This window comes from Sciurus carolinensis, chromosome 12 (genome assembly GCF_902686445.1).
Source record: "Sciurus carolinensis chromosome 12, mSciCar1.2, whole genome shotgun sequence".
Lineage (NCBI taxonomy): Eukaryota > Metazoa > Chordata > Mammalia > Rodentia > Sciuridae > Sciurus > Sciurus carolinensis.
In genome coordinates this window covers 17,061,835-17,206,013 of record NC_062224.1, presented here as the reverse complement: position 1 = coordinate 17,206,013, position 144,179 = coordinate 17,061,835, and the positions used below count along the sequence as shown (strand labels likewise).

The following is a 144,179-nucleotide window of genomic DNA, read 5'->3' as shown; positions in this document are numbered from 1 at the left end:
TTCCTTAAGTCTAAGATTATCATGAAATAAAAAAGGCAAAAACCAAACAACACCAAGTGTATGTGGCACAACAATATTTGTCCCAGTTCCTGTGTCCCTGTGTTGTATGTTTTTTAGGAGACTGCACTGGTCATTGGCTAATATTTGGAAGACATCAAAAAAATCAACAAATATCAACTAAACAAATTTTTATTATGTAAGTAACCATTATCACACATTAGAAAGTACACAAAAAGAAAAAAAATCATCTGTAATCATAATCCTACTGTGAATGTCTCAGTGTTCATTTGTCCAGATTTTTCTATAGACATGTCTATACCTAATATGGATATATATGCACATGTAATTTTTATCATCAGATTCTATTTGACCATCTGCTTTTTTTTCACTAAAAAATAAATTATGACATATTTTGTGTAAATATGTATATGCCTACGCTTTCATCTTTTCTCTTTTAAATAGACTAACTTTTAGAGAAGCTTTAGGTTTTTAGAAAAATCGAGAATGTTGTACAGAGAATTTCCACATATTCCACACCTGGTTTCTCCTATTATATACATTCGTATGGTACCTTTGTCACATTTAATGAAGGAATGATGCTATATTAATGTTAGCTGAAGTCTGCTTCAGACTTTCTTAGTTGGTTCAGATTTCCTTAGTTTTTACCTAATGTCCTTTGTCTATTCCCAGGTTTCATCTGGGATGCACACACACCTAGTGGCCAGTCCTCCTACGGTTCTTTTGTGACACATTCTTAGACTTTGCTAATTCCCGATGACTCTGACAATTTAAAGAAGTACCCACAGGTATGTTGTAGCATGCCCTCTACTGAACCTGCCCAGTGTTTTCCCCAAAATAAGTCTAGAATTTGGGTCAAAATATCACGTTGTACACCTTAAATATATACAATTCTTATTGGTCAACTGTATCTCAATAAAGCTGAGGAGAAAAGATTAGGGTAATGGAGTTTGGGGAGGACGACCGCAGGAAACAAGTGCCATTCCCATCCCCTAATATCCAGGGGTTTATGACAGCTGATATTGACATTGATCATCAGGCCAAGGGAGTATCTGTCTGGCTCCTTCACAGTGAAGTTCCTCTTTTTTCCTCCTTTTCTCATACTGTGCTCTTAGAAAGGAAATCACTATGCACATCTCACATTTAAGAATACTCTCCAATTTTAATGACTTCAGAAATATTAATGTGTTGCAGTGTATTTAACCAATTTCTTTTTTTGGCAGACATCTAGAGATTTTCAGTTTTTAATTACTTTCAAGGACCTTGCCATACACCCTGACCTAGTACATCTATCTCTTTATGTATCACTGATTATGTCTTTAGGATAAAAAGCAAAAGTGAAATTGCTGGATTAAAGTGTCTGCAAAGCAAGGCTTTTGATGCCTAGTGCCCAGTGGATCTCCTGAATTTCTTTGCCAACTCACTGTTCTGCCAACAGGCACAGTGAGAGCATGCCATTTCTTTATACCCCATATATGTAGCTGGAGTGGGTGAGGGTGGGGTGAGATGATGATAGGGTGGTGGGCAGAGACCAGCTGTGCAGAGTTTGCCTTTTGTTCTCCATGTCATGGGAGGCCATTGGAAGCTTGTTAGCAAGCCAGAGATCTGATCTGCTTTGTATGATTTGTGCTGTGTTTTCACTTCTTAAAAATGTCCCTTAGATTATGACTGGGTGTTTCTTTTTGACCTTAGCTCAGAGGTCATCACAGTAAAAGGCAGTAAGACAGATGACCTCCTATGTTCTCTTATGCCAATCCAACTTGCCTTCGAGAAGGGAAACTCAGAAGGTGGGACTGGAAAGAGAAGAGGGAGTTACCAAGATGATTTATTCAGAGGGAAGGGGTTGGGTGGTGGGGTGGAATAGAACAGAAAATGAGAAAACATTTTCCCTCTGCTGAAGGCTTTCCAATGACTCTGCTAACGAAGTCGCCCTTGCCTGCTGTACATAGCGTACTGCCTGAGAATGTGGAGTGATGGGGAGATGAAAGTCTCAACTTGCAGACAGCAGACTGTTGGCTGCTGGTTTTGATTCCTGGCAGAAAATATGTTATCCAGGGAAAGAGGGAAACACAAGGTGGTATAGGAAAGAGCTGTGCAGAGATAATTGATACAATGGTATCTGTGAGATGCTAGATCTATCTTGTGCTGTGGCTTCGTAATTCTTCATGCAAGATGTTTATCATGCATGGGATGACAAAAGGCTGATATGAAGTACCAGAATCTCCTAAATCTTCATAGCTTTTCAAAAATGAGGATTAAAGAGAATTATAGAGACACTACATGAGCCATTAAGCAGAATCATCAGATAATTTTTTAAACATTTAGGGAATAGATGGGACCAATAAAAACATTTAAATGGAAAATGCTAAAACTCCTTATGCTTTTTTCTCTAAAAGGTCTTGTCATTGATTGGGGCATAGAAGTACCAAGGTTCTTTAAACATCTCTGGAAGAGCCAGATGGTCCATCCCTCATAGGGCCTACTGAGATATGGAATTAATTTTTAATTACTTATTTATAATTTATAATTACAGATAGGGCCAGCTCATTGCACTTGAGTTATTTTCTCAGTGGGATTAAGTTGAGCCATTAGGAAGGTATATTGACTCTTTGAATCCCTAGAGGATCAGACACTTTGCATGCCAGGGTACCACATCATCATGACTCAAATAATTAATCAATTTTCACATGAAACTTCTTCAACAGATTGTTCTTGGTCTTTTTATTTATTTTTTGTTATTGTTAAAGCATCTTAATATCTAAATCATGAAAAATTGATGGTCAACATATTCTGGCTACTAAGAAGGCCGAAAATACTTTTCCCTCTAACCCCGAACTCTATCATCTTGCCATGTGGTCCTGGTTTTGTGAACCAAAACAACCAAGCAAACAAACACCCCAACATATTTTCCTTCAACTTTACTATTTCTTTATAACTACAGAGCACTTTAGGAGATGTTGTTCTACAGATATTTAATATACTGCCATGCTTGATACCTCTCTGTAACCATGCAACCAGGCATGTAAAACAGATAGAAAATGGGGGGGAAAAAAAAAAGAGAAAAAATCATCAACAACAACAACAACAACAAACTAAGCTAGAGAGTCTACCATATCCCTAGCACCTTTATTTTAAAAGCAAGCAGGATTTAATGTACATTTATAAGAAAATAACAAAAGATGTAAGGATAAAGAATTGCCAGTGCAAGACTTGCAGATCCTTTTGTGGGGATTTGAGTATTGCTCTGGCTGCCCGGAAAGATCATTCTAGGACAAAGAATGAAGACTAGATTCTAAGGTGACAGAGGTCTCCACATTGGACTACATGCTCAAGAAAATCTAGTCTAAATTCCTTATTTTGAAGATTAGAAGGAATTAAATCCATTGAAGTCTGGTCCTATCCAGATCCACATATCAAATTAGTGGGAGGCTTGGTCCTTTATCAGGTGTTGGCTACATATTGAGATTGTGCTGAGTATCATTGCATTTGAGGTTCAGAAGAAACATTGGCAAGTAAATTGTCATGAAACTCATTCAGGATCTTGTACTGTTTTTTAAATAAAGACTGAAAAGACAAAATATTGATCTTATGCTTGGAAAGGATAAGGAGCGATAACTGTTCCCAATACGTGAGACATTCTAGGGTGATGCTGACCATTTATTATTGTTATACAGGTGCAAACAAGGACAAATGGAATCATGTTACCACAAATGGGTCCATGTCACCATAGAAGAACTCAACCCCAAATAAGAAACAACTCTTCGGATGTCATGGTGATTAAGTATTGAAGTTATGGAGGGAATTTGTGAATAGTATAAAATGAAATATTCATCAGTCTTCAACTCCTTCAAATTATTCCTTTTGTTTCTTGAAAGGTCCTGTTCCAAAATATTAATTCCAAGGAATTCAATTCCAAAGTTTTTTTTTTGATATAAATCATAACATTGTTGCTCTCTGATATGCTAAAATTAATCAATACTTAATTTAGCTGTGTGCTTCTGTGTTTATGCCTGCCTTATTTTTCATAACAAACTGCTACCTAGAAATAGTCTATGAAATACAACATGAATAGGACTTTTAAAAGTTGACTATAAAGTTAAATTCAGAATTAAGCTATTTTATTTTTATTACTGATTTCAAGTTAAATTATTGAAGCCATGCACCAATGGAAATCATTTGGGTCCTAATGTTAATAGTGATTTGTAATAATAATTCTCAGGAGTTGAATTTCTATTTTGTATAGAATACTTGATTATGAGTTCATAGAATCCTCTAAAGTGACCCTAATCATTACCTGTTTAAAAGAGAAGGAAACTCTGAAGGCAAAGGAAACCTTGGGAAGTCCCACCCTACCAACTGGCAGGACCAGGTCTGGAAGCCATGTTAGATTTACCATGAGGTGGTGAAGTCTGAGCTTCAGAAATTTTCACATACATAGGCCTCCTCTGGGGTGCCCTAGGTATGCATTTGCAGGGTCTAGGGACCATTTACTTCAGTTTACCTGGCACCAAGAGATTTATCAGGGCACAGGACTTTCAGTGATTAAGCTTGAAATGTCCCAGTCAACGTGGGTACAGGAATGATCCTGGAAGACTTTCCTAATTCAAGATGGCTGGCAAACATTCAACTATTCAACTACTGACCACATAAATATATCCCACTAATTTTGACCTAACATTCCCTTAAGTTAGAACCCAAAACTGTGTGAGGCTATTCCTGTAACCAAGAGAAGATAAGGATGTGAGTGGGGAAGGCAGTGATCTCAGGATATTGTGGCTGTAGTAGCTCACTGTTTACATTCTTAAAAAGCACTTTGCTCTTTGTTATAGACTGGTTAACTATTCCACTTTCTTTTTGTAATTATGTGTTACATAATTGTAATCATGGTCTAATAAGTTTGGGTTTTAGGCCTCACAAAACCTGGATCTCTTTCTGGATAGTCCCAACTAATCCAATGGCTAGTGACCCAGTTACTTAGGTGTGTGTATGTGTGTGTGTGTATGTACGTGTGTACTTAGGTGAGACAGATTCCTCAGGCTGTCCTTTTGTGCTACCTCCTTTGGTGTACTTTCCATTCATTTACACATTCAAGTTTTTTTCTTCAATGATGGCAGTTGAAACGCTTACTCTTTTGACAGCTGGAAGGAGAGCATGTTTGAAGAAAAAAATGGAGAATATGGATGTGATTGTGGATCTGCCACCTGTAGATCCAAACAAGGATAGATGATCTCTTAGACAAATGTACAAGTGGAACTGACATCTTGAAAGGCCCAGGAGTGGGCTTCTCTGTGGGCCAGCAGACAGTGGGTGTAGAAGGACCTGGAACAATCTCGTTTTTCCTGAGGACTGTGTTCTCCATTGCTTGATTAATTGAATACCTTGAGTACTTTATTTAAATAAATACAATGGTCCTGTAGCTACCTCCAGAAGACACATTATTTGCTTCTTGATGTTTCCTTCTTCATGGTAGTGCTGTTGCTGTTGATGCTCAGTCAAACGTCTTTCTTTTCATGAGGAGTTGAGGGAAGATCCCCGATCTTAGCCTAGGTAGATATGACTCTTTCCACATAGTTCAGAGATGAGTTATTTGTTATGGAACTTCCCAACTCGAAGCAGGTACATTCCTTCTTCCCTTCCTATGGGTGGTCTTAGCTGCAGGTGTGCAGGGCTATATACCTCATGGATATGCCCAGTATAGCATTTAGTGGAAGCAGCACTGTCGGTGGCTGCGTTCTGTGGGGTACTCTTTCTAAATTATTTTCTTTTTGGGAAATGTTATTTTGACAAGTGAGGATTCTCAAATACAGATCAGCCACATTTTGTCTCACTGCACAATTTCACACTGCATTTAAAAATATCAGCTTCCATATTTCCATAACAGATACTGGAGAAAATTTTCTGTCCACAGTTTTCAGAAGGGAATGTCATTTAATTTAGATTCTTGTTTCTTCCCATTTTACATACTTATATGATCTCCTTCTGTTAATTATGTTGTATGTAGTATAGTGGGACAATTAATTCATAATATTAGACATGGAAATTCAAGACAATAATATTCTACCTGAATGGCCATGGCAATCCAGTATTTATATCAAGCCATGTTTTTCTATGTTGGTAAAATGGACAATGAATACAATTACTTAGGGTTGTGTGTATGCACACATGCATGTGTAATTTTCTGCAGAATCTTTGCCTCCTTAGCATATAAATCCAAGTTGGGAAGAGTTCTTCCACTTGTGGAAAAGATTCAGATTGGATACTGCAATTTAATGGTCAATCACATTTGTCCCTTTGGGAAAAGGATGCTCAGCTATAAAGATGTCTACCACATTTCACTTTGTCAAATTATTATTCCCTGGGAAATATTGGTAGCAATTCTATCTTTGTTGTAGCACTCACAATAATCTCAGAAATTTAGAAAAATAGGTTATTTCTCATTCATGCATTAGGTCCATAGGTTAGTGGTAGACTGTTCATTGTAGTCAACCTGGGACTTGGGCTGACAGAGCAGTTGGTGTGAACACAGATCAGGGAACAACACTCTCCTGTGTCTCACTAGCAACGAGACAGTTCAGCCTGGAAGTGACCCTGGTGCATGCCCCTGGCAACCTGTTAGGTTAGAAGTTCTGTTCATTTGGCTTCACTTAACTATGTAGGACCAGGAGGATAACTTCCCTGGGCCTTGAACAGGTAGAGGCAGAAGTAGTTTATGTACAGGTTTAATGGCTTTCACATGACAAATATTTTAACCTCCCTTCTTTCTTTCATGTCTGCATTTATTTAGTTCCTACTCGGTGCCATGCCAAATGCTATGGGACAGAATGATAAAAAGATCCACTCTTGGTAAATGGACTGGAGGAAAAAAGCAGAGGATTTACAAGAGACTGGAAAAACCTCTCAAGTAAATCTTATTGATATTGAGATTTTTCAATGTTTCTGAAATCTCAGTATATTGTAATTTTCCCTGTGATGCTGAAGATTTATAAGGTGCACCCAACAATTGTTTTCTATGATACCCATTATTCCTGAGACCCATTGGGAACAGCTAATGTAGTTAGAGTATAAAAGAAGATTAATTTTCATTTATTTTACTAGTCAAGGAGTAAGACACAGGTTTCATTGTAAGAATGATAAATTTATCACTAATAATTGTGTTGATTATTTTTCATACTTATCTTTAAGTCACTTACATAATTCTGTGATGTTTCTATTATTAGGAATAATTAAGCACAAATTGGAATGTCTTGAAGTAGGTGGTTTTTTTGGCATATCACTTTCTAAGGAAAAAAATGCAAGACAAATTGCATTTGAAGCAACCCTGGTGAAGAAGGACATGACTTTACCAATTCTAACCTAATCTACTCGTTCAAATCAGAAAAATGAATTATTCTTCGATTGACTTTATTTCTTTTATCATCTTTAACCTACTTTGTTTGGATTCGAGAAAGGTAGGAACTTGTCTGTATATTTTGTTAAATAAAGGGCAGAGCTGAGGTCTTAGAACATCTGGACGAAACACTGAAACTTCCTCTCCCGTGAAGACTGGTATTTTTATCTGGTCTCCTCAGTTTGTCTGCATATTTTTTTTTCCTACAAATTGGTATTTAAACCTCAAAACCTTTAGCTAACTACATCTGTCATTGATATTTTATTGTTTAATTTTCTTTTTATGGAGCCAAATTACATCTCTCCCACATACAGCAGGCACTTTACATGTCTAATTTGTCGACATGTTCTATAATGATAATTTCATTGATTTAGAAAGTGACATTATGAGCAACATATGTTCAGTTTAGCAGTAGACCTTGTTATGGCAATCAATTTTTCCCCCTCCAGAACTCAACTATATTCCACATTTAGAGGCAGTAGAATCATTTAACCAATTCATGTACTTGTGGCAAGAGAGAGGCGGGTGGGGAGAAAGAGAGACCTACTTTTCTGTGCTTTCTTAAAGAATAAATTCTCACTTTGTGTATTTACAATGTGCACACACTCTCACATATACCAGAGGCAGGCAAAAAGGAAAACAAAGCAAAACAAAACAAAACACTTTTAGTAAAACAGCAAGTGACCTAGAAGGAGGACTTTTTTGCACAAGACCAAACACCTCTGCAAATACATCTTTGAGAACTTCCAGGGCAGCTGGCCCTGTGACAGACACTAGGCTTTTATGGGTGCCTCCATGCCCCTCTGCTCTGGCTTACATTTTCTTCTCTGCTCCTGAACTTGTCTTTGAAAAGGAGATCCTTCTTAGGTTTCAAGATGCAGCTGTAGGGTCACCTCTACTCAGAGGTGCCTTCCAACCCTTTTCCTGACCACGTTGGCATGGTCCTGGCATCTCTGCCCACAGTTAGCACGTGTGACCTCCTCCTTGCTCTCCTGTAAGCGACTGGGGAAGGGGGGAGGAACTTATTTATCTTTGTGTCCCTAGCAGCTCGGTGTCTGGCTTATTGTAGCGCTCAATAAAAACAAATTGGATTAAATATAAAATATTTTCTACCTGACAAAATTATTGTATACCATAAAAGAATTCTTTAGGTGGCACCCTGTTTTTCTTTATAAAGCAATCAAGGGCAGGTGTTCTGTGCTGTTGCTGATGATGATTTATAGAGCCAGCCAGGGGTTCAGCTCAATATCAATATGAGGTAGAATGGTTTAGAACGGATGTGGGAAACACTGGGAAGGACAGGCAAAAACCCTTAATGAAGTTAGGAAAGGCGGCTGCATAGGAAAAGAAAAGTGGCATAGGGAAATGGGAACGAACAGACAACTTCAGGGATCTTATTTTTCTCTAAAAGGAATTTCTAGGATTTGAGTTGGAGGGAAGGATCTTATTTTCAGGGATCTTATTTTTCTCTAAAAGGAGTTTCTAGGATTTGAGTTGGAGGGAAGGATAGTCCCAGATAGATAGCATTCACATCTACCGTACGGTTATGACAGCAGCATTATTCTTTCTTAGAAAAGATTAAATTGCTTTATGTAGATGCTTATAATGGTCAAAATAAGAATAATCCAAAGTGTGTGTTTTAGAGATACATATTAATACAGAAAATCAGCTCTAGTTCATGGTTAAGATGGAGTAGATACAATTCTCCCTATTTTTTCTGCTAAATTCAGCTTAACATTCTGGACATTAGATACACATAAAAAACACAGGGAGACTCTGAAAGGGAGAGCAACACAGGCAGATTGACTAGGTACCTCAGAACTTGAGGAATAAAATGGCAGTGAATACCTTGGACTTCCTTTTTGCCTTAAATATTCCCAGCTGGGGATTGTAGAAGCCAACAATCTAGAAACTTCAATGAAAGTGGACCAAAACAACAACAACGACAATAACAAAAAAGTGACAGAAGAAAAACCTGCTCTCTGTAGAGAAAGGAACAGGAAAGGGGTGAAAAGACAGGGTGGAAAACCTATAGACAGGACCCCTCTACACTGGGCAACCGGGGGCCATATTCTCAGCCTGGGAGGTGACCCCTGAGGAGTTATTGCGTGTGGAACATCAAGTGTGGTACTGAATCACTGCTCCCGAGTGCTGCACATCATGTAATGATCCCAACAGCTTGCCAAGAGAGCTTTCATCACATCCTACGTGCACATGGGGAAAATGGTCCTCACAGAGGCTGTGCTATTGGCTTGCATTGGCAAGCCCCTGTGTGGAATGGATGGGGTTAGAAAATGGGTCCATCTGGCTGGAAGCCTGTGCTTGTTCCATCTCAACACAGTTTTAATGCTGCATCCAGGGTGGAAACATGAGTTACCAGAGTCGAGATTTATTACAAGCAAGTGGGGGTTTTCTCTGGCAGTCTCAGGACCACCAGCAGTGGGTGTACATTGCACGAGGCCATAAATAAAGAAACCTTTTTTGTTCTTCACCCTTCAAGATCCTGTACTGCCGTGGACTATTTAATAGCTACTACATTTCACCCCAGGTGAGTGAATCGATCACTTGGATTCAGTTTGTTTGTCACCTTGTCAAACCAGAAGAGCACTCTATCCTCCTCTGAAAGGAAGGATAGCCCATATACGTGTAAGTACTCGCCAATAAAGTTACTATTATTATTTCTATTTAGTTTCAGCTAATTAGAGTCAATTTTCAATTCATATCCAGAAATAAAAATTGATTTGTCAGTAATACAGAAAACAAGCAAACCTTAGGGGAATTATAGGCAAGGAAAGAGCTAAGAATTAGAATTTAGGTAAAAGCAAAAGTAAACTCAAGAATAATTCACAAAAGTTAGTGCAGACATTAAACACATTTTCAAAGCAGCAGAAAATGGGTTGAAGGGTGGTTATTCAAGTCAGGACCAAAAGTTTTAAGATGAGCTGCTATGTTTTAAGTTTTAGGTCTCACACTAAAACCCATACTCTCTTCAGAATTTTTTTAATTAGCATTAATATCACTATCACTTATCCATATCCTAACAGATAAATCATTATTTCCATAAAGCCACTTTGAGTGATTCAGGAGCTAGAATCATTTGCAGGAGGCAAAGATTTGAGAGAAAGATGAACAGGCACTGCTTTTTCAGTGCGAAAGCCAAGTTGAAGGGTGTAACTGACAAAATCCACTTAATTCAGTCGTAGTATGACCTTGTACTTTTAGAGCACGACAGAGTCAACCAATCCAGGATGCCTTCACTACTTATCATTGAGGAAACTAAATCTAAGGGGTAGAATGAGTTTCCTAATCTGCTCATCCTAGAACAGAAGGCCTGGGGACAAAAAACCTGTTATGGTTCCTATCCACAAGTTTTATTTTTGTCCTTGGTTTTTCCCTCAGATTAAAAGGAATGGGATTTGTGAGGTGATTGAATGGTTACAAAGTTCAAGTTAACTTTCTCCTCATCTTTAAGTCAAGCTGGGCTTGGAACAAGTATGAGGAACTCAAAATCTCATTTATGGAACCTATCAATATATGGATTCTAGATCGATTCAAAAGTTGTGTGCAATATTACTGAGTCTTTGAAGATCAAACTATCATGGTTGCATTAAAAAAGACCTTAGTCCTATTATCGTTACAGAGACATTTAGAGCAACTATCTGACCAAGAGGTGAAGAATATTGCCAATGAGATGTGGTCTTAAATAAGTCTTACTAATCACTTCCAAAATGCAATGGCCTCCTGGAATATATATTGCAGCTTTAAATTTTCATCTCCTTTTGAATCCTTTCTCTTCCTCTCAGAATGGAACAAGAGTATTTCCTGGAATTCTCTACCCTTGATTCCTTTGACCTCTCTAACATAACCAACGTTCTTTTCCATGTGAGTGTGTTTTTGTGTTTTAAAAAACGAGGGACTATAGATGTAGGGCACCTTAGAAGTCTTGGACAAGTTTCAAAAGAGGATTCACATTCATGGTAAATGCCAATTGGTACATGGTTTGGAATTTCTGGAAGAATTTTCAGCAACTTGAACATTATTCAAATCAACTTGGAGTAAAAACACATTTCAAAATGCTGAGGCGTCTTTGCCAGTCTCTGATGGAGCATGACTCTTTTAATGGGTCTGTTTTATTAGCCACTAAGAATTTCTAGGATGCTGGCGACATTGCTTTAGAAAATCACTTGTCCTGAAAGATCTATTTCGGTTTACCAAAAGTCATGAAAAAGTGGATAGTTTTTCAGAGAGCTGTATTTATTTTTATGTACCTGTAGTGTGATGCTTTTAATTAAAACAAAAGCAACAGAAACAACACCACTCTAAGTCACAACCACAGGCTCCTTGAGAAAGGAATGATGGATTTAGGGGATGCTTAATATTTCTACAACGGGGTCAAAATTTAGGGGAGGTTTAGTATTGGCTATAATTGGGAAAAAATCCTTGATTGTCATAACGCTGATGAATTATAGTTTGGAGAAAAGATATCACAGTTGGATATTATGTTACATAAAGGTTTAGGAATAAGGAATCATCTTTATGGTTGACTTCAGCATTTCCTTAGAGACTAGTCAAACTAACATCGATGTTAATACCAAAAGTAGGAAGTTAGGTACCATTTCCTTGTCAGAGAGGAAGCCCTACATCGTTATCTCTCTACCTGTCCAGCCCACCAGTCTCCGAACTGCTGTTAACTTGCCCAAGTCAACAAGATTAGGTGGTTATTTTAAAAGAAAATGCTGAAGTTTAATTCTGGAAATACAGCAAGGACTTTCAATTCACCTGTACAAGTCATTCTTAACTTTTATCTTGTTAAAAATTTTAAAATGACACAAAATATTTGTACTTACTTATGGTGTAGCAAAATTACAATTTAATAACATGTGCATAATGTATAAAGATCAAATCAGGATAATTAACATTTTCTTCTTTTCAAATACTATCACTTATATGTGTTGGGAAACTTCAAACTGTTCTGTAGTTATTTTGAGGTGTACAATCAAATGTTGTAGAATCTAGTTACCTTACTGACAACTTACCTACATTGGAACTAATTCTTGCACTGACATGTATTTTGGTACCTTCTAGTCAACTTACATTTCTCCTTCTACTTATGGTACCTCACTATTACTCTATACTTGCAGTGACTGACATTTTTTAGTTTCTACAAATGAGTGAGAACATGCAGTTTTTATTGTACTGTTCATGGCTTATTTCTCTTAATATAATGTCTTTCAGTTGATCCACATTGTCACAGCGGACAAGATTGCACATATTTTATGACTGAATAACAGTTCATTGTGTGCGTGTGTGTGTGTGTGTGTGTGTGTGTGTGTTTTTCTTTAATGCATTCATCTGTGGATGGACATCTTGGTTGATTTCATAGCTTGAATATGATCAACAGTACTACCATAAATGTGGGTGGATCTTACAGGATTTCTATTTTCAGATTTTTGAGGACACTCCGTGCAATTTTCCATTATGGCTATACTAATTTACATTCCCACCAACAGTAGGAAGACTTTCTCTTCCTTGCCAGTGTTTGGTAAATTTTTTTGTCTTTTTGATCCTAACCATTCTAACTAGGGTGAGAAAGAATATCTCATTATGACTTTGATAATTAGTATTAATGATAAATTTTTCAAATAATGATGTTGAACATTTTTTCATATAGTTGGTCATTTAAATGTCTTCTTTGGAGAAATGTCTATTTATGTCTTTTGGCCACTTTTAAATCAGATTGTTTACTTTCTTTTCTTTTTCTTTCTTTCTTTCTTTCTTTTTTTTTTTTTTTTTGTCCCACTATTGAGATGTTTGAGGTACCCATGTATTCTGGGCATTAATCCCATGTCAGATGGACAGTTTGCAAGTATTTCCTCCCATTCTGCAGGTTTTCTCTTTACTCTGCTGATTGTTTCCTTTGCTGTGCTGAATCTTCTTTTTTTGATGCAATCCCATTTGTTTTTGTTGTCTGTACTTTTTGGGTTTTATCCAAAAGTTCCTTGCCTATATCAATGTCTTGAAATGTTTTTCCCATATTTCTTAGTAGTTTCAGAGTTTCAGTCCTACATCTAGGTTCTTGATACATTTTGAGTTCATTTTTATGTATAGAGAAGCAGGGGCCTAGTTACATTCTGCACATAGCTGTTTAGTTTTCCTGGTATGAATTGTCTTTTCTCCATTGTGTGTTCTTGGTGCCTTTGTCAAAAGTCAGTTGGCTGTAGGTATCTGGATTCAATTTTGGATTCTCCATTCTAGCTGTTGGTTTGTGACAGTACCATGCTGTTTTCATTACTATAGCTTTGTAGTATGTTTCAAAGTCAGTGATGCTTCCAGCTTTGATCATTTTGTTCAGAATTACTTTGTGCTGTTTTCTTTCCTTCCTTCCTTCTTTCCTTTCTTTCTTTCTTCCTTCCTTCCTTTTCTTTTATCATTCCATATGAATTTTGTGATTTTTTTTTGTTTCTGTTACTGTGATGTTATTCTTAATTCTTCCACTCACCATTTGATGACTGCACATAAAAATCAGGTATCATTGATAGTTTATACATGGTAATATCTTTCCATGTTGAAATTCATGTTGGTGCCTCCTAAGCATTAAATCACAAAATTCTATCCTTGAAAACAGCATAATTTTTAATTATAAAAATATTTGTATTATAAAGACTTTACTCTAGTTAAGAAGTTGGGAGGAGAAAAGAACATTGATTTATTTTCTCTTTTCTAATTCGAGCTTTAAGGAAACTGGAATTATTTAATTTATTTTAGGGAACAAGATTATTACAACTGTATAAATTTTTAGGGAACTGCAAGTATATCCTAACCTCCACCCAGATTTTGAGAATATTTCTTAATATGCATAATTACAAAGTCTGCTATTTTGATGACTATGTTTATATATTATTTTAACTATTTAAAAAACGCTTTCATGAACTATGCCCTGTTTAGTTACTGGAACAGCTTGTTGTATTCATCTTCATAGGCTTCGATTTATGCTTCATTAATTCATTCCTCAAACCCTGAGTCCACAGAACATTCTAGGTGCTGTGTTTCTTCCAGAGATGAAAGCCTTCGCCTGAAGGAAGGCAAGAAGAAGGAACCCAGGTGGGAAGAGTTGCTGCTTTACAGACCCCAAGATTGTTATTAACTCACTATGGTGAGTGATTCTGAACAGAAGGCAAATGTGTAATCCGAAGTGGATATCTTATTAGTTTGTCTAGAAGAAAATTTTAAAGGCGACATTTCATGGCTCACATGAAAAGCAAACTTTTATGGAAGTTAAAGTTTAATTCAAGGAAATAATCATTGTACTCCACAGAAATGAGAGGGAGGCAAGGTATGAAAAATGGTGGAATGAGATAGACATCATTACCCTAGGTACATGTACGATTACACGAATGGTATGAATCTACATGGTGTACAACCATAGAAATGAAATGATGTACCCCATTTGTGTGCAATGAATCAAAATGCGGCCTGTAAAAATAAAAATAAATAAATAAATAATTTTTAAAAAAAGAGATGGTGCAAAGGAGGTTGGGAAGGGGTGAAGGTATTGATAAGGAGGGGGAGCATTACTGGGTGCTGCACACTGATGTATTATTTTGTTCCAAAACTTCCACTCAGTAAACATTAATCAAAGAGAATAAATAGTAGCTTTGAGTTTTACCAATTACTTTTTCTAAACAGACACTAAATATTTGATGATTGAGTATAGACTGCTGTTAAATTCCAAGTGCTATTTCAGTGTAGATTAACAGGGGTAAAATGCATTAAGTATAGGTAAACAAATGATGAATATTTTAAGCTAGATCTATTTGGCTACTTGTAAAGATTGACCTCAGCCTACTTCAAAATCTCTGCCAAAACCCAGTATTTGGCTTCTGTCTCAAATGGTGCAGAAATAACTTTTCATCAAATGCAGTTGTATGGGACATTAAGGTTTTGCATTTAAAATAAGATATGCTTTTAAAAACTCATAAAATGCAAATGTTTATAGTCTCTGAGTAGAAGTAGCAAGCTGTGTGAGAGTGCTTTACCCACAGTAAATTGACTAAAACATTACCTGTCTAACATGGCTTAATTTTTTTATTAATCTGTGTTACCAGGAAGAACATTTTGTTTTATATCCAGTGGGGTTTTAAATGACAGTTTTAGGATTTGCATTCATTTTTCTTCCCAACTGGCTTACCTAAGATTTTATTTCTCTTATTTTATTTTGTTCTATGAACTGTATTCAGTTGTGTGTGTGGTGGGCGGGGAGAGGGGTTGGGTATGTAAAAGTAGGTGTGCAACCTGATCTCAGCCAGAGTCCAGACACATTAGTTGGGTCCATATCAAATAACTGGACTCATGATTACCAAGGGCCACTGTAGACAGAAAGGTTTAGATAGGCAGACTCCAGGTGATACTCCTCAACTTCTTATATTTCTTCAAATTTCCCTCTTTTAAACCAAAAGCAGCCAATCAACACGTTCCATATGCTAGGATGACCTAATCCTTGGCATTGCCACTTTTCTCTCAAAATCCTTGCTCCCCAAATCTGTGCCACTGATTCTTCCAACATAGAGGACTAAGCATAGGAGGAGAGTTAGGGAAGAGGCCCATTATTTAGGGAAGCTGTCACATTACTTATTTGGCGCTTTATGTAGTGATCTCATAATCATTTACACTGGCATTTAGTGGGGTTTTCCAAAAGGAGGTGCTGGCAATGAGGCCATTTCAAGGCAGCTTCAAAAGCAGAGAGGAAGGAAGCAAATGAATTGTAGGCAGGGGACACGCTACTGAAAATGTTAACAGTTCTTTATATTTACCCACTACTCTATAGCAAATAGAATCATGTTTTAAATTTTTGTTTAATATAATAAACTTATAAATAGAATTATTAGCCCTATTTATAAATGTGTGACTCGTCATATATCCTGCCCAGTGTAAAGTCAAAACCCCGGAGCTTCTGACTACAACTTGGTACTGACCAACATATTAGCCTTTCTCAACGAAAAGGAGCCCAAGTGGAGCCACTTGATTGGGCTGAGTTGTATTCACTTAAGACAGAACGAGGCACCGAAGAATGATGAAATTTAGTCACATCAAGTGATTCATAACAAGTTGGTAATCTGTGACTAACTGCAAATCAACCGTCTTTGACCTTTGACACTTTCAAAACATGATACAGATTTCTGTAATCGTAATCTCCACCACCAAAATCAGAATCGATGGTTAACATTGTGCCTACTATGTGCTGGATGTTATGCTGTTTACTGCCATCGAGTCTTTGCAACCACCTTTTGAGATAGGTAGGACTCTTATTCCCACCTTACACATTAGATAAAGCCCAGTGGGGTTAAGGCCACATAGCCAGGTAACAAGTGATAGGATCAGGAAAGAGCCCAGGGAGTTTGGCTCCAGGGTTCTAGAACTGGACAGAGTGCTTGACTAATCTTTCACACCACAGAAAAAAGCAATATAAAGCCTTCAGTAATTATTTGGGAAAAGAAGTTAGTCTGTCTTCCTCAGAACCGAATGGGATAAATATTTACTGTTGCTTCTTAAAATGTTCGGGTTGGTGTAGAGGATGATCAGGTTCCATGTTGGAGGGAGGAAAGTGCACTCAACATCCATAGGAAACCGGGGGATGTTATCCTCCTTATCCCAGGTATTTTGAGAATGCAGCAGCAATGTCTACACAGGGAAAGGCCTTAGTGGCTTAACTTAGGATAAGACTTCACCTAAATCTCACCCAACTTCCAGCAGGGGCCTCCCGTGCAGCTGTTTCTTCTTTAAATGAGTTGAGGGAGAGAAAACAAACTCAACTGGCTCTCGGAGCAAGGAACCACTGAGTTCCCACTGATGAGGAGCACAAGTCCACGGCAGCAGACTGTTTGCTTCGGCTCTGTTTGTACAATCAACATGGTGTTAATTGTGCAAACAACACGGCAGAGCAGCCCCCACTTGATGTCGAGGGCCCCCAAACACCACCAGCTGGCGTGCCGGATTCTGATGTTGCTCCTGTCTCCTTGGCACAGCTGGGTCTGAGTAGTAAACCACACTCCACAAACAGCCTGGTGAAACAGGGAAAAATGCCAATAGGGACACAGATAAGATAAGCAGAACGACTTAACAGGGATGCAGGATCGATCAGCACGAGACCAAGCAAGGCTGCTTTTTGGAGGTACCTTTGTGCTCTAGCTAGCTGGTCACTTACAGCATTTCCATCACACAAAAGTCATGGATAAGAGGTCCTCAACTTACATGCAGGGAAGTCACCAGAAGGGCAAATGGTGGACTAGATATCTTCAGTTCTAATTTAGACAGTACCCACTTTTAGATCTGGCTCTCAAATGTGTTGCTTTAAAATCTTAGAAGCTTAAAGAAAATTGGATTGGCTTGTTGGGCAAGAAAGCATATCTAGGTAGCTTCTCCCTTCAAGATTTCATTTTTCCATATTTCAGAGACACTAATTATCTTCTCTCCTTGTTTTTAACACCAAAAGTGAAGTTATATAATTTAAATGAATGCATTTTGTCACTGGAGTAGAAAAATTATAGTTCGTGAATTTGACAATATAATATCACCAGGAAATAAGATTCTGCCATCATTTTAATTATTTGTAATAATTTAGGAACATGAGGGTAAGATGAGGGTGAAGAAAGTTTTTTTTCCTAGAAAATTAATATCCACAAAGACACTAAAAGAATCCTAGAAAATAGTGCTTCACTTTGAGGGGATTGAAATCTTCTGGACAGAATAAATTCTGTAGAATATCATATCATTTTTACCCCCTTTCCAACCAAATAACTTTGATTCCCTTTTTTCTGCTTTTAATTTTTTTCTCATTTAAATCATCACATAAATGGTGACACGCTGTCATGAACTTTATTCCTTACAGGTCAACTTGTGACTTCAAAGGCAGTGAAGAGCTATATCTCTTCATTTGGGAGGCATGAGGTTAACTGTTTTTTACATGAAATGTTTCCTTTCCATTTACGCGAGAGAAGAGAACTAAATATAAATTTATTTTTCACATAATGGGCTGAAATTTTCCTTCATGAATAAAAGTAATGGCCTATAAAGTAGTTTAAAAAGCCATTCAGGAGATTGTTTTGATTAGGTGTCTGTATTTGACTAAGATAAATTATTTTCTTAATAAGTTTCATTGCCTCTACGGACTCCTCTCCTCAACAGAAAGGAAAAACTAGTAAATTAAAGGCACATACCAGCCCGTTAAAAAAAGTTCCAATGGCAGGACACAAATTATTTTATTACCACACCAACTGAGCCACTGATCGTTCACAATTCATGAACAAATTTTCTATTACTATAGAGTCATGCTTTTATTGACTGTTAAAAAATCATCATTTGTATCTTTTTTATCCTGCTGTGTTGCTGTTTTATTGGAAAAGTCCTGTAACACGTAGAACATCAGCTCAGATTACCAAGAAATCTATAAAATAGTTTCCTGCTACTATCTTTGGTACAGATTGAAAGAATACATTATGATCCCACTGAGTGTCTGATAAAAACTGTGATTCACAGGCCCATGTGATTTATCCTTGACAGTTAGACATCTGGGTTTTATCTGCTTTATTAAATTATGGGAGCATTATACAAGTATTGATTAGCTATTTAGGTGTAATTAAAGAATCTGGGTCGTGAAATTTAGGCACAAACTTTGGGCATGGTGATAAAAGCAAAAAATGTTGCAGTGAACAGGAATGTTCCAGGAATGTTCTAGCACCAGGGACTTTGCTTGAATCTGATTGCTTTTGTCTCTGACACTAAGACATGGCGAGCACCTGGGGTTAAAATGAAAATGAGGAACAGAGCATGACCATAAACAGAAAGTAGCACTGATGCAATTTTAGGGTTTGCTTTCAATACAGAAAAAATGGATTTTTAAATGAGCAGTCTCAAAAAACTTTTGAATGTGTGTTTATTCCATGTTAGAACTTTCAAGAACTTTCTGACATGTATTCTTTGGATATTATCACCAGTTAAAATTGCTCTTTGGTGCTGATTGTGTGAGAATTTCTAGGCATGAGCACGTCCATGGGCCCCCTATGAAAATCAGCAGGGCACAATCTTTTGTCTTTCCACAGGGTTTCTGATGATGTTCAAACAGAATCTTTCTAACTACTGAGGAATGATGATTATTTTAGCCAGAGAGAATCATACTGGTACTACATTAACTCTGGCTGATGTCCAAAGAGCAAGTCACATGTCAAACTTGTTTCACCCCCAATGAGGACTCCAAAGGGTCTAACATTTCATGAACCCTATGCCCTAACTTCTTGATAATGTGTTGCTTATCAATGCAATTTTTCTAGCAGATTGTGTCCAGCTGTTTATGCATCTGTATGAGTCGTCAGGTAATTTACCTCATCCATATAAGGCAAGTAGATAGATGAGTGATTATACCCCCATTTCACAGTTGAGGAAAATGATATTTATGTAAGAGGATCAAAACAACATGCCAGGTCATCAACTCTTCTACTGGAAGAGTTTTTGACTAAGGCTTCAGGTTTGTTTGATTTCATAGAACAGTTCTACCCTGATTTATACCCAACATCTGGACCTGCAATTCCGTCTAACAGATTAATAAAAGGAACTATGATTGACATTTTTCTTTTAATTATAAAGGTAGTAAACAGGAAATGTTGAAAAAGTTGCCTTTGTGAAAGAATGGAAAATAATCTTTAACGAAAAAAAAAAGTTAAGCAACTTGAAGGTAAAAGGACACCGAATACTCAGCAATGTTAAGTACTCTTGTTTCTCGTGTGCACTTTCTGGGTGCAGCCTGGATGGCTGAAAGTTCTGTGCAGACAGTGGGAAATGAAGATCTTTTTTGTAGTTACTGAAAATGCAGAGAGCCTATTTTCTCTCTTTCATGACTTTTGATGAAATATGTTAACTACCAATACCCCGTTTTATATCTTGGTTTTGTTCTTTCAAATGATCTATGCAATTCTAAAAATGCTTACTTTCCATCGGCTCAGCTAATCATTTCAGAGTTGCTTTATTTTTATTTCTGATGGCTCTTCCATTGGCTATGGCTTCTAGAATTTGAACTTTAAATCTTTTACTGTCACCTAGGTCCAAAAATAATCTCTAAGTGAAGACTTGAAAACACAAGAGAGCTCTTGATTAAGTCATCCAATGATGAATCTTTTGTATGGTGGAAATAAACCCCTTTCCTATGGACGCTCTTTCCAATAAGTCAAATTTTTAAGAAATAGGGCTTTTTAAATGTGTATGTTTGTTTGGGGCAGGGATGAGAAGACAGACCGTACCTTGTAGATCTGCCAACATAATTATTTGTCAATTAAAATATAAGCATGCAGATGCAAAAGGAAGCTTTAAAGGAGACCACTTTCATATTTTGGCAATGTTATCTTCTCTATGATTAAAAGATATCTCTTGTAAGGAGATCATCAAAAATCCCTCTCTTCCTTAGCACTGAGATGATTGTAATGCTGTCAACATGTCGTAGGGGCATACATAACCTTCTTTTATTGTGTCAGCACACAGGCACCCTTGATCTCAATTGGTGTGAATCTCATTTAATTGCCAAACTGGGGAAAGATGCAAGGTACAGTATGGGATTTTTTTTTCCCCCCTAGTTCACACTGTCTTTTCCTCTTGAAGTTGCACATGTCTAGCTGACAGAGCTCACTACTTCTGATGGCTACCCTCTAATGAGTTATAATTCAGCTCCCATCCTGTCTTATATTCCAGGTTAATATTAGTGATTGTTCTGTGTGCTTTTTTTTTTTTCACTTTGCCAGATAAAAAATCCTTTTATTAAGGACAATGCTGATGATGTTGGTAATAGCAAAGTAATTATAGGCAAAATAATAGTGGTATAAAAGTTTAAAATGAGTTTCAGAAAGTTGCCCCAATTTAAAGACTATTCTTGAGGGAAATCTTGTATTTTCCAATGGCCAAAAGATGTTTGATAATTTCGGGGGTTCTATATATACACATATATATATTTTTAAAATTTATTTAAAAATTCTTTTTAGTACTAGAGATTGAACCTAGGGGAGTTTAACCACTGAACCACATCTATAGACCTTTTTATTTTTTTATTTTGGGATGGGGTCTTGCTAAGTTGCTTAGGGTCTTGCTTAAATGGCAAGGCTGCCTTGAATTTGTGATCCTCCTGCCTCAGCCTCCTGAGCCACTGGGATTATAAGCATGTGCCACCATGTCCAGCTGGGGGGTTTATATTTTTAACCTCCTTCTGAACATTGCCTGACAGCAGAGTCTTACTATGGATCTCACTGCTGTCAAAGCACCTATACCCATATTTTCTTTATTTTCAATTCATTCACAATGGTTCATCTTGTCCCTGATTAAATTGTGTAAATGCCGGAATCATTGGGTCTCGGAGGCAGTCAACACTGTGGAGGTAAATTATATGACATTCCAGAATTGGAAGCTGCCTTAAAACAGAAGTTCACTGGATTAGTACGCATCTCAAAATCACCGGGGGCCAATGCAAAATTCTCTGTAGTTCTTAGGAGAGAACTGAGGCAGGCACGTGATAGAGCCAGTGTGTTGGTGCATTAGACAGAATGTTCTCCATGGGTTCCTTCCACCGTTCAGATTCCATTTAGGTGGTCAGCCCACAGTACTTACTGGACTTTCCTATGTGTCAGGAGACATTCCAGAATCTGGGGCTAGAACAATTATTAAAGTGGAGTCACTGCCCACAGGAGGCACATATTCTATCCATGCAAGTGGACAACAGATTTATAACAAGTGATTTCAAGAATAGACATTATGAACAAAACTAAAAAGGTTCATACTGTAGTGGAAAGATGGGAGGTAGGGCTGCTTAAAAAGATGACAAAGGACTTCCAGTGAAAGACCACTGGAGTTGGAACAATGATTTGGGGAAATGGTGTCACAATAAATAACAGCAGGCACAAAGCCTTTCTTCTGGAAACAAACTCATTGTGTGTAATTACAGAAGGAAGGCCAGCATGACAATCCAGGGTGGATGAGGAGGGGTGTGGGAGGGGAAAGGAGGGGTATCGAGGTCTGGCTTTTTTTTTTTTTTTTTGGATACTGGGGATTGAACTCAGGGGCACTCAACCACTGAGCCACATCCTCAGCCTTATTTTGTAATTTACTTAGAGACAGGGTTTCACTGAGTTGCTTTACTCTTTGTTTTGCTGAGGCTGGCTTTGAACTTGTCATCCTCCTGCCTCAGCCTCCTGTTGTATTTTAATAATGCGGGTGGGGGTGTGGGGAGTGAGAGAAGAATGGGGGAACTTTAGATTATGTAGAAGGAAATGAGAGGGAAGCGGGGTATGAAAAGTGGTGGAATGAGACAGACATCATTACCCTATGTACATGTATGATTACACGAATGGTATGAATCTACATCGTGCACAACCATAGAAACGAAATGATGTACCCCATTTGTGTACAATGAATCAAAATGCAGTCTGTAAAAAATTAAAAAAGAAATAATAAAAAAAGAATGAAGGAAAACAAAGTCATTTTCAGATACCAAAAAAACAAAACAAAACAAAAGAAAACAAAAAACCTTACCTCAAGGATAATGGGAAGCAGAGGATTTAAAACTTTAGAAAAGTTAGTTTGTTGACAAAGCAGCATTACAGAGACTTCTGAGTTCAGTAGCTGTTTGGGTTCAGTAGCTGTTTGAGTACTGGATATGAATGTACAGAAGGAAAGGATGATTTGCAGATTTGGGAGAGGACTGGGGTATGTGTGGACTACTGGATAGAGAATCAGAAGTCATGCCTTGGGTGTGTCTAGCTAGTGATGCCCATTTGGTTTTCCAGATGGAGATACCAAGTGGGCTTTGGATATATAACTACAGAACTTGGAGTATTATCATATATGTCTTATAATTAAAAGCATGGGGACTGGATGAGATCAAACAGGAGAGAATGGAAGAAAAGGGCAGAGGATAGGGCCCTGTAAACCCTGCAATATTTAGAGCTTTTGCAGAAGAGAGTATCCAGAAAGAGCGTAGAAAAAAATGACTCATGACCTATGATATAGTAGAAAAATTTGGCAAATGTCAATCATGGAAGTCGAGAGAGTAAATGATTAAGAGAAGATGACTTTGGGCCATATAATGACATGTACTACTGAAATGTTATGAAGAATCGTCCACTCTGAAAGTGCTTCCATCTTTCGAGGATGCAAATCTCTGACGAATCAACTTGGGTGGTGATTTGTATTGGCAGCCTGAGCTGACCTGTCATTCAAATGTGAGGGATTTTACCTGTTTCGATAGATTCTAGTTTTTTGTGTTTGCATCCTACCAATATTAATAAAATAATGTCAGAGGCATGCTAAAGTCTTTTGAGACAGGAAAAGTCAGAGAAAAAATGGTTTCATAAACCAGAAATGGTCTTGAGAAGCTGAGGATTGTTTGAGCTTGGTACTCCTACTGCAGCTTCTTCCTTGAAAACACATCTTCCCATGGGGTAAACCAGTAGTGAAATAAATATATTCACCTTTCTCCTCTTTTGTCGTGATGTACATGGATAGCCGTGATAGGTAACCCCCAAGATGTGCCAACCAGGGCAAAAGGTTACTTTTTCTCAGAGAAGTTTGGGAGTGAACATTAGATACCAGGCAACAAATACAGTATAAATGTGACTAGGAAAATCGACCCAGAGATCAGCAAGAGAAGAAAACCATAAGACACAATAAAAATAATACATTTTACCATGTCATAGTTCCCAGTCTATGTGATTTCCTGGTTTAACTTATAGCAATGGGTTGTACTGAATTTCAAATTTTCTCTCATGGCTAACAACCTTAGGCATCAGTGGAAAGCAGTGGTTCTCAATGTGGAGGGTTCGATCTTGGCTCCTGGGGGAATTTTGACAATATTCATAGACAGGGCTTTGTTTTTAACATTGGGAGGTTGCTGCTGCATCTGATGGGTAGAGTCTAGGGCTATTCTAAACACCACACCACACACAGGACAGTTTCTTAAAACAGAATTCTCTAACCCAAAAGGTTGACAGGGTTGAGCTGAAGAAATGGACATAATAAAACCTTCAAAAAGTATGGTAAAATCAGTATTCATATTAATTTTAGAAGGGTTTGAGAGTATAATCTTGTTAGTTCATTTTTCTGTTATACCATTCAATCACCAATAACAATGTCTCAGCTTTATGCCATTTGTTTCACTTTTGAAAAAAGAAAATGAGAAAGGAATTACACTAGAAGTACACAAAAATGCTTGTAGCTTTCTACTGATTCCCTTAATGCATTTTAGCATTTCTTGTGAAGTTTCTGTGTGTCACTGATACTGCAGATGGAACCCCCACTGCTCCTGAGACAAAATCTGACATTTTAAAGTCATTCCAAGAGAGGAACAAAAATGAAAAAGCAATCGGATTTTAAGCTCACCAGGTTGTGGGTAGCCAGTGCAATTGATTTTCAACCACACAATTCCTTCTTTAATCATATTATCAGATCAAAAACACACTTTTACTCTACTTAGTTATGCTTATAAAATGGTGTTGTACATGGAGCATATGCTTAAATATATACTTCTTGAGTAAGTGATGCCTACTGATTAAAGTATTTCCTGTTTCCCTGTAATTATTACTACTTAGAGATAGAAAGTCCTGACCTTAGCAAATGTTTACCTGGACACTAAACGATCCCTAGACAATGGAGTCTCTTATTTCAAACCCATTTCTTTACCTTCGCTTTATAATTGTAACAACTTTCTTATTGCAACAACCTACCTGAAGATTTTGGTTTGAGGAATGCATTTTCCCTCCCTCCTTTTTTGTCACGTATATTGTGTTGTGATGTGTCCTAAACTCGAGTAAGGAAAACTATTCTGCATTTGCTGTTTGAAGCATTATCTTAGTGCTTGCAATGTACCACGCGATAGTCGGGTTCTCTGAGTTTTCGTGGCTGTGTTGTGGAATCCGCACAGAGCTGGGAACCACCAGGGAAGAGATGAACATAGTAAATATTCTTTTTGTTTTTTTGTTTTTTGGTTTTATAGATTTATTTTCAAAGGGCAGTACACTTAGAGAATTTAAATACAAGTCCAGGAGAACTGCTCTGTCAAAGTCAGGGACGAAGCCAAAATGGGTCCTCACTTCCACACACTCACCAGGATCATCTGAGTCCTCTCTCGGTGAGGAAAAGGGGTCTGATGTTTTATTCATATACATCCTTCTTATCTGCAATGTAATCAACAATTTCTTGTGGACACATGAACTTTTCTTCATCTATATCAGGAATTTCAAACCCAAATTCGTCTTCCAGGGCCATGATAATCTCCACTTGGGTCCAAACTGTCTAAGCCCAGGTCTTTCGTAAAATGGGAATTGACTGAAAGCTTTTCTGGGTCAATCTTGAGTTTCAGGACATACATCCCTCTAACGTCAAAGGGGGTCAGTTACTTTACTGGTGGCACAACTGTGCAACTCTCTCTAGAACCTGAGAGAGCACGAAGGCCAGCTGCGTAGTCCCGGGTCTCGTCTGGTTCCTCGCGGGACACAAAATGGTGCTGAGCGGTGGGCCAGGGCCGGTGCCGGGACCGGGGCAGCGGCAGGAAGGACACAAGCAGGTGGTGGACACAGGAGGAAAGGACGCGAGCCGCCATGGCTAGGCTGACCCAGGATGCACTGCCCATAGTAAATATTCTTAGCTCTGCCATTCTTCCAGCACTAAGTCTGCTTCTCTTTGGGAGATGCGTCTTCTCAATAGCACTATCTTAACAAGAGCATTATATGGTGGGGACTTTGAGGTGTTCTGATACTTACCAATCACACACCTAACCAGCAAAAGGAACCAGAGATCCCAAGTTGATGTCAACTGAAGGGAGTCCAGATATCACAAGTGCACCAGGTGCCATGGTAAAAGCCTGTAATCCTAGTGGCTCAGGAGGCTGAGTCAGGAGGATCTTGAATTCAAAGCCAGCCTCAACAAATTGAGGTGCTAAGCAACTCAGTGAGACCCTGTCTCTAAATAAAATACAAAATAGGATTGGGGATGTGACTCAGTGGTTGAGTACCCCTGAGTTTAATCCCGGGAACCATCCCAGCAAAGCAAAACCCCGCAAAACCCAAATGCTTGGTTTTTAAAAGTTAATTAGAATTACTTATGTCATAACGAATGTAGCTGAGTCATCTGGTTCCCTTTGGATTAGGAGGTATGGCCATTATCTGTCCTTGTCCTGTTAAACAAAGATCAGAAGTGATGAAAGGGCACATTTTTACTTTCCCTAGGGTGTAGAGTAACTTGAGCTTGGACAGTGAGTATTATTTTAAAAATCGAGCATCTCATAGGCCTTTGCCTAACTTCTCATCAAAACTCCTATTATGCTGGTTGGGCAATTACTCTCAGCCCCTAAAGCAGCTCCATTTTTAAACACAGGAATTTTGTTTGCTTCCCAATTGGGAGTCATCATTAAAAGCAGGGTTAGGGGAGGAAGCGGGAGGACAAAACCAACAAGAAGGGAACTTCGAAATCAAAGGATGCTAAGAAATTAGGAGGAGGTTTGGAAAAAGAGGAAACTGGAGATTTCTTTTCAAAGGAGTCCCCACACTCTGGGCTTATATTCCTTCTGAATGTTAATTACAGTCTTTACCTTGGCATTTTGCTCTCATATCAGGGAAGCAATTACTGGCCTAATTCAAATTCATAGCAGCCATTAACAATGAACAAACAGATACATTATTTTAATTCCATTTGCTGCTTCCTTTCTGCTGATGTATTGACCCATGACGCCTTGACTGGATGTCCTGTAATTGGCATTTGGCAAAGGTTGTTATCATCATCATCCTTTCCATATATGAGTATTTATTAAGCATATATTGCATACCTAACACCTTGCAAGGGCAGGCAGCTTAAAGACCAGAGGCCAGAAATAGCCTTTGCTTTTACAGAGTTTATGTAATGACACTTTCATTTTTTTAGATAAAAATTTGGATGAGTGTGTGCGTGTGTGTGTGTGTGCGCGCACGTGTGTAAAGGCTGAGGTGAAAAATAACACAGTAACAGGATTATTATTTTTTAACTTAAATGATTTTCAATCATTCTCATTCTATTATTTCAATCATATATGTAGAACTTTATTCCTGTCTCAATAATACCATTTACATTTGACTCCAAGGCAAGATTCCATGATGAAATGTAGTTAATAAAAAGAGAACAAGGGAAACAGTTTCAAAGTGATAGAATCTCTAACCTTTTCTTACCATGAAGCCCTGTGCCACTTTCTTCTTTCCTATGGGTTTTGCACACTGACATTATTTTTTGTTATGTCTTCATTTGGGGGTATTTTATGTGCCAAATCATTCATTTGCTGCCTAGGTCAGTCTCTTCACAAGTAAAGCAAGATGGTGGGATCTTAGAATGTCTTCCAGCTCTGAGGTTTTATTTATATATTTATTTAAGATGTGTACTCATCATAGTCTGTAAACATGATCCCACATTTCTCTGCTTATGGATTGGGAAATATCATCCAACAGGAGAAAATTTAAGTATTGATGCTCCCTCTTTTATGCCCTTTTCCTGCCCTTTTACAGTCATTTGTAGAAGACTCCAAAAGAGAATTGGGTTGTTTGGGTAGGAAGGGAAAAATCTTCTATAGAGCGTGTTGGAGTCCTGCATGGCTGATCTGGAGGTGGAGTGGGTAGACATTTTAATTGGATTGCTGACATTCTTTTGCCATTAAATACTATGAGCATAATTTAAAAATTCTATTTCTGTGGTCACATGCATGTGCTGGGTCCTAATAAAAAGAATGCATGGGGCAAGTGTGGACAGAGGGAGAAAGCGGTGTGTCTACCTGGCAGTTCACTAAGCCCAAAGTACCCAGCCACCAAGTTGGAGAAACTGGAGACTATTCTACAGCCATGAATGCTAATCACCAGCCTTTTAATTTTGTAGTTTAAAATGAAGTACCCTTGATGTATGTTTGATTATTAATTATTATATTATTGTTCATTATTTCTGAAAAGTAATAACATGTTTAATAAAAATCTGAGCTACAATAATGAAAATCATTTAGATAATTTCAAGCATTTCAACCTCCTGAGGACTTCAATTTGATTTTTAAAATACAGTAGGAACTTCCTAATTCAGACTAATGACAGAGAGCCCCATTGTGAATTACCAAATTTTGCAGATGAGTGGGTATGCAAACAGACAGAAAAAAAATCAAGGAAAGTAAATCACACGATATGCTTTCTCCATTTATTTTGACAATGGTGGTTCAGACTTAACAGTCTATAGTAAAACTTCCCTGTACATCAGGAAATGTACGGTGGCTTATTTCATAAAGATAATGAAGCCTTGGTAATCAGAAATCTCACTCTAGGACTCAGACATTAAATCTTTGCTCAGAGATGGCATTGGGACTGTAGGGGTTTCAAATAATTATCTGGCTTACAGAGTACTGAAGCAAGAACAAGGGAAGTTCTACTGTAAATGCAGAGGTGAGGAACAGAAGTAAAAGGATATTTTAGTTCATCCTTGCCATTCAGCATTATTATAATATTTTGGCTTTGCAATCACAGATCTCTTGAGGCAGAAGAGATCTCAAGAATGTTCTCTCGTCCAACCTCTTAGTCTACTATGCTGATGCACTGATAGGAACTTTTTGATTCTCTCTTCAAGAGATAGGGATGCTCAACCTACTTTCATGCACTTCTCCCTTGGTTGAGAAAGGACTACATACTTTGCTGAATAAGACAGGCCACAAGAAATGCTGGGATTCAGAATCTAATGCTCCTAGATTTTTCTGACCTATCATTGTATACTCTCTTCTCCTTCTCTGTCTTCTCTTAATGTTGATGAATGGTCCCCAGTCTTGGCTGTACAATAGAAGCACCTGGGGAGCTATTTAAAAAGATTCCCCATCTCCAGACATTCTGCTTTAATTGATGATTGAAAGTCATTGGGAGACTGGGGATCGTTGGAAGCTATATTTTTGTGCCGAATCTTCAGTGAATATCTGTCTCCTCTGCAGAGTCGCAATGGTGAGGGTATGTCTGGACGCTGGGGTAAGGTCTTACTCTTGGCTAAGTCAGGTCAACACCACCTCTGGGGAGGTGGATGGGAAAAAGCCTTGGAATCAGGATGCTTGGGTTTCTCACTCCAACACTGACTAGTGGTATTCTGACATCCACTTGAAGTCTCCCTACTCAGGTTTCCTCATCTCAAAAACAAAACAAAACAAAAACCAAAAACAAAACAGACAATAAAAGTACCTATCTCTGGGGTGGTAATAAAATGAGTTCACATGCATGAAGTGTTTAGAAGAGTTCCGGCAACTGGTTAAGAATCGAAAATGGTCATTTCTTATTCTACAGAATCTGCAGGTCAAGGTCGGGAGAGTCAGAAGGCACTGCTTCCCAATGCCTGGGAGGTTTGAAAAGATCAGGCTGGAACCCATAGGAGATGGCACAATTTCTGAGAGCTGTCAGGTAGAACAAGTTCGCTCTATGGGATAAATCTTGTGAGTGGTTTTCAACAGTCAGTTTCACAGGCTCTTTGATTATGTACCTATTTGGAGGAAGACAATCTAGACTAGGAAAGAGAAAGAAAAATATTTATATTTAAAGAGAGGATACCTGAATTCCAATGCAATTCTGTTTGTCACCAAAAATGATGTTGACAAAATTTTAGAGGGAAGACTAATTCTTAAAATGCTTGCTTATTGTGGAAGGAACTGTTGAAGATATGATAAGCTTGTTTAAGCTGTCCCAAACATTGACAGGACCATAGTGATTCATGTGTACTCTGAGAGGAGGGAGGAAACTTTAGCATGATGGAATTGCAAAGGTTTATAGGTGAAGAGACATAAAGTCTCTTAAATCTAGATTTAACTTAAAATCTAGATTTATTGGAAATAAATAAACTTAAATCTAGATTTACTGGAAATTGGCAAATTGTTCCTTTTGTGGCTCTATCCCTGACCTTCCCATACCTGCTTATTTTTTGGTGGTAAAATTTACATTTTGGGACTTTCCTTCCTGTTCTGCATCTTTTTGTTTCAAACTAGGCAGGGCTCATGGCATACAGTACAGGCTTAATACTGGCTTAAGCTAAAACTGATTAAGGAAGCAAATCCATAGCTCCCTTCAAAAATCAAACATTGTATACCAGAATTGAGTCAAAATGACTTTTAGATTGTCTGTTATTTGGGAATATCTATACTGCAGCTCCCTCAATTACCAAGTCTAATTTGGAGTTGACTACAAATTTAAGCACTTTTAGCAGGAGAAGTTCATGAGTTGTTCAGACTAAATCGAATTCATTTGTGTAGTATTTCTTGGGCAAAGGTGGGTAGTAGCTAGGGATTCATCTAAGTTCAGGGAGAGGGAAACTGTAGCACAAGGGACTTCGCAAAGGTCTCTAAGTGAGATGGCAGCAGAAATGGATAGTGGAATGTCATTTTTCTATGTCCTCACTCTTACTGGCTCTTGGTAGGTTCAACTATGGTGACTTGCAATTGCTCCCTGCCCTTCTCCCTTCGTTCCCATTTCTCTTTCCACAAATATGCAAGAGGGTATTTGGAGGGAAAAGAAGCCAGGTTATAGCAATGTTTATACATATTATGTTTATGTGCATTTCCACATTGTGCACATCCTGGAGTTCATGATATTTGGATATAATTGAAAGGGCACATGCTAATTTGGACTATGTGACAGCTTCATAACCAAAATTTACAGTTGCAAATGGTTGACAACTCAGCTCCTGGGTGATAAGAGGGTGATGGGAATCTGATTTGATGGGATGACCCTTCTTGACGTGTGAACAAAGAAACCTGCATATCTATTTTTAACCAGGTACTGGAGACTTCCAGTAATTGACATTTGGAGCTGAGGTTCATACTTGTCCCAGTTCCTGGAGATATTTGCATCTCTGTGTTTAGGTTTCCCCTGTCTCATCCTTCAGAACAGGTTGGGAAGTACACTGTTAGCCTCTGCCTGGGCAGAGGGCTTCCAGAAGCCACCTGTCTTTTCCTCTCTTACGCCTCCTGCAGCTGCTGGCCCCCTCTCTTTGGGCCTTCAAACCTAGGGCCTGGCCTTCATATGTCAGAGGAAATGCAAAAACCACACTTTGAGCTTCTATGAGCTGCTGTACCCGAGTGCCTCTGATAAGGCTAAGTTTAGGTTTTAGAGTTAGTATTCATTAAAAGGACAGAGGGAGATACCTAAGCCTAAGGTGCAGGTTATGCTTTTCCTGTAACTACTGAAAATTCAGAATTTAAGGAAAGACAAGATTCTTCAATTTAAAAGCCAGAAGTAGTTTATCATGGCGCCAAAAGAGCAAAATCGTCACGAAGTCCCAGGAGATTCCAAGTTCCTTGCTGTCCTCTTCTCTACTGGCCTTCTTCCAGAATCCCACACATTAGAGCCATTGTGTTGTCAGGCAGCCACGTCCTCCAAGACAGGGTGCCCTCTGCTGGAAGGCACACCCTCATCCCTGGGCTCCCTGCCCCACTCCCTCTACCCAGGTAACTGCAAACCACCCTGTAGATTCTAGATCAAATGTTACTGCTTCAGGGAATACTTTGATGATTGGGTCTTGTCTCCTCGTTATTTGTTTTATCCTTACCCATTATAGCACTGAGACAATTTGCAATTACACATCAATTTGTGCTTTTATTTGCCAACTGCCTGAGTATCCATTTCTACAAGCACAAGGACTGCATATGAATTGGTCACCACTGATCTCTCCGTCTCCACCACGGTGCCTGGCACAGCAGGTACAAAAAGAAGCCACAATGACAGCATTGAGTTTATCCCCAGAACTGAGAATCTGTATCAAAACCCTGGTTAAGTAGTTATTATCAGGGTATTTATTTATGATCAGAGGGAAAATAACTAAATGGAACTGTCTTCAAAAACATGTTCAAAAACATTATTTTCCTTGGTAACTCTGGTGTGTGTGTGTGTGTGTGTGTGTGTACATGTATATAAATTTGCCTCATAATTAGGGTAATATTTAATTTTTCAAAGGATCTTTTGTGTCTACCATCATACTTGCTCATCAAAAAAATCTGTGAGAAAAATAAAGCATTTTTTGCAAGGTGATTAATGCATATATTTCTAGTTACATATATATATATATATATATATATATATATATATATATATATACTCTATAGTAGTGGATGCTATATATTACATACTACCATGTTACATATATGCTTGTTTACTAGTATATTATATATTATGATTGCATATTGCCCTGCTTATCATACATGTGAATTTGTTCATTTTATTATGTGTATCTACCTAAAGCCACACTGCAAAGTCAGGATTCATTACTGAGATTCACAATCAAGCGTGATGATTAAGATGGCGATAACTCTGAGGGTGTTGGTGAAAAGGTCAACTCTAGGTCAACCGTTTCTGCCATGTTTTCTTGTGAAAATAGTTCTTTAATTTTGGCATCATCTTTTGCTCTTTGCTTCTAATAATAAATTGAGAAGTCTCTCAATGTTAACTTTTTTGTAGAGTAAGAGAGAATAAAACAATCAGTTAGGAAGTAGCAGAATCCAAAATGTGTTTGTTGCACTGATACATTATTAGATGTGTGCCCCACTCGGACTGGTGCTTTACTGAGAAGAAGGTGGGTCCATGGTTTTAATGGAGTCGGCTGAATAGAAATTGATATGTAATTTTGAGAAAACATAGATTTTTGAAAGCACATAAAATTAGGAAGAACAAATTTTTTTTAAAAGTTATATATGTATACCATTTGCTTTGCATCAAATACCTTGCTAAGCTCTTTCATACATTTTATCTTTCTTATTTCATCCTCCCCATCTTGAGAGATGTAGGCTTTATTATTCACACGATCTAGATGTAGAACGAAAGCACAAAGAAGTCAGCATTCAGAAAAACTCAGGAATAGCCTGATTTAAGGAACTGCTCCACTACTCTAAGCTAATGAATCAATTCTATTGGCTTAAGATCTCCTGGAGCCATTTTTCAGTTATATTGACTATCTTACCATAGATTTATTGTCTTGTCCTATTAGACAAATTTCCAGGATCTATGAGTTGAAATGGCCACCCTCATTCCAAGGCTTTATGTTACCATGACACCTGCTAAGATCTAAATGTGCATTCCCCCCAAATTCATAGGTTAAAACCTAATTTCCAAGGAAATAAGTATTGGGAGATGGAGCCTTTGGAAAGTGACAAGATCATGAGGGATTAGAGCTCTTATGAAAGAGACACCAGAAAGCCACTGTTCCCTTTCTGCCTTGCAAGGACACTGGAAATTGGCAGACTGCAAAGTAGAGGAGGACCCTCACCATATCCTAACCATACCGGCACTCTGATCTTGGTCTTCCAGCCTCAAAGACTGTAAGAAAGAAATGTCTATTGTTTATAAGCCTAATATATATATTTCTTATAGAAACCCCAATATACTAAGATGTCAGCTCTCCCCGATGCCTACGGAGCTGGTTTCTTACCACCTTCTAAAGCTTATACTGGGCCCTAAGCAATGCTTCAGTGAGTTCTTAGTGAAATGGGTTTTCTGCTGTCCTCCTATTTACAGGAGACAGCTTGTCACTCAAGAGCTGCTTGGTTATTTATCACCATTTCTCCACATTCAGTCCCCCTGAAAATATGCTGCAAAAATCACTTCCATGCTGATAGATCCCAGGCCTTGTTAACATTCCCATCCATGTCATTTATTACCCTCTATACTATGCTTTATGCCTTATGTCCCCCAAACTCAAGTTGGATGCTTGCTTCTGGTGGACAGCTGCTTCTTTTGCTTTGTTCTAAAATGGGAGTCATAACAATACTATGTGCCAATCATAATACCATTATCCTGAATATATTTTATCATTTAATCCAAAAAATCATGAGGTAGAAATACTGTCTGAAAGGAAAACTGAGACAACAAAGGAAAAGTGTGTTTCTAAAGGTCACACGGCTTAAAAAGTTGAGCCAGGATTTTGCAAACAGATGGTCCATCTTCAAGAACTTCACTATTGCTGACCAAGGTGTCCTGTTGGGATGCTTGCTGGAAGCAGAAAGGCATTTTTAAATTCAGTTTTCTGATTTTATTTGGACAACCAATACATCATAAATAGTGGACGGCATAGACATGAGTATCGATAATCCCTACTAAAATATATAGGTAATTTTAATCATATAAATTGACAGACTAGGAAACGTGTTTGGCATAAATGAAGACTCAAATGTAAGGTAATTTCAATCTGGATCACAAGACGGCTTAGAGGGTCACTTGCAACCAGATGTTATAATGAACTAGTTAAGAGGGAACAGTGCAAAGTTCTGGGAACTTCAATGTAAGGTCAGAGAATCTTCTGGCAAGGAGGAAATCCCTATGGTCTCAGAAGAGGGGGTGAGTTTGGAATTTGAAGAAATGATTAGGAAGAGAATCTACAGTGTTGGATGGGGACTGAGGCTCCCAGGGCTGGTGCATTCATATTGAAATTCACCCTCCACGGAGGTCCTCACTATTTTAACCTCATTCTCGCTCTTGTCTGCTTTGCCGTCTGCCACTAGAGTCCCTGCATGTAGGTCTGACTGATGCTTGGAATGTTCTCAGTCTATACTTGTTGAGTGAAGTGACCTGGGAAATATTTTCTGCAGGATTTCATATTTGATTTCCTGATGAAATTCAGTAGAAAAATATTATGTATAGATATAGAATTTTGTTAGCATATATGTATTTCAATGAATTTGTAGCATAATGTGGAACCAGATTTCACTTCTGTTGAAAACCTTTGGTTTAATATTGGGCTGTCCTTGTGGAGGCTGGTATAGATGCTCAGTTATTTGCTAGTTTATGTTCTTGGACAAATAAGCTTCTGCCATGGTCATTTGAATGCCTTCTCTGAGGTATGCTGAGGAGTAAATTCCCTTGCATAAAATCATCTTTGAGCAACTTTTGTTAATACAGGAGTCAGCCTGTGTGTTAGAAAAAAAAATCTCGCAGTGCATCAATCATATTAAAATACTAGCTTTAAATTTTCATGTGATGATTTTGTTAAATATGCTTTTTTAACCTTGTATATTGCAAAAGTGATAAAAAAAAAAAAAAAGTATGCCGCTCAGAAAAGTTACCCTTTTTTTCCACAATCAGTTATATCACCACAGACTGGTCTTTGTTGATTCAATTTTTAGGGGAGCTAAATGCTGGAGATCTTGTAGTGAGTGTGGTGGGTACCCTTTGTAGTCAGGAAACAAGGCACTGAGGTCCCTGCCTGGAACCTAGGACTTTTTCTGTATTGGACATGCATCGAATATTCTACTGGCTTAGTCCATTGTGGAATAAAGCTACCTGTAAATTTGAGAGTCTAGTGAGCCACAAACAGGAGGAGCGTGGGCAGTGTGTAAACCACACTGGAGAACAATAGTGGTCATTTGTTTGCATCTTTCTTTCTGAGAGTGGCTGGGGAGTGGCATCTCTGAAATGCCATGGCCTTGCTTTACTTCTCCATATGTGGAAAGGCAGTCCAGGTCTGTTTATAAACACACACTTCATCTTCTACCTTAAAAGGTTCTGCGGTGTGGGCTAAACTGACAGTTCCAAGCTGAAGTTATAGGACCTACACAGTTCCTGCTTCTAAAGGAGAGAACCTGGACCGTTTGCTGCAATGTTGAAATGAAAAGAATACAGGTAAAAATCCTCAATCCAAAATGATAACTCCAGATTGTAGCTGTATCAACTTGGGGAATCAGTTAGCCATTGTGTTGAACTTGTTCATGAATATTATAAATGCAGCAGCAGTCACCCTTGCTGGGAATATGTGCCTTAGAAAGAACAACGGGAAAGGCTTTCTATGCTTCAATCACAAGTGGGAACAGAAGAAATGATTTTGCTATCTGGCCCTTTGAGAAGGCCCATTGTTCTTCTTAGCAGAAATTCCCAGACATTCTGGCTGTTCTGATCATTTTTCTTTTTTCCTCCTTTAGGTAACAAATTGACAGTGGGTTTGGGAGTGTAAATGTTGGGGCAATAGAAATTATGTAAATGCTGCATTCTGGCAAGCAAACTTTCAACTCCTTGGGGTCTTTTAAACAGCATTAATCTAGGAATTAGATACAAAATTTAACTTTTTCATGCTAATAATGATTTCATAAAGAAAAACTCATTAGTAAAGGTGACAAATATGAAGTTCTATTGAACATTTAAATTCAGGAACCTCAGCGAGTGCCCCAGGGAGATATTTACCCAGCCAATGACTCTGTGATGTTATTAAGAAGTAATTTATTCAAGAAAGTCTCCATTCATGAGTTTACATAAGAACAATATCTACTTTACAAAGGCTTGTATTCTCACTATATCACATACCTAATTTACAATGACTTTTGGTTAAAATTTTCATTAGGTTGGTTCAATAGTATTTGATAATTTTAATTCAGTTTTATGAGATCCCAGGTTCCCATTTATAGGAAGAGGAAATGCAGCAGAAATAAATTTTTAAAGAGAACATTCATCTCTCCAGTGAGCTCTGTGTGGCAAACCGGAGGTGGAGAAAAGTTAACCTTTCGTATTTCTATGGCAGTCCTTTTCAGGCATCGACTATGGACATCCATTGAAAAGCAATGCAGATCAGGATATCAAAGCTTTGCATATGCCCATCAGTGCAGTTATTCTGCAAGAGACTCTTCTGTGAAATATTAGAAAGGAAAAAGGGCTCCAGAGAATAAGTGTAGAGTAGTTTCATAGGCATAGGACAATAAAACCCGTGTAGGCTAGAGGTGAGTGCTATGCTCCAGGTTCCTGAAACAGGAGTTAATGAGCATATGATTCTCAGAGGCCAGGAATTTTGTAGAAATGCCATTATGTACATTTTAGTCAAGAATGTGAGATTAAAAAAAAAAAAAAAAAAAAAAAAAAAAAAAAAAAAGAATGTGAGATTAAGGCAAGTTCAAAGTCCCAAATGCCAGAAGATAAGACGAGGTACAGGACCAGCCATCCCATGGTGGTATGAGCCTATCTTAGGCACAAAGTTCCTACTTCCTGACCCAGGAGGAAACCAAATTCAGGGACATGCTGGACCCAACCCTGCCAGGGTGATGGGGAATTTGCCTGCTTGACTAAAGAAGGGGTGAGTTAACAATAGGCTTTGAAAAGCAGGAAACAAAAAACAGTCACCCCCCAAAATAAGGTTTTTCAGGAATTAACTTTCCTATTCAAGTTACCTGATCTAGAGTTCTGTGGTGATGACTTTAAACTACCTAATTTGCAAATAGGATAGGACTAGCAAAGTGTAACGCTTTCCTCATTTTATCAGCACGTTGAAAGAATCTAATACTATTTGCTATTAATGGAATCACCTTCTCACAATATCGCCCCCATGTTGACATTGTTGAACTATAAATAAAATTCCCCGTGCATCATGGACGGGGTCCTGAAAAATTAGCTGTGGTTCTGCCTAGATGGCTGTAATAGCAGAGGTGAAAAATGTCAGGATGACCCACTTCCTGGGTCACCATTACCATTCTGGAGTGGCCTCTTCTTGTAAAGGAAGAGGACTCTGAAACCACTATTCAGTGAATCCGATCTGTATAGAAAAGTATGCTAGCTAATTTACCATCTAAATGTCAATTTTTATTTCCTAATAGCCTTATTTGTCTTCTTCTCTTTAGCTCTTGAATGTGACTCTGGTTTATTCAGGAAAAAAACTCTTTTGTACCTATACCAACTTGCACAAAAGGAGGAAGTGCCTTTTTCTCAAGAGAGGTACTGGGGTAGAGAGTCACACTCAGGATTCAAATGAACATGTCCTGAGTGTTTAGATGGTGTTACCTCAACGCACTATAAAAACTTACAAACCAAAGTCAAAACCCTGTGTATTAGTTTTATATGGACTTTATGCTCTGTCTTAGATATAGTCTGATAGTACTAGAAGTGAATTTATTGTATGTGATTACAACAGTATTTTATAGTATACAATGCAATGAAATGATAAAAAGTGACATAAGTAATAGATTTCAGTGTTAAATCACATATTTTGTCATTTGGCAGTTAAATGTCTCTTAAATACTAGAAAAATTTTATCGTTTGATGTTTGCCTAAAGTACTAAAGGAAATATGTAAATCTACATTACTGAGTAAGGTTGGACTATACTGTATAAAACCACCAGAAAGCAGAGGTTGGTCCAGTTTCCATTGGCCTCTAAGAAGAAGAGGATAGGACCAAATTCTCAGCTGATCTCTATACAACTGCATTCCTTGTCCCAAGAAGTTCATCAAAACCACACTATGCACTGAGCACATAGAGCTTCCCTGCTTTTTCATCACTGTATTTAACTCATCCTGACAACTCTTTAAAGCTCTTCATTTCTCCTAAGAAACTGATAGTTTGGCGTCTGGCCGTCATCTATGCTTAGCCTCCAGTACTTGTTGGCATTGCTGACCAAAATGAGCCCATCATTATGCAGAAATATTAACTCTCCATGGTTAAAGGATCAATGAAATGCCTTTCAATGCTGTGGATATTGTGTTTGATGGTTTTTCTGAAGACTTCACAGACCAGGAACCTTACTTCTCAGACTTAGGAGATTCAAAATAGGATGTTCTATTCTTGTGATGGAAGGTGACCTAATCTGACAAAACTTTGGTTGTTTTTTTTGATTTTTAGAATGTTGTTTTACTGAACCTTCTGCCAATGGAAAGGACTTTCCACACCCCACACCCATCACTCGTATGCCAGGAGAGAACAGAGAACATCAGACAGCAGCAGCTGGGTTTTCAAATCACTTGGTTCTGACTCTGGCTTCCATTAGATAATCACTCTCACTCGGTCTTTACATTGATGTGAGATCAACCTAATCTTTGTTGTCATCACATAATTTTAGGAAATCAGAGAACATCCTTTTACTTCCTAGAATATTTGCTTATCTGTTGGCTCATATTAGATCCACCATGATCCTGTATCATCAATCCCTTCATACTGAGGCATGAATCCCAAGTGCTATACAAAAGTCACAATGCAAGTAATTCCCCAAGGCATTATTAATCCTATTTCAAGGTGCAGAAAATATGATCATTATTATTATTATTACTTTTTGTAGAAATAGGACCCCATGAAAGTAGGTAATCTAGAAAGGGTGGTGGAGTAAAAGGGGACCAACAAAGAATGAAAGGCTTGAGAAATAGAAAATCCAGAGATCCTGGAAATATTTTTGTTTACTGCCATTTTTGCCTTTGGCCTTGTTAACAAAACTCTAGGGATTTAAAGAGTTTAAATTGCTTTTTGTTACCCTCTCAATTAGACTAATCCTAATATTAATGAACACTCTTGAACAATAAAATGTGTAAAATTGTTTTCTTCTCCTAACCAAACTGATCACCTGTGACCTGGATCACAACTACTGTCTAGGAAATACATATGTATTTTAGGATTAAGTAACTTTTTTCTTTCCCATCTGCACTCCAAATCTGTGCCATATGTCACCTAACAAGGTATTTTCCATTATTCTTTTCTTCACTTCAGTGCATGTTGTTTCTCTTGTCCCTTGAAAATTAGCCTGTCTGTAATCAGAAATCACTTCCACTCACAGTTCAGTGCACCTACTGTAGATGTGGCAAACGCTTGTTTACAGGGCTGGTAATTGGATTAAAACATTGAAAAGAAACTGAAAAATGGAATGTATTGAAAAAAAAATGAAAAACACAACCATGAAGGTCAACAAAACCAAAACGAATTAAAAAGTTCTAATGAATGAAATTGGTATGAACAGGAAATGTTTATCAGTAACAATGCTCTAGAGTTTCTGGTCCTCAATATTTAATTGTGACAATATTTAAAAACCTAAAAGAAGGAGGAAAAGTGTTTGTGAATAGTCTTTCTTTGAGAGTGGTTTAAAAATGGTTGATTGGTTTCTATCTTCGGGGCTGCCTTGAAAGATGGACTGTGCATAAATTTTCACTATGTCTGAATATCAAAATACTATGTAGTGGGGAAGGCTCCTTGTGTTAAATTATTTAAGAGACAGAATTTGTTATTCGTTTGAATTTGGGTTCTATTCTAATACCTGAAATAACACAGAAAAAGAAAACAAATATGATATCTTTTGAGTCTTGCTGAGTGGTATGCACAGGTGGAACATGGCATTGTGGGCCTGGTACGCCATTTTGTTCATTTGAGAGTGATGGAGTGGATATGTATTGGTGACTTCCATCCTCAAAAGTATAGCAACAGAATTACTTTTCTAAATATTCTCCTAATAACCTTTTCCAAAATGCTTTTTAAAAAGAAGCCAATATTTTTAGGAAGCAAAATAAAACCCTTTGCAATAAAACAAAAGCAGCAGTAATCTTAGGAATGTGAAATCAACTAGTTATACAGAAATGTCAACATCTGATACCAGATAGGCTCTCATATAAATATGACCCAAAGGCACAATGGACCAGACTCAACAGGAAACACAGTCCAGAAGAGAAAACTCCAAAGAGAAGCAACAGAAACATTTATATACCAGGCAGCATAGGAAGCAGAAATCCAGAGTACCAAAAGCACATGAGTGAACCACCATCACTACCTTTGTAGCAGGTACTATGGAATCAATCCATTTCAAGTCTGCATAAAAAGTCTCTTCTTACCTGATGGCCTAAGATTCACCCCTTTCTGTAGCTCTGGAGACCTATATGAAAAAAAGGAAGTAATTTAGTCTTTTAATTTGAGAAAGATACTTTATATATACCTTTAATACTTAAAAATTACTCAGTTAAGGAAACAGCTGGGGTGAAGCTATATAGAACAATTAAGTAAGTGAGATTAATTTTATGTTATTTGCCATTGCAAATGACTCATTGTTCTCATTGACCTAATGTGAAGGAAGAAGTGAAATTTAGTTTTAGGGGAACTGCTTTAGTCTTTATCAGAGTAAAATGATATTGCTGCATTAATGATTTCTTACTTCCACCACATCTGTGCAAGTAAGATTTTACTGTGTTTGGTCTATATTATCTTGGGGATATTGATACCTGATCACTACCTTTATTATATCCTTATTAAAATTTGAATGAGGAAGAAAGAAAATAAATGATCCTCTTCTGGGAACTTAATGTCAGAAATAGTAAAAGAATCTTGTTAGACTGTTTATTTAGATTAGTAAACCCAGAATATTAGCCAGTTGTACTAGAGTCCATTAACCACATATAACAGTTTTATTTTTTAGCCTAACAACAACACTGGGTTTGAAAATGTTTAGCTGAGTCACAATTCACAATTCATTTTCCTGATTGTCAGTGGCATTAATTTATTTAATTAGCAGTAATGAAGGATATTCTATTATAAATATGAAATCAAAAGTCAATTCTAGAACCCCTGAATCCATTGGCCTAAAATAAGAAGTGGCAAACTATAACCCATGGGCCAAATATAGCCTGCTACTTTTGTGTAATTCATGAGCCAGGAATGGATTTTACTTCTTTTAGTGGCTGAAAAAAATTCAAAGAATATTTCTTGGTATATTAAAAAAAATTCAAATTTTAGTGTCCATAAAGTTTTATTGAATACAAGCCTATACACCTTTGTTTACACATAGTCTGTGACTGCCTTCATGCTACAATAACAGAGATGAGTCTGCTTCCTGACCTCGACTGTAATTAATATCATCTTTGTTGGAAGAAATGGGGTGATCCTGAAGAAGAGATCCTAAAGATTGAAAATGATCAATAAGATAGGCAGGTGCTAGCTTTTTCAGGTCACTAAAATGAAAATGATCATATTTTGTTCTGAGTCATCCAGGTCACTCACACAGACCATGAAGGGACACTCATAAACACATGAACTCTGGCTATCAGCATGGGAAGTTCTAAGGCGGCTTCATTGCTGTACTATAGATGGATATTAAATTCATTTTTTTCTGATAAGACTTCAAGATTATCATTAATATGCAATAAGAATATCTAGAACTTTAACTCAATATGGAATAAATAAAAATAAGTCTCAAAAGATTTAGAACATAATACATAAATGAATATATCCATATATGTAACCAAAATATTTAAGTGGATAGTTATCAAATCCCCTTTTCATCTTATGATAAGATTTTGAGACTATCTTTAAGATTATAAGACTACTTAGAAAATTAAGTCAACACAGACTAAGTAAAAACAACCCTTGAAAAATTTATATGAAGTTCAAAGCTTACATTTTCATATCAACTATACAACAATACTTAAGCATTTAATGAAGTTACAAATGGTTACAAACAACATGTATATTTAAGTATATTAAGTGAAACATGTATATAACATGTATATTAAGTGAAGTATATAACATGTATATTAAGTGAAAAGATGAATACACATAAATATTTATGTTTATATGTGTGTTTGTGTGTCTATATATGTACACACATATATAGTAAAAGATTAACCTTGCCCCAGTAGAAGTCTGGTCTTTGCCCTCAGTTCTCAGGCAGTCATTTCTAAGACCTTGGAATGTCCTTTCTGGTTTGAGGATCATTGTTTACCTGGGTCAATCCACTGTCCATGTTAACAATGTGAGGTATAGTGACAGGTTCTTGGGCCAGGCACTATTAACTCGACTTCTGTCAGGGCTAGAGACAAAGGTCAGCCATACAGATGATCAACTGTGATTCTATAACACCCACAATAAAAGCTGGGGATAGCAAGCCTTGGTGGGTTTCTGTGGTTGACACTGCTACCTACATGTCATCACACAGAGTTCCCAGAAGTGAGTTTTGCCCACAGGGCTCCACCAGGAGAGGATCATGGAAAGTGCTGCACTTGGAACTGTCCTGGATCCTGCCTCATGTACTTCTTTGGCTGATTTTTAATCTGAATCCTTTTATTGTAATAAAACAGCTTTGTGAGTTCAGTGGTTTTCATGAGTTTTCTGAATCCTTCTAGCAAATTATCAAACTGGAGGGTGGTCTTGGGGACACCTGAAAATTACATACATCTACCCTTTTGATTTGTATACATACATATAAATGCCCATCACAAAAACCATGCCAGCAGTTGTGTGTGTGTGTGTGTTGGGGGATGACATTGATTCTAGGATGCTGACAATATTATATTTCTTGGTGTGGTAGTGAATAAATGAGTATTAATATAGTGTTAACTTTTAAAGCTGTATACATAGTTTTTAAGCATTCTTCTGTATTTATAACAGCTCCATATTTAAAAAAGTGGAAAAAGTCTCCATGTTGTTACAAACACACACACACACACACACACACACACACACACTTGTGCGCGCATGCACAACAGTTCAGTACAATCACTAAAGCAACTAGCTACAAAGAAGATTACCATTCTCTCCTCAGTCTTCTTATTTAAGGGCTGTTGCCTATTTTTCATGAAGAAAGTAGCCACTAAAACCCATTCCATTGGTACACGTTCTCCCGTCCCTATAGCCAACCATCTCTTGATAAGTATAGCTATCATTTTATACACAGGTATCATCGTAACTGTTTACAACAATTTGTTTAAGGAGGGAGGGAAAATGATCAAAACCTCTCGCAAGAATCCTTCGTTTTAGTTTAGTTGTTCAAGGATCATAATCATCATGAGAGGAAATACTGATTTTGCTTTGTTTTATTTGCTATTTGCTGCTGGAGATTTAGAATTTATGTCCCACAGCTTACATATGTATTTATCTTGTTTGGACTTAGTTGTAGCCATGTAACCATGTCTGGATAGATTAGACCAAATGACTTTAAAATCTCAGTTACCCAACAGGGCCACCTGGGATCCTAGCAGTGTACTATAACTTCCTGCATGGACAGGAAACTGGGATTTCTCTCCTCCTTTCAGTACCTGCTCTAGTTCTGGGAGTAATACAGGATTAGATAAATTGCTTTTAACTGATTGATCACAAGCAGGATTGAGACCTATCAATATTCAGTCTTCTGTACCCATCGAGATGCCTTCAGGCCTAATTTCTGGCCTTTTGCAGTTATGGTGTCTCTACACAGCACATGCTCTCTTGTCACATAGAAAGATCACTGGCATCTTCTATGTGGGGAAGTAGAGCTAAAAACAGAACATGATTCTTTATAGCCAGATTATGAATCTTCTGTAGCAGTTGCCAGTGCTCAGTGCCTGACAAATCTGGTTGCAGCCCCAAAATATAAATGCTGGAAATTGGTTACATAAGGTAAACTAATTTCAAGGATTCATTTAACTTCCTAAGGGATCAAATACAATTTATTGACCTTTTGAAAAGACAAATTGAAAATCAGCCCTATTTAGAAATAATTTTTGCTAGAAGTTAAGATCTATGTATATATTCTATAAATTCTATGATGAGCAATAAAGCAAAAAAGGATAAAAAAAAAAACCCTGATCAGTGAGTATAATAGTCAACGTATACAAAAGAGGCAGTTTTCCTAGAAACCTGCATTAGTGATCTACTCAAAGGAATATGTAGACTGAAGACAATAACTTACTAGGGTATGTTACAAGTATCGTTTTAAAGTCACCCACATAGATTGTCACAAGTCAATTCCTGGCAATTGTATTATTCAGTTTCATCTAGTTTCATTGTTCATATGGCCCTAAATAATCAGGCCACTCTCATTGATTAGCAGCTTGTTCTGGCCAACTGAACAACTCAATCAAATTGACCCGGTGGCAACTTGTTTCTTTGCAGAGCAGATAGGACTCCTCCAAAGCCTGAGTCAGTCATGTTTGGGCCATTTAAAATACTAAACATGTTCCAGGCAAAGAGCTCGACTGTCGAGAACAAACCACAGGGTGGCACTACCGCATGTTGTAGCAGCGATGACTTGACTGCACTCCTGGAGGTTCTCAGATCTTACTGTGGGTTAAGCATCATTCAATAGTGCTTGTGGAAACTCTTGATTCCTAGGCCCCACTCCAGAGGTACTGACTCAGTGCTCTGTGTTGGGAGCCCAGGGATAGGCATCTTCAATAAGTACCCAAGTGATGTTGATACCAATGGCTTCAGAGAATCTTAGAGAAACAGAAAGCTCTCTCTTTGCCCTTTAGCCCAATTCCAAACACTCAGAAGTGCTTGTATGCTTCTAAAAGGGGCAGTTGCTTTCTATGTCATTGCAGGATTCACCTGCTTATATCAGGACCTTTTAGCAGCCACATATTTTATGATCCAGTGGAAAAGGTTTCAGCCAATGGCCCTGTCTACAAGCCAGAAGACTGATTTGGCCAATGAATAAATGGTACTTACTGGGCTTCTATATAATTCTGAAGTTGTAGATAATATGACTCTCCAATGTATTTTTATTAATATCATGTAATTCTATACTCTAATGTCTCCAGGAGAACAATCTTGGCAGATTTCTTTCCCCAGACCATACATTGCTGTAGCCATCATTACCTTACAGCTGTCAAATAAAACATGAGCAGCTGGGCTGAACCGGTCTGTGCTTTTTTTTTTCTCCCACTATATTAAAAGACTTTATACTGTTAATAAATGGAGGCAATTAAAGGTTAAATATTGTACTCATCCAGCCCTTAGAATAATGACTGGTTATAAAGACAGGTTGAGTTTAATTGCCCAAATTTAAAATTGATATTCCTAGCTATTAAAATGTAAGGGTACCTCTTGTTTTCAATTGTACACGTAAGAAGCTTGAAAGTCACCACTCCAACCTAACCAGTAAAAGCAGAACAAACTGAAAATCAACAATGCTCTTTGGAATCCATGAGGGGAGTGAAGTCAAAGAGCAGGTTACTGCTTCTACATTCCAGATATATCAAGGCAAAGAGAAGCTCAACACACTGGTGTAGAAGCCTCTATGGGAACCAGGGATAGGGTAGAGAAAAGGAATTGCCATTGATGATCCTGGGGGCTCTGTGTAGAGAAGTCTGAAAATGTAAACTTGGGAGGAACCAGTCACAGAGGTGTCCCTATATTTTTGTAAATTTTAACTTAATTAGGTTCTTATGAAAATATGGAAAAAAATTCTCTAGTGCTTTCCCAAGGATCAGGGATAAAAGGAGCCATTTGAGATATGCCAGAGCACTCTGTTTTTCTTAAGAGTCTTCCTTTAGGAGAGACTAGCTAACCAGAGTCTATCATGCTGGGATTTTATTAGAACCTAACTGACTGGGGTCGGGGGAGGGGTGGAGAAATACCCACCTTCAGCCAGCTTTAGCTTTATATGTGAGAGGGTGTACTCAATTCCAGCCTACTTTAGCCATCTTGTCTCTCACAAGGCCGGTACTGGGAATTTCAGAGTCCAGGGCCACAGACTCACTAAAAGGCTGAGGCCTAATCTTAGGACTATGCTAAGGCTTCCCCTCCCTATACCCTTAACACCCACATTACCAAGGTTAATTGACAGCAGTTCTTTTTACTCCATAGGTCATGTCTGCCTAAGAAAAACTGACAAGGCAAACTAAAAGGTAAAAAGCACAGTTTGAAAAGACAGAGCAAGCATCAGAACCAGACATGGTGGGAAGTTGGCACTATTGGACCAGAGAATTTATAACAACTGTGATTACTACACTAAGGGTGCCAATGGATAAATTAAACAGCATGCAAGAACAGATGGAAAATATAAGAAGAGAGATGGAAATTCTAAGAAAGAACTAAAATGAGATGCTAGAGATCAACATCACTGTAACAAAAATGAAGATGCCTTTAATGGGCTTGTTAATAGATGGAACATGACCAAGGAAAGAATCTCTGAGTTTGATGAGAACATAATAGAAACCTCCAGAACTATAAATCAAAGAAAATAAAGGCTGAGAGAAGCAGGGCAGAATATTCTAGAACAGTGGAAAAACTACAAAAGATATAAAATATATGTAATAGAAATACCAGGAGGAGGAGAAAGATAGAAGGAACAGAAGTATTGGAAAGGATAGTGACTGAGAATTTCTTCAAATAAATGTCAGACACCAAACCACATATTCAGGAAGTTCAGAGAATACCAAAACAGTTTAAATGCCAAAAGAACTTTATCTAGGCATATCACTTTCAATCTACAGAAAAACAAAGATGGAGACAAAATCTTGAAGAAGTCAGAGGAATAAAAACAGCATTATTACAGAGGAGTACAGATAAGATATTCATGGACTTTTTAGAAGCCATGCAAGTAAGAAGAGAGTGGAGTGAAATATTTAAAACATTCAGAGAAAATAAAACCCAAAACAACTCTCCACATAGAATTCTGTACCATGAAGTTATCTTTCAAAACTGAAGAAGAAATACTTTCTGAGACAAAATGAGGGAGTCTGTTGCCAGTGGACTTATCTTATAAGAAATATTTAAAAATGTTTAGAATTCAGAATTCAGAGCTTCATAAATGATGTGTATCAATAAGGATTAAGTGAAGGGAAAATGAAAACCTACGTGTGCTTACTCTTAAACTAATAGATATCAGCATTTTCAAAATAACAGCAACAATGTATTTGCTGATGTATGTGTGCATATATACTTAGTAATAGACAGGTTTCCAAAACACACAAACAACTCTTAAAACTCAACAAGAGAAACAAAACCAAAACCAAAAACAACCTGACTAAAAAATGGGCCAAAGACCTTAACAGATATCTCATCAAAGAACATACACACTGGCACAGAAACACATGAAAAGATTCTTGGAATCATATGTCATCAGGGAAATGCAAATTCAATGAACAATGGGATACTACTGTACACTTATTATAATGGTCAAAATCCAGAACAACACAAATGCTGCTGGTGAAGACATGGAAGAATGGGAACCTTCATTTATCGCTGTGGGAATGCAAAACAGCACTGCCGATTTGGTAGACATTTTGGCAGCTCCTCATAAAAGTAAACATATTCTTATGATACAGTCTTTCTGTTCTGCTCCTTGGGTATTTACTCCAAAGGAGTTAAAAACTGATGTCCACACAAAACCTTGCACACAGATATTTAAAGTAGCTTTATTTATAATTGCCAAAACTTGGATACCACTAAGATGTTCTTCTGTAGGTGAGTGGATAAATAAACTGCAGAACATCCAGACAATGGAATATTGTTCAGCACAAAAGAGAAATGAGCTTCCAAGCTGTGTAAAGCCGTGGTTAAGCTTAAATACATATTTCTCAGGGAAAGAAGCCAATACGAAAAGGCTACATGTTGTGTAATTCTAACTACATGACATTCTGAAAAAGGCAAAACTGTAAAGACAGTAAAAAAAATGGTGGTTGCCAAAGGTTAGGAGGGAAAGAGAAATGAAGAAGTAGAGCATAAAGGATTTTTTGAGCAGGGAAACTACTCTATGAGGTTTAATGGTGAGTGTACATCATTAGACACGTGCTGAAACCTACAGAATGTACAATACCAAGATGAACCACAATGCCAACTATGGGCGCTACTGATAATGAAGTGTCAGCATGAGTTCATCAATTGGGGATGTTGGTAATGAGGAAGGTCACATACATGTGGGGGCAGAGGCATGTGGGATATCTCTGTACCTTCCTCTCAATTTTTCTGTGAACCTAAAACAGATCTAAAATTGAAATCTTAGAAGTCTAATCATTAAGTTATTAGCAACATGTTTTATTATTTTTCAAGTTTTAAACAAAGTTTTATTGATTGGCAAGTAACTTGTCTAATGGTTAGAGCTGGGCTAGACAATCAGGTGTTATTTCCCTCTCTGGAAACTCAGATTGGGGTTAAAAGTCAGTTTGATTTGATTCAATAAGTAAAATTTGAACATATGTTTAAATGTGTTTAAACATGATATATTTAAGGTATACCTAAGACTCAACCCTTGACTGCAAGAGGCATACAATCTTACATAAGTACCATGCAAAATGTGTAAGATCTCTAAGAAGAATTGAGATTCAATTCTCTGGGGTTCAGTAGGAAAGAAAATAGAATCTTGTGAATATAGATGAAGATGTTATGGGAGAGGTGATGAAAAATAAGCAATCCTGTTTAGGTGGTCTATAAACTATATTTTGGAAGTAAGAGCAAATGATAGACCTGTAGTTGTTTATCCTTTCTGTGTTTGGGTCTTGTTTGCTCCCAGAGAGACATGGCTAATTGCTAATTAGAATCAAGACTTGCACATCCTCTTGAGAAAGAAAATGACATGACCAGTTTGGAAATAAAATAAAGCCATTTGCTTTTGACACTGCAATCTGGTGAAAGCCAAGCAGATGATGTTCTGTTCTCCAGTTTTTGTAAAATCATTTGCTTATTCTCTGTTTCAATTTCTCCACCTGTGCAATATAATACTGAGGACTCCTTGTCTCAGGAATATCAGCCTAATAAAAAAAATTAATTAGGATTTTACTCTTTATAATGTCTCAACTCATACATTATCTCTTGGATTTACACAACCAACCTTTCAGGTATGTTGGGCTAACATTTTAATCTCTATTTTGCAGCGAGAAATTGAAACTCAGAAGAGTGAATTACCCAAGGCCACACTACTTTCCAGAAAAGAGCCACAATTCATATCAACTTCCAGTGCTACCAAACACTATTAAGCTGCCTGTCTTTATCATGAAGAGTAAGGGTGGATATAAAAACATTTAAGATCGAGGCAAAAGTTGAAACTTACTTACATAGAACCCAACTAATATGAATAATCAAGTAGCTAGATTTTATTATTTGTAACTTTTTAAAAAGTCAAAAGCAAAACAAAGAATAACAAAACAACCAATAAAACCCAGAATCAAAGACAATAAAATAGAAGAAGCTGGGTCAACCAGATACTACGCATCTTTGGTGGGATGCAACATGAAACTCACAAACTGTATTTGGTCAGAAATGCATACTATGGGAACATACTCTCCACTTTGTAGGAAACAAGAAAGATAAAAGAAGAAGCCAGCTGGCATCAAGAAGTGGCCACTGGTCAAATCCAGAAGATGGGGCATTCTGGAAAGCCTTGTTAACAGATCAATGTCAAACATTGTGGAATGGTCTTGGGTGTGCAGAGAGTGGTGGAAAGGAGAGATTCAAAGGGACCTGAGGAGAATTTGGGGTGATATCTTGATTGTCGTGATGATCTCATGGATGATTATGCACGATAAAACTTATTGAGTTGCATATTTTAAATATATGTGATTTCTGTATGTCACTTACACTGCTATAAACCTGTTTCAAAAGTTAATGGTGAGGGGCTGGGGCTGGGGCTCAGTGGCAGAAGGCTTGGCTAGCATGTGTGAGTCACTGAGTTCTATCCTTAGCATCACATACAAAAATAAGCAAATAAGATGAAGTCATGTTGTCCATCTACATCTACAAAAAAAATTAAAATAAAAAAAAGAGAATTTTAGAAAAAGTTTTTTTTTTTTTTTTTGTTTTGTTTTTTTTAAATTGAAGGCGAAAGCAATACATGGAACTATAGAACTGTTCCTTCTAAATGTCCAGATACAGCAATCTCTCCCTCCAGGGTAGTATTTTGTCTGAATTGTCCATTTTATCCTTTCAAACAGCAGAGAAAGCTAAAGGACTGGCAGGGCTGCTTTTTTGAATCTGTGCCTCTTTTGAGTATATAATTTGAGCAGTTAATTTAGTCAAAAGATTGTGCTAGCAGTGAGGGTGGGCAAAGAATCACTGGGTTTGTTTTAAGGGTAAAAAGCTAAAATGTGCTGCCATTCTGAGAACTCAGAATAATCCTGGCTGGAAAATGGTGTGGGCTATGCCCCCGGAGAGCAGAAAGGCTCAATTTTATTTCAATCTGACCTTCTTCCGTTTCCAGGTAGTGCTTTTATCCCCCATGTTCCAGGGGATTGGGGCTAATGCATGTGAACGCACAGAGGCACCTTTGGAAAATCTAATTTGCATAAGCCCACACACCAAAGAGTGTTTAAAAGATCCATCAGTAAGTATAATGCGCTCCTGCAGATAAAAAATAAAAAGGCTCCTGGAATTTTGGGAAATCTATTCAATAAGTCAAGTTTACATGCTCTTTAACTTACAGGGAATATTTCAACACTGATTTATAGTTATGACCAGCCTGGCAACTATTCCTATGGCCTTTTGTGCTTGAAAACATCTCCATTTCTATGTGTTGACATCCGAGAGCACTTGCCCATTGTCCCTAATACATATGCTTTCATTTCTTTGGAAGGAGCTAAAATGCCGGAATGCACTTTGAATAGGTATTTTTTTCCCCCCAAAACAAATGCTAGGTTGATTTTCACAACATCCATTGATATAGGCAGTCACTAAAATAGAAAGTTGGCCCCAGAAATTTTCCTGATTCTATTGCATAATTAAAACAAAATGTTAGCTGTTTGAGTAATAGTAACCATAACTGTCAGAACCATAGGGCCAGTGGATCAATTCATTTATTCAAATAGCATGGTGCCTTTCAGTCTGACATCTAAAAATTATTTCCAAAAGAACAGGCACTTTTTTGATGATCCACTATACCTATTCATTTTTCCTTCTATTATTCACTCCTTTATCATATTCCCATCTGATTTATTTTGGAGGGCCTTTGGGTTACAAATGCATGTTACAGGGTGTGTGTGTGTGTGTGTGTGTGTGTGTGTGTGTGTCTGTAGATGCACAAAATCTCACCAAAGTAAACTCTAAAAATAGGCGCAATGTTGAACTAACCTCTTTCTTGTGACCACACACATTTCCTCCTTCGGTGGGACTCATGGCTGTTTCTGAGACAGGCTATTTCAGTCTTCCTTTTCTTATTTGTTGCTCCCATTACCTACTTGAGACTCATTTCTGTTTCTTCAACTGAGCTCACAGGGCAGAAATGGTGTGGATTGCTTGAGATCATTTCTAGGCTCCTGTCTGCCACTTACATTTGGCGGCCACGTGCTGTGCCAAGAACTGGCTGGTCACCTGGCCTCCCTTGACTTTTTCCCGACTGAGAGACAGGAGCCAGCATAGGTCCTTCAGCCTTGAGCTGATTTGACTAGTGGAATCTGACAAATGGCACACACACAGCAGTTATTGCTTGGCTGGATCTTTTCTCCTGGAATTGGGAAAGGTTAAAGCTGTGGGGGGCCCTGACTGGGAAGAAGGAAATTTGCACTCTCAAGTCGATTTGAAAACACTGTAGATAAGTGTGAAGGAAGGAGAGGCGAGGACACCTGTGGAAGCTGAGTTTGCAGGAGAGCTGACCCATGGATTTTCTCTTTGCAAGCAAGGAGAAGAACGAAGCCTGCAGAGAAAGCCCAGACTACTAGGATCACCTGGCCTAGGCAGGGTGCAGGTAATCCTATTAGAGGCTTCATGGACCTTGGCGTCCTTCCTGAACCTTCCGATGAGATTGATTATGATTATGTGGGGGAAACTTGCACAGTAGCTTTTATAAAACATTTTTCTTTCTTTTCCCTTAGAATTATATACCCTTTTCTTATCAAATAAATCTTTGTGGAACTTAACATTTAAGAATAATTTGCAGGATTTTGGTGTACCCAACACTCCCTCCTGGAACCATCCTAAATTGTAGTGTTATTAATAAATGACTTGCAAAATTGCAGTGTTTCCCTTTTTTAAAAACTAATCTGTGATGTGCTGAAATTGAGACCAAATATATAAAAAGAATTATAATTTCTTTATTATGTCAGTATTAAGTTTATTTTCAATGACAAAATATGTGCTGATTTGAAAGCAAAATTTTAATATCTGCTAGTATGTTTCTATGTCCAAGATAGACAATGAGCTTTCTGAGGGGGCCAGCTCCCCATTTGGGGGAGAGGCAGATAATTAAATGGGTAATTCCAGGTATTTATATTGCAAGAAAAATTAGAAATTAATTTCTGGCCTATACATACATCGGTATATATCCCTAATATATTTTATGCATGTTATGTATTTGAAATACAGAACTAGTGGAAACTCAATTTGCAGACAATTTTGCTATTTCCACAATTTATTGGCATAAGTGCTGTATTTAATTTTGATTTCCCAAGGTTTTTTCCATTTGAAGGCATATTCTTTTGACCCTAGGAACAAATTTTGACCTTCTCAGCTCCTTTATTCAGTTTGACGTTAATTTTTATTCTTTATTCTTAACAGGTTTTCATTGTACTTAGTGCACAATAGAGGGGCCCTGGGGGCCAAAATAAACCTGTAAAGTGCCCATAAATTTTAACCAAAGAAGGCAGCACTACATGATTAAAAGCTTTAAGTTCTCAAAGAGCAACAGGATTAATCCAGTACCACAGTGCTGAGTGGCTTCACACTGGCTTCATTTGTGGGTATTGTTATTTTCCTTGGTGACATTTGATTCTCTGGAATGATGACGATTCTAGTTTGTACAGTCCCTGTGAATATGTCCCCACGATTGCAAAAATGTCTTAACTATTTCACTAATTGCTTAAATTACTTAGATCTGTCTTTGTGAGAAAACCAGTGCAGTGCTAGGTAGGTCTATGAAGACAGAATCACCTGAGCCATGTCTGGGGTTACTCAGGGCACACAAAACCCCTCTTGGTGAGATGTTGGAACGGAAGGCAGATGTTTCAAATGACCTCCTCTCCTGGTTTGTGTTCTATCTGGCTATTGTCACAGCACACTCTTGATAGTCCATCCCAGTGTTCAAACAAAAAGTCTATGTGCGATTTCTAATGAAACTCTACTTCCATTCTGTGTCTCTTTTTGGAATATTGCTTCAAATACCTAAGAGTTGCTATGAGGGTATTTTTATTTAACCTCACTTTTCCAGGTTTAAACACCTTTATTATCATTAATCTTTTTGCACATAGCTTGTTTTATATCACTTTTTGTATTTCTCTATTCCTATTTAAAACTTGAACCTCAAACTGATGCCAATGAAGAAACTTGCAATGGGTATTTGAATTGAGTTGCCTCTTCTCACTCTATTCTGAAGAGATAAATGTTGTCATTACCACCATTATATTGAGACACCTATTATTTTAGGTTGCTAAATATCTGTCTGCAGTTTGCGATCAGCTATTGCCACCCAGCCATGTTTTGGGGTACCTGTCTACCCTGCTTTTACCTTGATTTGAAAAGGTTCAAAAATTTTTGACTCTCAGGATGGAATGCACCTGTCTTTAGTGGTTTATATCCTTAGCCTAATTTGTGTGGGGAGTTCAACTTTCTTGGAGATATGCTCTCGAAGGCTAAATAATCAGTTATCAAAGTCAATTTCTCTTTTGAAATGTCAAAACACAATGGATTTCTTTTGTTCCAATAGGCTGACTGTGGACAGCAAACTGAAGATATCATGCCAAAGAATCTATTTGTACTCTAATTATATAACATGGCGACTGTTGAGTGAGAAATGTAATAATTCTTCTGTTACATGCTGTGATTCATCTCTGAGGGAAAGGGTAGATATTCAGTGCTAGAGATAAGAGCCTCTGATATTAGAAATAAGGAACAGCCAACAAAAAAATCAGCCTTAACATGCTTTTTAATTCATCAGCCCACAGAGAAGATGTGGAAGCCATGAATAATGAGTAACAACAAATACTCTTGCTTTCTTTACTGACCACTGGATTATGTGGTGAGTAATGAACTTTTGGTGTTTCCTTCTATTTCTGTCTTGGTTCATTATTGATACAGACATTTGGGGGACCCCATGATCACATGGGTTAGACAGTTTTAGTAGCCAAAATTAATGTCATGGTAGTTTGAGAATGACCGGAATTTATGAGTTATGAATGTATTCTTGAAACTCACTCTCTTCATCAGTTTCTAAATACCCCAGATTTTTCTGGACTCTTTATTCTTTGGGGGGAGTTATAACTTATCAGACAGCTCCCCTTGAACTGTCCTAAATGTTCACTTGTGGCTGCTTGCTCTTGAACAACCACAGAGAAATAACCAGAGATTAATAAATGTGGCTGGATTTCATGGTTGTTGTTCTTGGGCAAGTTCTTCCCCGCAGTATTTTGAGTGTACACAGCAGCGGCTGCGTGCTGAAATGAAAGGCTTTTCACGTTCACCTCTTAGCCCTGTAATATTTCAGCTAAGCCTGCCTGAGGACTTCCTCTCTTTCTTTGATGGAAATAATAAAGCATGATGAGTTTGCGATAACAGCTCTCCTTTCCACCACCATCTTATTTCTCAGAAGTGGAACAATGGCTCCTTGCAGCGCAGTGAATGAGACCCTCCACAAGGTGCAGTTCAGACCGAGGAGCCGGAACGTGGCTTTGTTCCTGCAAAGTGCAGCGAGGGTCATGGAAAGACGTCTTGACACTGAGTTGCCATGACTGCATTGGATGCCGCGGTGACGCTCCTCTTTTTCAGCAAGTGGTTAATTTGCACTCCAATTAACACATCAGAAAGCAAAGCTGCTGTGTCACAAGATCATCTGGTGGCTCCCAAGCCTCTTTTGCCTATCCCTCCCTCCATCATTGCTGGTTTGGGTGCAGATTTCTGACAAGTTAGGATGAAATATATACTTCAAAGTCATCAGCGGCTTCAGTTACCAAGCCCACGGTGGAGGGGGTCAGTTTTCAGTGTGAAAGGAGGCTTCTTAGGCACATGAGTCTTCCTCAGGTCACAAGTCACATGCTTGCTCATGCTCCTGCCAAAGCTGCCCTTACATATCTACATGTTGCCTAGTGACTGACATGCAGGGTTCAGGGTGAGTAGTCACCACTGGCCACTGGGTCAGCACTGAAAGACCTCAGTTTGGGTCTACACCATCCCTGTGTCACAAGGTCACCATCCAGAAGTTCAAAGGCAGCAGTCACTGCTGGCTTTTTATTAAGTCATACAAATTTTAGGCTTATCCTAATCCTGGGTAAATACCTGTCAACTGGAGCCACCAGATCAGGGTTCTGGAGGGTGGAGTCTGAGACCATTTCTTGGTATGGATTGTTGGATCCTGAACATGCAGGGGTAAACTGGCATGAAGAAAATCTATATGTTCTAGTGATTGACCTGGTATAGTGGATGCTATTGAATCCCTACTCTGATCCCCTTTATGAGGAGGATGCTCCCAACAACCAGTGGCTACGTTATTTTCACAACTTCTCTCCTCTGGTTGATTTACCCTTGGTCTCCTCAGGAAGCACCTTACTACAAAGACACCTGGGAGGTTACTCCCTATAAGCAAGCCTACCCCTCAGAGGGGTCTCTCCCCAGCACATGATTGACTGATGTTTAGGTGCAAAGACCCCATTCTTCTCCGCACACTTGAGATGCTACAGAGCTGAGGACACAGTGGGTCTTCCCTTGAAACCACTCTTTGCTCTGCTTCTTCCTGGCTTTCCCTGCTTTGTTCAGTTTCCTCCTGTTGCATTTCCTCAAAGCATCGCTTCCACAAGAATCCCTGGCTCAGTCTCTGCTTCCAGGGAACATGACTCTGGACACCTGGCAACAGAATCTACCAATGCAGTGTGCTAACCTTTGTAGGACAATTATGATCATTTATTTGTTTGTTGAACATTTAAAAATTCTTCTGTTAAAAGTGAAAACATAGATTTACAATGTGAACCAGTATTTCCATCCCTGGGTCTGTTTCCAAGCTAAATGAAAGCATATGTCCACAAAAACCTTTGACAAGAATTTTAATCACAGCTGTATTCATAAAATCCAAACCTAAAAACACACCCAGATATCTATGGATAGAAGAATGAAAATAAAAAGTTTGATTTGTTGGCAAAATAGAATCCAAATCAGTAATAAAGAGAATGAATTACTGATAACATGCAACAGTACAGGTGAATCTTAAAAAAAAATTATGCTGTATGAAATAAGCCAGACATCAAAAAATTAGATACTATATGATTTAATTTAAGTGGAAGTCTAGAACAGGCCAACTAATCCATACTGATAGAAATCAGATCAGTGATTACTTTGGGGGAGGACATGGAAATGACCGGAAAGGGGCAGGAAGGAATTTCTGGGATGATAGAAATGTTCTAATTTGCATTCATCAAAACTGATTGAAGAACATATTTAAGATGTGAGCAACTCACTGTATGTAAATTATACCTCAATTTAAAAAAGCAGATGTAAGAAACATCACTCTTTCTGAGTTTATTTGCTCAAAAACTTGAGTTGAATAGAGATTCTGACTAGTTAGCTCTGAGTTCCAGAGTTACACCAAAGTGATTGGGCACAGGGTTTTGGCATCCAGATGTATCTTTTCCATTTGGGTTCAGTTCTTTTCAGGTTTACATTGGTGTGCGTGCGTGTGTGTGTGTGTGTGTGTGTGTGTGTGTGTGTAAGAGAAAGGAAAAGTGTGATAGTAAGTTCATAAAATGAAAGAAACTTAAAAAATGAATGAATGCTTTTGGATACTTTATTTGCAAAAAATGTAAGAATTTTCATCATTCGTTTTCTTCTATCAAATATTTGTAGTTTCCTTGCAGCATGACCAGTGCTGAATTAGAAACTGGGATTATGGCGAAAGATAAGATGTTGTCTCAGCCTCAAACAAAGTATTGGAGGAAATGATGGAAACTATCACAGCATTAGTGGGCGGACTTTGGTAGGAATTAGAACCACTTGGGGCCTGGGGATGCTGACCAGGGGGCTGGGGAAATCCTTGGGGGGCTTCCTAATGGAGGTGGTGCTTGGAATCGGATACTCAGAGCTTTAGGAAACCACAAGAGACAGCAAGGTCCTACTGAAAGTGTCAGGACCTGGATTTAGGCAAATCTGACCTTTGCCCCAATACACACTTCAGCTAATTCACTTGTCTGTCTTGGTCTCTGCCTCATAATTTCTACCTCAGGATGACAATGATCACCTTCAGTGTTGCCATATCATCATACCTAGCTATTTTTATATGTCAGCAAGGTGACATATTTAAGCCATGATCATCCACCAACACTTTGCTCTAACATTAGAAACTTGATTTAAAAGCAATAAAAGATTACTAGGAAATTGAATTGGGGGGGGGGTCATAAATTGGATAATCTTCGTCTTTTCCAGCTTTTAGAGGCTGCCCACATCCCTTGGCTCATGGCCTCTCCCTCCATCTTCAAAGCCAGCATTGTGGCATCTACAAATCAATCATGCTCTCTTTCTCTCTTTTCTGCTTCCATTCTCACATCTCCTACTTTCTCTGTTTTTTCTTCACGTCACCTTTCCTCCCTCTAACCCTGTGCCTTCCTATCATAAGGAACTCTTTGATCACAGTGAAGCCACTAGGATAATCCAGGAAAATCTTCCCATCTTAAAATCCTTAACTGCCCTCCCAAAGTTCCTTTTAATATGTAAAAATAATATTATCCCAAGTTCTAGGGATTGAATGTGAACATCTCTGGGAAGGAGGCATGGTGTGACCTGCCACAGAAAAAACAGGAATTATTCTGAAGTCATTCTGCAGATTCGAGTAGTTGTGAGGCCTGAGAAGAGGAGGGTCTTGCCTGTCATTAAGAGGGAGCTGGAACACAGAGGCGTGGAAAAGTCCTCACACCAACAAGCTGAGCTCTGTGATGTGGGGGTTACTCTGATTGGGGTGAGAGTAGTTGGAAGGGTCAGGAAACTGGATCTGAAGGCCAGAACCTTGGAAGCCATTACAATGGCAAATAAAGTAGGAACTGGGAAGTTCACCATCTTTCCCAAGATGGTGTTAGTGTTGCCCAACTTGGGTTCAGCCCTTAATCACTAAAATGAGAAAAGAGATTTGAATTAGGAAGAAGAAGGGAAGGAAAAGAAGAGGGAGAAGAATGGGCTTGTGATTTTCAGAGAGTTTTGACAGAACAGGTAATTGTCAAAGGACACGTTTGTAATTACTCATTTGAAGTTCCTTTAAATATTGCAATACTGAGGTCATTTTGGACTTGGAATCATAAATACTTTATTAAAGAGCAAACAATTCACTGAGTAACCTGATCAGAAGAAGAGTCCCTCATTATGAAACAGTGACATATCATTTGTATACAAGGCATGCTTTTAAAAATATGCTCCTGTATATGAATTGAGGGATTCCAGGGGTCATGAAGAATGAAAGAGCAAAAACCACTAGTCTCAAGTTCTTGAGGTTATCTGAGATCAAATAAAATCATTTGAACAGACTTTTTGCAGCAAGGTACTAGGTAGGTTATGTTTGAGTTTTTTTTTTTTTTTTTTTTTTTTTAAAGCATTTCTCTGATGAACATTCCTTATATCAAGTACCCCAGAGTTATGCAGGTTGGTTTATGGGTTCGATTACAGGTTAGAAGACTACAAATGCTCCCCAAATCAGGGAATGCCTTGTCATCTCACTTGAAGATTCTGTATTTTCCCCAAAGACGTTGGCAATTTTTAGGTCTTTCCCCGGCAAGATATCTACAGTCTTAGGACATAATAAGCTCTGGGTGATAGGAAGACTGTGAACAGCAAACTCTTTGGGTCCTGTTAAAATGCTAAATACATGATTTGGGAAGGAAGCAAAAAGAATCCAGGCAGAATATATTCATACATTCAGAAAATTAAATCACACACAATGCATTTGTAAGGTTATACTCCAAATGTCTTCTTTTCTATTTGAAAAATTTGAAAATATACAGAACAAATCTAAAATATGCTGATCATAAAAATATTTACAAAAATGAGCAAACAGGACAAAATTGTAGCTTCCTATAAGATCCTTAGACAGTCTGTAGGAGATCTAGGTTTACCTTAAAAACAGGCATACTGATTATGTTGCTTAATACATAATAATGGTCAAAATGTACTCATAAAAATGTTAGTGTTATTTTAAATTTAAGATGATCTCAAAAAAGTACAGATGTAGTCAAAAGAGAAATGAGTCATTGTTTGGTAGCTTAAGATGGAACAAACATTTCAGTATTTTTAAGGCCCCAAAGAAGTGAAGACTGAGATATAAGTAGATGGAAAAGAAGAGTCTACAAGGATCTTGGTATCCAGTGACTAAACATGTATTACGTTTTTATTAAAACCCACTGTTTGGATTTTAGATAAGACATAATCAGAGAGAAATTTTTAAGTAACCATTCTTAACAAGAGAATAGTAACAACTTAAGACTTTGATATTTTATGGAGCAAGTATTGAAATGCATTTTCAAAGTTCATCTCAGTTTTATAGTACAAAGTTAAGGTCACAACCAATATTCATAGAGGTGTGATTCTCTTTTATTTTATAGCTCTGTGTAAAACTGAATGGGAGCAGAAAGTTAATAATGGGCACCCTAGTAAAATTCAACTGACCCTTCTTGATGAATGGACTTTTTGGAAATTATTATTTTTGTTACCAATAGCTCAACAAATTAAAAAGACACAAGAATTTTATAATAAATATCTCATATTCCCAACTGAACATAAGGAATAAAATATTACGAATACCACTGGAAACCTGATGGGACTCTGCTGGAGGACTGTCCTGCCCTCCTGCATCACAGATGCACACAGCCCCTCAACACACAGCTGGTGCTGTTTGCGGTTACTTAAATTTTGTGTAACTGGATTCGTATTACAGAAATCTTTTTACTTTTGTCTTCTTCAGCATTAATTAACCATGTTGATAACTTTGTCTCTATTTCATTTTCTTCCTTTGTGACTTTAAAAAAGGAGCAACTTATTGAGGTATAATTTACACCTCATCCAATTCACCCACTAAAATATACGATTCAATTTCCTTTTAGTATATTTGTAGGGTTGTGCAATGATTCCCAGGATCTAATTTTATAGAATTTGTTTTCTTCCTCCAAAACAACCATGTACCTATCAATGATTTGCCTCCACTATTTCTCTTACCCACCAAACCAGGTAACCACTAAGCTTCTTTGTCTGTGTAAATATGTATATCCTGGACATTTCCAAAAAATGGAATTACACATTATTTGACCTTTTGAGCTTGACTTCTTTCACCTAACCTAATGACTTCAAGGTTTAGCCGTGTTGTAGCATGTTAGTACTTCATTCTTTTTTCTTGCTGCATGGATATATGATATTTTATTTATCCATTCATCAGTTGATGGACATATGGGTGGTTTCCATTTTTGGATTTTTGTGAATAATGCTCCTATGAACTTTTGTGTGCATATACTTTCTTTTCTCTTGGGCATATACCTAGGAGTGGAATTGCTGAGTCAGATAAAAAGGCTATGCTCAACATTTTGAGAAATGCCCAAACTGTTTTCCAAAGTAGTAGCACTAGTTTACATTACTATCAGCAGTGCACGAGAGTTCTGATTTCTCCATATCCTTGTTACTTTCTGTCTTTTTTGATGATTGTCTTCCCAGAATGTAAAGTGGTATCTCACTATATCACTGTTTCATTTTTTAAATACTGTATAGTATTTCATTTGTGAATAAAAATATTTCTCCTGTTAGTGGTTGGTTACTTAAATGCTGTATGTATATTTTTACACAGGCCTGTTTAGAATATGTTTTTGGAATAGGAATTTCTATGTTGTAGACTATTTATATATTTAAGGAAAAATATGGTAAATATTTTTTAACTAAGAATTTGAGTTAGTGAGCAGATTTAATACTTTGGAAGTAACACAGAGAGTAAAAGTTTAAATGTGCTTAATGAAAATAATGTTGTTGTTTTAAGATGTCTGAGGGTTTGTGTACTGTTTCTACCTAATTGATGCTTAGAGTGAATGCTCATAATTCTTTCAACAGGGCTGTTTTGTTTTGCATTGTTTGTTTTATTTTTGCTTTCGATTTCCTTGGATTGCTTCAAATCCAGACCTTGAAAAATACTACTAAGTGACAAAGTAGTACTTTTATAATTTGCATTGTCCTTTGTTGCTCTCTGGGTGTAGAAGCAGGCATTGGTAGAGCATCAAATAGACTGAAATTTTTCTTCAGACCAGAGCCTAATTGGTGACCTTGGAGCTAAGCCCAAATCTGTCCATACAGAATGAGGTTATGGCAGGGTGGACAACTTAGGTGGGCCATCTCAGGAATTTATCCAAGTGGTCACTTGAAGCCTTCCCTGTAGAGATACCTGTGGAGGTGGCAGAGTGAGCAGATAGAGAGATTCTGTCCAAGGGGATCTGAATGCAGATTGCTAGGTGGTGAGGCATCGTGGAGAGCAATTGGGCAAAATCAATGACTTTCAGCTTATCTTCATCAGAGACTGTATCATTTTATTGTAATGGGAAGTATGTGGCCAGAACCCCAAGCTTTGGGAACTGCAGACAAATCTGGGGCTATGGAAATTTTCTTGCCACTTCTAGAAACACGAGAGAATCATCAATCCTTCAGAATCAATTTGAAATCTACAGTGCAAGTATATCATCGCGCAGAAGTACTGCTTGTGAATTTAAACTGTGTTTGAAGCAAGCTGTGTGACTTTTGTGGCTATATCCCTCTCCATACTATGTATCTATATTTGAAATATAAAATAATCTTGGTGATAGTCTAACTCATTTTTGTAAGAAAAGTGTGGTAACACTGACTTAGTTATGATAATATTGGCATAAGTATATACAAAAGAGAAAACATATCCCCTCCTGTCATATACTGAACGAACTTCTCAAAAGTAAAACAGACCCACCTTTTAACCCTAAGATGGTAAAGGTGAATGTGCTCAGAAAATGTAGTTGCCTTGTATTTATTAGATCATTTAGAAAATGAAAACCTGACGCTTCTTAGCTATGAAGAATGTGTAGATGTGTGTAGGGTTATCCATGAGAATCTGTATTTTACCAGAGTGGAAACGTCAGAGGATAATGGTTTGCTTAGACATAGTACTCCTTTCAAAGAGGAACAGATGGGAAATCAGTTTTAGTCTAGCAGCTGAAAACTCAGGATTGAAGTCTTTAGCCTTGAGAAGTTATGGCGTATCATAAAGAAAGGTGAAGAACACGTAACATTTCAATTCAGTGGCTCTCAGGAGGAGACACATACGATAATGGGCAGTGGCGTAGACTGAAAGCTGTGTGTCCCTCCCCTTTATTTCAGTCATTGAACCAAATGGAATGCAGCTATAGAAATACTTTCAAGAAGATCAAATCTCAAATAAGATTGTTCTAATATTTTGGGATAAATTATCATGACAGTTAAGGATGCTGTCCTTCAGGCTACTGGGTAGCATGGTCAATCATCTTGGATATTAAGAAACAAAATTACAAAACCATAAAGTATTTTTCAACAGGCAGTAAGAGGAAATCAAAATATACAGCTGACCCATTTAGGCTACAGACCATTACTTTCTGAGTACTATATATCATTGCACACAGCAGAGAGAGAGCGGCTGTGAACTTGCCTAGCTCAACACGATGCTGTGTATTAGTTGGTGCAATTATTCTTTGCTTTGGTTGATGGGGAAATGATCCTTTTTATTTTTTATTTTTTAAAGCAACTTCAATCCTCCCTGGCCAGTTTCAGGGAAGTAGGAGGCTAGTTCATTTTCTCACTCATTTGACACATATGTATGGAAAAGCATTTAGACCAGACCAGATACTGCACTGAGAACCACGTAGATACTAAAATGCATAAAAGATGACGCCTACATTCAAAGATTTTATAGCCTACTAAAGCAAGACAGACATATAATAACAGTGGTAATAAAGTCCTTTAGAGGGAGCTATGATAGATGAATGACTGGGGAAACCGTAGAGGTTCCCCTGGGCTTCTAGACTGGATGCTGGAGGCAGCTCTTGGGTCAAGGCTAGAGGGTCTCAGGTGGAATAAGTCAACATGGTCTGAGGCACCCCGTGCCTGGGCACTGTGTCATTTCTGTTGCTGCTAGGTGGTAGGTGGTAGAGACACAGATACACTTTCATATATCCTGAGGCCAGAGCTGTTAGAAGATACTTGAAGGGCAAAGACATTTATTTACAGATGAGGTTTGGAGTTCAACATACCTGGTTTGGAATCCTAGTCCATTATCTTATTCTGTGACTTAGGGAAGTGAATCAAGCTGCAGATCAATAGTCTGTCCTATAACAATGTATTTATTTGTATGCCCCTTTGGGCTGTATCCTCAAGTCCTAGGGATGTACATTCATTACATCAGGAAGGAAAAGTTTGAGACATGGAATCTGCAGAGGTACTGGGTCAAGTATACAGCACTGACAAATGGTGGTCTTAGTGATCTATAATCATCATTTACTGATGGACCATCTAACCACTTACCAAGCAATAGCTACACTTTGGCTATAGATCAAAGGCATTGGAATCTGATGGCTAAATCTTATCCCCATTAATGCATTAATGCATTTCCAGATTATCTTTAATTCCTCAAAGGCACATAGAAGAGTTGAGATTAAATCTATGTATTTTATACCACTTATGTAAAAACAGTGATACTGTGCATATTCACACACAGGTTGGGGTGGGCAGAGGGTTCAAAAGGCGGGAAACATAAGGGATCAGATTTTCTCACAGCAGGGGACCCTTCAGCAAAGTCCTGAGGGTGGCTTAGGGTGTAGACTGGAGGAGGAATGGAGCAAGAGGAGCTGGATGTGAAGGAAAGTAATAAAATGGGAACCAGGAGGGCAGGAACAGGACTGGGCTGTGAGATCTGCATGAAGAAGCCAGATAACTGAGAGCTTGGTTGTGAACTCAGAAATCAGGATGGGATCTAAGGAGGCGGGGAGAGTCACAAGTATCCTGGTGACCCTATTTGCAAAGTCATAGAGATATCAGCTGGCAGGAAATGTGATGTGGGATGTGTTCTTGTCTTTCATGCCTTCCACCAGCAAGGCGGCTTGCGCAGAAGGAGAACAAGCAGGTGAGCATCCCTCACTGAAGGGCAGGGAGAAATCACTAACCTGGAGGAACCACTTACCCTTCTGAGCTCCATGTCTTCAGTCTCAGCACAGAATCATGGCGCTGACAATGCAAATGCAAAGCCAAGCCAAAGTATTAGAAAGATTCTTGGCAAACAAAGTGCCATACAAGTTCCACATAATGATGTGGTACCTCCGTGGCACCTGTTTCTAGTCAGAACATCCTGGATCAATATTTTATCACAGCTTATCATAAATATTCCATGAAACAAAACTCAGGAAGTAATACTGGATTCGGATAACTTTTCTAGCCGTGGAAGTCATGGCAGCGATTTTCATTTTCAAAGCATCTAATCCATTTCTTAATTATGCATGAAGGTGGATGTGACTGAGATCATATTTAACACTATCAAGTGTTGTAGCAATGGAGAGAGACATGGTTAAATAGGGAGGGAAGAGGGAAGGAGCTGAGTAACAATGCAAAGGAAGTTGAGCAACCCTTTGTGGCTGCTGAACCAACGTTTCACAGGAGAACTGTGGGTTAGCATCCATTACACATGGCTGCCCTTGGCATGGGCTGTTGGTTTCCATTTTTCCTGGGAACTTAAACACAGATGATCCATTGCCCCCCAGGAGAAATTTTGAAGTAAGTTAATTCTGGTTTTAGAGGTTTCCCTTCTGTCCTTATTTGAGAACTCCATTCTTTGCAGTCCTTTATCAGTAGGTTCTCAGAATATTTCTGTAGCCTCAGGTGCTGTCTCAAAGGGGAAAAAGGTCAACATATACCCAAAAGCTTGTTAACAAACCATTCATAGTTGTCCTTGTCTGAGAAGTTGTATAGTCAAAGAGAAGAAGATTTCATGTTGCCCAGGATCCTAACTCAAAGGAATAGGATTAGCATACCTGGTAAGGTCTTAGTTCACATCCCTCGTTGCTTGAGAGTAAACTGAGGCACCAGAAAATTAATGCCTGATGTCAGTTTAGCCAGCAAGACCCAAAACCAAAAGTAGGATGCAGTATCCAATGTCATTCTTTCATAGACTCGTCAATGGGGGGTTTCTTCTTTACAGAGGAGAAGCTTTCGACAAAAATATCTCCTTTGCATTCAATCACTGGTCCATTCAAAAAGAAGTTATAGAGCGCCTGTTTTGAATCAGGCACAGAGCTGGATGATGAACAGGACCCTCTGCCTGCTCGCTGCCAGTCCATCATCCTCTACCAAGCAAATCCTCTCTAAATCACACCTGTGTCAAGTGCTTGCAGATGAATCATGAGAGATTTCCCTTCCTTCCAAGGCTGACCTGGGAGAGCAGGAGAGAAGTGTAGGACTGCCAAGAAGCCCACAGAACCCTCTCTCTGAAACATCTACCCTCCAAGGGCGGATTCAATAGCATTGCACCAGGAGCTATTCATTCTTGCTGGTCACAGGCATAACCATCCCATAACCACAGAACAAGTGAGCTACAAGGAACCCTACTGTCCTGAAAGCGTCATTGTGCTTTCAACAGAGGCCAGCATCCCCAGGAGATCATTCACAACCCTGGCAGGATATCTTCATTTTTGGTTTGTTTTCCCAGCTGCTGGTAGAGAGGAGCTTTCTCTTAGTGTATCAGTTAAATTTACTAAACAGCGTCTTGTCATATGGTTGTCCCTCTTCACGTGCCTGTCACTGGGATTTCTGAAACAATGTGAAAAGCTGAATTCCATGTGACATACCCTACATCACTGCTGATTTGTTGACTTTCTCCCATTTATCCGGGTGGCAACTGTGAACGCACCTGTTTGTGTAGCTCGGTGCGTGTGAGCGGGGCCGGGAAAACGAGAGGGAGTCCTTGTGAAGCTTGTGGAGGCTGAAGAGGGCTTTTTGTCTGGATTTTGAAACAAATCACTTCAGAAAAGAAATCCATGCACATCCCTCGCTCCACAGAGGGCTGCCTGTTTCCCCTACCTTGCCCAGACTGATTCTGCCTCAGACAAAATCATAGGGCCAGAGGATGGGTAGTCTCTCAACTGCCTGTGTGGAGGTGAACATGAAGGCGAGGGTGTGATTCACTGGGTTCTGCAAGTTGGGTTTAGTTGTGGTGCAAAGTGAGTCTGGAAGGATCTAGCAGATGCTGCTGTCTCAAAGCAGAAACTCTGAGGCACAAACATACACGTGTGTGCGTGCGTGCACACACACACACACACATACACACACACACACAGTAGGTTTCCTAATTGAATCTAAAATGTAAGTGCTTTGCTGTTTAAAAAGACCTTGCTATCTTGATAAGAAAAACTAATGAGATGCCCTTTCCAGAGCTGGTCACACAATAGTCCGAGTGACAAGGACCCCTATCAAGAAATAAAGCAGAAGATAAATGAGATTTTTCTAATATCCATTTCACCCATTGTTCACCAGTGTCAGGCAGTACAGATTCTATTTATCATGGGGTAGGAGAGAGGAGATGTGATTTTGTAAAGTAAGCCTCAAGCACAGCCTCAAATTTCCAGGCACAGAAAACATTATTTTGCCACCTGGTAGAATGCAAAGGCCAAGCTTGGGTGCAGGGTGTGGCAGGCAGGGAGAGGGACATGTCCATTACCTTGAATTGTTATTGTAGGGCTAAAACAATATCCAAGAAATTACCTCTTTTGTGACGGGGGAGAAAGAGATTATTTCTGACTATGGGTTATATAAAGTTATGATTTATAACCTATTAAACTGTAACTGTGTCAGAGGCTCAAAATGCTAGTCGAGGTTATGGAATTGCCACTTAAGATGGATACAAATTCAGATTTTCAGAGGGTGCATGAAGACATAAGCCAAAGGGTATTGCTCACTTCCAAGGTTGGGGAGGTTGACAGAAAACTGTCATTTTCTCCCCTAGAAGAAGTGGCTCCAGAGGGGTCACTATTTAGAAGAAGAGCCAGGATTGATAATAATAATAATAATAATAATAATAATAATAATAAAAAAATTAATAATAAAGTGTTAGACAAAAGGATCAGGTAGAAACCATGGGGGGAAAAATCAATACTCTGGTTCAATATTTCAAAATACATCTTCACAAGAACGATCTAGTCCTCAGAAATTTGACCCTGCAAAGGGCTCCCTCCAGTGGGGCGTCTCAGTGCATATGGTCTTGCTGGCCCTGTTCGGTCTGGCAGGGAGTGTGGCCCTGTGATGGTTAAAACATTTAAAAGCATTTTACATTTCAAGAGAACTTTCTTATCTGCAGAACTCAAAGGGCTGTGCCAGCTCCAATTCTCCCAGCAACTGCTGTTTACCAGGGATGCAGATGAGGAATGTCCTTGTTCCCGAGAAGAGGCTGGCTAAGCAGCAACCCATGTGGAGCAACAGCACCCGGGTCAGATGACAAGCCAGGCCTGCAGATCTCAACATGAACCTCTCACCACCGTCTTCCTGTGCACCCTGGAGAGCAGGGAGGGTTCCACCTGCCCCTCCAACTGGCCACACACCCACAGGGAAGGAGAATGATCTTGAGCCAATACTAGTTTACTTCCAGAAACTTACTATTCTTATTGTTATTTTTAGGGGAAATATCTATTTAAGAAGTAAGTATTTCCTCTCTAAAATTCTTCTTTATTTTCATGTGATTACTGCCCTATAACATTGTGGAGATAAGGGGTGGGGGGAGTGCAAGACAAATGCTATCTTCTTACAGATTTTCTTTTTCAAGAGCTAAAGAACATGCACAAAGGGATCATTTGCATTTCAATAAACATTTTCTCTGTCTAGTTGTTTCATTTTCCACTTGCTCCTTGCTAGAAAGACATCCGGCAGTCTGGCTGTGACATCACTGTTTGATGCAGGCCAGCAGGCAACACTGTGTCTGCTGGGTAACCTGAATTTTAAACTAACCACTTCAGCTTTGGGACTTTGCTGAAGAAATGATTCACAGGGTATGATGGTTGGTATGACCTGTCCAAAGTCCCTCTTGCTTCATTACTCTAGTGATAACACTACTGGCAATAATTGTGGATGGGGAAAAGAATTTATCTCAAAGAATAAATAGAAAAATCTAACAATCCAGGGATGCTCCTAAACATCCATGCCACAGTAAATGGAACTGTCCTTTTCTGTGCTTTAGTCTAGAGATAACAGAATTTTGGCTTTATTTTTCCTGCCAAGATGGTCTTGATTGACAGATGAATGAATGAAGTGAATGAATGAATCTGTCATTTCTTGACTCTTTACCATCAGCTCTTTTCTAGGCACTCACAATCAGATGTAAAAGTAGAGACCTTCCTCATAAGTGTTTTGTGATCTAAATTGGAAGCATATTAAAATATACAGCATGAAAAATGATACATGAAGTCAGGACATGCAGGAGGAAAAGGGGAGTGAGCTGATAATACAGGTTGAGGGTTCACTAACTGAATTCTGATATTTTATTTTCACCAACTTTATCTAAAAATGGTATGAGGTTTGAGGTGAGGAATGTGTGATAGCAAACTGAGACAGTCAATGAAAGATCTGTTTTAAAACTTTTTTAGCCCCTTAGATGTAAGTAGAAGGAAAAGAATATTTTGTATATCCTAGATGTTGTACCAAGTAGACACATGTTATATAATTTACTTCCTGAGTTTACTTATAGTTTACTTTGTATGACAAAGTGCTTTATTATTTCCCCTTTAGAGATAAAGAAACTAAGTAACTTGTCCTAAGGTCACATTAGGAAGTGGAGTTATAGAATGTAGACCTTGGTCTATCTGTACATGAAGTCATAATTTTCTCTACTACCACATGGGGTCTTGCAAATAAAAATATCATTATTGCTATTGAGCTCAGACTGCAGGAAATTAATGAAATTTTATATTTATCCAGAATGGTCATAAAATACGAAAATGATTAATATGCCACAAGTTCTCAACATCATAGTTACTAATCTATTCAGAGATTTAAAAGCTTTTCTTCTTCCTTAAATATCATATTCCTGTATTTGTCTTACAGTCAATCAGAATTTCTTTGGGGCTCAAAGCCAAGCAGATAGGCCCGAGTACAGGAAGTGGAGGAAAACAAAGATGGCTGACAGAGGGTCTGCCCATTGCCCTGCCTGGCCAATGCACTCGTGGGCAAACAGCAGAAGGAACATGAAGCCAAAAACTTTGTAACATTTTGTCACTTAAATATTTTCTTCTCTCTTGAAACTAATATAAGAATGATAACAAGATGCACTGATTGATATGTCAAATTTCATTTTAACATCCATCCAATTCAGGAAATATTTGTGGAGGGTCTACACTCAAGAAAAAAAAATTTGAGGACACAAGAAATGATTCCTGTCCTCAAAAAACTCACAAGCCTACAGTGTAAGACCACTGCATAAACATGCCCTCATAGGGTAGAGTCGTGACTGACGAAGTTAGAAGCTTCTGTAGAGATGCTGAGGAGAAGCCCAAATCTCACCTTGTGCTGGGTGGGGGTTAGAGGGTAACTGGAGAAGACTCACTGCAGAGCCATAGCAATTGAGGAGGTTTTGATGCATGAGTGAGAGATTTGGGCAAAGGAGGGACTAGTGCTTGGGAGAAGGCATCCCAGGTACAGGGAACAATAGCGTGGATAAAGGCAGATAGATGGGAAAGAGAATGACATTTCACACAATAACAAAACTAGATGAAGTCAACATATATTGAGCAACCACTATTCCAGTATTCAAAGTGAAATCTTAAGAGATATAGTGCTGTTGGTGGTATGATACAGATTGGAAAGTAATTTCTTTGGTTATAATTAATAGAACCACAAGCCATAAGCTGACAATAATATTAGCTATTAAAATATTCAAGACACTTAGGGCTTTCAATTACTTAGAATTTCATCTCATCTATGCCAATCACACAATCCACAACAATTGCACATTTTTCTAGGATATGCTTTAGTTTGCTTTTCTTATCATAAAATGGTAGCTGGAGTCATATTAAAAGCTCTCTTTGGGGGTTTTTAAAAGAAGGAACAAAACTAAGAACAAAATCAAATCTTGGAGAAAGAAGTATTAATTAAATGAAGGTGTCATTCCAAATCCTTGGGAGATTAAACACAAAATCTGATCAGGCTTCTGTCATTGTGGGTCTAAGGAAACTCTGTTTTGGTTGACTATTATAATGGGATTTCTGCTGTGCAAGTCAGGGCAAGGTTGAAAAGGAGAGAGAGGTGCATTTGGAGAAAACAGTTGGTCTAGGAAAAGTAGGGAATTTGGTCCTTCGCTGGTAGTCCTTGACTTGCCCTGAGGCACATGTCATAATTTAGACACCTCTGGTTAATTGCCTGCACTTCTCATATACTTGTAATGACAGCTACTTCAGTGAGCACCACTTCCAGGACATTGTGCTTTATGCTATCGATGGATGCACTCCAAAATTGTTTAAATGGCACAATAATTAGTCTCCATGTAGGTGTTTCTTTGAAACATTTCTTTTCCATTAATGTCTCAAATTGAGAATCTGGAACTCATCTTATTCATGACATTTTGTAACCCTACGATCCATATTGCATTGATTAGTTCACATTCCAGGCTCCTGCTGTACCACTATAGGATCATTTATCCTTAATTCTTAAATGAATGGATGGATGAATGAGTAGATGACTGGATGAGTGAATGAATGGGTTCATGTGGAAACTCATCAATAAATGAAATGTTTGGTGGCAAGGTTAACCATGACTTGGCTCAAAGGATACCTCAGCTTAACTTTGGATACAGAAACCAAAATGATTCATTTATTTATGTAAGCCTGGGCCTGTTGGTAATTAAGAATGTCAACACTGTTCATCTAGTGCCATTAACTTATATAAAGAAAGCAAGGGAGGGGGTGTTGTTTTATCCTTTGTGACAAAGAGACACTGGTAACATTGCTTATAATATTTAAAGATTCTCCACTCTGTCCAGGTCAGTGGCCCCAATTAACTGAATATTTCTCAAAATTCTTTTATTGGTGAACTATTCATCAGTTGAACTAAAGGGGAAACCATAAATAATATCTTGATGATTTTTTTTCTTATTTTTTAAAAAGGATACTTTAAAAAATATTCTTAAACTTTGTAAGTAACATGCTTATTTTTAAATTAAGCTCAGAAATTCAGCTTAACCACTCTTCAGATTTCATGTCACTGAAACAAGGAAGTTTTAGAATCAAAGAATCAAAAGTTCCATTCAGGATAATTTGAGGAGAGCAGAGATCTTACAGCAAGGTCAAATCCCTTGATGCTCAGTGTTAAATTGAAAGGTAATCAGAATTTTTCATTCCAAGTTTTCTAAGGAATCTCCATACTGCTTTCCAGAGTGACTGCACTAATTTGCAACCCCACCAGTAATGTATGAGTGTACCTTTTTCCCCACATCCTCGCCAACACCTATTGTTGCTTGTGTTCTTGATAATCGCCATTCTAATTGTGGTGAGATGGATTCTTAGGGTAGTTTTGATTTGCATTTCTTTTATTACTAGAGATGTTGAACATTTTTTCATGTATCTGTTGATTGCTTGTACATCTTCTTCTGTGAAGTGTCTGTTCATTTCCTTAGCCCATTTGTTGATTGGGTTATTTGTATTCTTGTTGTAGAGTTTTTTGAGTTCTTTATATATTCTGGAAATTAGTGCTGTATCTGAAGAGTGGCAAAGATATTCTCCCACTCTGTAGGCTCTCTCTTCCCATTGCTGATAGTTTCCTTTGCTGAGAGAAAGCTTTTTAGTTTGAATCTATGCCAGTTATTGATTCTTGCTTTTATTCCTTGGCCTATACCCAAAGGACTTAAAATCATACTACAGTGATGTAGCCACATCAGTGTTCATAGTTGCTCAATTCACAATAGCCAGATTGTGGAACCAACCTAGATACCCTTCAATTGATGAATGGATTAAGAAACTGTGGTATATATATACAATGGAATATTACTCCACCCTAAAGAATGATAAAATTATGGCATTTGCAGGCAAATGGATGAAATTGGAGAATATCATGCTAAGTGAGATAAGCCAACCTCAAAAAACCAAAGACGAATGATCTCACTGATGAGTGGATGATGATACATAATGGGGGATGGGAGGGAGGCAAGAATGGAGGAAGGAAGGACTGTATAGAGGGAAAAGAGGGGTAGGAGGGGTGGGGGGAAGGAAAATATAACAGACTGAATCAAACACCATTACCCTATGTAAATATTTGATCATACAAATGGTATGCCTCTACTTCATATACAAACAGAGAAACAAGTTGTACCCCTTTTGTTTACAATAAAAAAATAGAATTTTTCAGATGACATTGGAGTCCTGTACCCAGTGAGGAGGAGCATTTTTACCAGAGTTATGGTTTGAGGAGTCCTCCAAAAAGCTCCCACATTAATGCAGGAATGGCTGGAGGTGAAAGGATTGGATTGTGGGAGCTGTAATCTAATCAGTCCAGCATAGTTTGAATGGACTAATGGGGTTGGAACTGTGGGCAGGTGGGATGTGACTGGAGAAAGTCGGTCCCTGGACTGCTCTGAAGGGTTCCTCTTCTCTGTGGCTCCTTTCTCTCTCTCTGTCTCCCTTTTCTTCTTTCTCTCTCTGCTTCCTGGCTGCCATGAGGTGAACAGCACTCTTCCACCATGCCCTTCTGCCATGATGCTCTGCCTCTCCTGGGTCTTGAGCAATGGACTTGGCTGACCATAAAATAAACCTTTGAAACCTCGAGCTAAAATGAACTTTTCCCCTTCTAAGTTGTACTTATCAAGTACTTTGGTCACAGGGATGAAAAATAGACTCATGCAGTTATATTTGCTGGACATTCCCACTTTGAAGTAATGAAGTGAGAGTAGATCAGAGTTCTTAAAGCAAGAAGATCTCCAATTTTTGTAACAGATAACAGGCTCTTCCTTGACTAGAGCTAATGTTGATGTGAATGTTTCTCCTGCCTCTGAGCAAAGTACTAGCTCAGACACCATGGCTGCAGGATGTAGTCTTCCTGTGGTGATAAGGGAGGCAGTAAGGTAAGGGGGGGTGGGGGAAACTGCACTGGGACCTCAAATGTGGGAAGCCTGTGTTTAGCTGGATATCTCCATGCTTGGGAGTCTTGACTGCTAAGACATGTTTTGGAGAGAAAGAGCAAATCCCTCCAAGATGCAGGTCCACAGTTAAAATACCTTGGCTTGCTGACTTTATTTATGTGTTCCAGATACATAATCCCTGGGAAGAGATATATTTGAAAACTTAAATCCCAATAGGAAAACAATGGTTGTTTCTGTTTATACTAATAATTTCATTGCCACATTTTACAAATGTCTCATGATTCTCGATTTCCAGAATGTAGTGATCTTCTCCACTTCATAGTCTCTCTTTTTTTTTTTAGAATGTATTTAAAAGATTTATTCAGTAAGTATGAAGTTAAAGTGCACACATGTATATTTACTTACACACACGTATATGTGATTACATAGAAATAGTGTTACACTCACAGTAGCCTCAACATGGCATTAGGCTAGCAAGCTATTGTCTTTTCCAGTCACAGAAAAATGTTTTTATGCATTCTGTTATATTCTTCAAATGGATCCTTGTTTGACTAATAAGAGTCTTTGGGGAGATAGCTATTGCTCATTTAAGGGGTGATTTGGACCCAAATTTAAATCTCCTATCACTTCAAAACTTACAAGACTTCTGAAGTTAACTTCATAGTCTCTTTTACTGATAATCTTCACATGGGTGATCTTTCGGACACCAAAATGACTTACATTATAAATTATTGACTTCATGGTATTAAGGTAAATACTCATGAGTGATGGAGATTTTTGTTTTCTTGGAAATTAGAGAGAAATCTACTATTGGGCCGATGGGATGGATTATTGCTAATTGACTTGAATATGACATCTATGTAAACTTGAAGATGGCGGGGGAGATTGAGGTTGCCACGTATTGGTCCTTGTTTGAATTGCCCAGTGCAGTCAGCAGTTAATGTGATGTAGCTCCCAGACTTCCTCTGAAATGATGTATTCTGCTATAGTATGGGGCTATTAACATAACAGAAATGTGAATCTAATTTTATTGCTGAACTCAAGGCTACTTTAACAAGTAGAAAGAAAAATGTTAATATATGCAACAGAAGGTGTTTTAAATAAATATCTGTCATATATAGTTAAACTTGGGCTTCCCTGGTGTTAATTATGGCACAATCAGAAGAGAATAGAAAGGAAGGTATTTCTTGCAGGTTGAAAAGCCAAATATTAGCTCTATTATAATGTAAGGTAGCTGAAGCAGCAATTATGTATTATTTTGATCATGTAGGGAATTCTTTAAAACAGATATTTTCTCGTGTATATATTATTGATCAGAAGGAAATAATTCAAATAAAAACTTAGACTAATTGGCTATTAAAATGGCATTTTGGAAATGTTAAAAATTCATTCCTTTAGGTTCTTTGATATATTTCCTATGTGATAAAGTTTTATGCCTAATAATCTTTTCTTCATGATATTTGTTACATATATTTCTGTTTTAATAGACCCAAATGGGTCCAGGGAAGAAGGAAAGATTTGTCCAAATAAATATAAGGTACTCTTAAGCATATGAGAGTTTCTATGTGAGAAGAAAAAAAAAAAAAAAAGGGAAAGAAGTAGGGGGATCAGAGGAAGGGAGGAGGGGTAGGAAAGAGGTGGGGATGTACAACAAATTTAACAAAATCACTTTATGTGCATATATAAATATACCACAGGAAACTTCACCTTTATGTGTATATAGAAAGCACCGATCAAGGATGGAGAATTGATGAGTGAGGGGAGGATCAGTGGAGTAGGTGAAGAACGGGGACTGAAATGGAGTGGGTCAATTCTATGCATGTATGATTTTGTTGGGAGGAACCCAACTGCTTTATATGGCTATATTGCTCTAAAAAAAATATATGAGTCTTTGGAAATTACATTATCAGACACCATGTCCAACACTAAGAATAAGACATTTGGGGATTGTACTGATAGTATCTGTTTTACAATTAATTGCTCACCTTGTTTTTGGATAGAAGTTGAAATAATGTCAAAAGTCTTTTCATAGGCACGTGGTATCACTCCTTTTATATGCCAACATTTAAAATTTTGCTAATTACTTAGGGGTAACTTGAATATACTTATTATTGAAGTTGTGGCTTTCGAGGAGAACAGATATACAAGGTAAAGATAGATGTATTTAGATACATACATTTATTCCCCTTCCACACATATCTTTTAAACACAAAGATGGCACATGGTACTTAAACAAGTTTTTGACCCTAGGGTTAAAGTGAAGTTAAAGGAATTAAACAAGGAAAGCAACTTCAAGGAGATAATCCTATCGTTGGATTTGATTAGAATGCAGATTGACCTCTTGGAAGAAATATTGACAAACTGGTGTCAGGGAATTCCACAGAAAACGGAAACTCTTGGATATTCTTAAGATTTGAACTTTAATAAGGATTCCTTTTAGCAAGATTTGAAGTGATTTTTTAAAATCATTTACATATAATTTTTTAAAATTTGCAGCATAATTAATAAATTAAAGAGCTCATTCTTCAGGGACAACTGGACAAAATATTTGCTAACTCAGTCCAGAAAATTAAGAGGGAAGGTACACTGTATATTTGAGTCACCTCTACTTTCAGAGTGTTATAGGCCAGAGTATATGGGCAATGACCACACAGATTCCATTTTACCCGGGACTCCACGTCATGTAGGAAATGATTCTCCCGTGGGAACACCCCACCTCTGTACCCATCAACAGTTGCTTAGCATAGCATGTTTGGTAACACAAAATGGAAATTCTTATATAATGTAAAATTGTTCTTTTTTTGGTTCCTGCTTTTCTTGGACAATGTGCCCTGTCCAAGACTGTCTAAATGTTAATGACCATTCTTTAACTTGTACCTGACTGAGGTCATTTTGACCCACTTCCCCTTCTTTTTTTGATTTTAGATCTCATGATGTTAGTTTGTAGTTTTAAATCATAACAACAGCCACTTATGATTAATGTGCTGACAAGCTTTACTTATGGTATAAAAACCCCTGCAACCCTATACTCAGGGACGTTTTCCCAATAGCCATTTTGGGCGCTGTGTGAGACAGTCAGTTGGCTGGCTAATAAAGACTCTCAAATTTGGACTTCTCAGTGGTGATCGGTCTATTTTTAAGTTGCACCTCACAATAAGAGATGTACTATTCCTGCACATTGAATGCTCTGTCACCTACTTTGAACAATGAAATATAGGCAGAAGAGATGCCTGCCACTTCTGGGTTGTAATTGCTAGTTTCCCACCCTTTGTCTGTCTTCTGTTGATGGACTACAAGCAAGCATGTTCTACAGAGGGTGCTGTTGGGGTTGTTCAGCATGGAAACCTGTTGAACTGGGCAATTGTGTAGGCCCACAGCAGACTTAGCTTGGCAAGAAATGAAATTTTGTTATGTTCAACTTCTAAGTCTTTGGGGATGTTCAGTATTGCTCCATAACCTAGCTTATCCTGGTCAATGAAGACTAATAACCAAATTACAAAAGCATAATTTCTCTTGCACACCATAAGCATATAAATTTTTGTCAATTAAAAATAAATAATTTAAAATAGAATGAATATTTGCAGTTGGTGTATTATTTACTTGCAAAGCAGGAGAATCTTGTGAAAAACTACCATAAATGGCATGTTAATTCAGAAAGCTATCTGATTAATTAATACACAAACTGAATAATCTTCATACATACAACCAACAAAAGCATAAAGGTTTGATGGAAGAAAAAGTCCTACTTATAGTCATATACTCAAATCTAGAAAATACCTAGGAATAAAACCAATGAGACATGTATAATAAGTATGAAGAAAAATTTAAATTTAAAGCATTAGATAATAATGCAAAAGAAAGCTTGAGCAAATATAAAAGCATACCATGCATTTGGACAGAAAGGTATATGGTACCATAAAGATTTAAGACCTTATGCTAATTTATAAATTTCATGGGATATAATTTTAATATTAAGACAAACTTATTCTAGAGTATATATAATGAAACAAAAAGCAAGAATTCTAGGAAAATTGTAGGGAAGCAGAGTACTAGGAAATAGTTTACCCATGTCACTTAATAAAATATGTTATAAAACTATTATAATGAAAAACTGGTGATTGTGGTAGTTGAATAGGCAGAGGGATAATAGGAACAGAATAGAAATATACACAGAATTTAATATATATTCATTCTAACAAATATTATGAAAAATGCTACATATTCATTTCATTTAAAAAATTTATAATGTGTAAAAATACAAATGGTAGGTCAAATTTTTAAAGGTTAAAAGATCAAGTCATTAAAATACTAGAAAATTCAATAATTTGAGAATAGCAAAGTCCTTTCTAATGTGTCACAGAGCCTAGAAGATGTAAAAGATAAAAGTGAAAAATTTTAGTCACATATTAGTGAAAACATCTTGTGTGACAAAAATTTACACACTATTAAATGTAAATTAAAAGCTAGAAAAAAATATTTGCAATTCACACAATGGAGTTGTCCTGTATATAAAAAGATTTATAAATCTAGAAACATGAACAATGGTAGTTCACATATAAAAGAATAAAGCCCACAATATACCAAGCAATAGAAATGCAATCAAACACTATACTATTTATTATTTTCACAAATTAGCAATGATCGAAACCGTAACCTACAAGCAGTGTTGACGGGGATGATATAAAATAGGAATTTTCCCGCTTTCTGATGTTAAACTGATAAAACCTCTGTGGGAGCAATTTGGCAATGTCGTCTACCTTCAAAAAGTTTGCCATATTCTTTGACATGAAGCAAGATGGTGGCTGAGTACCATCCTCCAGTGATTTTTCTCCTCTCAGACATTCCAGTTTGAACAGGTATTTACACTCAAAACTACTTTGACAAGAGCTAAGGAAGCCAGGTGAGAGGCCACAGTGACAGATTTTAGTATAATAAAAAGAGAAGACCCATCAAAATTGTCAGGAAGTAAAGAATTACTGGTCTCATCTTTCCTCTAACTCTAAACAGCCTGGAAAGACTCTCTTCCTGCTTGAGTGAGGGAGAGGAAATGAAGTCCAGGCTTTAGACTTGAAAACCAGTACCAGGCTTGCCATGGGGAAGCCCAGGGTGGGCAGAGCTTCATGACCCCTAATCCCAGGTCAATACTCATAAATTTGAACTCTTAGTTCAACCTCTATACATTTGTCTTACAGATATACTCACACGGGTGTGAAATGAGTTAGGTCCATACATAGTTTAAAAACAGTTTCTGTAATAATAAATAATAATAATAATGATGATGATAGTAATATTATTGAAACTGACATCATTGCCTATTAAGAGAACAAGATAGAGAAGTATAGTACATCCATTCAGTGTAGTACTAAACAGTTGTTATAAAGAACAAGACATCTCTACAGGTACTAATATGGGGTGAACTATAAGGCATATGGTTAAGAACAAAAAGTAAAGTTTAGGTGCAGTGCAATGTGCATCTTATGCTCCTGCTGGTGTATGCATTTGGAGCTGTATGTAGTTATTATTTTAGAAAGTGTTCTACAGCCTGAGTAGGTTCAGAAGTCAGAAGAATGGTTATTTTTTTCTACCTTTTGAATTTCACGCTATGAATTTTTATCATCTACTAAAATAATTTAAATAATTTACAAAATAAAAACTGACAAAGACAGACAAAAAGAATACTTAGGGGTTTATGGAGAGTATGGGTTCACTAATTCTAACTGAATTATAAAAGAAATAGGGCACTTGAGGGTTCTTTGCTCAAAATAATCTAATTGCCAGATGGGAGTGCATTTCTACGTTACTTTTATCTTTCATTGTAGGTCTAGATTATCTATGATTCCTTATGGTAGAAACTTTTATTTAAAAATATTTAATACATATATAAATATATATATAATATTATAATTTGCATGAAATGTATCAGGAGAAAGTTGGAAATGGCCTTGTGCTTTAACAACATACAATGTGAGACTTCCAGAAATCGTTAGCTGTGAATATCAAAAGAAATAGGTTATCAATTACAGGTGAGGTGATGGTATAAAACAGCTCATGTGCTGTCCCCCCATTCTTACAGGTATTTATGAGAAGGAAAAATATGCTATCTCTTTTGCTCCAGTGTGTAAGGTTTGGATTGGATATATGCCTTGAAATAAATTCAGTAATTATAGTTTCTCCAGTTTGGTTTTAGTTATGAGAACATAGCCTAAAACATTCTGGCATTTGAAAATAAAGAAGGGAAGAAACGTGATGAAAAATGGGTTGGGGTTTTAGTTAGCTAGTTTTAGTTTTGTTTAGTTGTTAACAAGAACAACTTAAAGAAGGAAAAGTTCATTTTGGCTCACAGTTTCAGAGGTTCAGTCCATGGTTGGCTAACTCCACAGCTCTGAGCCTAAGGTGAGGCAGAACACCATGGCAGAAGGGTATGATGGAGAAAAGTTGCTCAGGACATGGCAACCAAGAAGCAGAGAGACTGAGCTCTGCTCCTCAGGAACAAAATATAAACCCTAAAGAGATGCCCACCCAGTGACCTACTTCTTCTAACCACACCCTACCTGCCTACAGTTACCACTGCTAATCCATATCAGTGGATTAATCCACTGATTAGGTGGCACCTGCCATAATCCAATCATTTCAACTATGACAATTCTTTCACTGTCTCACATATAAGCTTTTGGGGGACACTCATATCTGCACCATTATTGCTGGTATGTGGGAAGAACCAAACAGAGACATATGCTGCTTGATGGGCCTTGTGCTAAGCATTGCATAGACTCCTCATTTGTTTCTCACCACACTGTGGAGTATATATCATTAATATCTTCATATGCTTGAAAATACTGAGACTGAGCATTGCAGCCTTCCTATCTCTGAGAGAGGAATCAAGTTTCCAACCCACCTATTGTAATTTGCCCTGCATCAGAGATTTGGGCATAATCTGACATTTTCCTCATTGCTTTTCTCATTTGTTATCTTACATCTTGTGGAACATCATTCTTGCTTTATGAGAAGAAGTGCACCTAGGCTGGAGAAAAATTCTCATGCTAAGAACTTAGAAGCAGAACTGAAAGTCAAATGTGGGTGTTCTTTTGAAAAAGAAAAAGGATGGTGGGTGAGCCTCTAAAATCTCCACTCATTAATTCCAGGAATTTACTGCCTCCCTGGCTTTTCCTCAAATAAAATAAATTTTTATGTTTCCTATTTTTAATCACCTTAAGTAATTTTATTGTCAAACTTTAAGTCATTTCTCAACAGAATGGTTGGTACTGGGGTGAATTTTTTTTTTTTTTTTTTTTTTTTTAATCCCTGCTTTGGAGAGCTTCCAGAGTTTTCTAAAGTGAACATTCTTCATACTGTCATGACCTGTAGAGACAGATCTGAAGTACAGTTTCTGGGTTGTGGTTGGTAGGTGGGTCCCAACCCTTTCAGGTCTCTTATGTACACACATGGAAGAGCTCCAAGTGACAATTTCCAAATGCAGGGTACATGCTTTGTTGTTGTTGTTGTTGTTACTATTTAAAAATAAAAATTAAATTTTATTTGTTCTAATTTGTTGTACATGACTGTAGAATGCACTTACCCATTTTGATAGATCACACATAAATAGAGTGTAATCTCCATTTCTCTGATTATACATATCACGGGATCACATCTGTCATGCTAGCGTTTTCTTTAGTCCTAGTTTAGTTTGTTCAAACTCACCATGAGTTTGGCTTTGTTTCTAATGAGGAAAGATGCCTTTGCTAATTCTAAAGTCTTCAATTTAACACCAAAGTTCCAAATGTCAGGCAGAATCTGGAAGTGATTACTCATAGGAATAAAACAGGATGAGTATGTATTTGAATGAATGCTCACAGCTGTGGTTTTTTTTTTTTTTTTTTAATTAAAGAAATTCAGTGAGAAGAGTTTTAACGCTGTACCATAGTTGAGAATCTTAAGGTGTGTAACATTGGCAATTCCAAATTAGAGCTCCCTTGACAACTGTCAGTCTGTGACATCACATTTTATCTAATGAGGCTTGAAAATGTATACTTTGTGCACTCCACAATTCCTTCCCGTGTATGGGGAATGGGAGTTAAAGGGAGAGTGGGAGCCATTTCTTTGAAATCTTAGCTATAATGTTTTGTCTATGCAGTTGACTTTATTTGCATCTGTATTTTCTGCCATTTTCATCTTCAGTAATTCTCAGGCATTGCATATATAGCGAGTGCTATAAAGATATCAATCAATTCGTTCTCCTATTCCATCTAGCCCATTCCCATTCATTTCTCTTTTAATCCATAATATCATGTGAAGCTATTAACAGGTTCTATGTTTATGCTGGTCTAAATCTCACTTGTTTTATGAGCTGCTGGTTTCATGTCTAAAAATTGTTTTATAGCATCTAGTGACAATCTCTGCCCAAAGGATCTGACTTCGACTAGTCACTAGAGTCCTGTCACTTGAGCTAGGAAAGGTGCCTCATACTTTTGACTTCTGTCTTTCCACAGCTGGGGGGGACCAGTCAGTATTGAACAGAGATGTGAGTGGCCTCCAATCCAGACAGCGGGTGTCTGGATTACCTCTCTGTGCAGATGGCACATGATATCTTGCTTAGTATTTAGCACAACCCCTAGTGAAAAGGACAAAAATCTGGTGAGGATTGCAGACACTTAAGTGACACTCACACTTGCTAAGTCTGAACTTCAGAAAGTAACTGTGTGCTTGCAAATATCCTTACATTCAAATATGAATTGCCCAAGCATTAATTCCTCAATCCCTTCCCCCAGACAGAGCCACACAGATGGGCTGATTAAAATCATAGGTCTGTGCTACAGGAAAATTATTGCATTAGAGGAAGCATTTGGGGAAAGTGGGCGATGGGTTGGGAAAAAGTAACAAACAAAAGCAGATGGAGTGTATTGCTTGGCAAGATATTATTCCATTATTCTTTTATTATCTAACTTCTGAAATGAGAGAACATAGAATAATAGTTAAGTACAGCTTTGTCAGCAATAAAACATCAGGTAAAACTTCTTCAGGGGGTGAGACAACTAATAGACTATTGTTAAACAGCTTTACCAAAACTTAATTTTTTGTCTTCAGTTGTGCTTTGCAATGGCTCACTTATGCAGAGAATTACTAACTGACATGACATCACATGCAATGTGTCCAGGTTCCTAAATAAGTACCTCCGATTAGCATTTCAAAATGGAGGGCACAAGGTACTCTGATGTTCTCTGGAGAACAGTTCATTGGAAGAGTTCTGTTAACTTGAAGCACACTGGTTCTTTCTTCAGCAAGATTGTTATTCCCAAAGTATCTTAGTTTAAGTAATCCACAAAGAATGCAGAAGTAATAATGATTTTGCAGTTTATGTTGCAGAAAGCATGATAGTTAGACATTTATCTTAGATGATGTAAAGGGAGTTTTAATTAAATTTAAGGAAGAAATAAAAAAAATCTGTTTGCAGCTTTTCTAGGGAATAGAAGACCCTAAAATTTAAAAGCACATTCAGTAATAGGAATGCCTTTTTAAAGCATCATTTTCTTCTAAACCATGAGGGCAAAATTCTTGAAGCTATTTTTAGAGGATAAGAAAATGAATCTGGGTAGAGGATTGAGAATGCTAGCTCCAAGAAACTCTTGGGGCAGAGAGATACAAAGATAGGGTACTGGAGAAATTGGGGTAATCACCCTCTGAGCCCAGGAGCCTGGAGATTCAGCATGTAGTAACTGGTTCCGGGAGATGGAATCCCTTCTTTGCATCATGGTCTACTAGAGAAGTTGGATTAAATATGTAGATCCTCTCTACTCTTCAGAAGCTTTGGGGTTGTAGAATCTGAAGGTGTCTCTTACTTAATGCCATAATCCTTTTCTGGAAGTTCTTTTCTCTCTAGGAAGGTGACCTGCTACAGAGAAGAGGTGCTTAGTCAGATGCATGAGAATGTGTGCAGCGCCCTCTGGCCCAGGGGCTATAGGTAAGCTCATGTCTGACACTTGATTTATTTATCTCCAAAATGGAGATTATGCTCTTCACTTGTTAAATTTCTGGGAAGGACTGGTGAGATGCACACACAGAAGGGATCTGGTGGAGTGGCTGGCATATGGTAAGCGCTCTGTAAACAGGTCTCTTCCCCTCCTTTCCTTCTGCTTCCCGTTCTGTAATAAGAGCAAGCAGCTTCCTCTACATAATACAATATTTGATTCTATGGATACCAGCATACTGAGTTTGGGGCTGTGCCATGCGGGGCTTGCTGTTTTTCAGAGGTTAGCTGAGAATGAGGCAACCATGGGGTCCCAATGAATAGGCTCAACACTTGGAATTCAATGATGAGCAAGCCAAGCGTGCGCGGTTCTAGTCTCGCGAAGCTTGCATTCTAGTAGAAGGTGAAAGGGAGTTCCATTTTTAAGAGGCCGTGTAAAAAGTGAAGTGAAAAGAGTAGAAGCAGAAGTGTTCTGAGAGCAAAAGACACAGGAGGGTCTTTTGGATTCAGGCTGGGGGCTTATTCAGACTGCATGGGTTCCTCCCCTCCTCCCGCTACACAGATCTCTTGGGAATTCTATTCCAAGTCCCTGTCCACTGAGATGATCACTTGCCTGTTGCCTGATCAGCTCAAATGAGGAAACATCCAAGGAAGAGCTTTGGAATATATAGAGTACAAGACAGAAATGGAGCCTGTAGACCTCAGGGCTCTGCTTCTGTTCTCTGCACTGTAGGGAATTCTGACCTCCTGGAGTCTCTCTCCCTGTCCTGCTCTCAATGACAACTTCCCAGGAACAGTGCAGACTTGTAGGAGGCAGTGTGAGACCACTTGCTTATTTAATATTAGCTGATGAGCAGCTAGAACTGTTATTATCATTGGAGCTTAAACTCCTGATTTCTGATCATCCTTGGAGAGCCAAAGCACCAAGGTGTTTCCTCTTCACACTGAAAGCATTATGCATTTATTCATAGGCTTTACTAGAAAGTTCCAGCTTCTGGGCTCTGAAGTCTTATGGACCTGCCTGAAGTTTGTTCACCTTTGTTCAGAAATAAAATCAAGGTGTTCTGGAGGGCTGCCAAGTACAAGAGGCCCCTCCATACATTTTTATTGGGTGACCTGAGAACTTCGATTCCTCTGACAAATTTCTAATTCAGCTACAACAGCCACTTAGCAGTGACTTCTCAAATGCCAAAGATCTGGAGTTGAGAATTGGAGGGACTGTCTGATTTGTTCTTTTCCACAAAGCCCCATGACCTCCCTGGGTGTTAGGGATTACAGAATGTGGATAAACAACCACCACAACCACAACAAGGAGAACAACAAAAACCTTCTAGTCCTGTACTACTTGAGATGGGTCAGTGGCACCAACAGAGAAAAATACTCAGCATCTAAAAGTCTTATATTAAACAGGTGATTAAGGATTAATTTTTTTTTTCAGGATTTGAGGACTCCAAAATTAATATACAGAAGAAAGCACATTTTAATAAGGTGTCAATGAAGTACACAAAATAGAAAATATACTGCAGGCTTCTATCAGAGCCAGCCAGCTGAAGAATTATTTTGTCTCAACTCAATAATATAGGAACCCTTAAAAGCATTAAATATCAAGCTCTATGAGAAAAAAAATGAAAAGAATAAAAATCTATAGCAAAAAAAAAAACAAAACCCTTGGGGGAGAATTCAAGAAGATCTGTTTATTTGTAATCTCTCCTTTTCTCCTTTCCTTTATGAAAGCTTTGTCAGTAGCTGATGGGTCTCACATGCATGAAGCTGTTAATCATGTTCAGGAAATTTGCGTGCTGTTAACTGCATATGAAACTCACTTGGGTCAGGCAGATTTACCAGTCTTATCTCATTTGTTCTATACCTATGACTAATACAAATTCATCCTAACATGAATGCATGGTGAGATTTCAACTTGAAAATAACCTTTTCTTTTGAATGAATGGGGAACAATTCGCAAGCTTTATGCAGAAGGTGGGTGTCTGCAGCTCTAAACCTGCAAGGTACTATAAAATCAATAAAGCAGGCTTCACAATTGGATGCAGACATACAAGAATATCATCTTAATGAAAGTAAATTCCTGGTGGGGAAAAAATATCTATGTTAGTTTTTTTTTTTTATTTTGGTTCTATTGGGAACAAATCCCCAAATGCCATTCTCTGTGTAGGTGACAGCGGAGTCTCTCTTCTCTCGGGTCATCAGGGGCAGGTGGACTGGATTGCTGTTATTATATTCCATGGGCTGTACTAGGTTTGACTGTTAGTAGACAGAGTGGTATTTTTAGAAAAAAAACATAATCACATGAAATTGATGCAATGACCACAGCTTTCAAAGAAATGATCTGAAGAGAATGAAGAAAATCATCCTAGTTCAGAGAGACCCAAACACTTGGATCTACCCTGTCCCCGGGGGCTTAGGATGATGCTATGTGTACCTGTACCTCTGCACTTCTTCAAAGAGGAATGGGTAAGAAGTCTGAATGTCTTGAGAGCTTGGGCTAAGGATCGAAGGGGCAAGACAGTGAAGAAAGGGAAGCTCAAGAAAGTTGGCTCTACAAGGCTGTTTTCTGAACCCAGCCTGAGTTATAAATGATCAAGTAAGGGGTTTTCACTTCCACCCCGAGGCTATTTCATTAAAGGGAAAACCTTGCTGTCCAGGTTTTCCTTCAAGATTTGAAGTTTTGAAACTTCACTATATTCCCAGCTGATCCAGCAAAACACGATGCTTTTGCTGTACAAAAATATAAGGCATTATTACTGTGCATCTGAGATACACAGTGTTGCCTCTGGTGTAAAAGGGGATTAATATCAGTATCCACTCAAGTACCTTATGAAAGGTTGCTCTGAGCATTAAATGCATTAATACATAATGGCAGCTGCCCATACTACAAGGTTAGTAAATGTTGGCTGTGTTGCTGCTGGTGGTTATTACTGCCGCATTTCCATAGTTAGAATTGCCCTCAGTCAAAAGACTTAGAAGACCTGCAAATGATTATGGAGCAGGTGAATTAAAGGCCAAGTGGGGGAATTCCTTAATTTGTCTCTTCTATTGATACGATGCTCACAAGGTTGAGGGGCACTCTAACCTTCCCTACATTTTACTCAGTTGCTCTTTAATTAAACTGAGAACAAACCAGGGAAGACTTTAGGGGAAAAATAGGTCACAAAGGGGCAGTGTGAAGACTGAGATTTTTAGTTAGTTCATTTATTGTATCTTATGCTTTAAAAAAAAAAAATAAACAAACCTAAAGAAGTATTTCCACCCGCTTAGACTTCACAATAATACTGCTGATGAGAGGCAGGAACAGAGTGGACGCAATGTCCATGTGACCTCTTAGTTTATTATTAACAACAAAAGTGGCAGTAACAGGACCTTTCCTCCTGCCGTCTGCCTCTGTGTCCCTGTGAATCTGCTTCTTCTCTCCTCATTCCCTGGAGGGAGATGATTTTCCATGAATTATCTCAGCAGTGCAGGATTTCTCTAAAAAAATAAAATCTCAGTGCTGAGAATGATTGTCTTAATTTATCAAATTCCAAGGAAAAATCTGAGTATAACATGTTATTCACAGATTTCTAGATCTATGGAGATTTGAGACTGTATCCCCAGGGTTTTTTGCATTCAACATATATAACAGTATAAGGGCTTGGTTTCTATGATGAAAAAATGGTTTACAACCCATTATGCATGGACTGACCAAATTAAGCAAAAATGATATGAATTGATTAACATAGCCAGATAACTGATCATATTGAAAACAAACATCATTCTGATGAACACCAAACCTGTAAAGTGACTATAGTAATACAATGGTGGCATGACTATGACTCATTAATATGACCCATACATACTGGAACAAAGGTGAAAGGTCAAAGGTGCTGGAAGTTTTCTCTGATTGAGGATTGTAGAAGTTGATACAGAGCAGATTTCTGGTATGAATTATAGAAATTTGTACATAAGCTCAGCTATGATTCATGTCAACTGTCACTCAAGCAGAGGAGACGGTGAAAAGGAGCAAAGCAAAGGCCACGGAGACAGGGATCTGTTTGTCACCCTTGGGGATATTCTTCCAAGTGCTCACTGCCTAGTACATCCTGTTCTTTCTCATTCCAAGCCACAGAAATAAGTTTAAAAAAAGAAAAACACCGTATATACAGTCAATAGAAATGCAGAGACAAGAGCAAAAAAGTCAACTCAGAGACTTGCTGAGTCCAGTTTTATCAGACTCTTATCAGATGTGCTCTCCACCTTCTTTGGTGTGGGGTTAAGCCTATCAGCTCTGCAGTCAGACTCCCTGGATTCCAGGCCAGGCTTGGCCATTTAGCTCATCGACTGACACTGGGCAGTTACTTAACCTCTGCATCTATCCTCCTGACCAGTAAGTTAGATGTAATACACCCTGTCTTATGGAACTGTGGTAAGAATTAAATGAGCTAAGATGACATAAAGCACTTAGTACAGGGAAGGGCATATTATAAATGCCCAATGAATGAAAACTTAAAAAAAAATCTTCAGCATTGTCATTATTTAAGGATATTATTATGGTTTAGATTTGGAATATGTCCCTAAAGGTTATGTCTCTAATGCAGCAATGTTTAGAGTTGGGGCTTTTGGGGAATGAATGAATCATGAGGGCTCTAACTTCATGTGGATTAATCCACTGATGTATTTATAATTTGATGGCATTACTGGGAGGTGGTAAAAATGGTAGGAGGTGGAGTAAGTAGATTATTGGGGTTGTATCCTCGAAGAGCATATCCTGTTCCTGGGCCTTTCCTCTCTCCCTATTTCTTGGCTGCCAGGAAGTAAGCACTTCCCTTCACAACACGCTTCTGCAATGGTGTTCTGCCTCATCACAATCTCAGAAGCAATGAAGCCAGCCAGTCATGAACCTAACCGTGAACATCTGAAATTGCGAGCCAAAATTAATCTTTCCTCTTCTAAGTTGGTTTGCTCAGGTATTTTGTCACAGTGACGAAAAGTGAACACAGATACCCTCCCTCTTCATTGTCTTTGGTTTGTCTCAGACTCTCTTGTTTTCCAATGCCTAGCTTAGGTATACTTCCTAGCTCTCTCCCCCAAGCGCTAGAAGCTATTGGTGATGGCAGGATGTTTCCAAGGGTAGCCCTGATTGCAGTGGCTTTGGGTAGCTGGGGGAAATGAAATGATAGTCCACTCTGCCCAAGGGAAAGAGGCTTCATGCCATTAAAACACTACCAGCATGACATGATTTCCCATTACTAAGAGCAGCATCTTTGCAGAATCAGAATATAGTATTAGTAGAGATAACACAGAGAAAATTAAATGATCATTCAGCAATCAACTCACAAACTGCCTTTTAGTAAAATATGGAGCTCTTTTCTGATGCAGGTTTATTACACAGATTATCCACATTTGCTGATCTCTGGAGAATAAGATGAGTGTCCTCTGAATACTCTGCAGAAAGGTTCCAAATACCATTCACAGGAGCCAATTCCACAGGCTACCTCTTCCTTTGCGGGTGACAGCATTTCATCCAATCATCTTATTGTTGAAAGCCAGGTTGCTTGTGGCCATGAAGAGGGCTCTGCACCATCTGGTGCCAACATCAGGTACACAAGCACACATCCTGCCTGCGGTCCGCGCCTTGGCCCCATCCCTCATCTTTAGCTCAACATTGAAATGCTCAGTTCTTTCCCCTGTCGATGGTGACAACCTTGACATTCTACAAGACTCCTTCCACCCTTCCAGGTGGTTAATCCTTCATTTAATTACATTAAAAGTCCTACACTTGTGAGTCTCAAGATCAAAATGTTTATCTGAGATTTGCTCTAAAAGTACCTAACATAATGCACTATCCTTTTGGGGCTTAATCCAGGCCACATGTCAGAAGCAGCCATGTGTTTTATGGGTGCCTGGACTTCAACCTTCCCGACTGTCAATGCAGGGACATGTATAGGAGTAGGAACCTTTGAAAACTTTCATAAGTTTTACAATTTAAAGTCAACTGTGAAGCTCTTTGTTTTTCATTTTGTCACTCCAAATAACATCAAGGTTCTACGTGAGAAGCTGGGCTAAGAATTTACAGCTGTGGAAACCTTTCCAATAATCAGCTTGCTTTTATCCTCCCTAAATAGAAAGACACATGCAATATTTCTTATTTGCCATTATTTCTGGACTAAAGAAACTTAGAACAAATTTAAGACTCATTCACAGAAGTCACTTTAACCTTCATGGCAGGTGTATTTGATTTTTATTAAGAGTTGATTCTGATATCTCTGATAAACAGATTATTTATAGATCTCATTGTGGGTTTCTTCCAGTTCTCCATGTCTCTGCTATGTGATTGACATGTGTACCTCTCAAAGAGGTACATGATTGACATGTACCTTTCCCAGCATCTGAGCCTAACCAATTCCTCTCTGGGATTTCTGTGCACTCTGAGAAGATACCTGGACTCTCATGGTTGCATAAATTCTTGTGGATGAAGACCTCTGCTATGTTGTTTGTCCCAGGTATGAAACTCAATTCTTCTTCCAATGTACCATTAAAAAAAATCCTCTCAAAAAATTCTCATGAGCAAATTAGTTCTTCCTAAAGAATTAATGAGACTCTAATGTTTACACTCAATGTTCACTTGCTTATTAGGGTTTTTTGATCTGAAAAGTTCTGATGAGTCATTAAAACATGGGAAGGGCTTAGCCTTTGGTCATTTCCCTCGTCAGAGATCAGCATGTGTTTTCTTCATAGGGCCAGGAAGTAAGTATTTTAGACTCTGTAGGTATGTGGCTTTTGTTAACCTATTGAATCCCATCCTTGTATTATGAATTCAGTCACAGATGATATGGGAGCAAATAAGTGTGGCCATATTCCTATACAACTTCACTGGCCAAAACAGATAGTAGGCCAAATTAGGGTTGTAGTTCCAAGGCTGGCCACCTTGCTCTAGAGAATTCTCTCTGAAATCTGTCAATTCCTTTCTTCCTGCCACCAAAACAATTCCACATGACCTTTTCTTTCTACATATAGCAATTCTGTCCTCTTTTCAAGAATCATAGCACCAGATGGTACCTAAGACTTGGGCTTCAACTTCTACCCAATCTTTTAGGAAGATGGTTTTGCAAACAAAGACACTTCTAATATAAGTGATTCTGGCATTAACTGTGTAGATAATACAACAGTATTACCTCATGAAATTCCTAAAACCACAGAACCCTGTAGATCAGTGGTCACAAACTCTAATGCCTTTGGAGTCAGGTTGGAGATATCCTGGGGAGTAGTGAAACCTGAGGTGAGCTTTGGAGACGTGATCTACCTGAGGTTTGCAGAACCTCAGAAATGTTGTGTGATCTTACCCAAAACAAACTGATGGCCCAAAGTCAACCCAGTGGCTATAAGTGTGTGTGTACTGTGTGTGCAGTGTGGCTACTGCAAAGATTTACATGTATTATTTCTATGCATTTGAACCTCAGAATCAAAGTCCACGTGGTTTTCCTGTAGCTGGTAAGTGGCAGAGCACTCACAAATAATTATTGAATACTGCTTACTATGTGCCTGCAGAATGCCTTTGGAATCCTGTGACAGACAAGGACAGTTCCTGTCCTCAGTCAGCTTGCAGGGATAAGGACAAGCGAGAGGTCATTACAGTGCACTGTATTAAGAGCTGCAATGAGAATTGGTCGGGGCTTTACAGTTGTGTGGTAGAATGATCTAACCCAAATGTGTGAGTTGGGATTAGCTTCATGGATGATATGATCACTTCAATATCCCAAAGAAAAGTGGGATTTCATCAGGCAACTTGCATATTGGACCCAGAAGGCTGAAGGTCTATCAGGTGCAAAGGCCCTGAGACAGAAGGAAGTATTCATCTTCCAAGGAAAGGGGGTAGAAAAAGGGAACAGACCATTTTGTACCTTGAAATGGATTTATTCCTATGACATTAGGTGGCCACTGATTGGTTTTAGGCAGTATCAAATTTTTATTTTGAAAATATCCTTTACGGTGGGTAATTTGTTAGTGGTTTGACAGGAGGCCTAGAAACCAAAGAGTGGTCTGTGGCAGTCATGCAGGCAGGAGATGATGGAAGGCTACGTGAAGGATACAGCACTGAGGATTGAGAAAGTCTCTAAGAGTCAAGAAGCATTAAAACAGTTGAGTTGATAAGAGTTCAAGATTGTTTTGATTTGGAGAAGGAGTGAGGGAAAATCCACTGTCATGTCCAAAGTTCTTTCTGAGACTAATGCTTTCTGAGTCTGGCACAGAAATTTAGTACCAATGGGGAAAGAACTGGGGTGATAAGGAATCAGAAAATTAATGTAAATTAGATGTGCCCCCTTTTTGGCATTGCGTCTGTACTTTGGTTCATGGTTACTTAGTTCCAGGAAAGCTTTGTGTTTTGATTCTCTCTTACCTCCCTTTCTTGTACTTTCTTCTCTTTTGGACCTACCTCCCTATTTACAAGGTATAGTGGAGACTCTGGCTTCTTCACACTTCTTCAAAGAAGGCTCCAGGGGCTAATGCATCTAGTGGTTAAAGACAGGAATCTGCAGTCAGATGGCCTGGGTTCAAAACCCAGGTTAGCCATTTACCAGCTGTGTAACCTTTGCCAAATTACTTAACCTTTTGTGCCTGACTTGCTTCACTTTAAAATGGGGTTAATGATAGTTTCCTTCTGAGTGTTGTTGTGAATATTAAGTGACTTGACACCTGGCACAGTGCCCAGCACGGAGTGAGCAATCCATGCATGTTCGTTGTGATTTTGGTATTCCACGTCAGTCTGGTTGTCCATTATCCCCATTTTGCCAACTCATTGTCCCAAAGTTATGATCCTATCCTATAACCATTAAAACTCTTTTTAAAAATTCTTCTAGAAAATGTAATCGCTAGAGATGTGAAATACCATCTGGTATATGTGAATTGATCATCAGTATATCCAAGAAGTTGTGCAATCTGAAAAGAGAAGAGAAGAGAGAGTTTCACTCTCATTCTCCTGGAGGACTCTGTAGGTAACAGCCTCTTTCTGCCTCAAGGGAAAGTGGTTTGGCTGCATGATGATACTCCAAGAGTGGCAGGATCTCTCATGTTAGGCTTACTACAAAAATCCCATGTTTTCATTTATTAGACACATAATCATTAAGCATTTTCCATAGAATCAGATACTCAGAAGCAACTTTTACATAACACTTCTATTTTATTTACTAAGCTGTGTCCAGAAAGATTGAGGAACTTGCTAAGGACTAAGATGTAGCCAGTGGTAGTTATTTCTAGGTTAAGAAGTCATGGAATCGCCTCATTTCCTCTAAGCCATAGGTTTTGAGTTTGTTTTATAGTAGAATTTTTAAATAATGATACAGTTTTTCACTATTTAGAATGATATTGGCCATGGGCTTAGCGTAGATGGCCTTTATGTTAAGGAATGTTCCCATTATCCCTATTTTTTCTAGTGTTTTGAGCATGAAGGGATGCTGTATTTTATCCAATGCTTTTTCTGCATCTATCGAAATAATCATGTGATTCTTAACTTTAAGTCTATTGATATGGTGAATGACATTTATTGATTTCCGGATGTTGAACCAACCTTGTGTCCCTGGGATGAAACCCACTTGATCATGGTGCACTATCTTTTTAATATGTTTCTGTATGCGATTTGCTAAAATTTTGTTGAGAATTTTTGCGTCGATGTTCATTAAGGATATTGGTCTGAAATTTTCTTTCCTCAATGTGTCCCTGTCTGGTTTAGGTATCAGGGTGATATTGGCTTCATAGAATGAGTTTGGGAGGGTTCCCTTCTCTTGTATTTCATGGAATACTTTGAGGAGTATTGGAATGAGCTCTTCTTTAAAGGTTTTGTAGACCTCAGCTGAGAACCCAGCTGGTCCCGGACTTTTCTTTGTTGGTAGGCTTTTGATGACCTCTTCTATTTCATTGCTTGAAATTGATTTATTTAAGTTGTGTATGTCCTCCTCGTTCAGTTTAGGTAATTCATATGTCTCTAGAAACTTGTTGATGTCTTCGAGGTTTTCTGTTTTGTTGGAGTATAGATTTTCAAAATAGCTTCTAATTATGTTTTGTATTTCACTCGTGTCTGTTGTGATATTTCCTTGTTCATTCCGAATTTTAGTAATTTGAGTTTTCTCCTCTTTCTCTTTGTTAGTGTGACTAAGGGTTTATCAATTTTGTTTATTTTTTCAAAGAACCAACTATTTATTTTGTTAATTTTTCCAATTGTTTCTTTTGTTTCCCTCTTTCACCACTTCTATTCAACATCGTCCTTGAAACTCTAGCCAGAGCAATTAGACAAACCAAAGAAATTAAAGGGATATGAATAGAAAAAGAAGAACTCAAACTATCCCTGTTTGCTGATGACATGATTATATATTTAAAGGAACCTGGAAACTTCACCAGAAAACTTTTAGAACTCATAAGTGAATTCAGTAAAGTAGCAGGTTACAAGATCAATGCTCATAAATCCAATGTATTTTTATACATAAGTGATGAATCTTCAGAAAGAGAAATTAGGAAAACTACCCTATTCACAATAGCCTCAAAAAAAATAAAATACTTAGGAATCAATCTCACAAAAGAGGTGAAAGACCTCTACAATGAGAACTAAAGAACAGAAAGAAATTAAAGAAAACCTTAGAAGATGGAAAGATCTCCCATGTTCTTGGATAGGCAGAATTAATATTGTCAAAATGGCCATACTACCAAAAGTGCTATACAGATTCAATGCAATTCCAATTAAAATCCCAATGATGTACCTTACAGAAATAGAGCAAGCAATTATGAAATTCATCTGGAAGAATAAGAAACCCAGAATATCTAAAGCAATCCTCAGTAGCAAGAGCGAAGCAGGGGGTATTGCAATACCAGATCTTCAACTCTACTACAAAGCGATAGTAACAAAAACGGCATGGTATTGGTACCAAAATAGACAGGTAGATCAATGGTACAGAATGGAGGACATGGACACAAACCCAAATAAATACAATTTTCTCAAACTAGACAAAGGGGCCAAAAATATGCAATGGAGAAAAGATAGCCTCTTCAACAAATGGTGCTGGGAAAACTGGAAATCCATATGCAAAAGAATGAAATTAAACCCCTATCTCTCACCCTGTACAAAACTCAACTCAAAATGATCAAGGACCTTGGAATCAGACCAGAGACCCTGCATCTTATAGGAGAAAAAGTAGGTCCAAATCTTCAACATGTTGGCTTAGGATCAGCCTTCCTTAACAGGACTCCCATAGCACAAGAAATAAAAGCAAGAATCAACAACTGGGATAGATTCAAACTAAAAAGCTTTCTCTCAGCAAAGGAAACTATCAGTAATGTGAAGAGAGAGCCTGCAGAGTGGAGAAAATCTTTGCCAACCATACTTCAGATAGAGTGCTAATTTCCAGAATATATAAAGAACTCAAAAAACTCTACACCAAGAATACAAATAATCTAATCAACAAATGGGCTAAGGAAATGAACAGACACTTCACAGAAGAAGATGTACAAGCAATCAACAGATATATGAAAAAATGTTCAACATCTCTAGTAATAAGAGAAATGCAAATCAAAACTACCCTAAGAATCCATCTCACCCCAATTAGAATGGCGATTATCAAGAACACAAGCAACAATAGGTGTTGGCGAGGATGTGGGGAAAAAGGTACACTCATACATTGCTGGTGGGGTTGCAAATTAGTGTAGTCACTCTGGAAAGCAGTATGGCGATTCCTCAGAAAGCTTGGAATGGAACAACCATTTGACCCAGCTATCCCACTCCTTGGCCTATACCCAAAGGACTTAAAATCAGCATACTACAGAGATACAGCCACATCAATGTTCATTGCTTCTCAATTCACCATAGCCAGATTGTGAAACCAACCTAGATGTCCTTCAATTGATGAATGGATAAAGAAACTGTGGCATATATATACAATGGAATATTATTCTGCCATAAATAATGATAAAATTATGGCATTTGCAGGCAAATGGATGAAATTGGGGAATATCATGCTAAGTGAGATAAGCCAATCTCAAAAAACCAAAGGACGAATGATCTTGCTGATAAGCGGATGATGACACATAATGGGGGGTGGGAGGGGTTAGTGTTAGGGTTAGGGTTAGGTTTAGGGTTAGGGTTAAGGAGTGTGGCAAGAATGGAGGAAGGAAGGACTGTATAGAGGGAAAAGAGGGTGGGAGGGGTGGGGGGGGAAGGAAAAAAATAACAGAATGAATCAAACAACATTACTCTATGTAAATTTATGATTACACAAATGGTATGTCTTTAATCCATGTACCAACAGAGAAACAACATGTATTCCATTTGTTTACAATAAAATAAATAAATAAAAATAAATAAAAAGATAGATTTTCAATATGTATTATACGCTATTTTCATCTTTATGTTTCTTTATGTCCTATCTAATGTGAACTAATAAGCAGTATATGTCCAATAAATAAACAAGTGAAAGGAAGTTTAATAGAGTCGAGGAAAGAGAATAGAGGAAGAGAGAGGAAGGGAAAGCTTGGGGGCATTATGTACCAAAGAGAATAAATCAAATTCCTTGTATATTTGTTTCTGTCCAAATGAACCCAACTACTATGTACAAGTGTAAGACTCTCAGTAAAAAAAGAAAGAAAAAGCAATATATACCTGTGTTATCAGAACTTCACAATGAAATAATTCCAGTTTATATCAATGTCATCAGATACTTCAAATAAAGTCAATTAATTTCTGAAAAAAAATGATGATACAAACAACGAGCCATCTTTTAGTCTATGTGATGTTTTCACTTTCCAATATATAGTTGATGCTTGTTATTTGTGGTAGTTACATTCTATAAAAGGGACCATAGACAATGAATTAGTAAATATTGCACCACTGTTCCTAGGGAAAAATGTAGGGTTAGGTTCCTGCAGTCTCTGGTTACAACATTTTCATCAACCGATGAATAGTAACCTTGTTTATGTGTTTCTGTTGAAAGACACCTTATTTATCAAAGACTGTTGATTCATTAATATTGAACTCATGACCAATGGCACCATAATTCCCTGCTATTGAAGAGAATTAACTCCTGCCTCGGTGAAACTTATTTTCTCCATAAGAAAATATCCTAGCTTTTTTATTTTGAGGAATACTAGACAACACTTCATCACTATGCTGATAGATCATTTTAAAATGAGAAATTACCAAAAAGAACCATATGGAAAAATTGTATTAAATAGTGAATGGATGGGACACCTGTTCATAGCATCACGGCAGAAGGTACCATGTTGGGTGGAGAACATGTAGGCCAGCTGACTCCAGTGTTTTGCTGCTGTGTGCATGTCCACATTTAACTGATTGGCACCACATGTGTTGATTTGGGGCTTACAAAAAATTTAGGAAGGAGAATGAACAAATAGGAAATTTATGAATAATGAGGATTGATGTTCTTATCTCCTCAACATTTGGAGTAAATATTTTGTGCTTCTACTTTATGACTTTACAAATTATAATAGAGAAGAGCAAATAGGTCACAGTCATATAACAAGGGCCAAAGTTTAGTAGACCTCATGGATGAAGGGGAAGGTAGTTCCCAGGAACTGGGAGACAAGAACTAGATTGATCAAACTGAACCATTATTAAACTGAGCCTGTAGATACCATCAAGCTCATCAGGGCTTGCCTCTTCCTCAGTGCCAGTTACTGGATCACTACCCGCCATTATGGTAAAAGCACCATGTGTGCACAAGCTCTGTCTGTCTACATGAGCTCTTTGGACTGCTCTTTATGTCTGTTTCCTAAAGAGTGGATTTTTCATTTACCATCTCACCTTTATCTGGGCTCTGACCATACTTGCAGAGAGAAAATCCTGAATTCACTATCCAATTTCTAATCAGTGGCTTATAAAACCTGGGTAACCTGCTTTATCTTAATAGTGTGATAGCAACTGGCAAGGGCAATAACACGAAGATAAGGCTGGCCTCATCTCTCTCCCTGTCAGCAGGCCCAGCACCTTGTTCATTTTTATTCTTGAATAAGTGACTCAATCAATTCTCCCTTGCTGAGTTCCTTTGGCAGCCTCTGTGAAGTTGTAGGGAATGTTAATCACTCACTATCGGGTCTGCAGACAGTGGAATTTTATAACTTTTTGTTTTGTTTTGTTTAAATGCAGCCATTTGCTAAAAGATAGATCTGCCTTTAAAGTCAGGAAAACAACTTCTGTAGAGGACTGCCTGATGGGTGAGAGGTATAGCCTGGCATTCCACACTGGCTCTTTGTTGTGGGGATCTGTATCCCAGGGAATAGGAGACTCACTTATTTGAAGAGAAATGAAGTGGGCCGGAGCCAGGGGAACATTGTCCCACCATTCAGGAAGAGTAGGAATGCTAAAAAAAAACCCCATTTAACTGGTGTTTAATCTCAAAAACATAAACACTGCTGAAATTTCCAGAGGAAAACTGGGGGGAAAAGGAGACATCTGGTCAACCTAATCAACCTTCGAGATTGGTTAAACCGGATTCTCAATCCAAATTACCCTAGAAACATAAGCCCAGACTCCTTTCTACAAACATTACCCTGGGTTAGAGCCCACTCTCATGAATTCTGTAGTATCCAGGGAGAAGGCCAAAGCATTTGTTTACCCCTCATTTTGACTTTACCCTCTATTACACATTTGCTAGTCCAAATAATGCTATTTAAAAATTATAGACATTGAGCCTAATAAAAAAAAAATTCAACTCTTGTTTCCAAAAGTGCTCATCACCTTACAGGAAGGAGCAATAAATCTGAGGGACACAAGCACGATGAATAATCATTTTGGGGAAGTTATATTACTCCAAAGCATCATCTCTATTTTGCACTGTGATTATCTCACCATAATCATACCCCTGTGCTGCATTATTGCTCATAATAAAAGTCCACATATTGGAGAGGAAAAGCTTCTTCTTTTAAAGCATTTTCAGGGAGGATTAGAAATTATTTTCAATACAAGCAATAGAAAGTCTAACAGAAGACCAACTTATATACGTCTGCATTCAACAGTTTGAGAGCAAGTTAATAGTAATTAAGGGGGAAAAGTCAGGAATTGGCTACATTCTGCCATCTCCATAATTAAACAATAAAACTACTATATCATTTCACACAGACATTGTAAATACTAAATTAAGAAGCTCCGATGAAATGTCAGGAGCATTTTCTTATGAGTTTATATCAGCCATGTGATTATCATATTGATTCTGCATGCCAATGAGATAACATTCCACTGTGTTTATTTTTCTCCCAATTGCCTTCCGGAAAGTAATAAAATTAAATCCAATATGATATTAAATGTAAATATGCATGGATATTATATGTAAATACCCATTTTAAACTCTCTTTGCTTTTTGATATTTTCTGAGCATAATGTTGTCAAGCAACAGTAATATTCCTATCCCCCACGTGGCCCACCCTCACTTGCAGTACCAAGAGAAAGGACACCCTTTATGATTCCACTTGACATTTGTTTCATGATCTATGGAAAGGAAAATGCAAAAAAAAAAAAAAAAAAATTCTGTTTTTAAAAGTTACTCAGCTGAGTTTGTAAGGAAGTTTGTCACACTGTTGTCTTGAATGGCTACTTACTGCAGACTTTATTATACTGCTTTACTCCTTCTGATGTTTTATTTTCTCTTAAATTTGTCTCCTCATGCTCATTAAGTAATTAAAACAACTGCACTTATCTGGCTATGGATTAAAATGTCCAACTAGGATTCTGCCCTTGCAATTCTGATAAGACTTTTCCAACTATGCATTTATTTGATGCAGAAAACTAGACTTTTCATGGAGACGAAGTGACCAGACATCTTACCTAAGGCAAAAGGACCCAATATAAGAACACGACTTTTAAGGTACAGGCAAATTGGTCACATATGGTGGCCCAAATGGAAGCACAGGATCTCTGAAGGAATGTCACAAAAGTGTCATGGGTTTTCAGAAAGAAGAACAGCCCACCCAAACCCATTGCCTTACACATGGCAGACTGGAGGCCTGGTGGAATTCAGAGGCTCACTTCTCATGGCTCAACCTCCTTCTGTCTTCCATTAGCATTTTCTGCTGCGGATCTTCTGCCTCTTTGTACATGTTGCATCCATTCAGAAATGCTAAGTCATTCACTTCTATGAGACATTCGTCTCTGTTAATCAGAATGATTTATTAGCCCCTTTCTCCCTCTGGTGTGTATGTCCTTGTGTCTCGTAGAGTTCTTGGCACAGAGAGTTCTTGATGGTTTGGTGAAAGGATGCTTAGGTCATGACTGATTAGTAACAGATCTGAGATCAGCACCTGCATTTATTTTGGTGGGTCTCTTTTTCTTCCTATTACTTCATGCTTCCTCCTCTTCACACAATCTATAGACACGTTCATCATTGAACCCTCTCCTGGGGTAACTGTCCAAAATGAAAGATGGAGTGGATGGGCCTTTTTGCAGTTATTTCTTTATTTTTTTCTTTTTCTTTTTTTGAAAACACCACTGACTAATTTGGATAAAAGCTACTGTCATATTTGTTAAGAAGGTTTACCTAATACTTTTAATAATCTAAAAAATCTATAATTCTAATAACCTAATAATAAGTAGACTTGAAGGGATATTTTCATTTCACCATCTGTTTCCATTACAATACATTACCAAGTAGATAGAGTGATTCTTTTCCTTCTTTTCCTTAAATTAGCTACATGTTAGAGTGAAATGATAGATATTCTTAGAGTCATGTTTAATATTTAGAGAATGCTATGAATGAATGCAGGCTCCCTGCCTCCTCTCTCTCCACAGTCGTGATGGGTGGTGCTAAATTTGTGCTTAGTCTGTTTTTGATAAATAACTTGCCTTGGCCGGTTGTAAAACAAATAAAAAGATACTTTATATTTCTATGCCCATTGATCTATCTTTCCATCCATCTGGAGAGGTATGGGTGTGTGTCGGCATGTTTTGAGTGCTTATGTAAAATTAACAGGCCTTGTGTGTCTGCTGTGACTGTCAATCACTATCCAAACCTGGAAGTCAGGTCAGACAAGGACAGAGAGATCATAGATTTTCAGGGAAGGAACTTTCCACTCATGTTGATTTTTAGGATTGCCAGCACTGATTTGAAGTGATATTAGTTTTGTTACTCACATGGTTTTTTACAGCTGTGTCTCCATTTCACATGTATGTGACTGATGGCCTCTAAAAGACTTTATGACAGCGACATGGGGCACCACTTTTTCTAGAGCTTTGCCAAGGTAAAATTTTTGGGAGGCATCTCTGTATCTTAAAAATGAAGGAGTCAAGAGGAATCATGCACAGGCATGAAAAGTTCCTTTAACATAACTCAGTAGAGGAAGTGAGGGTGGTTAAAGGCACTTGATCTGCTGTCTGTCAACATGTCTCTGCGTCCAACTACAGGACTGGCCTTCTAGAGGGGCCCAACTGCTGCAGACATCTTCTCCAAGTTTGTCCATAGTATCAAAGTGGGATGCCCAGCCCTCTGGTTGCCTTTGTGACTCTGGCAATGTCTACGTGCCGTGAGTGGTGACCCCTTTCTATTCCATGCTGTTAACACAGAATAATATTCCTGACATGGCCCACTACAGGGTATTTCTCTAACCTCTGCTTTCCAACTCACACTGTAATGGGATTGTAGCAGAACCAAGGATGTCCCTCTTCCACCCTCCCACCTTATCTCTGCACGTCCATTCCTAAATGACAGAAGTGATGAGGTTCTAAGACCCTCTATGGCTGTTTTGCTTCCAGGTTTACTTGGCCAATACTGACTTGCATAAAAGTCTATTTTTGACTCTGTCATGGGTTCTGTCTTTCCTTCTTCTCTCAACTCAGTACTCTGCCATTTCCTCCCTTCAACCCACTAAAACTGGTCTGAAAGTGAGAAATTGAGCCAATTAACTTGTTTTCCTTCTACCTACCAAATTACAAGTGTGACTTTCTAATGACCTTTCTGAATCCATTACTGGCTCTTTTGGCATCATGTAGACATAAACTATTAACATGAAAGGACACTTCTCTGTAAATTAAATAGAACAGAATCAAAGAAAAACTACTTCCTTCAAACTTCCAACTTCATTTCAAACAGCGTGTAAGTATGTCTAAAAATAAATTTAAGATTTTAAAGTTCTCTCACATTATCGAAAACAACTTGAAGCCATAATCATTTTAAATGAACCATCAAAAAATGTCACTGCTAAAAAAGAATGCCACCCTCAAATTGTAACTTATGTAAACTTTCCAAAGCTACTCACAGAATAAAATGATATTCACACATATTCTAAAATTCAGAATGAAAAATTTTGTGTAATTGAGTTGGCACCATTTTAAGGAGAGACAGAGAGAGAAAAAGAGAGAGACAGACAGACAGTGAAGATATATTTTTGCTTGTGTAGGAAGAATATTCTCATTTTTTAAAACCATGAATACCTTAAAGATACAGCTCTAATTAATAATGCTGGGTGTTGTGGTACATTCAATCAAGCAAGTAGCATGTTCATTTTGATAGATCTTATTTAACTGACTGAAAACCTTGGTTCATTGTGTTGTTTGCTGCCTTTTAGTTTTGATCGAAATATCAAAGGGTATCGCAGCCTGAACTAGTTATCTTAATTGATAGGATGCACAGCAAAATATATTGATCCACATAAATAGGTTCCAGATCAATTGTCCTTTTGAAAATAATATTTACATTTAGAAAGGGCTTACAGATATTCACTGACTACAAAGGTTAAAATTAATTTCTCCTGAACCATAGTGATTAGTGCATTTCTTGTATACTGAGTAGTTTTGAATCAATGCAAAAGATCCAAGGGGCTTTGTACGTTGTCCCTCAAAGCATACCTCTGAAGCAAGTAGGTGCAGAATATGGTACAGTCATTTTTTTTAGCACACTGGCAGATGGAGAGAACTGAGTCACAAGCCAGTTGGGTGATTTGGCTAAAACCATAGCATCTAATGTGATTACTGCAATCTCAGAATAGAGTTCTCAACTCCTACCTCCCATCTGTTCTTTAAAGAGAATTTGGGAGCCAATTATCTGTCCCTTTGTAAGAAGTGTCTATTGATTCTGTTGAAAGGGTTAGAGCTGGCCCCAGCGAAGTGCCTGGACTACCCTAGTTTTGTCCTTTCTTACCATGCCCCCCACCCGCTACGCCCCTTGTTGCTTCCAACCAGACATTTCTAATCAGCTGCTCAAAGACTTTGGTTGGGATGCTGCTGGGAAGGTGTACGTATGCACAGGTGGTATAAAAAGATCCTTCATAAGGAAACTTGTAAACCATTCTTTGTGCTGGAAACATGGTGTAGGTTCCTTCACACCATTTTCTCATTCCAGCCTCACTACGGTTTATTGGAGTGGGATGACACACATGATAGATGCTAAATAAGCAAACTGATGATGGTAGTGCAGGTGGTGACAGAGCAGAATGTTCACTGAATGAGAAATAAAATAACCGGGTTCTGGCTCCAGCTGTTGCCAGCAAACCTGTGTGACCTCAGTTAAAAAGTATACATATTTTTTTTTTCTCTCTGGACTTAGTCCTCTCACCTGGAATACGGGCAGAGCACAGTAGACTAGAAGAACATGGAGACAGTGGCTGACACTAAAATAATAGGGGCGGGTGGCAGCAACCGCTCCATTCAGGCAGGAAAGAGTGAAGGTTCTCTCGAGGGAGTGTATGCTCGCAAGTAGACTGCTTTCATTCTGGACCCTGTAGGATAGTGCTCCCAACCTCAGTCATAAATCACAGTTACCACACCCCTTATCCCCAGAGCATTTAAAGTTTAAGTCTTCTGATTTAGGGAAGCTCCTGTCATCTTATTTCATATTTTGGAAAAGATCCCAAGGTGTTTCTGATAGGCACTTCTAGAAACAGGTAGTCGACGTTAGGAATCATTGCTGTTTACTGGGGAATACCAGACCACAGGGGAAGATATTTGGCTGGGTAGATGCTTTGGAATGGACACTCCTTTAATCATACCATTTATTTAGTCTCAATGTGAGGCTAGACCTGCCCAAGAGGCAAGTGCTTGGGTTGGGGAGAGATCAGGAGATCTAGAAACTTACGGAAAGCAGGACACGGAGGAGCTTTGACTGGGAGGTCAGGCCTCATTTGCTTTCATTTTCCCCTTGACTCTAATTCAACCTGGATGGGGTTTTAAATCTTTCCTTAAAGAACACCCATTAAAGATGATAAAGTAGTCTGGGCCCCAGATTCATCCAACCCCTCCAAATCTAAGATAAAACAACAGAGTCATCTGCAGTGTCTAGTTTTGTCTTTGGAGCTAATTAAGTATCCTGTGGGATGTGCTAAGTCCAGGATGTTATTTTGCCTGGAGTAATGGACAGTCACTAAGGATGAATGATGTTGTGTCCCGGGACCAGTATTAATCTGGTTGTCTTAAGTGAAACACATCTGGTGTTCAAAAATGCTCTCTCTCATCTAAATTAAGCAGCTACATTAAGCTGGAAATCCCCAACCCAAGTATCTTCTATGTAATTCCCCGAGAGTAACCAAGCCCTTAACAAAGATTTGGCTTCATACAACTGATACTTGGAACTTTGTTGTTGGCATTGAAAAACTCAGAATCTTATATTGCCTTAATGCCTGGAATCTCACTGTGAGTTATTTTGGGCAAGTCGCTGAACCTAAATGAAAAGTATTCACTCACTAGTTTTGAAGTATTTTATTTTTTATACTTCTCCCCCAGAGTCTTAATGTTTGGAAGAAAACTTACCTAATGGTCTTTGTTTTAACATTCAGAGAGTAAGAGTTAGTTATACTGTTCTTCTTACAATGTGTTTCATTTGATAACTTTACATTTTGGAAGAAATGTAAATGTGAATGAAAAATACCTGCTGCTTTTCAGAAAGGGATTCTTCACATGTGTGGCTTTGAGATCTGTCAAAGAATAAACCTGTAATTTCGATGCTTGTTGTTGGAACCTGCAACTTACAAATGGAGGTCCTGGTTCCTATAGCAGGCATTCACTTAGGCTGTCAGGTAGTGCCTTTTACTGCTGCTTCCTATTTTTTAACATTCTCTTTACATAAATAAAGCGTAACACTGTGAAAAATGAAACATATGAACAGAAACACATGGTGAGGTTCACCAAAGAGCACTTACATTATTCATCTCAAGCGATTGGTTGATGCAGAGTCTTCATTGAATATTTCAGTGTTTAGGAGTATTACTAAGGTTATCAACTGAATAAGGGAATAAAATTGTTTTTGGTCAAGGATCAACTTCTAGCATTAAATAGCTTTTGAATATTTATGGGAAGCATGTAATATGATAGAGATGTTTAAAGATCTTGGTGCTATTTTTCCTTGGTTTCTCCTTCGATTAAAATAGGCATGGAATTTCAGGTCTAGGAAGAACTTCAAAAGAAGGTGAGGGTTCTCTTGCTTAGTCACACGGTTGGTTCTTAACAGTTGCCATCTGAATACTGTACCACTACCTCTGGGCTATGCTGCCTGTCCACAAAACCATTCTTTGGCAGATAGATGAGAAACAAGACTCACCTGTCCCTTTAAGGAGTTACTTTATTTTAGTTGGTTCAACCTAATTGCATCCAGTAAATTATTATTTTGATATTCTAATTTTACTCCAGCAACTCCTGGAAGTTTTAAGGTCCAACACAAAAGATGACTGACATGATTTATTTCACAAACTCTCACTTGGTTAGGCCATGTTACAAGGAACCCAATTTGTGGGTTTGAATCCCATACAACCTTACTTAATTTTCTGAGTACGGCAGGGATACCCAGAACTTGTGAAAATACATTGTCAATGGCCCAAGAGTGGCCATGGGGTCTCCTTCTCCTCCCCTTCTCATTGGCATGTAATATCCCATTCAAAGCTCATCTTCAACTAACCATGGGTCAGTAGCATAATGTTGATTTATGAAGAACATTCATGCTCAAAATAATTATGTAATTGCTTTTAGTTTCAGGACTGGGACTAAAACTTTGGTCTTTTATTCTCTGTCCAGTGAATTTTCCATTGCAGTCTAAATCCTCCTAAGCACTCCTGGAGGAATGAAATTGGCTAAGTCTCCTCAGTCATATTTTTCTAACTAAAACACAGATATCTTGTGCTGCAGACACTCCATTAAATGTGTCCTAACTTGCAGAACCCAACACAGCCAATGAATCCTAGTAGCCCCTTTGTTTACCTCTGAAAAACAAGGCCAGATTTTCTTGGTTTAAAGGAGACAGACGGTTTGGGACAGAAAGGAATGGGAAGGAGCACAGAACAAAACAAAATGCCAGGGCTTTCCAAAGCCTGAGTCACATTCAGGGTTGTAAAATGACTTATAGCCCTGAAAATGCTGGCAGAACATTCAGCATAGATCACGCATTTCAGGCACATGATGCAAATGCTTTTTGGCTCATGATTACAGGCCAGTAATTTCTGAGGCCCCGTTGCAGTTCCAAATAATTCATTGTATTTGCTTTCTGAACTCAGTCCCTTGGATTGATTAAAGAGAAGCCTTCCAAAAGCATGCCTTCCAGTTGGTATATGACTTGGTCATTAATCACATGGCGGATGTGACCCTACGCTCTCGTACAGAGTTACATAACATTTATGAAAACCCACATGATCTTAGTTTCCTGGATTCTTCTGGAGTTAAGCACACATATAGAATGTGATCAAATTTGCTAGGGTGTGGCCCAGCCAATGATGTAAGCTTATTTCATGTTTGATTGTGTGGTAAACCACAGGATCAACCTCGAGCTTTGATTGGATTGATAAGTCAGCCAAAAGAGTAATCATATTAGGGGGATTCAGTTATAAGGACATAGGCTTTCTTGAGCATATGGAACACCTATAGCTTCATCCTGTAAGTGCAGTTATGTGGTTTTATTTGTGACAACATTCTTTGGAAGGTGGGAATGGAATAAAATATATACATTCAAAGGACAGTGATCAAGAATAGCTTAGCACTATGTTACTCAGTGGTAGAGCACCTGACAAGCATGTGTGAGGCCCTGCGTTCAATTCTTAGCATTGTTAAACCATTTTTTTTTGATTGTTTTACATAAGGCTGACACAATGGACATTCGTAATTATTTATTTGAACAAAGTGTTTGTAGTAACAATGAAGAAGCCAGACAAACTTATTTGAGGTTTTTCATCAAGTTTTCTGTGCTGCTGATTGGATGCTGCCAACAACAGTAGATAATTCTAGAAAAATCTATTGGAGTAACTGTGCAAAGAAGAGCTGAGTAAATTCAATGCATGTTCTTTTCCCAAGTACTTAACGTTTGCTTCTTGCCTTTCTCGGCACAACTTAGATAGAGGTTCTGTGAATTCCTATTATCATCACAACTACTCTTATACTAGTGCTACGAAGAAACTAGGTTATCATTTTACCCTGTCTCCAGGAGGTAAACCTACTCAAACTAATAATTTCAACACATTGTTTTTTCTCTTTTGGTCAAGACTTTGTAGCTATCAAACTTCTTTTTGACCAGAATAGTAGATACATTAATTCTTGGCGAACTGTGGCAAAAATATTATACAGAGAACCTTAAGCCAAGTTAGTTTTTCCTTATGCTAGCTATTATTTGCAAATCTTCTAAGCAGCACTTAAATTTTATCTCTTTCTGAAGCATTCTAACCCATATTGATGAAATTATGGACAACATTAATTTTAAAAGTTGAAGTCTTCTTTTTAAGGATGTGCTTGTGCATGTGTTTTCATGTATGTGCATGCATGTGCATGTGTGTATCTCAGACATTGCGTCCTTGCTCTGTGTGCTTAGGCAGTAAGAGCTGACCACGTTCTGTAGTCACACTGAAGACCCAGAGGTTCATTAGCAGGCTATTAGAGAAAAAGCTTTTATCCTTATTCTATGCAGATAGAGAATGGATTTTTCTTTAAGGTAAAATATTCCAAATTTTTGTTTAAGTTAATGGTGCAGGATCTGGTGATGAGATTAGTGATGAAGTCTACTTTTTCGATAATTAGCCCCTTTTACTCTCTACTCTCCCAAAATGAGAAGTGAGTTTAGATTGAAATGCGTCCCAAGAGGCAGAAGACAGTGGCCCCAAGGTAAAAGCAATTTGAGCCTTCATCTCAGCCTTACTCTCTCTCAGTTCTTCATTCATTTTGTGGCTTGAATGGAGAATGCATTGCGTAGATTTGCAAAATATATGGAAAATAATTCTACCTCCAGTCCATTGTCCTCTTGGCTATTTTTCTCATTTTGAAGCTGCATGGAACTATTTTGGGCCTTCCCAGTACACTTAACATAGCTTTAAAACAGATTTGAGTCTCCCTAGAAGACTGAATTTCTAATTCTCTATCCAATATGCTCTTTAAGCACTATCAGGTGTTTCAGTATGCACACATTTATCTGACTCTTTTTTAGTTAGAAATAATAGAAAATGAAATTGAAGATTTATACTTTCAGTGTGATTTGAAGAAAAACTGGTGTAAGAACAGCTGACTACTTGGCAGAGATCCGAATGAAATCCGGGACACTTTCAATATAAATGTATGTTCCCTCTTTGGGCCATTTGAGGCCCTTGATATGCACAGTCTCATATTTTAGAGACAACTCCAAATCCCTCAAAAATATCAGTTAGGAAAAGCAGGAAAATGCATCTGTGAATTATTCACCCCGGGCTTACCCTTTTTGTGACTCTTTTGTGACAAATTATTAAAAACAAAAGATGAGCTAGCTCTTCTTAACCTCAGATACACTTCCGGGGTGCTATTACTTTTTCTAAATGTATGCATGCTCATTAAGTGTTGATCAGTTTTTTTAAGAAGTAACTGAAAAATGGGTTAGGAACTAACGAGTTCTCCTAGCTACCTCTAGTTTTTTGGAGGAGGCGTTCATTGACCAAACTATATTTATTAATTTTTAGCTCATCACAAAGCCTACAGTTTCATATACAGTAGATATTCAACAAATACTTGTGAATCAAAAATGAATGTCTCAATATAAAGGATTTTTAAATCACAGTTCCACTGCATTGGCTTGTCCAGACCATAATATTACTGCAAGCAATTTGATTCTAGTCTTTGTAAAAATAATTGAGTGTCTACTGTGTGCATGAAGTGTGATCCTTTATTGGGAAGAGACATGAGTAAGACTGAGCCCTTATATTTCCAGGAGTCCAGACTCAAGGTCAAGGTCACTTACTTTTTAAAAGTACTTAAGATCAAAAAGGACTTGAGAAATTCAAGGCAGGCCTAGGAATACAGCTTGTCTCAGTGGGTGAAGTTGCAAATCATGGGAAAGAAACTGAATGCTTACACCAAATTGCCACTGAGGGAATGCACACATAGAAGCTAGGTTTGTTTTGGGTTTGTAATAGGGAATAGAGCACAGGTGGACCATTGCTGAAATTTATAATGCAGTAAATTAGAGATTTAAAAGGTTAGAGACCAATGGTTAGAAGAGAATGTTTAAATGGTCCTTATTTCAGTAGGGGTGTCCCTGACCCACTTTACTATACTTATTTTAGTACTGAGCAGGTTTGGGTTATGGGAAGTTCTAAAGACTCCCTGATTAAATCCTATCGCCCCGACTGGAGAGGTACTACAATTTTTACAGCACCATTAAAATCTTCCACTGATCTCTTGCTGCCTTTCCCATCCTTGCTCTCTTTGCCAGTGCAGGAGTAACTGTGAGTTTCTCTCCATTTCCCTTCCATTTCCCATTGGAACAGGTTTTGGAGATTTGGTTTGAAGCAGTATGGCGATGCTGGGATTATCTTTCACAGGATTTCAGCAAGGAAATTACAACTCCATTTGGTTGTGAAGAATGAAGAAGAAAGTCAATTCTAAAAGCCAGGATGTTTGCTGAACTTTTGGAAGCCAGTAGATCTCTCTGATGGATTACTTGTCACCTGGTTTGCTGGCTGCTGCTCTGACTTCCAGAGGGCCCATCCTCCTCCCTCCAGGATGACTTCTGGACCTTTCTAGTCCTGGAGTCAGACTTTCTGGATCCTAATTCTGGATCTACCCAGTACTGGCTATGTGACTTGGGGCAGGTTTCTTCAACTGTCTCTGCTTCAGTTTACTCATCTGCAAAATTGGGAGTCACCAATAGTACCTATTTCATAGGGTTGCATAATATTTGACCATATTTAACAGTTTATAGAATACTTAAAGTAGTAACCATTAATATGTTCTACATGTGTGCTCTTGTTAATATTTATATTGGACTTGACATAAAATCATTGGAGAAGAGGGATTTTTGCCAAAATAATGTTTGAAAACCTCTGCCTAACTTTGGCCTCTCTCCTTTGCGTCAATCAAATGTGTTGGGTTCTCTGTCCCTCAGACTACTTGGTTGTTCTTATCCTGTAAATACCATGTGAATGAAAGTTTTCCCCCAAGTTCTACACCCAGATCTCCTGCTTCCTACCTACCACTTTAAGATTGTACTTGTTTCCATGGCTACAAATATCACCATCATGCAGGCAATTTCCATATCTCTGCTTTACCTTGGTACATACTTTTAAAAATACTATATGCAAAATCACTTTAATCCTTCCAATGAGAAGAGTAAGATGTAGAATGCTATTTGCCCATGCTACAAACTGTTCTGTGGTCTTCAAAAACAACTTCAAGATAGACCAGGCGCATATGAAGAAGTTTTAAAATAGATTTGGATTACTGATTCCCTACAAATGCCAAATAAGAAAATAACCCTAAATGAAAGCTTTCTATGCAAAAATCCTACAGAGTCCAGTCATAAGCCAGCTTCCAATCTCCCAGCATCCCTTCCTGAGATGCATCAATTCCTCTGCATTTCCCTGATGACAGTCTTTCAAGTGTTCATTAGCTCCTACTACATTAGCTGGTAATAACTACTAAGATGTAGTGGTGCATTTGTGCAGAAGGCCAGCATTAAGGCAAACAAAGAAGGGGGGCTGAGACTCGGCAATACAGACAACAGAAAAACCAAAACATGCCACAGTTGGTTTGGCAGCACGGTGATAATCTTTTCACCCTTTCAAGGTATATTCTCCATTTTCTTATTTGTAAATCAGCTTCAAAGCTGTTTCTCTGCATTCTTTTTACAACCTAGATGGGCACATTTAATGATTTCAACTGGAATTCAGAAATAGAAGAAAATTCCTTATAATATGACTTTGTCTACTGCTATTAAACTGGGAGATTGCTAATATTTATTTAGTCATTATTCTAAGACACACATTGTGTGGACTGCTTTCTGTGTATCATCTGGTTTAATCTTCTCAGCACACTCAGATAATACTACTTTTATCACCGTATTACAGGTAAGGAACTCGCTTGAATCTGAGAGAAATTAAGTGACAGGCTCTGATCACAGTTTATAAGAGGTGGAACCAAAATTTTGATTTAAATCTCATCAAAAGCCACTGCTCTTAATGACTTCTCTATTGTGTGTTTCCAATATATACTAGTTAGTCATCAATATACCTGGGAGTTAAAATATCAGGTCTTTAGAAACTGAGCAAAGGGATGGAAGAGAAGCAGAATGAGGAATTATTCACAAATTAGAAAATCACCCTGTGACTTGTCAAAAGTTGATGAAATCCTACAAAAGTTTTCAATGTCTGAGTTCTTTGGTTTCAGTTATCAAATCTAAATAATGTACCCAGAATGTGCACATGTTCACAATAATTTCACAATAACAATATACATCTGTCTTGGGACTCTGTAACTAAGAGGAGGTAGCCCAGAACCAGTGTGTCTTGAAGTCAGGAACCAGGGTCACTTCACAGGTGAGATGTTTGCCCAGGTGGCTCTGATTTTATTTTTAATAAAATTTTAATAAAATTTTCAATTTTCAATATTGTTATTATGACTGCCCAGCATGAGTTGCTGCCATTGTGCGTAATCCATAGTCAAGTCCCTGGAGAATCAGAAAGAGCCTGTCTGACAGAATGATGAGTGACATAGAGCTATTAAGGTCCTTTCCTGAGGAGGGAGTGAGACAATATAGGAAACCTATGCTCAAATGTTATTCATGCCCTTCTGAGGTTCTAGAACCCAAACTTCAGCCATATCACCATCACATCCTAAATATTCATGTGGAATTAAAGATTTGAAATTAAATGTTTTAGAAATGCTGTATTTCTTTAGGAATCCTATTCTCTCTGGACAAAAGATTTAAATCAATTTAAGCACAGCATTTAAAAAATTTTTTTAAACTAAGGTACCAAGTTATATCTTTTCAACTAGAAAACACTGTTTTGCTAAATGATATTCTCTTTGCATAAAAAGGCAGTTTCCTTAGATTAGACTCATTAAAGTGAAGGTCCCATTCCTGGATTTTGTTGAGAAGTAATTCTTATGTGATAATCCTAGATACCACTTTCTTTTGGGATGCACTGGGGAATACTTAAGAGAAAATATTTAATTGGACAAATATGTTGCTTTATCTATAGTCAAGTGCTGGGGTCGTTAGAACAAGTACTTGAGAAAGATTGTAAAATATTGAGCACATGGCAGAAGTGGTCCAGGGATCAGGGCACTTGAAACATGATTTTTGTTAATGTTGCTGCACTTCATTGCATTCATTTGTCCAATCTTACCATTAACTTGGAACTGGCTACAAGAAATTTTAGAGGACTATGTATATATCATGCCCTGGTCCTTTAAAGTTAATTATAATTACTATATAATATCAAAAGGTATTATACAAAATGTTCTCCTGGTCATTAGAGTTGATTTTTTTTTTCTATGTCCCACTTGTGCTTTCCTGGAAAGGATTAGGAAGGGTGGTTTCATTATTCAATAAACATAGCTTTGATTACTCTGTCCACGGCATGCTGAAGTGTGATGCTTGAGTTTACTCTCCATGTGAGACAAAAAGCAAACAAATAAATTATATTCCCAAGATTTACTTAAAATATCCCATGTTTTAGGATCCCATGTATTTCCAATTTCATCATTCAGAGGACAATGTGGTCGGTTACAAGTTGCTGAATTTGCACAAATTCTCTAACTTCTTGGGCCCCTCATGCTCTTAGGTTGAGTCAGCTGTCTGCTTCCAAAATTTAAGTTACTGGAAACATTTCTCGTTCCCCTGATTGATACACTCAAAAATTTTGGGGGCTGGGGAGATAGCTCAATTGGTAGAGTGCTTGCCTTGTAAGCACAAGGCCCTGGGTTCGATCCCCAGCACCAAAAAAAAAAAAAAAAAAAAAAAAAAAAAATTCTGATTTGGTTTGAGGTGGAAGGGGGACTGAGTTTTACTGAAGATTTTCCCAATCTGAATAGATATTCTGGATAAACACACAGGTGCCTGTAACATGGGGAGGCATGGGGCAAAGCTTTGGATTTTGGTAGTGGTTGATGTACAGGAGAATCTGATGTCTTGAGTGAACTTTGTGGAGTCCTTGCAGATTAGTGGGTTGAGGAGGAAGACACATCAGTGGGAAGGAGCAGAGGAGAAGTTTGAGTGCTAGTGAAAAGGGAGTCCATCTCCATTCACACTGAGGCTGCAGGCCCGACTCCTTTGACACCTCTACATGTTGTATTTCAACTTAGAAAGAGGGAAAAGTGGGAAATGCTCAAGAAGAGGAAGAAAAGATAAGTGAGACCATCGCTCTACTTTCCTCTGAGAACCGAGGAAAGAGTAAGACAATAAATGCATGGACTTGGAGGGACTCAGCAGGAGCCCATGCCAGATACTACTAATTTCTTAAACCAGGAAGTTGTTTAGTGGCCCAAGAGGACCCCAAACTCCATCTTCTGTCTTCCTATCTGCTTTGTAATACAGAACTGGTGCCTATGCTTTTTACAGCAGCACTGGGTCTCCTCCTGTACAGATTGCTGTCCACCCACCATAGCAAAGCAGGCCCAAGCCTCATGCACACAGTACGCTCTGAAAGGACACCAAGCCATGTGTGCGTTTCTGAGACAAAGAGGAGAGTAGGTGGGCTGCCCAGCAACGTTAATGTAAGCCCAGGAAAGTGAAATTTAAGTTATTTAAATCTCTCCTTCAAAGCAAATGTTATAACAAAGACTTGAATCTGGTATTGCTGGTTTTGTTTGTTGGTTTGCTTTCAGTTTTGTTCTTTAGAGGTAGAAGTTGGAACCTCTTCTCAAAATCTAACAGCCTCACATCTCACCGAGCTAAATCCCATTAGGCTCAGTGCTCACTACACCAAAATGGAGTAGAACTATGGTATTTCTGTATCATTGTCAGGGTAGTATCATCAAATCTCTCAGTCTTTCCAGCTCACATCATAGTTAGATGGTCACCTTGTGTGACCTGGCTATGACACACAGCTATTCAGATGGAAGATGCAGTGACCTCGTTGCCTATCATGCTCCTGCTTACCACCTTTCTAGGTCAGGTTCTGGGTTTGTGGATCTTGGACTCTTAGAGTTTCCATGGATAGTCTTTAGGGGACTTGTGCAAATCCTGAACTTGTGTGGGTACATTTATGGACCCAAATATTCATGGCAAGATGGCTTCTGGTTTGTAACGGTTTAAGAACCATTGGGGGTCAATATTTAGGATTCTTTACCTTGTATACTGGTCTGTCTGGAAACCATACTGTCTGTGAAAAGTCACAGCCAGAGGTTCCAGCCACTTTTATGTCATCTGGGACCATCTTGCAAATTTTTCAACAGTGAACAGTTCACTCTCTTTTGCCTGAAAGACATTTTGGCCTTTTCTGGGAGAGAAATAGATTCACCTATTTCCTCAGAGTCCTGAGTATAAAGTGTTGAGAGGATTCCTAACAGAATGGACTTGGTGCCCAGAACTCTCTGATCATAATTCTATGGTTCTTAAGCCAAACACACCTCTTTCTTTTCTCCCTGTCTGATAACCTTTAGTTCTCATGATGTAATGAGAGTCTGAAGGGCCCTTGTTTGGATCAGTCTTGGGTTACTGCTTCTTCCTAGAGGAAGCAAAAGTCTTGTTCTTCTTTCTTCAGGTTCCTGCTCCCTTCACCCTGGTTGACCTCTTTGGTCTTCCAGGTACTTCTTTGATCTCAGCCCCTTTCAATGAGGGCTCTGAAGGATGGTCAGGGTTTCCTTTCACATTGTGAAATCTCTTTTTGGGGCACATGTTGACTTGGACCAGTACTCAGTGTTTATGCAATGGGGGCTCATGTATGTATATCATAAGCCAGTACTCCCACAGGCAACTCGAACTAACTCACACAGAAGTCCTTATCTTTCCTTCTAAACAAGCATTTCTACCTGCATTATGTATGAGTTGAATGCAGATAGTCCTTAGTCACCTATGTAGCAAATTTGGAGACTTCTCTTACATCTTTCTTAGAGTTCCACATAAAATCAATTTTCTTGTTCTGTCAATGATAACCCCCCAAATATTTCTCGAACCTATCCTGCCTTCACTAACTCACTACTATAACTCATTTCATGCCTTCATCATCTCTCACCTGAACTTCAGGGTCTGGATCGTAACTATCCCCAGTCCCATCACCTTCAAATCCCTGAGAATAATGACAATACAGTAATAAAGGCTAATGCTGAACGGGTGCTTATCACAAGCTTTAGACTGTGCTAAAGTATTTTGTATGCCTTATCACTGGCAATGCTTACTATAACTCCATTGAGAAGGCATTTGGCATTTTTTTCCTCCTCTTTATAGAAAGGAAAAATGTTGCTTATAGAGGTTAAGGAAATTGCTAAAAATCCCATAATTAGAAAGTGGTGGGAACAAGATTCAAGTCCAGTCTGTCAGTCTCTAGAAAATCAGCTTTCATCACAGAATCAATGATCTTCCTGAAATGATGGTTGACTGGTAGGCCATTTAAAATGTACTTCTCCTCTGTTTAAAAGTCTTAAGTGATTTCCTGTTTCCACAGTGGGTCACTCAAAGCCCTCTCTTGTCATCCCCTTTGGGGTAGACCATTAGGACATGGACTGGTAATATATCACACCTCCTCATATCCATTCCCTTGATGGTCTCCTCCCACACTGATTGTGGGCTTGGCCACGTGACTTGCTTTGACTAATGGGGACTTTATAAAGTGCAATGAGAATAAAATCTTGAAAAATGCTTGGGCGTTGGGATTTATACTCTCCTGTAGCTAAGAACCCTTTGGTCTCCATATGAAGAATCCAAGGCTAACAACCTCAAGAGTAAGCTCATCATACAAAGTCACTCCAGGCACCCTGGCTGGGGCCTCAGATGTGCACCAAAGACCAACCTACATAAGTATCATCTCAAGGCAAGTTGGCCTATACCAAAAGGGCTGCCTAGATGATCCAAAGAATCACAAATAAATGAGGTGGTTGTTACACTAAGCCACTAAATTTGGGGGTAGCTTATTACACAGTGGGAGTGAACTAATACATCTTCACCCTTTCCCATTTCTGGCCTAACACAGCATTCTGCTGGTTGGCCTATGTTTCCTGCTTCTTTGCCTTAGCTCCTGATGAGTCCTCTGCTGGGAATACCCTTCCCCAACCTGGTTCACTTGATTCATCCTTTGGCCCTTTGTTTATATTTTGCTTTTTTATTCCTTTGGTGAAATTTCTCTTCTAATCCTTTCCCTTGACCCTTCAGGCTGTGTTAGGTAGGTACTTCTAAACATTCTCAAATATCCCCATCACCAAGATTCCAACGGTTTTTAACAGCTCATTCATTAGTCTTCTCTTTTAGAATTGAAGATACACCACACCCTGTTCTTCCCCCATCTGGAACCTCTAGTAGAGTAGCCGTATTTACTATAAGTAAACAAAACTGGAGTCCATGACTAGATGAATGAATGAATGAAATCAGGAGAAAGTAGTCTAGCGAGAGCAAGGGAAAGGCCCTCAATTAGTCAATTTATTTTGATACTCTTTAATTCATTTTTTGTATTTCTTTGTCTTCTTTATAAGGTACAAACTTTGCAGGAAAAACTCAGCCAGGCTGCAGGCAAAGGCATTGTGTGTATTCAGCAAAGCAGGTGTCTCAGAGACGCCAACCATTTGGTCTGGATTATGATGCAGAGGAACAGAAAGAGGCTAAACAAAGCCCACAGAAAGCAGGTCTGATGCAGATTATTTCTCTTGTTCACAAGTTCAAAATAGAAACTGAATGCATTTTCTAACTAGTTTCCTGTAACTGGGTAGAAAAGAGAAAAAGTGATTTTCTCGTTCCTTTTCCTCAAACCTCCTAGTGCCATCGTAAAACTTACCCTGAGACAGAGTTGATAAACTGACAGGAGTATCAAATGTCAGCCAGGGCTTCGCTCCCATCCTGAGGCTCTTGGGAACAGCCTATGAACAGATTGTTCCTGCCAGAGGATCTCATTATTTTAAGCAAATTGAATTTCTCATTGACTATGTTGAAAGGTTGTACGCTAGTTATAATTACTGGTTTTACTTAATTTCCTTTTATAAATAGGTTGGTACTCTGTACTTGAAAGTAGTATGTTGATTACTGATTTTTTTTTTCTTCTTCTTTTGGCCTCAGGGACTGTTTAGTGCAGAAACTGCTGACTGAGTAAATTTAATGAAACAAATACACATCCAATTACAAGAGGGTGTGTGAGAGAATACGTGCTGGCACGTGGGTAGCAAGTGCACACTAAGCCAGGACAACAGGGCTCACGGGGAGCACAGGGGGATCTTGTTCCTTGAAGTGCATGTCAAGGGAGGCACAGGGGTACCGCTGGACAGCTGGGCAGCTCCTGGCAGTGGGACAGCAGGGTGGGAAATGCCCTCTCTGGGAATTTTCTTCTCTGTCTGAATTGCCACAGACTTCTCATGGAAAAACCTTTGTCCTAAAGAAAGCCAGGCTCCTAAAGCGGTGCAAATACGTGATCTGGGAAACAGACAGATGGAACTGCCATTTCCACTGCTGTTTTTAATAATAATAAAAAAAAAGTGCATCTGTGTTTTCCCTGATTGTACAAGTAATGCTTTTCTTTCTCTCTCTCCTTTTTTTCCGTTTTGTCAGAACAGTTAGAAAAAGAAACCCAACGGAAAAAATAAAAATGACCTATAATCCTACTATTCAGAGAGAATCACTCAATAGTTCATGCATTTCTGTAAATTTCTTTAAATTGTAATGTGCCCTTATGTGTACAACTTTAAATTTTTAATTGATATTAATTTATTGCAGGCATATCTCTATGTTGTCTACTTTTAAAATGCAACCTTTTGTAATTAGATATCCTTCCAGAGTATGTGTAGACTGTTCTATCATTAACCATCCTATTATTATTGTTCAAAGTTTCATTTTCTTAAATGTTTGATTTTGGTTATATTTTCAATATTATAAACAGCACAATATTGAATGTTTCCATTATTAATCTCTCTACATATGTCTCACTGTTTCTTTTGGGTAAATTTATAGAAATAAAATTTCTGGATCAAGGGGTTTGAGTTCTTTTAGATCTTAATGTAATGGTGAAATCAATTTTTAAAAAAAATTTTGTATAAGCTTATCCTCACTCAATAAGACGGTATGTTTTACCATATTCTTGTGAACACTAGGAATTAAATATTTAAAATATTGTCAGTGTGATAAGTGAAAAGGTCTACCTCATTGTTTCAATTTGCATTTTTTGTGCTTATTAGGGATAAGCAATTGTGTTTGTCTACCACAGCAAATTAACAGGTGCTTTGCTCTAGGGAATAGGGTTTAAAAGGATGAAATATAGACAAATAAGTTTTGATTGGAAAAAAAAAAAAAAGCAAGAAAAGAAGGAAAGGCTTAGAGCCCAGATCTCTGCAAAAGAATCAGCTGAGGAATTCAGGAAGATTCTGAGTGAAATGATTAGGGAGGGGCCAGACAGTATTTTCTAGAAGCTTTGCAGGTAGATCTGATGTGGAATAAGGCTAAGACACCTGGGACAGAGTTTTGTTGGGTAGGCAGATCTGTGCACCCAGGTGGGATGTCAACAGAGCCTGAAGGTGGACCATGATGGCACTGGACTCCTTCAGGGCTGGTGGCAGTGACAATTCAAGAAAGTTCCCAAAAGGGAATCAGAGGTGAAAATAGCCTAGCATGGTTCTGCCTTTGATTATACCACTTACTCCATTTGGTGCTAAGAATTCTGCCTTTGATTACACAACTTACCCTCCAGTTGGGACTGATATATTGTTCTGGTGTCTGATTTTTCTTGCTCGAGGGTGAGTTTGAGCTACTTCCTTGCTTGTAAGTACCTCTTTTAAGTGCTAAAAAAATAATGACTAAAATGGAGGGTTGGGGATGATTTGTGGATTTCAAATAACCAATTTTTTTTCTTGATCCCTGTTGCTACAGAAAATTAAAAAAAAATAAATGTTAGGAAGATTTTTTTTTTTTTTTTTAAATCTCTCCACCCTGAATAGGGAGTCTGAAAGGGTAAGAGTGTGTGCACCTGTGTGTTTCCAGGTGCATGCCTCTACTTGGTGCGTCACACGTCAAGGTATGAATATTGCTTTAAGGAAGTGTGTGTTTCTATATCCCTGGACATGAGCAAACCTCTAAAACAGTGGCCTGGCTGCTGTGGAACCAGGGAAGGACTCCAGAGGTGCTGACCCTGACTTCCTCCCAGACACTTCAAGTCCACTACTATTAGGGCCCTTTTGACACCAGTCTTTGTGTTTGAGCAAGGTCTAGGACCTTAGCTGGCATTCATTTAAGAAGTGGCATATGTATAGGAAAGAATATAAAACTCTGAGCCAGGAAGCTTAAACTTTACTCATCCTTTCTACCAATGGCAGGTTGAATTATTACTCAGCTAATTTCTCTGGATTTTATGAATTTCTCTTGTGACCAATGAAGAAAGTGGCCCATGTCTTCCAGAGTCGGGGAATGGGCATATTCCAGCCCTCAGCTTGGCCGAGTGCTAGCTTTGTGGCCTGGACTAAATCCCTGAGCCTCCATGAGCCTTAGGTTTACACTATCTCAGAAGGGGTTGCATCAACTGCAACTACCAACACGGACTGTAGACGGTGTAGCAGTCAAGTAAATTCCTGGACAAGTGCGTAAACGGGAAAGTGGTGAAATAATGAACTTGAAAACATCAGGGAGATTTTAAATTTCAGCATAAGGGTGTGGTGTTTGGTTAATACTGACATTCACATCAGAATGGGGTTAGGGTGGGGCATCTGCTTCAGCATCAGTTGACCAAAGTCTGAAGTCCCCAGAGAATAGCCAGAGGATTTATTGTTTCATCAAGGGCTTTGATATAACATGGCTTAGCCTGTTAAACTCCTGATACCTTGATAAAAATAAAAATCCCTCATACTTCCTTAATTCTTCTTGAAATATTAGAGTACATTAACTACCAAGTCCAAACTCAAATCATCCACAACCCCTCAAAGTGGGGCCCTTTACTGCTCCTACCCACCCTACAGCTATATTGAGCTGCCCTGCTCTGAGTTGAATCCTAAACTGGTAGTCATCGTTCCCCTCAGATGATCCTAGGAGCTCCAAGATGGTGCAATCACACCATGTCCTTAACCATCCCTCAGGACCAACTTTGTGTCCACAGAATGCCAGAGTTGGAAGGTTCATCTGAGGCTTGGAGGGGTAAATGGCGGGATAGAGTCCCTTGGCCAGTTAGGGACAAGGTTGTTGCCAGAGTCATTTCTCTCACTGACGTGTGCTTTCTTCTTTGGGAAAAGTTTACTTTGAAATTGAAGCAATTTCTTTCCCTCCTATGACTCAAAAGTTCCAAATACCAATCCTCCAAAGATACCAGGGTGACTCAAGCCACCCGCAGGGTTTGGGGGAATGGGTCACAGGGCCATCAGTGCATGAAGAGACTGCCAGTTGTAAACACGCACAATTTTAGGCCTGCTTGCTCAGTCGGTGGGAACATGTACGCTTCTTTAATATGTAATCTGCTAGAAGGGGTCACACCTTCACCTTTAAGTTAAAGACGTGTTTAAATATTACGTTAGACAAAGACAAAAAATTGAATCTTCACTTTTTTTTCCTTTCCTTGTCCTTGAGTGAGTATGAACCAGCTAACCTTGTGCCTGGGATAGGAAATCTTGTAAACTACCCCTGGGCCTGCAAATATCTATTTACAATATTCCCTTGGGTCTATCCCACCCAGCTCAGAAAACCATAAGCTACTTTTGCACATAAGCCATGTCCTCATTTCTCCTTTTGAATTTGGCCGAGATTATCAGTAGTAAAATAAGGAGGGAAGGTTCAAACAAACAAACAAATAAGCAAAAAACTAAAGACTTGAGGTGGAATTTTCAGAATGCAATCCTGGAACGAAACTGGATGGCTCTGACATTTCAAGGTCCTTGGAATTTAACTTGAAGAGATGCAGAAGAATAAGTCCCTGTAATTAACTTTTTTCATGTGCGTGTGTGTTTATTTTTATGCTAAGGTATTTACTTTGCCACAACAGAGGAAACATGCAATTTGGAAAGTTTGTGATACCATTAACTGAGCAGCAAGGACTCACTTCTCTGATTTACATGCTGTTGTTGGTCTGAGGTCTTCTAGAACTCCAGATAGTATCACTAAGAGTTATTCCAAACACATGCACTTTGGGGATCAGTTAGGAGCATGTGGGGGTGAAATGAGTGAACCAGTTTGGTTATCCCTCAATAGAGTGGTGAGAGTAGAGTTTAACTGGAATATGCATGTCCCACCTATGGTTATTAAGGTCACATTTTTAATAAATCCCATGTAGGTACCATAAATTGTGTGTTCTGTCCAAGGGTGATCTGTTGCTTTCATGTTCTACTTGGTGATTTAAACTCCCTTTCTGTCCTTTTTTCCTCCCTCCCAAGAAACAGTAGCATGAAAAGAAATAAAGTGGAAAAGAATATGGGTACAAGAATACCAGTGATGAACTGCGTCCTTCACCTCTTTGTGTCTCAGTTTTGATCAGAGGTAAAGAATAAATGAGGCTTAGCTGAGTGACAGGTCCACATGAAGCACTGTGCCTGTGTTTTCTTTTATCATTTGTTCATTTTCTATGGGCAAGCATTCAGGCACCTCCCATAGCCTTATGGGAAGCTTTGACAATGGACTCAATTTGGATCCTTTGCTTAAGGAAAGTGAAGGAATAAAGAACTAATATTTTTTTGCCTTGTAAGTGGTAGGCATCATGTTATGAGCTTTTCAAACAGTATCTGATTTTACTCTTCAAACTATTTTATAAACCTTATTATCCCTAATTTTTAATGAATATAGAGATAGGTTATGTCCCCAGGTGACATGACCATGAATCAAAGACAGAATTCAGGTTTGAATCCAGATCTGACTCTGGAGTCTATAGGTTTTCAATTCTTACAAAGGTCTGAAGCTGTAGATGATGCTTATGTGGCCACTGTTGCATGAGCCAATATCCTGGTACTTTCTCAGTTGGTCCTATGTGTGGTTTTATGTTCTTGTTAACACAGGGTTCCAGGCTCCATCATCTCTCGATTATGGGGTTGGTATGGGAAGGGAAAGTTATTTCTCTTCCTGAGAATGTTCTAGGCTGACTCAAGGGAAAATTCGGGGCAGCCTTTCTCCAGTTTCATTTTCTGGATAAGAAATAGCCTTGAGCGACTAGAAAAAACCATAGCCAACCTCTGGTTCTACTTACATTCTGTATTTTATTCGCATAATCCTCACTAGCAACCACTTTCTTCTAGAGGTATTCTTCCTGCCCTCTACATTAATCCATCAGCATGTTTAGATCACAACTGACAACAGGAAGGAAAGTAAAGACTACTAAGTTCAGCAGCCGCCATATGAAATCTGCTTGGTTTTCTCCAGCTATGTAAGAGAGCTTGCTAAATACTTAGATTCATGGGCTCTGCTCTTTGGAAATTCTGATTTAATCATGCTGGAGGAGACCCCCTGGGAATCTGTATTTTAACAAATTTTAATGTACAGTGGGGTTAGGAATTCACTGATCAAGCTGATTCTCTAAAATTCAAAGAGAAGGAAATTATGTGATGGAGCTAAGTATCAATTAGACAAGAATTCTGCTCTGCTAACTTAGTTGAGCAGATCCCCACTGCACTCCATAGTTTATTTTAACCTTTCCAAAGTGACAAGTTTAAAACAGGGCAGTGGCAAGATTTTTGGACCATCATTTTAATTTGTGAATGACATTAAATTGTAGAATTTAACTCTCTGATTTAAAGACTGGGTATTGCTTAAAAAGTAATCCATGTTGAGTACACAAAAACCAACATCTTGTCTTTCCCTGAGCAACACATATGTGTAAATTTCACAAGGCCTGATATTATGGTCTTTTTCTTATCTCATTGTACTTCGGTGAAAAGAATTTTAAAAATATTTTAAAAATAGGTGATACTTAGATTTTAAGAACAGAAAACCTCTTTCCCCTGTTCAAAGGTTATAGTCTCAAGGGAGAAATGGAATAAGTGCAACGTATGCCTATTTCAGGGAAAGATTAAACAAAGACAGACTCTGCTTCCGAGTTGTTAGAGAGTGAAAACAGTTTTAGTGGAGAAGCTTAAAAGCATGCCTGTTTTTTTTTTTTTATTAGCATCCACTTCTCTTCTGAAAGGCTAATTGTAAAATTTATAGAGCTAATTATCTCTCTAGATTAATATTTATGAATATACAATAGCAAATGTGAGTTCCAAGTGTTGTATTAAGCAGTGGCTTTTCTCTCTTCACACATACAAGCAAACAACAGATATCTCAAGGTGATGTTAATATTCTCTCTACAATGTATGTAAACAGTCATGCTAAATTTTTCTTCCCAATTGCTGCAAATTGGTATTTACCCAGCAACCAAAAACTATTTTTAACAGTTAATACTCCTGAAATGTATTGGGACCTTTCTGCTATATGACTAAGATCTTGGAAAATCGATTGCATAAAGGCTCCCCTAATCAAACACCAAAGAGCCAGGCTTCACTTTATTGACTCTTTTTAACCACATTTTATTCTTTTAAGACAAAAGAAGGATAAGCAAAAGCACTTTGTTGTTCTTCCTGCACTTAGAATACACTAACAGTAACTTCATTCCCAAAACAGAAAAACAAAGTTAAGTGTTAAAAAAACCACCCTACTGATTAACCTGGTGTGTTCATACCAACACCGCCAGCTGAAATTCCAACTTCTGTGCTTAAGTAATTGCTAGTTCTTCTATCCACATACATCATGAAGTCTGCAGGACCCAAGGTAAAGATGTAGAAGACAGGAGGCAGAGACACTAGAAGCCAAGTTTGATGATAAATGAATGGCTTTGGGCCAATTCTGAAATTCTGTGCTTTAGTTTTTCTTGTCTATAGACTCAGGGGTATTTTACTATATCAAGAATTCTCAGTAAGGGATTTGTGGTTTGGAAAAGAGACAATGGATGAGCTTTAGGTATTCTCTAACCCACCTGCTCCAAAGTCTCATTTAAATTTATCATATGAATTAGTACAAGCATATTATTGAAACTACCCATAGTTATCAACAATCCTCATAAGAGTTCAGAACCTCAGAAAGGTTAAGAACTATTGTACTGTGAAATCTCCAAGGTCTTTTCTTGTTATAATTCTCTTTCTTACTGTATCCTTGCTCTAATCTCGTGCTTTTGCTTCAATGGCATACTCTTCCTCCTGTGCATCTCAACTTTACTTCTGAGTTTCCTCCTTCTTAGATTTTGGAATTATAGATGGTTCAACATGGCAGCCTCTAGTCATGGGTGACTATTTTTTTTTTTTTTTTTCCCGGTGGCCTGGGGATTGAACTCAGAGCCTTGTGCATACTAGGCAAGCATTCTACCAACTGAGCTATATTCCCAGCCCCGGCTATTTAAATTTAAAATGAATTTAAATGATCAGTTCCTTTGTTGTACTAGTCACATTTGACATGCTCAGGAGGCTCATGTGATTTGTGGCTACTACACTGGACAGCGTATACATGGAATATATTCATCATCACAGACAATTCTATTGGGTAGCACTTAAAGACTGGTTTCCATGTTCTTAGTCTAAGAATCTAAGTTTTAATAAGCTCCTCAAGTGATTATAATGCAGTGTCAACATGTCTTTGGAGGAATGGGGCTAAGTCTTCATGTAGAAATGGAGTTAAAGATACCCTAACCCTTGTTTCCCACCTGTCTCCAGATCTGTGATGATGACCGTTTCCACCAGGGGATTAGTCTCATCACTGATGTCCTAGCTCACTGTCAGTGTTGAGAAGTCTTACAGTTTGGGACTTGAAAGGGTCTTTGAAGTTATCTAGTACAAACATATCTGCTACCTCAATCCTTTCCAGACAATTTTCCAAATAGTTGATCCTAGAGTATATCGTATTTCACTGCATAATCCTCACACCCAATTTTTTCAGTCCAAAAATTGGTTCATAACCTTTAATTGCATAATGATCTCATGGTATGATTCTGTTCCTCATTCCTTTTAAAGGTAAACAGTAGGGGCCCAGAATTCCCAGTCCACAGGTATTGTCAGTACATTTCTGCAAGCCAAACAATGATGGCGGCACAGAATCTTTGGACGCAGATTAAAATTCCTAACTCCATACTTTGCAATGCTAGTAAAATTTCTCCTGTATACTATTTTGACTATAACACACAAATCAGTAACAATTAATATATTTACTTTTTTCCTATTGGAAAAATGTTCACTAAATTGTCCCAAAGAAATGATGTGGGTCAATTTGAACTACTCGATTTTAATATACCTTAATGAGTATTGTGTGTATCCTAATCTCACGCCAAAGATGGTTTAGAAATAAGTGATTTTAAAATAATATTAACACAATTAAAAAAAAGTTTCAAATAGTGTTCATGTCTCACCATTTTGCAAATAAAAATCTGGCATAAAATTTGTGATAATTATCTGGTGAAATATGATAAACTTGGACAGGAACAGCAATAGGGTTGGGGTTGTCTTTCAAGGTAGCACATTTGTCTTATAAAAATCCCAATTATTTCCTAGTCTTTACTTATACTGAAGCTTCTCTTATTAACTTTACCTCATCAGTCCTGGTTTTATCTAGTTAGGGCTGAATTCTGACTTCAGAGGTACCAGACCTTTCCCTCTTTCCCAAGTGCCAAGTTCTATGAATATATTTTATAGAAGGAAAGGGTTTTTGGAAAAGAGAAATTTTTGATGGGCAGCATTGAGTGTGATGAAAGAAAAAATATGGTTTCTAATATTGTCTCAGTGACCAAGACTCAGACTTTAATGGGAGAAGTGATCATCTCCCCCTCGAGAACAAGACGCAAGAAGCACTCCTACTTAGACTAACGGCCCATAGATTTTCACATTAAAATGTTTTTGAAGATTTGGGGCACTGGAGACCACTTTTTTGGTGGAAAAATGTTTTCCTAGACAGCAGGGGTAACATGAAGTACTTTCCTCATGGGGCTCACAGGCAATGGAAATGAGAGCAAAAAATAAGTAAATAAACAAATAACAGAGTACTTTGAAAACACCTCTCAGGGCACATAGACATAAACAGAGAAATCTGAGTGCTGGGGTCAAATCCACAAAAGTGGGCAGGGTCAGATCAAGAAACACAGTATTGATAAGACCTCACTTGTCCCCTCAGCTTGGTGACTTTGGAGACATCCAGGTTACACCTCTATCATACCTATTACAATCTTCTTTCATACAATTGCACTGCAAGGGCTTCAAAAATCTGAAGACATTTCAGTATCATTCTAAATTCTTTCTTCTTTAGGCCGAAGTCTATGCCGTTTTTCGATCTTTCTTTAGCTACATGGCCTTAGAATTGTTCATTATCTTCCAAATGGGTTCCAGCTTGTCTAACTCCTCTTAAATGGAGAAATTCAGAACTGACTGTTTTATTTCAGATGTGGTTGGACCACCCTTGAATACGATAAAACCTTCACTTCCTTCTCTCTAAATCCTATACTTCAATTAAAATGAATTTGATATTTCACCACTTTTCATTGAAGGGAGAGAATGGCAGAACATAAGAGAAGTTCATGATCCAGTGGCCCCATATTTCCCTTTATTTTACCTTGTTTTATCAAATTTTCATGCTTTTAAGGAAAATATCATGATGTAAGTCATGCTACTGCATTCCTCTGAGTCAGCTAGCAAAACTTGGGGAATCTGAGGAGTACTCAACAAGTGGTTACTGATTGCTTGAAAATGTAAAAGACAAGACTCACAATTGCATATAGTGTAAAATAAATAGAATAATATGCATTTGTTAATTAGAATCGGGCAGCAGCCTTAGGAGGGGTAGTTTTTTTGTTTGTTTAAGTAATTGCTAGTTCTTCTGAATCCAGAACTGAATGTTTTATTTCAGATGTGGTTGGACCACCCTTGAATACGATAAAACCTTCACTTCCTTCTCTCTAAATCCTATACTTCAATTAAAATGAATTTGATATTCAAATTGTGGGTAATGAAGAGATTGTTCATAGGTGAGTTTATAGTCACTAAATTTCCTATGTTTTTAAAATTTTTATATTTCTATGGACAAAATACAATTTCAGGAAACTGTCTCATGCATTAACCAAAATACACCAGCTTCTCTGACACCATGGTTTTCTAGGAATACTGGAGATTCCCCACCAAAGACTCTAAAGCAGATGGCATCCAACAGTGGGTTCATCAATATCCTTAAATTCTGACAAAGCTTTTAAAATTGCCTAAGGGACTTGCTGCACAAATGGCTACATAAACTAGTTAAAATGTCATTAGCACTGGAGCTGGGGTTCACAAGTGCATGCTGGGCAGGATGCAAGAAAACCGGGTCAAGTGGAAGTGAAATATGATCGGAAAGGACCTTAGTCGTGTTCCGTAGAGAATCAGGCAAATATTCCCAGGGATGAGGAACTCCTGCTCTGGTTTGTTGGAACAGGTGACCCTTTTATCCGCCACATAAGTATGTGAGGATATCATAATAACGACAACATCGTCATGTTAGTCATTTCTTGATTTGGCCAAAAGATTCGGAGATGGCTTTGTGGAATTAGTCTGTTTCTATCTCAGTCCTTCTCCTGGTTGGAGGCTCATCTAAGCCATTAGGCTGAATGTGGGAGGGAGGCAGAGTGCTCCTTTTCTTACTCCTGTCAGGGTGTCAGCCTTTCTGAGTACCATTGACACAATTTCCACCCCTGCCAGAGTCTTCTCCTTGTCTCTCATCTAGCCTGTCATCTCCCATTTGCAGTGGTCAATCTAACCCGGGCACTACGGACTTCCCCCTAAAGAGACCCTCTTGACAGCAGATGCATTGAAACTGGTACCATTCGCAACTTAGCTTTCACAGATTGCTTTGTGACTAAGAGAACTGGCTACTTCTAAACCTACCTTAAATATGCAAATGATCGCTAAGGATTGTATTTAAACCAGTATCTAAGGAGCATCTATTAAGAAATGGAACAAGCAGGGCATATCCTCTGTTCGGTTGTGACTGCTATGCACTTGTTCCCTTGTAAACACCCCACACCCTCCACAACAATTATCATGTGCAAATACTGATATCTTTTCCTTGTCAGGAGATTCAAAGTAGGTGCCATGCGCTGACATTTAAAAAATAAAAACACATTGTCTCTGACAGACAGGTAATCATGACTGCAGTAAGCTGACAGAACCAACAAAGAGTTATGAGTGTGGAAGTATAATTGTGATCTGAATAAATCGATTTCTTTAAAATGGTAACCTTTTCATGGATAGGGAGGAGAAATTCATAAATGGAAATCATTGCCTACCTACCATTCACACTATATTTTCAGAAAATTCTATTGGTTTCTTTAGGGTTCATACCATCACCATGAGATCAATTTACCCATCCACTCAATCATACAGTAAATATTTACCAATTCAATGTCATACAGTTTGTAAAGTCATTTTCATTGCCTTTACTCTGATTCTCAGGAGACAGAACTGAGAAAGCTTAAAAGAAAAATACAATGATCTAGACTCTGTTTTTTTTACCTGGGTCATGTATTAATTTATTAAAATCATAATCAAGGAACTGCCAGGGACTTTATTTTAAATGTGAAGAAATCAAGGCCCAGAGATATTAGGGAGTTTGCCCAAGGCCAGGGGGTTAGTGACAGGGTTAGAATACCTGATCCAGTGGTCTCCTTGATAAAGCAAGTGTAGTGAGTAAAATGAAAATTATTTTTAACTTGGAAACAGGTTATGAGCTTTGAAGATTAGAAAAGGATTTCTTATGATCATTCTTGGGTGAATTCATAAAAAGGAATAGGACTCAGAGCCTTCAATGACCAGCTCTAGATACCAGCATGGTTAGGAGATTAATAGCAAAATTCAATAAACTAGTCCCTGCAAAATGCATGAATAAATCTGGGAAAAGGATAGATCCTTCCCCCATCTCTCCTTCTTTTACCTAAGGTTGTTTCTGTATTGATTAAGCCAAGAGCAGTTATAAGCTTCTTGAATGGTTTGACCTTGACAATTCATTCTCTCGTTTTCAAGTTCATATGAAAACATGTTTTGTGATGCATTATTTTAAGGGAAAAATGTATTTAAATACATTTTCCTTGTGTAGCAGCTATTATTGCTGTGTGGAAGGAGAACATAATTTATGGTAACCTTTTTTGATGTGTTTTTGAATCCCCACATGTCAATCCATATCTCATATTCTCTGTTATCTGTTCCCGTAACTCAAATCTCTTTTTTCCCCCTCAGCATTCTATTTATAAACCATTCCATCAACACCTCATTGTGTTTTGGGCATATTTTTTTTTCTCTCTGCAACTCCCACTCAAAAACAATTTTATTTCTCTCTCAGATATTTGGAACTTTTAAGTATTCTATAATGTCAGATAGTTAATGTTTCCCAGAGGAGATTAAAAATTCCTTCAATGTATTCTGAAGGGAACAATATGGTACCAAAAGATGAATATTGTTATTATTCTGGGACAGCATCGCCTCAGTTAAAAGACTATGTTTACCCTTTCTTAAAGATGCTATCTCTTCAAGGTGTAGGGAAAAGTTTATTCTTTGGTATATATTGTCTTTTTATCCAATTACCTAAGTTATGCAACAGCCAGAGGTTCTAGGGCCAATAACAAATGAAATTCAGTGAAGAATTCATCCTGAGTAATGGCTTGAAAATCTATCCTGATCTTTGAGGACCCAACCTGACAAGTCCAAAGGAGGCATCTGTTTCTTATTGACCTCAGAGTCCCCATCCCATGCAGAAAGGCAAAGAAAGCCCTGAAGAGCATGAAAGACAATAAAATAGCTCTTACATATCATTTCTTAATGAGTTTCAAGCATGCGTTTTGAGCCTTCATAAAACCCAAACCCCAAATCCATTACACTCCACTGAGGCATCTTGTTGGGATTTGAATTTTCTTAGGTTTCCATCTGGAAATTCCAAGAAAGTAGAACCTGAAAGAACTATGTTATCCTCTTGTAGCACTTATTTGTTATTGCACAGGTTTGTTTATTTAATCATTTCTTCAAGTCTGTCCTGCTATGTGTAGAGAACTATCAGACATGTTAAAGTTTTCAAAAGTAGGGAATAAGGTCCCTGTGTCCTAGACCTGGGGATCACAGAAGAGACAAGATGTGCGTAAGATGAACGGCTGATGGATATGAATGTTAACGTTGGCATTAATCATCTAAAGAAATATTAAACATTGGAATAATCGGTGTAGAATAGCCTTAGTCTTAACTTTTGTAGGAAGAATTAAGACCAAGATTTGAATGCATAAAGAGAGTCGAACCTGTGGAAGGACTGAAAACTACATGTGAAACCTGGGAAACAAGTCATCCTACTGAACAGCACAAATGTAATGAAGGAAGAATATCTGGATCAATGCATATTTAGTTAATATAATTATGATTTGTGGTCAAAGTGTGCTTGAAAAAAAATCAAAATTCCAATTTAAGTTAGCCCTGAAAGACAAATTAAAGATTTCTCAAATGGGTGAAAACAGAGGACCTCATGAAAATTGATAAATGATTTGTTAAGAACAACTGAATCCACATTCCACAATAAGAACATACAGATTTTCACTCCTTATGGAAACAACTGAAAGACTGATCAAGTGATTCCTCGAACTTCAGTTCCTCTCTACCAAACAGTAAAGGACCATGGCCATTGTGGCTCAGTCAACAGTTTTTGTCCAGGTTAGATATTCTGTCCTGTGTCCTGATATTCTCACCCCTGACTTTGGACCCAAGGCAGTTTGCTTCTTGCTTTGGGGACCCTATTTTAGTCTTCACTTAAAATATGGTATTCTGCCTCTGAGTTTCTCAGCTGTGATCCTAGACCTCTGTTTGGATGGCTGCACTCTCCTGGCGTGATCAGTATTTTTTTTCTTGTTGTGGAAAACCCTTTGGGGATAGAATAGTCTCTTCCTCTCTGGTTCCTCAAATGGAAATGGATCACTCACTCACACATGCAACCATAGTGTTATATTTCTGGTGCAACATGATGATCCACTGGCTGAAGTCACTCCAATGTTAGTTTACTTATCTGATGTAGCTCATTCAGGATAACATACCATATGCTGCACCAGTGAATGGTAAGCAAATGAACCATGAGAGAAAGAACAGAGTGGATGGAGTTGGAGAGGCACAGAAAGCATCCTGAAGATGGGGGCAAGATTCATAATTTGGTGGGGAGATGGTTAATGGAGTTTGGAAATAAGAGAAATAGCATGAATAAAGGATAATGATGGGAATATATAAGTCATCCCAGAAAAATTAAGGTAGTTGCACAAAAGCAGAGTGTTATTGCAGCACTATCAAGCTTCTCTGGGCTCCCAAAGTAACCACATAATAACAGCTAAACCACTGAGCTAAATGCATTATGTGAATTAGTTCATTGCATTTCAAAAACTCTTTGGAGTAGGCACTATTATTATCTCCACTGTATTCTGTTTAAACAATTTTCTCAGTTCACATTTTCATAACTTACAGACCTAAGATACAAACCCAGGTAGTCTGACTCCAGAGAGAGAACTGTGCCTGTTTCAGATAGACTGACTCCTTACTGATCCAGTGGAAAGTCTGTGTACATTAACATATGTTAACTCAGAAACCTTCTAGGGGGGTCTTTTCTTTAATGAGTGCACAAAATGTCAAAATATGGGCCTGACAAAGCTAATGCTAATATTTGTCATTCTGCATCTTGCTAAGGAAAAGAACCTAAAAAATTGATCTGGAATGTCTCTCGTTCCATGTTAACTACTAACTTTATCTAAGGGTGGTGAGTAAGGCCACTTATTGGTGGCTCTGTCCAGTCCCCTGAGCATCCCAAGCCCTTTCGCCTCTCTTATACCTGGTTCCTGGCTTGGTCTTTACCCAGAGCTTTCTCCAGAGCTTTTGGGGTTCTAGCCATGTGAGAAACAGAACAACTCTGGGGCTAAAATTCCAGCCACATAAAGAGGCAGCCAGAAGCTTGAAACATGGTACTCTGCAGTTTTTCAAAGGTTTCCAAATGCAACATTTTTATGTTAGTCCATGAGACTGGTGAAGTGTCAACTTTGATTTGACCTAAAATTTTTTTGGATCTGATTTAGTCTTCCAAATATGGAGATAATACCAGTTCCCGATTCTTGACCTTGCCAGGGTCAAAGGATGCCTTCAATGCAATCTTAAAAAAATGTTTTCTTGAGCTGTTGAATTTGACTTAGAGTGTCCAATGCTTTTTACACAAACCAAAAATGAATTTTCATTTTTTTCTCCTAATTTCTATGTAAGTTAAGTGGGTATTTTGTCCTTTGGAAGATTTTTCACCTTTAATTGTATATTTTGTACTGAACCTGTTTTAATTGGATGTATTGACCTAAAAAATTAAGCCCATGACCTTAGTAGCCAGAGAAAAACCAGACTTTCAATTCTTGGAACATGTCATACCAACTTGATGTTAGATTAGACAGAGAAACAACCTTGTGGGAGAGTGTTATTTTTACATAATAGTAGATTGGATTCTGTATGGGGTGGTGGGAAAGAACCCTGACATGTTGCATAAAATATGGGCAGTAAAAGAAAAATACATCGGGATGAGGTATTTTGCAGATAAAAAATTTCTTTAAATTTCCATAAGAATAAATCTCTGATGTGGAGCAAGTTTTGTCAGGACTTTATATGAAACACCAATTAACCAAGGCCAAGAACTTTTGTTAATAAAGTAAAATAAGAAGTAAAATCTACATGCACAGTATGAATTTCTGAGAGTCCTTCCATGATTCAGACTCCCTTGTTCTCATTGAACTTTTTATATATTTTCACCCAGCACTTAATGCCCATTAAGAATGAGCTAATATGTTTCATTTAAAACATATTTAAATTTTAAAAAATGAGTTGACAAGTAATATGTACCCTTGTGTTTGCTTATTGATGTTTTGGTTGCCCCTATTGGGAGCAATGGACTCAGGGACACACTATATACCTGTGGTGCAGAATAATTGTGCTGGTATTTATTATTTCATTGTTAAGACTTTTAAAATATCATCATATACACATATAACTTCTAATAAAAAACTAAACAAAATGTATTTGCTTGAGATTAAACATTAACATTCATACTGTCAGATACTAATTTGTAGATATTTCTTCACAAATACAAAAATGCTTAGATTGGGAGCTGGGCAGATAGGTAAGTCGGGAGAGTGCTTGCCTTGCAAGCACAAGACCCAGGGTTCGATCCCCAGCACCACAAAAAACAAAAAACAAAACAAAAAAAACACAAATGCTTAGATTGAACCAACTAGCTTCCTTAACTATTTGCCATTCTTTTCATGAGAAATACCATAATTTGTTAAGTTAAATTGAAATCTGTGTGCACATGTTTGAGTCCCTGATGTGTTCCTTACTGTCAGTCACTGCTAATGGTAAATCATGGAGTCTGTTGGTTGATCTTAGCATCTTTCTCATTTCGCTTTGTCCTTCACTCTTCTCGTTAGCCCCTGGAATAGACTCACTCTCTTCAGACCCAACATGGTGCTGCACCACTAATAGGGTCTCATGTCTCCAGTGTTTCTCCAGCACAGTCCTTCCTCTGCCCTGTCATCATTCATCCTATACTGCTGCCTTGCCACATCACTTCTCTGCTCTGAAGTCTCCTGTTAGTCTAAAGTACCTATTGAATAAAATCCTTGGTGATCAAAGCTCTTTACCATCTAATCTTTATTTACCATTATCCCCATATAAAGGGCTTTAAGAGACTTGATTTTATAAATCATATATTTTGCATCCCAAATGTGTATTTAAGCTATTTTTAACTTGCTAACTTCTCTTTCAAATAGAGTCTGAGATCCTGTGTCTACTTCAGACCACATTGACCCTTTTCTTCTATAAATATCCAGAGCAACTTAAAAACAAAAAATAAAAAACAAAAAAACAAATACTTCCCTTCAGCATTTAATACACATTGGTTTTTATAAAATATTACATGTATTAAATAAATAAAAATACATAAACTAAAATTCTAGAAAACAAGGACTTCATTTTGAACTTCTGTGTAATGAATTACATTGAAAATATCACCCGAGGAGCTCAATAAATATTTTTGCTTGATTCAAAATCACATGAAATCCAAAATACTTTACCAATCAAAATATTCTATTCCTTTTTTTAATTTGAGCTTTATGTAAGATTTAAATTACAAATAGATATTATCTTTATACAACAGCATGTTTACTTATTTTATTTAAAATCAATATCTAATCAATACAAACAATAAAAATGCAAGTACATGTACCAACAATGATCTATTTCCTGTTCTCATTTTATTGGACTGGCGATTCCTTAAGAAAGAGAGTCCTGCATCTTTTTGGTACAGATCACTACCTCAAAGAATGATGTACAGGTCCCTGCAACACTTGGACACAGTGGAATTGTAAAGTGATACAGACAGGTGTAAAAAGTCTTCCAAGAATCCTGACATTGCTATAGGCTTTAATACTGAGACATCCAAGAAAAAAGACAAGACTTCAATAGCATTAAATCCCCCTTAATGATTCAAGAATGACTTTCTGGATTCTCTTTCTATCTAATTTAATTTGGCCAAGCAGGAGCTCTTCAAAGACTCCTCCAAAGCAGTTCATTGGGTAAGAATCTCCTTTTTAGGAGCCCATCCTGTACATCCTGCATGATGCAGGTGTGAAACAACCCCACCCTCTGCAGCGCTGCTCTCCATGGTCACATCTATGTACATCCAAGGACAACCCACCTCTGTGAGGCCAAGGTCACCAGGCTGTTCCTCCGCCTCCTTCTCTGTTGTCATCACAGATCATTGCTTCACTCGCTCTACTCACTGAAGCCTGGGGTTCCTCTTTGCCTTTTCCTGCCTGCCTGCTCCCATCTTATTTGGAAGATTGGTACACGTCTCTCAGTTTCTGTCCCTCACTTCTTAATTTTATCCTCTGCTTTACCTCAGGGCTTCCACTCATGTCAACCCATCAGAACGTACCCTTGAATTCTCCACAAGGATTCGCTCTCTGACACAGGTTTATATCCTGCCAACGTCCTGACTGCAAATTCCTTTAACCTCTTCAACACCTCTGTCGATGCCTCTCTGCACCCACCCCATCATCTTTGCACTGTCTACCCTTGCGTCAATGCCTTCACTGTCTTCATCACGCCACCTTCAATCCAAGGTTCCCCCATTGTTACCACTGCCTGCTGCACACTGTCATTAACCTTGCCTCTGCTGCTGTTGAATTCATGGTGTAAAAACCCAACTGTTTGCTGGCTTCCTGCCAACACTTGAGCAGCTTAATGTGCCTAGAAAATGGAGGACGATTACATTATCTGGTGATTGCATTCCATTGATTATTTTGTTACCATCAATAGTTATTATTTGCCAACATTTTAATCAATATTACTTTAATAATAGTTTCAATAAATGTCAGTGGGTGGTCAATATCCTGTCTTTGGGTGTGTGAAAATTTTTTCTGTCATTTAAAAAAAATCCTAGTACATAAATTTTAACTTTTTGAAAAAAAAAATCGTAGTGCATCTAAGTATACAATTCTTACTGCCATTTATTTTCCCCTAGTCGTTCCATATTAGGATGACATTTGCTTCTGATATTCTGTGATTGCTGATGAAAAGTCTGATGGTAGTGTATTTGTCTGTTTTAAGTCATCTTTCTTTTCTCTTTAGATGCTCTTAAGACTTTAATATTATTAATATTATGCTTGTATTTAATTACCTCCCTTCTCGGTGTGGATTCATTTTTATTTCTTAAACCTGCTTTGTATTCAGAGTGGACTTTCAATTTAAGCAAAACTACTTACATTTTTTTTCCTTTTGCAAAAATCTCAGAAGTGTATCTCCCCATATCATTTTTTCATTATTTCTTCCATTTTTTCCTTTCAACATTCTATTTAGACTTATGTTCACTATGGTGCCTTTTGCTCTCTTCCACGTCTCCTAACTTCTCATTTGTATTTTTAATATTTCTAACAGTGTTCCAGGTGATTTTTTTCAGTGCTACCTTTCAGTTTACTAATTTGCTCCCTAATTAAGCCAATCTTGTATTACAGCACCTGTTGAATTGTTTTTCTAAGTTTAGTAACTATATTTATAACTCATATATTTCCAAGTGGGTCTCCTATTATGTCCATCTGGTTTTTAGCCAGTTTCATTTTCACAAATTCATTCTTTGAAAATTGATCAAAGAATGTTATTCTTTTACTTATCTCTTCAAATGTCCTAAGCCCTTGCATAGAGTGAACTTCTCGAGGAGTGCATTTCTGTTCTGCTTGCTTGATTTAGTTGCTAACTTTCTCAGAATAAATTTAGGTTGTTAGGTTCATTTTAAGCTGAGTCTTTCTGTTTTCTGAGTCTTTCATGGCTCTTCATTACTATATCTTTCACATTCCAAATTGGTATTCTCCTTCTGCCTTGTCACCAGTTGGTCCTATATTGCTGCCTTCACTGTGTCACTTTTCTGCTCTACAAGTCTTCTGTTGGCCTAGTGCTTGCCTCCCTCTGCTTCCTGAATGTCCAATTTAGAACCAAGTCCGGCAAGGGTTTTTTAGAGTCCGCCAGGCTATTCAGTGATCCAGGAGGTGATTTGACTCAGTTTCTGACCCTAAGGCTTCCCTCCCAGTAGACCCAGAGATCTCCGTTATGCAAGATCCTGGATCTCAGGTGACCAACATTTCATATTGAAATACCTCATTATGACAGGTGCAAGATTGGATTCTCACCTGCCATTTCTTCTTTCTTTTATCTAGAGAGGTTGGGAAGCCATAAGTTATTTTTCAGATAAGTTTCAAATTCTGCCAGTGAGATATGTCCATGTTAGATTTGGAAAATTCAAGTGAGGTACAGGCAACATTTCTGGAGACTCGGCTTGGTCACTGTGGGTAGTAAGATCATGGTTTTCCTAAAGAGTGTTTTGGTGAACATTATCTTGATTTGCAGTGCATGTGGCAGCAGCTACCAGCCTAGGTCAGGGTAGCTCTCAAAGCCCTTAAGGTTGTAACTCCCTAGGATCTGGTTCCATGATGTTCTGGGAGTCATTCTAGGAAGCCCAGTCTAAAATTTGCTCCTTCAATCCTCCCAGTGATTTTGTAAGCAACTGGTTCTTTGCCTTAAATTCCTCTATTCTTAAACATTCTAGAGTGCTTTTTGTTTCTTCTTCTCAACTGATACACAGCACCCTGGTCCCAACTTCAAGAGTGAGCATGGAACGATACATATTTTCAGCCCTTACATTGAGGCAACAGAATTCTCAGGCATCAATGCCTGATTCTAGATCAATTATTGGCAGCTGTCTAGTTACAACTGTCTCACTTTTCTGCTGTGTTTTGGGTACACAGAGATGAGTATCTTCTTTCTCAGTTCAACCAAGTCTTTTATTCTTTTACATTTCATTTCTCACTGCTATTGGTCAGAAGAGAAGAAATAGTGACAAAGCTGAAATTTATTTTAACATCTTAACTAGTAGGCCCATCTTTAAATTAGGTTTACTCCAAATTTATGGCTTCAAAGCTCCAAGAGATACAAAGGTACCAATTTCAATTCTACTACACTTTCCTAGGAAATTAGCTTTTTTATTCTCCAAATGAAGAACTTCAAAGCTTCTATTTTCAAGTTCTTCCATCCCCTTCTCTTATACTCTTATCATCACTGAGAAAATAAGAGCCATCAAAATGGAACTCCTTTCTTTACCTATCACTAAATCCACAAACCTACTTGCCTCTGCATGGATCTTCTTTGCCTTTCTTCCTGTTTCATCCAAGAAGGTTACCTGCTCTCATATCTACGCATAGGATCCGGGTCCATCTTACCTCCTCTAAACCAGGGTTAGCAAATGTTTTTGGTAGAAGTCCATATTGTAAATACTTTAGGTTCTTTATTGCAACTACTTAGGCTTGCTGTCATGGTGTTAACACAGCCATAGATAACAAAGAGACCAAGTGGGTGTGGTTGTGTGCCCGGAAAACTTCATTTACAAAACAGATACTGGGTTCAGCATTAGTTTGCTGATCCTTGTCCTGGGACCTTTCTTCTTCAGTTATCCCTTTCCTCCTGACTCATCCTTTCCTTTTTCTCAATTTCCTTGAAACAATCTTAAGAAAACATCAATGATCTGTTTTGGACCAGGTCCTTCTGCATCTACCATCCCACATCCCTTCTTCACCAGGTAGAAAATGTTTCAACTGAATGGTTTGCTCTCACTGTTTCTACTTCCTTATCTTTTGTTCTTTCTTCAGTCCTCTCTATTTGCAAGGGCTCTGTTTAAAGTCACCTCTCCTCTATAAATATGCACTTTCCACTTTTTTCTATAGAGTACTGATGCTCTGCCATTATTTGTTAGTTTTTCTGTACATTTCTTCCTATAAACATTCTTCGAAAATGAAAGAATGCATCCAAGATGCTGTTTCAGACACGGTGGGGTGCTACCCAAATTCTCCTTTGTGGATTTTCTGTCCCCCATTGCTGGGAGTGCCGCTGGCAGAGGGCATTCACTTGGAAGTGTCTCTGAAGTTACACGTCACCCATGTGGTGGTCCCATCCTAGGAAGCCTTCAACCAATGAATGATCAGCATGGGTGTCATGATGACCTGCCTCCCTCACTTCAATTTAGGGCAATTCTGAGTGTCACCCCAGCTTCAGTGCTCCTGGCAGCCTGCCAAAGCCTTTTCTGAGACTGCACTGAAGCACAGCCTCTCCCCTCCCAGTCCTGCATCTCTCCTTTCCTTCCTTTCCCTGGGTGGCCATCCCAAGAGCATGCCCAGATAAACTTCCTGTATCCCACTCTCTGGAGTGAGCGTCCCTGGGCAACCCAGCCTCCGACACACCTGCTGAAGTTTAATTAATCCATAAATAGCAATTTAGGATTTAAACACATTTCTGCTGAATTTAAAGTCAATGCACTTTTTCTCTTCTGTTAGAAATAGAACACAATTCTGTTGTTTTCCAATGAACTCCCTCCCTTCTTTTCCTTCCCTGGTTCTCTTTATCATTAAAACTGACTTAGCAATAGAGGGAATGTTTAGTTTACTCACTGAATCCATTTGCATCTATTAGTTACTTTAGAATAAATCTATCTAGAAATTTTGCCCTTTCATATTTCTTTAAAACTATCCTTTCCTGCATAATGATCCTCTTCACTTTTATCTTATAGCAGATGCAACCAATACTTAAATATGAATATTTATGCATATATATATATATATATATCTCACACACACACCTCTCTTTCTCAGATTTATATATATATATATATATAAATATATATATATATATATATAAGTATATATATATATATATATATTTAAATCTAAGTCTGTATATCTCTGAAGGCCAAAATATTATGCATTTTCTTTGGTTAGAGCTTGTACAATCTGAGAAAAATCTAGGCATTTAAATAGGGATAAGTGGAAAGGATCCATTCTAGAAAAGTTACTTAATTTCAAGGAGCTAAACCAATGTCCAGGTGTATTTTTAAAAATTAAAAAATAAAAGCCTTAGAAAATCTAAAATTCTTTTCAATTCTGCAGAGAATCCAGCCAAAACCATTCATGTAATGGACAAAAGATGGCAATCCAAAAGATTCTAAAATGTGGTTGCTTAAAATTCTTTTCCAGAAAGTTAAAATCTTCAAGTGCCTTTATTCTGTGCTGTCCTGGAAGGTCCTTACGACAGTGGAGCATGACCATTGACAATTGGGACAAATGTTATTCCTGCACATTTTCTAAATAAATGAATGGGAAGTCATGAACATGCTCAAGTCCTTGGGCCTCAGTTTGATCACATCTATACAGATTAGAGCTCACATTGCCCCTGGGGCCTCCTTTTTAAATAATGTCTATTAAAGCCTAATATGATTATCCCTAAATTCTGAGTTCCTCTAGGTTAAGGATCATGTGTGGTTCTCTTTTGTATCCTCAGGTGCTGAATAAATGCTTGGCACATAAATAAATATATGGTGTATATATGTTAGGACAGAGAACTGTATTATTTCCAAAGCTCTCTTTTTCATACCTTTCTAAGTGTGGGAAAGAGAAAATGATGCAAAGTTGCAACCTCATTTAATTTCTGCTAACTAAACCAGAAAGTCAAGTACAGTAACCTCAACTGTCTCATTAATGGCCGACCCTTAATTAAAGGTATCATACATCATTAAGAACCGAGCGTAAGTAAAGTAAATGCAAAATTAGATAAGCATAGCTATTACCTTAATATGAAGCTAATATAGCTCCTTATTTAATGATCATACAAATAGGCTTCCAGGCTGAAGATAACAGATATTTACATTACTACCATGCTTGTTAAAAGGGAACCTATAAATCCACAATTCTTTCTTACAGAGAAAGTAGTGCACACACATAATCTTCCAGGGTCTTATAGATTCTTGGACCAGAAACAGTCAAGAATGACCCAGATAATCTTCTCACAGGAGCCTTTCTTACCTCTAGAGCCATTTCTTGCAGAAGTTGGAAATGGAAGCTGTGTTTCTCATCCAACACATCTGCTTAAGCTAGACAGAATGAGGGTAATTAGAATGTTCCATTCTTTCTCCTTTGGGCAAGCCCCTGTCCTTGTTCATTTGAAATCATTTTGGTTCTGCATGTTTCCCCTCTGTCTTCCCTTCACATTTGTCTCTTCCAGTGGGTTTATGAATGCCGACTTCACTGGATGGCATCTCTGAGCTCTCACCTAGAGTTTATTTCAGTCTCTTGCTACATAACTCAGAGAAGCAGGTCAACATCGCTATTAATATTTCCTGGAAAAATGAGGAAGAATGTAACTGCGAGGAACTTATTTAGGAATGTCCCAGCCAGTGCACAGGGACTTCAAGTGCTCAGATAATAGACTGGGTCACTTGACTGAACACCTATCCCCTCTCTACCTACTCTCAAACCTGAGGCAGGAAATAAGCCAGTTTATCAATTAATTAAAGGGCCTGAACCGTAGAACTAGGCCAATTTAGGTTAAAAAAAAATCCCAGTTCTGACACATTTGGCTGTGTGAGTATGTGCAAATTTCTTCATCTCTCTGAGTGTGCATTTCTTAATTTACACAAAGGTGAAAAATCCTGATCTCACAGGATCATTTTGAAATGACTAAGGCAAGGTTCCTATCAAGGTGCCTGGCACACTGAAAGTTGCGCAATAAAAGGGACATCTCTGACTTGAGTGTTTCTTTGCCTTGTTTCTTCCTGTGGAGGTGGTGTGAGCAACCTTCAGGTTGCCTTTCCTTGGAAGAAAGTGGGAAGGGTATGCAGATTGAGTTGAGTGTGATGGAGGCTTCCACTTTGGCTCTCTGCTTATTCTTTCAGAACTGATGTCTCTTTCCAAGGAGAAAATGAGAGAGAGAGAGAAAGTATTTGTGTGTGTGTGTATGTGTGTGTGTGTGTGTGTGTGTGTGTGTGTGTGTGTGCATGCACTCTATTAACAAGAATTATTAGTCTTAGAAGGGGAAAGAACAAGGCGTAATGATTAAAGGGTCAGAAATAGATGAAGGGGGTGATGGAAATGATGATAAACCCTTTTGTCTTTGTCCCCAGTCACTTCCACATAAATGCAATTCCAGTGATTTATAACAAGACATTATACCTTCATAGGTGTGATGGGGTTGAAATAAAAAGGGAGAAAATCAATATTGCACAAAGAAATCAAAACGATGGATTGTTTTATTTTTCATTATTCTTTATTAATTCCCTGTGCTCAGTACCAGTGTCAAAGACCCACCTGCCTTGCTTTGCCTCCTTTTCCTGGAGAATGTGTTGATGTGCAGCCGTTTCTGTGGATGCATTTTTAAGCTGAGCTGCAGGGGATGTCATGTGTTGCAGTAATTGCCATGGAAACCATTGTTGTCGAATGAATAGAGAGGTTTTAAATCCTTGGTAATGAGCCTGAGAAACTAAGTAGGTCTTCAAGTTTAACTTGTTTGGAAGTGGTTCATATTTCACACAGAGGTATTGGAGGCAAAAGATAGGGGGGCAAAGGATGGAAGAGAGGTATTTAAAAAGATGCAAATAAAATAATCTAACATCAGGTTACACTCCTATTTGTACTTGTTAATGGAAAAAAAAAAAAAAAAAGAATAAAAACCAAAATCCCAAAACCAACTACCAAAGATGTACAGCATCAATCCCCCATCACTGAGGAAACCCCTTGCCTATTGAGCAAAGGGTAACTTTGCTAACATTTCTACTTAAATCAATACTTTCAATTCACCCCAACACAAAACTCAACAACTGATATTGCTAAATATTTTCAAGGTAATTGATTATATAACTAAAAATGGGAGATGCTGGAAAGTCTGGGCTGACTCTTGTCATCTTTTGACTCTAGGTCCATGGAATAATGGAATATGCATTCTATAGAATGTACTTTCACACAATATGCAGCCTCAGGATGTTGATATATTTGCAGTGTGGTAGAGGAATGATCAGTGAGCACAGGAATCACACTCCACCATTGGCAATTTCTTAGGATCTTCCTTCTCCCTTTCCATACACACACCTATGATCCTCCCTTTCTGTCCTGCCTCTAGTCTGGGAGCACTCCAGGTAGGAATAGAGGTAGTAGCAGTGTTGAAAGAGACAAAGAACAAAGGAGAAAAGTTGAGAAAGGTAAGCTTTTCTCTCTCCAATGGCCAAGAGATTCCCATCAAGCTCTTCCTTTCCCCCAAAGATAGTGTGGCATGCATCCCTGAGTTTGGGAATAGAGGCTGCTCTTCCTGACCATTGTCATTCTCCAGAGGTGAAGAGAAGGTGATGAGGAAAGCCATTGGGAAGACCTCTTCATATTTTATCTCTATATCTTTGTTCCTAGCTGTCTAAAGAAGTAGCTATTTCTCAATGGAGAATCTGGGAAGGAGATCATCCTTGGTTACAAGGATTGTGATACCCACGCCAGCAGAAATGTGAGGTTTATCCCTGATTTAGAAACAAAAGTCAAAGAAATCAAAAGAAGAGAAGAGGAATAAAAGACAAAGAAGGAAAAGAACAATGAAATGGGACCTTGAGAGATTAAAGTTAAATGGCAATTTAATGAGTGAGAACCTTTCCCTTTAAGGTCCCAAACTTCTTGATCTCAGAGAGATACAGCATGTTTGCTAGAATAAACCCTCTGGAACCAGACAGTCTGGGTGTGGGTCTTGGATCTACCACTACTTGCAGTGAGTTACTTAACCTCTTTATAATTATTGTATGGGAAAGTAATTGTAGCACAAAATAGATAATACATGTACATTTTCTATCAAACTCCTAAGACAATGGGCACAACGGTGCATGCCTATAATCCCAGTGGTTTGGGAGGCTGTGGCAGGAGGATCGCAAGTTCAAAGCCAGCCTCAGCAAAAGCAAGGCGCTAAGCAACTCAGTGAGACCCTGTCTCTAAATAAAATACAAAAAAATAGTGCTGGGGATGTGGCTCAGTGGTCAAGTGCCCTGTAATGCAATCTCCAGTACCCATCCCAACAAACAAACAAATAACTCCTAAAACATAATAAATGTTTAACACAAGAAATTGCACAGAGCTATCCCTTTTTTTTTTCTTTACTGAGCTAGAAACCCAGTTCTGGCCACAGAAGTCATAATTTATAATTTTATACTGAAAATCTGCTTTCCCTTCCCTTTCCAAAAGGATTTCAGGAAAATGAACATTTTCCCATTTAGTGACATTGTCTCCATCTCTTCTGTCTTGAAATGCAATGTTTACAACTCTCCAACACATTCCCTGCTTTATTTTTCTCCTTAGCAATAACAACATCAGTGTTCTGAGTATGTATTTCATTTATTGAGGATATCTCAAAATTAGAATGTAAATTCTATGAAGAAAAGGATTTTATCACTGCTTTATCTCACCAACGAAAATAGTGACTGGTATATAGAAGGCACTCAGCACACATTTGTTGAATGAATGAGATATAAATTATCTGCTTAACATAGTAGACAGACCAAGCACCTAGCAAGCCCTTCCCCAGCCCGTGTCCTCCAGTGCAAACCGGTCAGCTCAGCTGGTCTTCTACTGGGGTTGAGGTGGAGAGTGGATGGGGAATGGGTGGGAACAAGTAGTCAAGGGTCTGGTGGAGGATGGAAATTCCTTCATAAATGGAGGGAAGAGATAAAAGGATCAAA

At 38.2% G+C, this 144,179-nt stretch overlaps 1 pseudogene; it reads right to left on the bottom strand.

Moving 5' to 3' along the window:
- Positions 1-25,567: 25,567 nt before the first annotated feature.
- LOC124961090 (acyl carrier protein, mitochondrial-like) lies at positions 25,568-26,027 on the bottom strand (annotated as a pseudogene).
- Positions 26,028-144,179: the final 118,152 nt, after the last annotated feature.